General features: G+C 45.1%; 1 protein-coding gene across 2 annotated transcripts; it reads left to right on the forward strand.

The window, feature by feature from the left end:
• The first annotated feature begins 5,718 nt into the window (after positions 1–5,718).
• On the forward strand, positions 5,719–73,074 carry TMEM18 (transmembrane protein 18). 2 transcript variants are annotated; one of them, XM_078647882.1, is made up of 5 exons: positions 5,719–5,874; positions 20,287–20,407; positions 33,147–33,201; positions 70,060–70,153; positions 72,881–73,074. In XM_078647882.1, exons 1-5 carry the CDS (start codon positions 5,836–5,838, stop codon positions 72,977–72,979), a joined length of 408 nt encoding a protein of 135 aa, XP_078504008.1. In that variant the 5' UTR covers positions 5,719–5,835; the 3' UTR covers positions 72,980–73,074. The 2 variants fall into 2 exon arrangements, with proteins under 2 accessions (XP_078504008.1, XP_078504007.1); XM_078647881.1 differs by lacking the exons at positions 70,060–70,153; positions 72,881–73,074 and adding an exon at positions 45,193–49,887 and having other exon boundaries at positions 5,787–5,874.
• The last annotated feature ends 71,105 nt before the right edge of the window (positions 73,075–144,179 follow it).

Below are 144,179 nucleotides of genomic sequence, written 5' to 3' on the forward strand. Positions count from 1 at the left end.
GAGGAACCTCAGGGGGATCGCCACTCAAGACAAAAAGGACCGACTTTGCCCAGTTAATGGCGAAGTCAGAATATCCTCCAAACACCTCCAAGATGTCTAAAAATGCTATGAGCGAAGTTCAAGGGGCGGTCAAATACAAGAAAATATCATCAGCATAAAGTGATATCTTATCCTCCCACTCGGACGTCCACCCAAGCCCCCTAATCGATCTGTCCCAGCGAACCCAAGCCGCTAGCGGCTCGAGTGCCAATGCAAATAACAACGGGGAAAGAGGACATCCCTGTCTGGTGCCCCTCCCCAACTCAAAGTCAGCCGATCTATGGTTTTTTACAACCACTCGGGTCAGTGGACCGGAGTATAAAAGGCGGACCCAAGAAACAAACTCCGGGCCGAAGCCCAACTTGCCCAGGACAGCTAAAAGATAGGGCCATTCCACTCCCATGGTGGCATCCAGGGATAACAAAATCGTCGGCTCATGTATTTGTGATGCCCCTCCCAGAACTCCATGTAACCTGCGTAGATTGAGAGCCGTATTCCGGCGGGGCATAAAACCTGACTGATCCGGGTGAATCAGTGTCCTGATGACCTTTACTAGGCAGGTCGCCAGCAGTTTTGCCAAGACTTTTGGCTCGCCATTCAACAAGGAGATCAGCCAGTATGAAGAACACTCCGTCTTCGGCTTGCACTCCTTGTGCAGGACTATAATGTTCGCAACTCGCTGATCGTATGGAAGTTGACCCCGCTCCCGACTCTCCACAAACATATCTCTAACGAAGGGAGCCAACGTATTCGCGTTTACTTTGTAAAGCTCAACGGGGAGCCCATTCGGTCCAGAGGCCTTACCAGAACGAACCCCTCTAATCGCCTGCGCCACTTTGTCATTTGTAAGTGAAGAGTCCAAGAATTCCTTGTCCTCATCCGATAGAGTGGGCATCGGAATGTCTCGAATCAAGTCCGCATTCTCGGACTCCGAGTATTTACATTCTGTCGCATGCACCTTCTTATAATAGCCAGCAAATGCGTCCACAATCTCCTGTGGATTCGTGATTTTATCCGAACATATGGGCTGCAGCTCCGGTACCAACCGCAACGCCCATTCCCCTTTCTCCAACCAAGCAATCAGCTTCCCGGCCTTATCGCTGTGTTCGTACACCCTACTCTAGGTCTCTGCCAATTGTGACCTCGCATTATCTCGGGCCAGACTCCGAAATTCATCCTTAAGGAGGCGCAAGCGATGCAGCCCCTCCGGATTGGAAACAAGCGACATCTCCCGCTCTAGCGCAAGCAACTCTGATTCCACCCTATCAACCTCGGCGCGCCCCTCCTTCTTCTTTCCGGAGGTATATGATAACAGTTCCCCTCTAAGGACAGTTTTGTACGCTTCCCATAGGGAACATTTGGAGTCCACCGAGTCGACGTTCTCTTGAAAATATCTATCAGCCACACGCACAATCTCCTTCCTGGCCGCCGGGTCTGGGAACCGCCAAGCGCTAATAGGTGCGACCCTGGCCACATCACGCCCTCCAAGGTCTAAACTAATCCAGATAGGTGAGTGATCCGAAACGCCCCTAGCCAAATGCCGTACCTCCCGGAGCCACACAGCCTGAGCCTCAGGCACCAATATATAGTCTATCCTGGGAAGGGATTTGTGCGCAGCCGAAACATGAGTGTATTGAGAATCACCGGGGTTTCTAAGCCTCCAACCATCAACCAGACCAACAGTTTCCACAAAATCAGCCAACCACCTCCAGGACGGCAACAACTCCTGATTTGGGCACCTATCAACCTTCCCATCCATAACTGCATTAAAATCGCCACCAACAATCAGCAACCCAACAGGCAATGTCAAAAAAATCTTGCACAGATCGTGAAATGTATCAGTCTGAAGGGCCGGAGGAACATAGACAGACAAAAAGGTTACAGTTCTCCCCTCCCACAACCCCGAGATGCCAGCATATCTACCCCTATTATCGGTCCATGTGGCCTGTACGGCCAACGGGAAGGTGTTCTTAATCAAAATCCCAAGCCCCTCGACCCTGTTGTAAAACCAGCATGGGCAACCAACTTGTAGCCCCCTCTGTGGAGAGCCATGCACCGCCTTCCCATAAGGTAAGTTTCCTGCAATAACACCACATCTGGGGAGTGTCTCCTAATCAACCGGCCAACCATACCCCTCTTGATCTTATCCCCCAGCCCATTCACATTCCAACTCAAGGCGGAGATCCCGACCACCCCTTTAACGGAGGACATCTACATTACAAAAAAGGACAGGATAGCTTGATGGCACCCAGTGTAAATGTAAAATTAAACGACATTCAATAAAACAAAAACAGACCCCAAACAACCCCCACCATCCCCCCTCCCTGCACCCCTGCATACAGCTCACGCACATCCCCAACTAGCAGTGTGCCTGTCACCCCCAACTAATCTACAAAAATCTAAAAGTAGAAAATAGAGGAGGGCCTATGCACTGGCCCAACACCCCCCCGTTCCCCCAACACTCTTTGCGAACTCCCCGGTTTCAGAAAACATCTTAAGAACAATACAAAACAAGTCCATGGAAAATCCAAACGCCAGCCCCGCTTAGACAGCCCCCATAACAATAATCAAGGCCCCCAGCCGATCTCATGGCATACCAAGTCATTGTTCTTCTGTTTCCTCCCGATCGCGCGACTCCTGGTCCGGCCGCTGAACACTATCCAACCAGTCTGCAGCCACGTCAGGATTGTCAAAAAAACAGGCCTTCCCATCAAGTTCCACCCGGAGGCGAGCTGGAAACATCATGGCGTACCTCATACCTCTGTCTCTCAGTTTTTTTCTTAATCAACAAAAACCTCTGTCTTTGCTTCTGCACCGCCTGAGTGAAGTCTGGGAAGAACAGGAGAGTCGCATTCTCGAATTCCAGAGGATCCGCCGCAGGAGCCGCCTGCAGGATAGCGTCCCTGTCACGGAAGTTAAGGACTTGAGCGATTATCTGTCTAGGGTTAGCCCCAACACGGGGCCTACCACCCGGAACCCTATGTACTCGCTCCACCGTAAAAAACTTACTGAGGCCCTTAGGTTTAAGATGATTAAGGATGAGGTTCTCCACAAACAGGTCAGTTGCCTGCCCCTCCGCCTTCTCCGGTACTCCTAGGATGCGGACGTTGTTACGTCGAGCGCGCCCTTCATATTCATCGAGCCGACGATCCGTAGATTCCCTAGAGGTCCTAAGATCACGCACCTCCTGCTGCAGCTGGTTCACGTCATCGATAAGGCTAGTTGTTTTAACCTCCAACGCTTTAACCTTCTTGTTTGCCTTCGAGAGATCCGCCCTAATCAGACCCATTTCAAGAGAGACAGTATCCAGCTTGGTATCGAGCGTCTCCATCTTCTGACCCAAGGACGTCCGGACCCCAGTGATGGCCGCCATAAGATCTTTCAAGGTCGGTTCCCCCCCACCAGCTTGATCATCAGAGCTTCCACCTGGACCCTTCTTAGAGTCAAGCGGCGACCCATTTGGTAGGGTATATCTGTCTAGCTTGTTGGACTGCACCTGCCTGGCACCCCTGGCGGCCTTAGGCAACTGCTTTTCCGTATCTGTTTTTGTCGCCATCCTGCCCCGATCAAGGCGTCCCACGTCGCAATCCACAATCAATTGTAAAATTGCCCTGTACCACACCGGGCCCAGCCAGAGAATCAGGAGCCCTTCGCCCCCCACGGAGCAGCCACGAATCAGGGACCCAGAGCAGGCGTATCAGTAGCCCCAACCACCAGGGAAAGGATCCTTACAGGTCCAGACGGGGCACAACACGGCCCCACCAGCCAGCAGCCAGAAGGAAGAAGACCTCCAATAGTAAAGGACAATCAGGCTTGAGGTCGCACCCAACCAGGCCTTTCCGCAGACCCCTGGGCCCAGCGTTATCCCCTCAGGCCACCCGGAGCACCGGGGGAGACCACCACCAATTCGCTCCCCACCGTGAATCCACAGCTCACCTGAGGGGGACAGGAGTGCTCCGCCCCCCCCGTAGGAGGTCCGAGCGGGCCGCCGCATTGGCCGTCGTCCGGGGCCCCCGCCAAGACCCTTCAGGTTGAGTCCCCGCCGGGCATCAGAATCCAGCACCGGCTGTAAGATGCGGGCGGGCGAGTCAATAATAAGGCTCCCGGGCCCGGAATCCGGGATCAGGCCGCTCCAGCACAGTTGTCGGGGGGGCCCGGAGTCACCAGCAAGGCACAAGCGTTAAAGCAGCCCGCGACCCCCGCAGCCTCGACCCAGCTGGCCCGGGTCCGTCGCGGCGGCCGCTGTTGACTCACTATGGCCGGGGGTCGCGGGATCTCGAGGCCCTGGCGTCTGGCAGCTACAGGCTGCGAAATGGAGAGCGGTGCAGCACGGTCCCAACAGGCTCCGCTGAAGTTCCCCCACCCGAGAATCGGGTTGGGGGACAGAATGATGCGCAGGATATCGAGTCAGGGAAAGGAGGGCGCCCGGAGCCGGTCTTCATGCGTCCATCTTGGGCGCTGGCTCGGCTCCTCCTAACAAAGAGGATTTAACAGCACTAGATAAGCACAAGGTTGATACTGAAATTTGCATATTTTCAAATATGTGCATTTATTTATCTTCTGCAATGTTCACTGCATTGAAACCTGGCAGGCATTCAAGCATGAGTGTATATTTATTGGTTAAATACATGTGGAAATATACTAATTTCAGCTTCATTTCTCTACAAAACCCAAATAAATATGGATAAATACAGATAAAATTAGCAAAAAATAAATATGGATAAATACAGATGAAAATGTCAACAAAAAAATACCAAAAAACCAGGAGCCCTAATTATGATAAACATACTTTTTATTCACAAAACCGATAAGGAGATTTCAAATTTTAATATGTATCGATTTATTCATTTTCAGCACCATATATTTTATAGCCTTGAAAAAAGGTTATGGGAAGTGTTCACTGTTGTCGAAACTACTGAAATATCAGCCAAAACCTGTGAGTTGTAACAAATACTGAAGGCATGGTGTATGACCGAAAGGTGAAAAGCAACACGTAGGAAAAGAGCAAAATGCATTCAATCACTCACAATTCGAAGGGGAGACAAGTTTATTTAAAATATATTTTTTTAATTTCTTGAATCTAACTTTATCCAATATAAATTATCCTCCGCATCTTTGCAATTAAATTGTATGCCACAGCCATAGGTCTACATACATGGCTGTAATGGTGTCCACACTCTTTATCAGTACAAACGCGTCACGTACCCGTTAGGCAACCCCTTATCTGGTGGTATACTACTGGGGTACTCCGTCCTAAAAGGCCAGGTGTAACTAAGAAATAGACTGGTTAAATAATCGTCGCTCCTGTAATCTCCCGGTGTATCACGAAGCTACATTGTTTATTACGCAATATTTTGTTGCAAATCACAATTAAATGTATTTTTAAAAACTTCCAGGGTACGATATTAGCACTGTTGAAATAGGCGTCTTGGCAAGCCACTCTGAAGTAGATTTCGCTCTTTATTTGTGTTGCTGTTTGATGCAATTTCAGTTAGTCGCTAACGCAAGCGAGTCGGTATCTATGTTTACTGCATCAACGATCTCGGAAGGGTAGCCATGGTAAAGTACCGGCTGCGTCTGTGGGCAGGGCTTTAATCTGGACTGTCGATTGTTTGGAAACGCTCTATTGGTGAATGCTCCCAACGAGGATTCAGGTTTAGTGTCAGCAGCGTAGTTGTATTGGATCATGTAAGTGGACGCTGATTGGCCAGCGCAGAAGAGCTATCATTGTGTCAGAGGCCTTCCAACCCGGAAGCAGGAACGCGGCTCTTCCGCCTGCAGGCTCCGGTATGAGCCATGGTGGACGGTGGGCTTGCATCGGCTTTCTCGCAAGGGGTGAGTGTACTGAGCTGTGGAAATTCCGCGAGGGTGGTGGGGCATTTGCAGTACTTTTACATGTACTTGCTTTGAGACCCAATGTCATACGGATGTCTGACTAGTTGCTGTCCCAAGTCAATGGTACACTAGCCACCGTGGGAATCTGAGTGACATACTTACTGGTATATATTTAACTTTTGAATCAACATGCTGCTTGTAACTTGTGTTTAGGTGCATGTGTTTTGATTTAGTAGAGGTTAGCATAGCAAGCCACTGAAATCTCTAGCCGGACATTTCCGAACCTACAGTTCAGTTTTACATGTTATTATGTGAATGTTTCTATACTTTCAGTGTGCTTATGTGTTACATTCAGCGGTCGAAGTGCATACAAAATAAAGTATGAGAACTGTAACCCTGAGTACAGCGGCTGCGAGCTCAGAGAGGGTTAAAAGAACATATTATTCGGCAACGATTTCGTTTGTTTTCACTTTCAGGGAAATAAATATGAAACACAAGCATTGGCAAAACCAGTAAGTCTGGCTTTAGCTGCCAATCTGTTGTCAATGCTGGTTTTGTTATCGTTTTTACACAACTTTATTGTTGTGATGCTTCTGAGCCTATGACAACGTAACATAATGTCTAAAAAGCAATACTATTTTTGGTCTTAAAAAGCACACATTACAACAGTAGTCCTGCCACTGAAGCAGGGCTTTAAGTGGGCCGGGTCTGAGCAACGGCAGTTATTTTCAGGGGGCTTGGAACCGGGTCTCTATCGGGCTCTGTTTTCAGGCCTCCAAAGGTAGTCCGTTTTCTTTTTCTTTTTCCTCGACTGCAGTGAGAACATGCACATGATGTGCCCATGCTCACAAACCACTTCAGAAGCTCTGACTTTTTAACAGCGCCCCTTACCGCGCTTTCACTTTTACAGTAGCTGTCGCGCTGTCCCCGAACTCACGACAATCCCTCCCCAGTCTCCTCACCCCCACTACTCGGCAGTCGAAGCCAGGAGCAGCAGTGCCACCGGGTCACAACTCCATCTTGCAGGAAGACGAGCAGTCGGCAACTGGTGGTAACTGGCACGGGATCATCTAAAAGCCCTTGGAATTAATTTTGTACATGTGAAGAAGCGTTTCTTAAACTTGCATTCCAACCTCCATAACTGATCACAAAACTACCCCAAAGGCAGTGTGTCTAAATAGAACAGCGTTTTCATTTCATGACTGTGTTTTTTTGTCTCGGATCAGAAAGGCACAACAACATACCCTCAAATATTATTCAAACATACGAGTGTGCTTCCTTCGCCGTATTATTTGATATAAAGTGATGAGCATAATTTAGGCAGACACTCGAAAAACAACGTGCAGGTAGTAAATATTCATACTGCCAGCCGAAAAACCACAGTCACCCCTCCCTCTGCCCCCACCTGCTGCAACTGCTTCGCACTTCGGTACCAGCTGCAATGAAAATGAAAAGTACATTTGGGTGGTTCCTTTCACCAAGTGTATTTCTGCCTAGGTTTGGACAGTTTCACAATTATTTCGGATCTAGTCACTTTGCAGCCTTCCAACTGTACCTGTGATCCTTTCATTAACAGCGCGTGCAGAGATGAGGTAAGCCAATGCTGAACAGCCTCACCCCCATTTTGAAAATGATTGACAGCGAATGAGAAACAGCAAAGATGTGCACCTGCCCGTTGGGACAGGAGTGGGGTGGTGACAGGAGTTTTGTTGTGCTAGGGGACTCCATTTGATTTCATGGAAATAGAAAAGTTCACGTACCTACTACCTACAGAAGGATGTTTGCTGCGAAGTGCTGGTACTCTAGCATACAAAATATTGCAGCACTGCTGAGAAGTGCAGGTACTCTTTCTCTCCCCTTTAAGTTACAAAAGTGTGAGCACTCTTTACATAAGAGCACATGCCCGTTTAAAGCACTGGATAGTAAATTAAACTTTCCCTGCCAAGGACACACAAAAAAGGCCCCCGCATCCTAGCACTCAAACAAAGCTAATGTGTGCTACATTACTTTGACATATGTCATTGGTATTTTAGGCTTAGTTTGGGCCCTAGAGTCAGTTAGTTTTAAAAGTGCATTTGTTTCATGTACTTTGTGCAACACGTTATTGCTGATATAATGTGCTTAATGTAACTGCTCACTCTCAGCTTTGGTTGGCAGAGCACGGTTTGTGCTCTATGTTTAGTACAGGGCTTTAAGTGGGCTGGGTCTGTCCGGGTCTGAGCAATGGCATTTATTTTCAGGGGGCCTCGAAACGGGTCTCTATCAGGCTCTATTTTCAGTCCTCCAAAGGTAGTCCGTTTTCTTTTTTTCTTTCAGTGAGAGCATGCACATCGATGAGCGCATGCTCATTTTGCTCACTACTGAGCAGCCGAGGTAGTGAGCATGCCAGGTGAGCCGCGTTGCAGAAGGAACGCGGCTTTAAAGAGAGCCGTTTTCTCTCAGGATTTCCCTTCCTGCAGCGCAGGTGTAACGTCGTCGTGTTGCCAGCCTTCACATCATGGAATGATTAGGAGAGAGATGACCACAGGTAGCCTGCTCCAGCACAACCCTGCTCTGACTTTTCACACTGAGCGTCAAGGCTGCAGTGTAATCAAGCAACATTTGAAACGCAGAGAGGGGAACTAGTCTGCATGATCCTGCCCTAGTCCTAACGCAATGCTAGTTATCTTGATTCAGACCACGCCCCTACTTGGATTGGCCACGCCCCTTTACATGGTTTTCCCCGCCCATTTTAGAGCACCCCCAGTTTTTTTTTTCCACTTAAAGCCCTGCACTGAAGGGAGCTACTTTGTGCGTGGATGTACTCATTGTGAAAATAGAGAAAGCTATCATTCACAGCCAAGTGAGCCAATGGCTGAAGGAGGCTCATCCATTGCCCCTTGCTGCACACTGTAGTGGGCAAAAGAAACATGTGAATGATACATTAACAGGCTAGTGATTGAAGAGGACTGGCCGAAAAACCATATAAGTATACATGTGATTTTAGTAAAATCAAAAGATCTTGGCTTAACGCTAGATCTAATAAGACACTCACCTTAAATGGAAAATAAGTGCACATTGAAATAATTGGCGGAAATGCACTCTTGTGTTATGAAAGCTCAAGTGGTTAAGGCAATTACTACGTGTGTGTGTGTGTGTGTGTGTGTGTGTGTGTTTGTGTGTGTGTGTATGTATGTAATTGAACAGTTACAGAATTAAATCCCATTGGAGCAGTGGGAGAAGAGTCAAGTTTATTTATAGTGCTACAAGCTCGCAGCCTTTGACTGAAAGCACTGTAAGTATGGAAGTCCTTATTTTAAAACTGTATTACACTCAGTATAAGATAGTACAAGCAATGTCTAAAGACCTAGTGTTTAAGATACAAAAAAAAAGCGCTTTCCAAGTATATATTTTTAGTCATAAGGAGTTAGACTATACCTAGTGCAAAGTTGTTTTAGAAGGATGCATTTCAGAATTCAGCCAGAATCGCCCATGCATTGCTTCTCAAAAAGAAAAGATCGTTGTCACCACACATCTTCAATGACTCCATGTACTGGCTCCCAAGCATCCTTTAGATTTGCTGATTAATAGGTAGCAGGCACACTGGCCAGAAGTCTTGTTTGCTCTTTCGGGGTTTGCTTCACAATACTGGAGGCCCCTACCCCCTTTTATTTTCGGTAGTGGTAAAACCAATTAACAAAAAAGTAGGGGAACTGCTTTAGTGAGATAAAAAAAGATTAGGAACGTCGCTCCCAATAGATCCCGCCCACTAGTGTAACTTGTTCACAAGTATGACAATGGAGGTATTCCCAGTACAATGTTAAAATACAGAAATGTCCCACTTTCTTGGCATGTAACAGTCCAGAAATTACTTTTAAACCGCTATAATACTCGAGGTGTGTACAAGCCATACTTCTCTTCTACCGCACAATCATCTTAGATTTTTGGTGAGATGGTTCATTCCCAAATTGAATGGAGCTAAGAAATGTTATTCTATATGACTTTTACACCAATGAAATTTCAAGTAATCTATGCAACATGATGACATGAATTTCAAAGATATGACACCACATAGCAGAAGTATTATATAGGTTAAAGCAGAGGTCGTCAAACTTTTGGATGCCGAGACTCCCTGTCAAAGTTTTGAGGCGTAAGGACCCCCTCCTGACAAAAATGTCTAAAACTGTACGCAGGGCTACTGGAATTATGAGGCAGGTGAGGACCAAATTACGCAACAGGCTTGACTAAATTGTGGGGAGAAATGTAAATGATGTTATATGATGACACGTATTTTGAGATAGCATTGCTTCATTATTTTGAAATTTTTTACACACAATAACCCTGAGGAAAGATTTCAACCCATCCGTACCCGTTTATAGCCAACATACAGCAACTAACATCAGAAAGATTTCTAGTCAACCTTTGTAAAGGGCCTTCCACTCCACAGGAATATGTGCTGCCACATTAGTAGCTCACCTGGCCAGGAGAAGCAGGGGTCCCTTAAAACCCTGGTGGTTTTGTGCAGAGTTAAGCAGTTTACCCATGCAGCTTTCCTCACACCCCCTCCCTTCCATCCCTCTCTCCTTTCCCAACCCCGGATTCCTCTCTCACTTTGCAGGCCATTTTCTTTCACCCCTTTTTGCAACTTCTGAACTCTCCTCATTCAACCTCTCACGTCACCTTTAATCACCTTTTGTCATACTGTCTTTTCACTGCCCTCATCTCTAACAGTCTCATGGCCTCTCTGGCCCGTCACCTCCCGTGCCCCTCAGCACTTCTCATTCACCTCGTCTCGCCATTCAAATTTTTGTCTATTAGTATCTTACACCTCTCCAGTCCCCCCATTCATCTTTCATATCTCCCCTTTGTTCTAACAGAAGCCCTCACCTTTGGCTCACGCTCTTCTTGCGTGTCCACACTTCTCTTCGGCACTTCACATTTCTCCTCATCCTTGACCTCTTCAATTGAACTCTCTCCCTCCCTTGCTGATCTCTCTCATCTCTCCTCACCAAGCATACGGGTCTGACCCGTATGCTCCTCTCTGCCTGTGCCACTCTGCTTATTGTTCCCTAATTCAAGAACGGTACAAAAGGGGGTGGTGATGGACGGAACATCTGAACCAATCAAACACTCACACCCAGTCAACAGATGTGGGTTAACTCCATCACCGTTCTTTAGCCCACTCTCCCATCCCAGTTCAGACATGGCCATATGCAAATCAGTCTGACCCTGTGCCTCATGGGAACAGTCCAGCCCAAACTGCCAAGCCATGCCTTCCCTGGACCGGAAACAAGCTTCCGAGGACCGGTTTCTGGCATTTCAGCCGTCTTCAGCCGGCTTGCTTGAATCCAGTGGCAAAGTGAGCAAGGGACTCACGTCTGAGCATACTCTGTCAACTTATGGCGAGCAAAGTGGTACAAAAGGGGGTGGTGATGGACGGAGCATCTGATCCAGAACCAATCAAACACTCACACCCAGTCAACAGATCAACAGATCTGGGTTAAATCCATCACCGTTCTTTAGCCCACTCTGCCACCCCAGTTCAGACATGGCCACAACCAAATCAGTCTGACCCTGTGCCTCATGGGAACAGTCCAGCCCGAACTGCCAAGTCTGTTGACTGGGTGTGAGTGTTTGATTGTTTCAGATGCTCCGTCCATCACCACCCCCTTTTGTACCACTTTGTTCGCCGTAAGTTGGCAGGGTATGCTTTTTTTTTGTACCCATAATTCAAGAAGGCATGAGATTTCGGTCTCGCTGTTTCGGTGCAGGCTGTGCAGTTATGGTACAAGCACCCTCCTTTGCTTCACTCCACCAAGAATCTATTATCCTTTAGAAAGATATAAAAACTTTTCTCTATGCTCTGTAGGTTACCCCATTTGGCTGGTTCTCCTTCTCTGTGTTTCTCATTTGCCTTCAGGCAGCCAATGGTTATTAGCCCCAGGAAATCTTGTGGTAACAGTAGCACACTACAAATGTAAATAATAACAATAGGCAGGAGCAGGGGAGTCACTAGACTAGAACTTCGGAGGGGGGAGGCTAACACTCCCAGCCAGGGCTGGCCCTAAAACTGGTTGCACATGGTGCAACAGTCTTTTATGGTGCCCCACCCCCGTTTCCTACTTCTCCATGAATTCCTTCACTACTACTCACCAACAATGCAACTCTCCTCTCTTTAACACCTTTCTGACAGACATTTCATTTTTTATAGCGCTGCTCATAGTTTACTCACACTCATTTCTGTGATCTGCATGGTACATATTCTTTGTAGCAGGCACATTAGCCCTCTGCATTGTGTGGGTGACGAGTGCTCTTGTGAGTGCACGGTGAGCTGTGCAACAGTGTGAGAGTAGGGTAAGAGGAGTGACTGCAGGTTGAGTGAGGTGGCGTATGAATTTGGGAGCGGATGAAGTTCAAAATGGGACTAATGAATGTATGATTACTGATGGGCTTGTTTGAGTGATTTGCATATTGAGCAGTGAGGGGGACAGGTGAGTGAAGTGTCACATGAGTGCATGATGAGTAGTGTGCTCGTGTGACTGCAGGGTGAACAGCGCAAGTGCATTGTGAGTGCAGAGTGATCAATGTGAGTGCATGGTGAGCGGGTGAATGGTGTGAGTGCATGGTGATCAGTGACTGCATTGTGATTGTTGTGAGTGCAGGGTGAGCGTGAAAGTGGAGGGCAAGAATGAGGAGAAAGTCATCTGAATGCAAGGTGCCTTCCCAGACACTTGAAGTAACCCAGCATGTTATTGACGGTGGCGTAGGGTTTCAGATCTAAGTTAAACTATAGTTATTATGGCATTAATCAGGGATTGAAGATGAAGGAAATAAATAATGTGCTGTTCCTGCAACAAACTTACAGTCCTATGGTTAGGGTTGCCGGCAGATTATTTTTGTGGCCCAATCGGTACAAAAATAAGCAGTCCCCTAAAGCTTTATTTTCAGCACTTATCTGTGCATACTTCGAACAGCAAATATAAATAGAAAGCACTTTTAATTGTGTTCTAGGGCTGCTTTAATGATTGATGACTGATAATTAGAGAGAACAAAGACAGAAAAGTAACATAAGGAATACATTCATACTTTTTTATTTATAAGTCTATTTTTTGTCAAGAGGAGGTCTTTGCAGGCACTTTAAACAACACACAGCATGCATTTTTCTTTTGGCACCCTACTTTATATTCCTTGTCATGAAATGAATTCTCAGTCTACAGCAGTAAATGTAAAATACAAATGTAAGGAATAGGCAGAGTGGGGACCCTAGGGGTACTGGAATCCAGGAAAAAAAATCTAAGCCTCTTTAACCAGTTTACAAAGGCATGTAAATATGCAAATGGTCTTTAAAGACCTGTCAAAAACTCAGATGGGCATGCTGGAGATAAAACTCCAGACGCTGCCCAGCTGAGGCCCTAGCAGCTCGTGTTGCACTGCAGCAGCCCGGGCTGAGACACAGAACATGGGAAGAGGGGGGCTGAAGCCCTTGGGCCTGGGTAGAAGTGTGACTGGGAATGCTCAACCCCCTTTGCATCTCTCCACGGCCCCCATGGGGGTCGCGCCCCACAGTTTGAAGACCCCTGGGTTAAAGCAACCCACATGCTCTTGCTTTTGACTGCAGAGCTTTGTTTCAGGTGATACACAACATACAAACTAATGTTTCAAAAGGGTGTGGTGCAGGTCACACAAAAGTTACAGACGCAGACCGCAGACACGCATCACTAAAGTTTCTAATTTGTTTTGGTGTTGGCATTAGCCAGTAAAGCAATGTCTTAGTCTAGGAAACTGGACTCTATTGTAGCATTCCCCTTCTTTTGACCTGATATCTGATGCAGCTTGACTGAAAGTGTACTGGATTCCTGCTAACCAGGTCCCCAGTTACCAGTTTTCTTTCCCTAAACTATACCATTGTTCCACAATTAACACCCCTTTCGCATCTCTGTAAGTCCATAGACAGTGCCTATGGCCTTGGAACTAAAGACGGTCCCTAAGGACAGCAGCACTAACTGTGCCGCCCTAAGGGACCCCTCACCAAGCTCATGCAAACTGCCTTTGTGTCTTGGTGTAGAGAAAAACAGTCAATATGGCACACATCCCTTTGTGCCATGCCCACCAAGCACTGCATGTGGTATAGGTAAGTCACCCCTACGACAGGCCTTGCAGCCCTAAGGTAGGGTGCACTGTACCCATGTGTGGACATATCAGCGGGAGTGGATATCTTCCTGTGATATCTAGGCTCCCCCTTAGATATTACGCGCACACAGGGAAGCGATGACAAGAACGTGGGCTGGGCTGGGCTGGACACACGTTATAACGAGTTCCCCACCTACATGATGGCTTCACTGTGCCCTAAGGTGTTTAGTACCAAACACCTCGTCTTAATAAACCCACACTGATGCCAGTGCTGTATTTAATAATAAATGCACCCACAAAGTACCATAGAGGTGTCCCCGGAAAACCTACCGACTACTAGTGTGTTGACTGACCAGTCTCGATCAGCCAGCCACCATAGACAGGTTTCTGACCTACTGAGGGGGGAGCTTGGCTCTCGGAGGCCAGAAACAAAGCCTGCTCAAGGCAGAGGTGTTCACACCTCCTCCTCGCAGAATGTTCATTCCAGGGCGGGAAGCTTCAAAGCCCTGCTGCCTTTGTTATGCATCCCAGGCCTCTCCAGATGGCGGAGATGCTCACCATCCTGTCCTGACCCCACTGTTTTGGCGGCAAGACAGGCGGGAAAATTAGTAAGATTAGGAGTTGTGCCCACTTTCACCCAACACCACCCCTTGGGCGGGCGAGCTGATGTGGACCCCTGAATTTTCAAATTCCTCCAACTTGTTTTGAATAGATATAGCATTCTAGGGTCAGGGTAATGCCCACTTTCCACAGTAAGTGGTCATATAGAGGGTGTCCACACCCTAAAGGTAGGTAGCCCATTGGCTACCTGTAACTCCACTTAAATGCCCCTAAATTATGTATTTAGGTGACGCCTGTTAGAACTGGCTATTTCTGGTAGGCTAAGGCTGACGCCAAAGCCAGGCAGAAACCACCATTCTAGTAAGGGCAAGGGAGTGACACGCCAAGATAACCCCTGCTCACCCCCTTGGTAGCTTGGCACGAGCAGTAAGGTTAAACTCGGAGGCAATGTGTAAAACATTTGCGCCAGCACACAACAGCAACAACATACTAGGCAAACCACAAAAGGAACTCCACACAAGGTTATATAAAAATAACTTCTGTATTGTCAAAATCACATCAGATAGAAATCACACATGTACATTGTGCCAACTGGCACGGGCAATACTCATAAGGGATTATTTACAAGACGGGGCCACATGGGCTACTGTCACAATCAACACTTTTAGAAATAGAATATAGGATATAAAATCACTGTAGCACAAAATAACAGTTATAAATCACAACCAGTAACTACTGGTAAAGGTAGGTACGCATTACGCAATACTAATAACCATAGGTCTAGATCACGCATGGACACATAACCTCTCTAGTATAAACTATACTAGGCAAAACACAACCACCTAAGAATAAAATACATTTAGGGGTAGAAGCAAGAACACATTACACATGATGCATCAAAAACACATTCAGCGGTGTAGGGAAAAAGGTAAACACATGATGCATAAAACATTCAGAGGTGTAAGGAAAGAAAACACATGATGCATCAACCAACACATTCAGAGGTGTAAAATCAAGGAAGACACATGATGCATTAAAAACATTCAGAGGTGCCAGGAAAGAAAACACAACTCAATAGCGCAAAAACACATGATGCCTAAAACATTCAGAGGTGCAAGGAAAAACCACACAATTGCGCAAAACCTACATAAGCCACTACCTGGGGCAGTCCCTAGGCCAACTAGCCTTGTTGGGGCTAGGACGCCCTGTGTCGCAATTTCAGGGGCCTAAACGTGGCAGCTGCCCACTAATTGTTGGGCAGCTGGGATAACAAGCAAACTAGGGCATGGGCTCTCACTAGCCCTTGAACAGTACTGCGCCCAAAGGCAGGAGCCACACAGGCTCTTGAACAGATATGCCCCCACGAGCCTCTCGGGGCTAGTCTGTGCTTGTATTATCAGGAAGCTCAAAAATGCTCTTAATCTGCTTTGCTACAATAATGCCAGCGAGTAATTTACTTTGGGGGTCAGCCCTTCACCCCACTGCGCCCTAGCAATGCAGACGCACCTCCCCCGGCTTCGGCACTTTGAACACGGCTCTTGGTATCTTCCTAGAGGTCCCGGTCCCGCTAGCCAATCCTGTCGCGGCTCCACAGACGAGCCTCCCGATGACGACGCACAGCTTCCAGGAGTCACCCACTCACAGTGCGGCTCCTGGACCAGGCCCCTGTGACGCGGGGCACTTGCGGGGCGACTCGGCCAATCGGAGCGCAGTTCTCTGGGCAGGGCTACTGCACAGGCCAATCAGAGCGCGGCTCTTCTCGTGGCTCGGCCAATCAGGTCCCTGCCTCTTCGTGTCTTTCTCCGCTGCTCCGGGAACCACTCGATCAATTTCAGGCCCCCGGGCCGCGGCGGTGAATTGCGGGCAGATGAATTTAACGCGCCCCAGGACAGCAGGGCGATCTGAGTATCGCGAATCCTCAACAAGGATTCCTTCATCCTGGGGATGCCTTCGAGCTCACTGCCACCACTTCCCACGTGCCGATGAGCACGTCGATACCACGGCACGGCAGCTGGTGGGCAGGCAATACTCAGCGCGGCGCTCTCAGGCCAAACAGAGGGCAGCCAGCGCTCCACACGGGCAGATGATCAATGGTCTAGGCAAACAGCTCACGATCTCTGCAGCACACAGCAGGGCTTTGTAGTCTTTGGTAACCTTTCTGTCCCTGAGTTACCAAACAGGAGGCCAGCTCTTCCCAGGCCCTTGGAGATTCAATTAGGAGACACAGCACACAGCAAAGTCTCTGGAGATCAAGTAAGCAGGGTCACAGCACACAGCAAAGTCCCTCTTCTCCTCAGCTTCAGTTGCTCAGCAGAACAGGTCAGCCCTTAGAGCACACAGAAAGGCCTTCAGTTCCCCAGCAGTCCTTCTTCCAGCAGAGGTTCCTCTTGATTGTAGAATCTAATTTTCTGTTGTCAGGGGTCCTTCTCTTATACCCCAAAAAGTCTTTGAAGTCTTTGTGCAAGTGGGCCCTGAGCCCGGTTTAAACCAGTTCTGGGTGTTGCTGGAGCACTGGGGCTTTCCTGGCTTCCTTCTTCCTCTCAGTATCAGGGACAGAGGTGACAGACGTCCAGCAGGGAGGTGGAGCCAGCATTGTGGCCGGCAGGCACAGCCTCATTCACTCCCAGGTGCTATCTCCTCCCACTTCCCTGGCAGCAGATGCAGCCTTTCATCCACGGGCTGACTCAGACAACCTCCTGGGGGCTCTGCAGCCCCTGTCACCCTCAAACCAGACAGTCAATCCACAAGCAGTCCCAGGCACTCTGTTCCAGGCTCACCAGCCAATCACACGCCAGGCACAAATTACACAAATATGCCAACTTCTAAAAGTGGCACTTCTAGACTAGACACAATCATGCCGCATATACCATTACGCAGCATTCAATCTCACGAGTTCGCACATATCAAACTCGACCCTGCACTCCCCACACATCAGGAACTACCATGGGCATACATATTCCCCATTAATTCCGATGGGAGGGCAGGTCACTCACCACACATACACAGAGAGCTCACGCACTTTACGCTGTACCACAGTGAAAAAGTGCGCAGAGGCCTAAAATCACCAACTCCAGGTCCCAGAAACAGGCTAGGAAAAAGCAAAAAGTTTCGGGGTGAACCTGCCAAAAAGGGCCAGGTCCAACAACGCCCATTAACCCAAGAACTCGGATTAGATAGAGCAAGAGAAAAAGAGTCTCTTCCTTACGAGAAGCACAGCAGACCTCTGGACTTTCTCATGAAACCCTGCCTGTCCTCAGCCCTCTCTCTACATTTTCTGACCGAGTGACTCGTCCTGCGAGCTGGAGCACTATGAAAGCCTTGGATAGCCTGCTAACACTTAAAAAATCGCCTACAGTCTCCCTTGGATTAAAGGAGCTAATTTCCTGCAGTCCGCAGGCATAGACAAGCAGAGTCTGGTTCACCGCCTTGCAGCTCCCCAACCCATCCGATGCCGCAGATGACCAGGAGAAGGTACTCCTGCTCTGGAAGGTCAGATCTGTCTCCCCACCGAGAGTGAAGACACCAGAATGGAACGGAGCCATGCAGCACCAAACTGTTCGGTATCAGACGTCCGGCACCAAACATCAACAGTGAGAGCACAGTCCAGATTCTCATTACACCAGGACCAAGCAGCTGTCATGGGACGTCAGTATCACTGAGACCCACTTTGTGAGTAGACCAGCTACCTTGATTTCTCCTCTGCCAGATGTTAGTCCCTGACCGCAAGGTACCTTTTTGCTCACCCAGCCCAGCTGACCAAACGACTCTGCACCGGAGCTGCCCAGCCCAGGTCACAAATAACCAGCTGTGTGCCCCCCTTGTGACCCAGTCCCCCGCTTGGAAACTCTCGGACATGTTCCCAAGTCCCCCTTTGCAGCCTGTTTTTGGGTAGCCCCCGTTCCTCGTAGCGCACCAGCTACCAGTCTCACCAGCACCCTGCTCCCGGTAGAACCCGGGTGGTTCCCGAAGAGCTGCTGGTAATACTTTGGGCCTTGGCCCATTACAACTCAGTACCCCGAAGGGTGAACCCCCTAAAACCATCTGTAGTTGCCTTTTATGTATCTGTGACATTTTTTTTTCTCCAATAGCATTGCATTGCGCACAGGTTTGAAAGTTTTTCTTACCTGTGAATATTGCAAAAACAGTACTTACCTTTGAACAAGTTTCTTGGTTTTAAAACATCTATAAAAGTGTTATTTTTCTTATTTGGTCACTGATTTATTCTTTGTGTGTCTTATTTATTGCCTCCGAGTACAATAAATGTTTAGCACTACCCTCCAATAAGCGTAATTGCTCGCCCACACTCTCACAAAAAAGAGTTTAAGTATTATCTTCTTTAGCCTCTGTGAACCAATTGGGAACCCATTGGAGTCTCTGCAGAGTGTACTTCTTTTTAGTACACTATATAGAGAGCCAGCTTCCTACAATTAGGTTATGCACATCTTTCTGTCCTTAGCCTTTAAACAGATGTGCTATATCTAAGAATTGATAAACCTGACAGACTCAAGTCTCTGACAGCAGGCAGGGCAGTCCCCAACATTGCAGACATTTGACAGCCCTCTTCTATTCAAGCAGCTCCCCATCTGGATTGATCTGCATGAAACAGCCCCCTTCGCCTTTTCTTTGTAAAGTTTTGTGCTGACTTTTCAAACATTGCCAACGTTGTAAGGAACAAAAACAAAATGATTGAATGTAAACCATAAGTGCAAAGTCACTGTTGCAAACTCTGCAATGGGTACATGTGTATGTTTATATTTACAGAAAGATTTAAGTTTCTGGGATTGCAAACACTTTTTTATTTGTCTGTGAAAAATCAGAGAGATTAGTTGAAAATCACAATTAAAGTGGCATTATGGAGTCAAAGCAAAACCTAATTATCTCTGAACTTTGAGTTTTATGATCCACTGCTCAAATCATAACTCACATCTGTTCCATGAAAACCATTTAAGAAAAATAGCGTCTGAACCATACCTTTACTTAAACTGTTTCTGAAATTCTATTACATGGAAAATTGATGGTTCAACTCATGGCCACAGCCTGTCCCCCACTATGGACGGCCTTTGGATAAATGTTAACCCTCCAGAGCCCGTCCAATGCACCTTTCAAATAAAAATATCTAAAAAACGAATCACTGGATTTACAACAAACCACAACACACATTCTGATGATATTCTGTCCTCATGTCATTTTTGGTGAAAATCGATTCAGAGGTTTTTTTTCTTTAACTGTGAGCAAAGCTTCATTTGGAAACTAACATGGACCTGCACTTGTCTGGCATGCTTAAACTTAGCAGCATGCTTAAACTGCCAGATTTTGTGGAGAGTTGACGATGAAACCAGAGTTTTAAGCAAACATTCGAGTGGAAAGTGCTTCTCGATTGGAACTACAAAGTAACTATCACTAATCACTTCCCTTTAAAAAGAGAATTACTTGTTTAATATGGTTTAAGAAATCAATTTACTTTCAACTTTCGAAAGTAGGGTTTAAAGTACTCCTAATTCAAATCTTATCTGGATCGCGAACTACTTTGTACAGTGCCATTCTGCCTCGAACAGAAGGCACATTTCCATGGAAATTCTTTAGACATATCTTCAAACATTTTGGACTGGCAAAATGGAAATTCTGAGATTAAGTTTGTTCTTATGTGACTGCAGTGCATTATTACTTTTTTTGTCTACATGCTAATTTGCGTTCATTACTGAATTTCTTCTAATACACTTCTTTTAAAACTTTTTTTTACAGCCTATAGATTGGTCTGAACCATGGCTTATTGGACTTGTGGTTTTCCACTTATTCTGTATTTTAATCACCTGTATTTCATTCAAATTTTACAAACTTCAGATTGGTCATTTTCTTTCCATGGGTAAGTAGAAATCGTCATCAAAATGTTTTTTTTAATTATAAGTGCTTTCATACATTTTGTAGTCTTCATATTTTCATTGATTTGATTGATTTATCTCATTTTCATAACATTCATGCCTCGTGACTGCCTTTTTAGAGAACTTAAGGAAAAGGAATTTGATAAATTACAAATACTTATGGTGATAATTCTCCAATCTAGTGCATTGTTGTTCCAATGGTGAGTTTCAGCAACAGCTTATTGTATGGAATGGCCATATGCAAATAGGTCAAGGCTGGCTTGCAACTATTCCCCCCCAAACCCAGAAAGATTTCTTGTTTAAGATTCAAGAGAATGGAGTTCTTAAATGTTACTGCTATGGAAGTGAAGGATTAATTTTCAAAACCACTTGAATTTGGCAGGTTGTATGTCTTGTAAAGTGTTATAGATGACAGGCTTTCAGCAACACTTATGTCCCAGTGAGGGTTTTCAAGATAGATCATATTGAGCAGAAAAGCGAAACTCAGTTTGCCTAATATGTTACTAGGAAATCTGGGAAAATCCAGTTTACTGATGGGTACCTATGTACAATCTTATGTTGTGCACACCTTTGCCCCCCCCCCCTCCTTCAGTTTTCTTTCTTCATCGGTATTAGCAGTGGAGGGTATTTATGGGGACCATTCTTGACATGACCCTGCCTGCACCAATCTCTCCTATTCTTTATATATTTAAACTAAAGGTTCCTGTTGCCCTGTCATTTCTCCTAAAGCAAACAAATATAAAAGGTAATCCATAGAGCCATACCACCCTCCCTCAAACATTCTGCAATTCTCTCTCCACCCAATCATAAAAAAAAGTCATGCAGCCCTCATCCACTTCCCCACAATATTGTGCCTCTTTGCACAAAGACAAAGATACCTGCTATTCAGCTATACTCCTCACCCTTATATGTTCTTAGTCTTTGAGACCGAGCTGTGCTGTCAGCAAAGACCACCCGTGATCTCCCTCACCTTCTGCTTGACCCAGAGTAGTGCAGTAGATGTGAGACAGCGGATGTCATCTGCCATTCCACTACTTCTTTTATTGGGGAGTGGAGGGGTTGGAAAACAGGTGGATTAGAATACTTCAGAGGACTGCCTTCATGCTTGTTTTGTCACTGCTCTGACCTAAGAGTAGTGAATTACTGTGTTTTTCAAAGAAGTGTTCATGATTAATAGATTTGGATATGCATGACATCCTGACTGGTAATTCTGGAACTCCTTGAACAGTTTATCTAGAGGGTCTTCGGGGCAAGGACTTTGGATGAGTTCTAGGACACCCCCGCGCCGCACGGCCACCAGCTGCTGCGTGTGCTCCTCCCCGCCTGACTGCCTCGCTGCCCCGGCTGCCGTCGCGGGACCACGCCCCCTACCTTCGAGCGGCGTGGCTCGTGCTCGCCTGACCCACAGGCTCCTGGGCGCCGCTTCTCACCCTGTGCCCCTGTTGTCATTGCTGTAATTGATTTGTATTGTTTCTTTCTGTATTGCCTGTTTCTTGTTTCTTGTTTATAAGTTGCCCTTCGTCTTCCCTCCCCGCTTCCCGGCACCGCCGCTAACCCCGCCCCTTTTTCCTTCTGTACCCTCCCAGCTGCTCTGCCCCCCCCGCGCACTTGGCCATATATGGCGACCGTGCGACGCAGGTGAGTGTGACCTAGTTCTAGGACACCCCCGCGCTGCACGGCCACCAGCTGCTGCGTGTGCTCCTCCCCGCCTGACTGCCTCGCTGCCCCGGCTGCCGTCGCATGACCACGCCCCCTGCCTTCGAGCGGCGTGGCTCGTGCTCGCCTGACCCACAGGCTCCTGGGCGCCGCTTCTCACCCTGTGCCCCTGTTGTCATTGCTGTAATTGATTTGTATTGTTTCTTTCTGTATTGCCTGTTTCTTGTTTATAAGTTGCCCTTCGTCTTCCCTACCCGCTTCCCGCCACCGCCGCTAACCCCGCCCCTTTTTCCTTCTGTACCCTCCCCGCTCCCGCCTCCACCGTGCGAACGCGCAGCGGTCACGCGCAGCGGGCGCGCCGATTGTGCGCCGAAGGCGCGCCAAAGGTAAGCCCGTCTACGCCCGTCCGCGCCTGGACCGCGCCCAGTGCCAGGACCCTTGGCCCACAAGGACCCCGGCCAACCCGCCTGACGTACACCGCCGCCACCCTCATCGCACTCAACACCGGCCGAATCCCAGGATGCCACCGAGCCACCCCACGACGCACCCACGGACCCTTCAGCTGCCACGCCTGCAAGTTCACCTGCATCCGGACCTGCCCTGCACCAACGCCCGCCAAGCCGAAGCCGAACACCAGCAGCAACCACCTGAAGTGCATCCTGCTCAACACCCGCTCCGTCCACAGACACGCCATCGAACTCTGGAACCTCCTCGACACCACAGCCCCTGACGTTGCCTTCCTCACGGAGACCTGGATGAACGCCTCTTCAGCGCCCGACATCGCCATCGCCATCCCAGAGGGCTACAAGATCACCCGGAGGGACCGCACCACCAACCAGATGGGAGGAGGCATCACCGTCATCCACAGGAACACCATCCGCATCACGACCAGCACCGACGACACCCTAACGACCGCCGAACACCTGCACTTCCAGATCCACACCGACCCGAAGACAACCCTCAGAGGCTCCCTGATCTACCGACCCCCGGGACCACGCACACAATTCAGCGAGGACATCGCCGACTTCGTCAGCCCACATGCCCTCCCCTCCGCTGACTACATCCTCCTGGGGGACCTCAACTTCCACCTGGAGAACAACAACGACCGCAACACCATCACCCTGCTCGACAACCTCGCCAACCTCGGACTCAAGCAGCTGGTGTCCACCCCCACCCACCTCGCCGGACACACACTCGACGCCGTCTTCTCATCCAGCAAAGACATCGCCTTCAGCCACGCCACAGAACTCCACTGGACGGACCACAGCTGTGTCCACTTCACCTTCAGAAGAACGACGATCCACCACCACCAACAACAGGTGGCCCGTAGAAGCTGGAACAAGATCACTGCCGACCAGCTCGCCGCTTCTCTGAGACAGCACCCTCCTGCCAGCTCAGCGAACGCCAGCCAGGCCGCCGACAACCTCTCGAAGTGGATCAGCAACTGCGCGGACGAACTCGCCCCTCTGAGGACCCCGACCAGCAGACCCGGCAGCAAGAAAGCCCCATGGTTCACCGACGAACTCAAGAGCTCCAAGAAGAACTGCCGAGCCCTCGAGAAAGTCTGGAGAAGGGAACCAACACCGGACAACATGACCACCCTCAAGCTCGCCACCCGGAAGCACCACCAACTGATCCACGCCGCCAAGAAAACTGCATTCAAGGACCGGCTGGACAACAACGCACACAACTGCAAGGAACTCTTCAACATCGTGAAAGAGCTCTCCAACCCCAACGCCGGAAACAACGACATCACCCCATCGCAAGACCTCTGCAACTCCCTCGCCTCCTACTTCCACAACAAGATCACGGACATACACAACAGCTTCAGCATTCAACCGACGCACCCCACGGACGCACCAACGCCCCCCACCACCACCACCCTCCGCGCCTGGACCCCGATCAGCACCGAAGACACCGTCCGCACGATGAACTCCATCCACTCCGGATCTCCGACCGACCCCTGCCCTCACCACGTCTTCAACATGGCCGACGCTGTCATCGCACCCCACCTGCGGGACATCATCAACACCTCCTTCGACACCGCCACCTTCCCCGAGAGCTGGAAGCACGCCGAACTCAGCGCTCTCCTCAAGAAACCCACAGCGGACCCCACCGAACTCAAGAATTACCGCCCCATCTCGCTCCTCCCGTTTCCAGCCAAAGTCATCGAGAAGACCGTCAACAAACAGCTGGCCGCCTTCCTCGAGACGAATGGATCCCTCGACCCCTCACAGTCTGGCTTCCGAGCCAACCACAGCACCGAGACCGCCCTCATCGCTGCCACCGACGACATCCGAGCCCTGATGGACAACGGAGATACAGCGGCCCTCATCCTCCTAGACCTCTCCGCGGCATTCGACACGGTCTGCCACCGCACCCTAGTGCAGCGACTCAGCAACGTCGGAATCCAGGAGAAGGCACTGGAATGGATCATCTCCTTCCTCGACGGAAGAACACAGAGAGTCCGCCTACCACCGTACAAATCAGAAGCCACCGAAGTCATCTGCGGCGTCCCTCAAGGATCCTCGCTGAGCCCCACCCTCTTCAACGTCTACATGAGCCCCCTCGCGGCCATCGCACGCCAACACAACCTCAACATAATCTCCTACGCCGACGACACCCAGCTGATCCTCTCCCTGACCAACGACCCCGCCGCCGCCAGAGCCAATCTGCACGAAGGGATGAAAGATGTAGCCGAGTGGATGACGACCAGCCGCCTGAAACTGAACTCAGACAAGACGGAGGTCCTCATCCTGGGCTCCTCGCCCTCTGCCCGGGACGACTCCTGGTGGCCCCCCACCCTGGGCACCGCACCCAAACCGACGGACCACGCACGCAACCTGGGCTTCATCCTGGACTCCTCCCTCTCCATGACCAGGCAAGTCAACGCCGTTTCCTCGTCGTGCTTCAACATCTTACGCATGCTACGGAAGATCTTCTGGTGGATCCCCACCGAGACCAGGAAGACCGTCACCCAGGCCCTCGTCACCAGCCGACTGGACTACGGCAACGCCCTCTACGCCGGTACCACCGCCAAGCTCCAGAAGAGACTCCAGCGGATCCAGAACGCCTCAGCCAGACTCATCCTCGACATCCCACGAAACAGCCACATCTCCGGACATCTGAGAGACCTGCATTGGCTCCCCGTCAACAAAAGAATCACCTTCCGTCTCCTCACGCACGCACACAAAGCCCTGCACGATCAAGGCCCGAGCTACCTCAACAACCGAATCAACTTCTACGCTCCCAAACGCCACCTCCGATCAGCCAGCCACGCCCTCGCCGCCGTCCCCCGTATCCGAAGAGCGACAACAGGAGGAAGGTCCTTCTCCTACCTGGCCGCCAAGACCTGGAACTCCCTCCCTCCCGACCTGCGCCTGACCCAAGACCACCTCTCCTTCAGGAAGAAGCTGAAGACCTGGCTGTTCGAGCAGTAACGGCATTCCCCCCCCCCCCCCCCCAAGCGCCTTGAGACCCTACGGGTAAGTAGTGCGCTCTATAAATGTCATTGATTGATTGATGAGTGACAGACTTTTGAACTGAGTTTCTTCCCTTATCTGTCAACTCTGTAAGGCCTGCAATGCTTGTGTGATGTGTCCCAAGTTGGGAAGCTTGAGGGTGAATTTTGACCACTTCCGATGGTTTTGACTGGCATGCTTTTTTAAATGGCGTCACATTAGCCTAATTTGGATGCAATTATGTTAACCTCTGTTGTGCTCAGATGGGGAGAATTTAATAAGACAGGAAAAACAGAGACCGATACTCTTGAGTACCCCCATTGAGTCTGGGTAACAAATGACATCTCAGAATCAACACAACCAAGACAGTCGATGTAGTACCTGAGGATAGGTGTCTTTGCCAGTTAAAGAAAAGCCTGAATGAGGCAGTTTCTTATTTAATGTAGACTGTATGAATCCATAGTTCTGAGGCAGAACTTGTGTTAGTACATCCAAGTAATTGTAGTGCATCCAGTTTATATCCTTGCCAGGTAAGCTGTGTCTTTTGTAGGTTGCAGGAGTCTTCCTGCAGACTCGTGCTTTAGAACACATGTCATTTCAGGTGTTCTATGATTCAATGGTTTAGTCCAAAGGTGACTTTGCACTCTGAACTGACTATGGGTACACATTGCGCCATTCGCAAGGGTGAAGGCCTTTCTAGAAAGGAACCTAAACACTACATAATGATGATGCTGTATTTTCATTACAATAACATTCAAACATTGATGTGATTCAATCCACTCCTCAGGCAGAGAAAAATATCTATATCTGATTCACATATCTCTTATCTATGCCAGTATGGCCATGAGGGGCTTTACCTTGAACTGTACTGGGACCCTGAATCAAATTTGATCAGGCACTGGAGAGAAAGTCCTGGGGCATGAGATCCCCTTTTATCTAGGGCTGGCATCTCCGACTGTAAACAAGACAGCGCTTGGAGGACTATGGCCACGCTCTAGGCGCTCTAAATATGTCATGAACACGCAGAGCGTTCAAAAAATCACCTATAGCAACTCAGCCAATTGTCAACTGAAGTGTGTGGAAGTTTGAAGGCTCAGATTTGCACTCGTGAGCTATAAGGTACTGAAGGTTCAATCGGCAAGTGTTCAACTCACTGAGTTATTCATTGTACCACTGCATTCTGAATCGGTTTTTGGCACTTTATAATAAGGATTGATACTTGTCAAAAAAAACACACTTTAACCAACCTTAAAATAATAAAAGTTTCAGTTGCCTTACAGGTTTTGCAGTGGGTGAATACCTCATAAAGCTACTTTACACGTTTGTAACGCGTGATCTGCTGGTTATACATGCATCTCTGAACACATGCAACAACTTAGTGAGCAATCTTACCGATAATTCAAATCAGTGACCTACAACTTACATACAACATTCTGCAGTAGGTACTTTTGACCCTCTAAGTTATTTTATAATTCAAACCTATGATCAGAGTGAACACAGACCTCTCCAGCAAGTACATTAACCACCTGAGCCGTGGACGCTCATGACGAGCTCAGCTCGTCATGGAGTTTCCATTGATTTCAATGGAAATTCAATGAAGAATCTGAAAGTGCCTTAGCATCCAAGTGGTTAACCACCTAAGCTGTATTACTGGCATATCATGCGACTTGCCTGATGCCGAGAGATGCCTGCAGCAGGTGCCTTAACCCTATAAACAATCTTAAATTGTGGTTTTGACAAATTAAAGAAGGCAGAACAGTTTTACTATCACATTTTTCTTATTGTCAATTTATGTGGGGGCAGTGTTTGTAAAATGAATCTAATACGTACTGCCAAACCAAAGGCGGACTGTCACGTGCTCTATTCCTCCTTGCAGTACTCTCTATGATGACTCACTCGCCCCATTTCAGCCGCCACCCCCTCCCTTGCCTCAGTTCCAGCCCTGTTGGCAATTGACTGACTCTGCCCCAGCCCGACTACAGCGAAAAGGGATTGCCTGAGATGTGATCGGACCAATTCGCACGTGCTACTTTATTTTCCAGCTCACTGATTGGTGAAAATCTTAGAAGTAATGACGCGTATGGCTTAATATACCACCTCAGGGAAATCTTCTTTGGCACATTATTACTTGCTGTAAGTATGTTGCGCCGCAGTAAACGCTGTAGCCAGACCCAGGCGCCTTTGTGACCCTGGGACACCAGTCATTAAGGAATGGCAGTAATTATGGGTTAATTCCAAACCTCAACTGAAAGCAGACGTCTCGCGGTGAACTCGCAGGTGCCTGGTTTACCCTCTGTCCATCCACAGTGACACCCTGGTCGCAGTCTCTGATCTTGAGGCCTGCAGTGCTTGACCCTGCTAACATGTGGCCCCCCCACCCCCCACATACACACTCACACACTTTCCCTGGGGACCTTCCCACACTCCAGTACCGCAGCACAAGGGGCTTTAGAAGAGTTACATATTTAAATGACCAAAGTTGTATTTACTCGACTAGCAAAGATAAAAAGATACGTTTGATGCACAAGTGGTGTGCGACCCAGCACCGCAATAAGTAAGACACATTAATACTGTCAGACAAGACCGGAGCGACCAAAAAAGTAACAGGTAAAAGAACAACATACTTTTAGATTCAAAATGCAGGGCATATTGTTTCGATTTGAAAAACATACCAAGAGGGCACCACATCTTCAAACTACAATATTCGGCATCGCAAACTCAATTTGCAAATGACAGCAACTGTGCGCAAATAGTTCTGACTTATCTCCTGGCCGTGTTCTAAATGCTAAGCAAATGAAATGTAAGTATGCTGAGCTGCCCCATTGAAGGAAGGAGATGTTTCACAGAAGTGATCTCCCCCCCCCCCCCCCCCCCAGCCGAAAACTGTGTGATCCAAGTTCGAAGCACCTTTTGTGAAATCTAGAAGGCCAAGTGATTTTTAAATCCACCGTTGCTGGAAAACGTGTTGTAAATGATGGAAAATGTGAAATTGTAGCCAACAACGAGGCTTAGGGCACGGTTACTACTCGCCCGCCTGCCCATTCGGAGACCGAGGTTTGAGCCTTTGCTCAACCCACACTCTCCTAATGGGCATGCGCATCTCTACTGCCTGGAGTTCTGTCGTCCCACTCCCTCTTTATTTATTGTTGTGTTTTCCGCCCTGAAGAAGGTGTAGCCCCAGCTGGGGCCACACACCGAAACGCGCATAGGCGTTTTTAGTTCAGGGAAACTGGATGATATCTACCCCTGTCCCCTGTACTACGATGAGCCGCATCATCCGGCCTCAGGACCATCATGTGGCGTGGATTAATGTCTTGTTGTTTGTGTGAATATGATTTATTTGTGTGTTTGAGATTAGGCTGTGTGTTGAATGGTGGCGATTATGAGGCTATGTATGTGCAGTATGCAAGAGGAGTCTGGGATGATATGTTTTGTTATCTTTTGTTTTGGATGTTTTTATATGTATTATGTGTAACATCCTTCAGAAATATGTCTTTATAAAAAATTAATAAACCATATATTTTTGTACCTATCGTAGTGACTGATCTCTGTATTTTTCTTGCTTGGGTGGCATTGGGCTTAACTTAGGACCCCCTACTGGGGCCTCGTTTAATCTACTGTGGGTGGGTAGTCTCCCTTGTATGCATGATTGTCAGTTCTCCCTCAGCGTCTTTGAACTTAAGTAATCTGGTTCAGTTTACTTAAGTTCAGAGACTTAAGGTCAGAGGGAGCTGCGGGCGGGGGGGGCAACGCCCCAATGGACGCACCGCGCCTGATATGCACTCACTCCCCTGATCTCTTAAACATCGTCAATCCATCCTATATTAATTCTGGCAGGTTCATATATGCCTTAATCCACATTCAGCAGTGTTTGCCCCCATGTCTCTCTTGTACCTTTGGCTTTGGGACCTTCTTTACCGTGGACTCTACACGGCTCCCTGCAATGAGGTCTGAGTTGCCTTGTAAGCTTTGTCCCCTGTATCACCTCTCAGAATTCGGCCAGGGAACCTTCATACATCACATCCGGCCAGGTGCACTCTGCATTTACCCTTTTTGTCAACTGGACCACATAGCTCCCAAACCATCCTTCACAACTGGTTTTGGTCAACTTGTGTATCCTCATCAATGGGCTCATCAGTAATTGCCCCCATCGAATAAACCTAGCTTCTTGGATTATACTAACCAGCTGGCACTTTTTTTTCTTTTTACCTGCGGATGTCTCTTACTAGTGTGTTTCCCTCACATGGCTGGTATATCTCAGTGCTCAAATAAACCGTGAAGCTTGAGGTGTATTGCGGAACTTGGCATAGCAGAATAAGTTCTTTATTCAAGTGGATAGACAGAGGAGAAAGCCAGACTATGATTAAATAGGAGCCTGGCAGGTAGAAATGGGGGTGAATGAAGGTCAGAGAGGGTGGAGCGAAATAGCCTACCCAGAAACCATGACAGAAAAAGCCATAGCCCTAACGCTCTATTTTACTTCCCAACATAAAGGCGTGAAGTTCCATGTCTCCCCTCAATTCGAATTTGGCAACAACTCGAATTCAGAAAGTAGGTGGGTTCTGAAGAACTCTTGTAACAGGCGTTTTTTTATTTTTTTTATTTTAGCGATTTGTATAGCGCCTGGTGACCCAAGGGCATCCCCGCGCTGTAAGGAGATTGTTTATCCTGTACGGAGAGGGAGGGAGGAGGAACAGTTATTTCGGGAATCGGTGCGTTTTCAGTTTTTTGCGAAAGGTCAGGTAGCTGGCTTCCAGTCTGAGGGTGCGTGGGAGGGAATTCCATCTCACGGCCGCTTGCACCGAGAATCGTCGGCCTCCGGTGCGGGTCCTTTTGAATTTGGGGACGTTGGCCAGGTGCTCACTGTCTGAACGGAGGGATATGGATGCTTTGTAGGGGGTGACCAGGCTGCTGAGGATAGTAGGGCCAGTTCCGTTGATAAGTTTGTGTGTTGTACACATGGCTTTGAATTCCACTCTTTGGCGAACAGGGAGCCAGTGCAAGGCCTTGAGGGCTGGTTTTGCTGACACTCTCGAAGGAAGGTTCGTGAGCAGACGGGCCGCAGCGTTCTGTGTCCGCTGTAGTCTAGTCAGAGTGGCCTCTGGAGCGCCCAGGTAGATCATATTGCTGTAGTCAAGACGGGACAATACTAGCCCCTGGATAAGAAGTTTCCTAGAGGCAGGTGGTAGTAATGGGAGGATCTTACGGGTGGTGCGCATGAGCCCAAAACAGGTGCCAGCAGTTTTGGCCGCTTGCGTCTTCATGGTGAGCTCCGGTTCGAGCCATACTCCAAGGGTTTTGATTTCACGCTTCGGGGAGGGGATTTCTCCGAATACGTCGGGCCAGACTGTTGGGGGGATGGTTGCCCATTGTTTTCCCAGGAGCATCACTTCGGTTTTAGACCCATTTAATTTTAGTGATGAATCACTCATCCAGCTGTGTATTTGGGTAAGGCAGTTCGCAAGTTTCTCCGGGTGGTCGACTAGTTGGGATAGAGAGACGACCAGTTGAGTGTCATCAGCGTAGCTTACCATTTTTATGTTAAATGGTGTCACCACGTCTTCCAGGGGAGCCATATATGCGTTAAAAAGCGTCGGGCTCAGGGAAGATCCCTGAGGGACCCCGCTTGTGAGGGGGAGGGTGGCTGAGTGGTAGATGCCGTCCCATACCTGGAACGTGCGTCCGGTGAGGAAGGATTCTGTCCAACTAAGTGCCGTCCCGGTGATCACTGCTGCCGCGAGCCGATGGAGGAGGACACGGTGGTTGACTGTGTCGAAGGCTGCGCTGAGATCCAGGAGGATCACTGCCACTGACCCTCCTGAATCCAGTATGCGCCTTGCCTCCTCGATGACGGCGAGGAGGGCAGTATCTGTGCCATGGCCCGGGCGGAAACCAGTTTGGGATTCTCGTAAGATGTTGTTTGTTTCAAAGAACTGGGACAATTGTCTGTTGACCAGTTTCTCAGCTAGCTTGCTGATTGCCGGTAGGAGAGAAATTGGACGATAGTTTCCCATGTCTGCTGGATCGAGCTGTGGTTTTTTAAGGAGTGCTTTTACCACCGCGCTCTTCCAGCTGGCAGGGACAGATCCCTGGGTAAGTGAGCTATTAATGAGCTCCGTGACCGTGGGAACGATGACAGGGGCCACGGTTTTGAGGAATCTGATGGGAGCCGCATCAAGTGGTGAACCACTTCTCATTTTGGTCATGGTTCGCTCGACTTCCAGACATGTTACTGGCCTGAATGTCTCAAGTTGAGGACGAGGATGACTTTCGGTTTGCCTGGGGGGTGTCGGATTGTCCAAGTGGCTGGTGGGCCCGGGAGGGGGGAGGGAAACTAGTATACGGGCGATTTTATCGTTGAAGTACGTGGCTAGGTCATTACTTCGGTCCACCGATGGGACACTGGAGGACGGGGAATGTTTCTGTACTCGCCTGCTCTGAGGCTTCAATCCTTATTTTGTTTGACTTGCAAATCTATAGACACAATTTTTCTTTGTGTCCTTTTTCTGTGACCATCCATGTACTCTTCTGATTGGGCCAATGATTTTCTTCATGACATCCCACTTTCTAATTAAGGTTTTTTTCTACATTAACATGGGCATTAAAATAACCACAAAACCGTTTACTGTGTGTGGCAGCCCGCAATCCTGGCTAACAGACTCCAAGGCTTGCCTTGCTTTTTGCATCATATGTACTCTGCAGTGCTAAACATTGGTGAACATCAAGGTGGTGGGTGGTAAGGATATACATACAAATAGATTATTCTCTTCCATTCGGGAATCATGTACACTTTTGGATTTCATTCACTTATTCAGTTTGTACCTAGGCAGTGTTGTGGCCTTTGAGCTTTTGGTTTGCGCGTTTAACCAAGTGGAATTTTATTCTGGAGTGCTATTATTTCATAATACATTAGTATCCATATCAATAGTTCAATTATGAAAGGCTGAGGGAATCATACTGGACTTTAACACTGACGTTTGGGGTCTCTCGGGTGTAGTACTGTACAGCATGTAGTCTAACCCCCTCATCTGCTTTACCTTCTGTGCACAAACAAAACCAAGTATTTGCAGAATGCGTTGTGATGGCTTTTCCAGAGCTGATGCTCCATTTTCTATACCATGTCGAAAATGTTGTTGACCAGAGTACGGACTGTCTGAATTATCTGTCCTCCCCATCTGAGTTTCTGGATATGCGAAAATCTTCCCAAGAATGTTGAGGAAAGGATGCCAAGGCATTGGAGTAAGTACGTTACTTGCAGTATTGATGTTTTATTCCTTATTATACAGCTCTTGTATGCAGCTGATCCACCATCTATTCCGTATCTGTGCAGATAAGTAATTGGAATAAGCTAATTTGTTCTCTTCGATGTGGTGGTGTGGGGCACTATAGAAGAAAATTTATGGGTGGAGGACTTAAGATTACGTGCATGTGCGCCACCTTCACAATTTAGCAGTAGTTATCTTTTCAGTTTTAAAGCAGGATTTGCAAATTGTAATAACTTCCCTTGTATAACAACTGTGTTGGCACAGCCAAATGGGGCATAAATGTTGATATGGGATTTTAACAACAGTCTTTGAAGAAAGTGACAGATATTTTTTTTTTCCAGTGGCGTTAGTGTACAGTGCTGAATACATCAATGAATTTGCTGCAATGAACTGGAGGTAAATTATGAGTCCTCATTTTTTTTATTATTTGTGTTGATTGAGGCACAGAGTTGCTCACTTAATGCCATTTGATATCTTCACACAAGAATCCTTCTGAATAAAATTAAGTCCTGCTCAAAAGTTTTAAAATGTTTCTGTAAACATTGAGAACGTAGCATCCTCATGGCGAGACAAATCTAGTTTCCCAATATATTTTTTTACCCTTGGTTTGTTAACAAATGAGAGGCTACTTTCCATTGACACAGCTTGCCTGCTTTGAAAATTCTTTGCAGTGATTAACTCCAGGTAGGTAGTAGTATTTCAGGAGTATTTATTGTTCAAGTTACTCGTCCAGATGTTCAGTCCAACTGTAGTCTCTGTCCCCCATCACTCCATATTACATCATTCTAGGAGGAACTCACTGGCAGAGCATGAACACATTGAAACCAGGATGCAACATATCCTACTTTCTTCCAAAAAGGAAAACGGAAAAGAACAGCATAGCGGATATAGGGAGAAAACTGAAGCTAGATGAGCGGAAGAGAGTAGAGAGAACCAGGGAGATACAAGAAGAGCAGTGGGAAAATGGAAGGAAACAACAATAGAAAGGAGCAAACAGATAAACATAAACCATTACCCATCCTCCTTTCTATAAATAATACAAGAGATTGACTACTCCATGCACCCCTACTGGCCAGAAAGGTATGCAAAAAGCAAGTCCGAGCAGGAGAAAACAAGAAAACGGAGAAGAGGAGAAATACAAGACATTACTACTACTCCATCGCATGATGAAAAATTAATAAAAAATAGTAAAGAGCACTGGGTTAAAGAGTTAAAGGCGAGACAAGAAGCATAAAGTAAAAAAAAAAAAAACACCCTGTTTGGCGTAACAGTAACCCATCCACTGTAGAAATGGGACTAGAACCCAAACTACACACACAAAAAGGTAACAATTCGAATGTGCAAATGCAATCTCAAGTAGAGATAAATATGTTGTGTACTATTAGAAACCGAGTACAACTTACACTACACACCTGAAGAAAGGTAAATTGTGCACTGAGAGAAAAGAGTATAAATGAGTGTAAGTCCGTGAACGAACGCACCTCTAATTGAGGTCACATGTTGTGCACCATGTGTAAGGACGCACCTCGTGGAGAGGTACAGACAATATGCACTGAGCAACGGTAATGGGGCCCATGCAAAACACCTCGTGGAGGTAAAACTTTGTGCACAAGTAATGCACTGTAGCAACGGGATTGGAACCTGCGCAACACACCCCATAAAGAGGTAAAAACGGTGTGTATTGTAACTGTAGCAATGGGACTAAGACCACCCATGCTATTCACCTTGTGTGAAGGCAAAGACAATGTGCACCGTAACAATGGGAAAAACAACCCAAGGAACACACCTTTTTATCGAGGTCAAAGGACTGTGCACTGTGACAAAAGGACTGTGACACACCAGTGTGGGGCAATGTGTGCAAGAAAGAATATGTTGGTGAGAACCCATGACTTGTTCTTGTCGAAAAAAAAAACGGTGTGCATACATGGAAAAACCAACAGTAAATGAGCTCTGTAAACAAGCAAGGCATACCACAATAATAATGCTCCGATCAGGAAACTGATCGGACAATCATGGTCATTCCATGCAACGCAGAAGGCATAATAAGCAACAGTAATGGGAATTTGTGGAGGGACTCACTGGCAGAGCATGAACACATTGAAACCAGGATACAACATATCCTCCTTTCTTCCAAAAAGGAAAACGGAAAAGAACAGCATAGCCTCAGAATTGTAGTGATTCACTCCAGGCAGGTTGTAGTATTTCAGAAGTATTAATTGTACAAGTTACATGTCCAGATGTTCAGTCCAGGACTAGCCCCACCAGGAGCAGCCAGCATGCTGCCCAGCCCTCTCAACTGTAGTCTCTGACCCCCATCACTCCATATTACATCATTCTAGGAGGAACTCACTGGCAGAGGATGAACACATTGAAACCAGGATACAACATTCTTGCAGTATTTATACTAGCTGTAGCTACGTTTAAGACGCTCTGAGCAAATTCAAAGTGTCTTAGTTATTACGCATACATTAACTAAGCAGTTAACCTTCATGGAGGTTGCGTCTTGCACAGCCTATATTCCTTATACCACAATTATAAAGGCCACTAACATTATGAAGCAGTGAAGAACTAAATGTGCCAGGGTTACCAAAGTTATGTGTAAAAAATGCAATACATGTGGAATTATACTCTACGTTCTCCAGTAGTATTGTGTTGCACCTTTTGAGCTTGAAGCAACCTTTTTTTAATGACATTTGCAATTTATGTAGCAAATTATATGGCAAGTGCGGTAAATCCATAATTATATGGTAAACATCGCAGCGACAGAATTGCATAATATGACTGGCCTATATATCAACAATTTACTCATAAAAGGTAAATAAAACCTAAACATTCTCATTTTAATCAGTGCCCGTTGTTAGTTGTACTTGAAAGAGAACATGTTTAACACTCTTCTTTTTACACACTGTACATATTTTATGCAATGCAAAGGGTGTTCTTTCCTAAAATTCTGCTTTCAACTGTATAATTAAGTATTGTTCTCTCCTTTTTCTTGCAGAGAGTCAACAAAGCAGAGTAGTCCAGTATTTCACTTACTGCATACAATCACTTCCTTGTTTGAACCCCCCTCCACGTTTTCCAGGATAAGCTACCCAATTTTGAACATGTAATCTTAAAAATAACCAATTGATAACATGTAAAGTGGCCTCAGAAGACCATCTCGGGGTTCTTATGACATTTACAAACCACCCTGCCATCAGTCTTGTAGGTAATGTCACCAAAATGCCTAGATTTCAGTATTTACCATTTTACACGAAGACTTGTTAAGTATATATATTCTTTCTCTAATGGATGACTGTGTTCTATGGTCCAGTAATACCATTGAGGGGTTCTGGTGACATCGTAAACCAAAGGCTGAGTGATTTTGTAAATGTTACCAGAGCCTTGAGAGGGCAATGTTGGACCACATATTTCAATAGGTACCCCTTGTGTATTTTTCATATTGCACGTTTAGTTTGAGATAGCAAGCTTGGGAAAAACCTTTCTTAAAAATGCAGCTAATATTAGCCACCTTATGAGGATTAGAATGTTTAGGTTGTGTTGAGCTTTCTTGAATAAATTGTTGTTAAAACAATGGCCAGTTTAATGGCTGCTGCTTTTTAAACTCTGCATACGGTCTCTAGTTCATGCGTTCTGACCCCAAAAACATGATGAAATTGGATGATCCCCAACTTGCATCCCCATGGTGCAGAACTTGCTCCCATGGCTTAGACAATAAACGTCAGCTGTAGACTGCTGCTCATATTGTGGGAGAGGTGTGGCGCCGCGGCCAGGGCGACTGACGCTGGAATCTGGGGATCACGGTTCGATCCCCGGCTCCGGCGGCAGGTTAGCCCAGCACCATGTGACTCTGGGCAATAGCTTGCTTAATCTTCCCGACGGCCCCCAGCGCCTAGAGACCCTTACGGGTGATTGTGCGCTTTACAAATGTGGATTATTATATTACAGGACTTGAGGCCAGTCTAATGGATGGCACAAGTGTAGCCGGACTGCTGTAGCTTTTAAGCTTACTGAGATACCTCTCAAAATAACCCTTTTCAACAGGAAGGAATATTACTTTTATACCACGAGTAAGGCTTGCCACTCACAAGAAAGGTTGCGAGTGTTTAAAAGTGGAACATTTAGTGTTTGCATTTTCTTAGTGTCTAACCCTAAAACACTACTTTCACTCTATAGGGTTGTGGTTAAAATGCTATTAAAATACTATTTGTATCTTTGATGTAGAACCAGATATAAAGTTCACTCAATCACTATTTTTTATATTTATTAAAAGCCCAATTAAATCATGAGGTTGGGTTTTGATAAATATGAAGCAACAGCAACTATTAGAAATGTATACTTTTTGTGCATTGGGCTCTAGTAGGATAATTAACATTAGTCTGCCTACAGCTGCTTCTTTGATGAGGTGCGAAATACTTCTCCCAGAGCAGAAACCTTAGGTTGGGCCTGGCAGAATGGCCTGGATAGAGTATGTAATCCAAGAAGGGCAGTTATGGAGAGTCAATGAACAAAATTAACTTGAAAGGGACCGGAGGATCCCTGCTGCTTTATAAGAGAAGTAAGGCATAGAGAAGAGAGATCTTTTAAACACAGGATAAACTTCAGCTCCCCTGGCTCCAGTTTTAGAGGAGGAGGAAGCCGGCACCAGATCCATTTTGGTGTTACATGAGACCGGATTGAGGACTGCTCATTACCCTAGAAACCTTCATGGTTGTGCTACAAGTCTTCTCCAGTGGCAGAACGTTTCTTCTGTATTCTATTTCACTGAGAATGGTGCACGTAGGATAGTTTGCAGTACAACAAACAATATGTAATGTAGTACATACTGTAATATATACTAGAAAGGAGGAAATAGTTTACCTGGGAAACTTTGTTCCGATTGGTTAGGGGTGTGTGTAGAAGTCGCCCTCCCTCCCGATCCTCCGCACCCACTAGCTAGTGAAGTGAACTAAAATAGCACTCCACCTCTCTGCTCTTCAGAAAACCCCTCAAACAGTGGCCTTTGAGGGAGGAAGAAAACCTGCTGATTGTGACCTCTGGGGAGACCAGAAGGGCTGGACCTACTCCCAGTTTTGCCCAGGACTGAAAGGTGAACCCCTGGGGTGTAAGGAATTGGATTGTTAGTTGACTGGGGTGTGAGTCCTGGTCAAGTAGCAAAAACCATCCTTGTCAGGGTATGGTACAAGTAACCCCAAATTAACCTGTGCTCAACCCCCTTGAAGCTTGCCACAGATTACATAGAGGCAATGTATAAGGTATTTGTGCAACACTTCAGACAGTGAAAACCCACTACAAAAGGAGCCCACAACAGAGTTAGAAAATAGAGTAGTTTTTAATAAATAAAACGAGACAAAAATGACAATCCAATTGGTAGAACAGGAGAGAACAAATTTGATAGTTTTTAGTGAAAATAGTGCCGAAAAGCCTAAAGCACCAACTGTGGATATCTGGTCGCAGCAGACTGGGACAAAGTCACAAGTTCAGGCCAAACGCGATGGAATGCGTGCCTGCTATAGGGAACCCAGTTAGGCCCTCTGCAGCACCTGCGTCAAAGATTGATCGCACAGCTGAGGCGATGCACCAGAGGGGAAGAGAGTGCTGCCAAAGCCCACACCGACCAGCACTGGTCTGGGGTTGTGGCTGTGGCGCTAACTTGGGGTTGGGCCTGTGCCTGGCCTGGGCGGTGCTCACTGGTGCTTTGGGCAGCTGGCTCCTCAAGGTACAGCCGGGGGCTGAGGCAACGCGGGCCTCTGGGCGAGCAGTAACTGCCCTGGGAAGCTTCCCTTCGCCCCCTGCCCCACAGGGTGGCCTGGACACCCAGGCACTAAGGACATGGAGATGGTCAGAGCCCCTGTTAGACCTGGCATCTTTGGCGTGGTTTCCCCCTATCTTTTTGCCTCTACCTCCTGTATTTTTGATGCTGTGCTAGATTTCGTTTTTGCTGGTTTAGATGCTTTGGACAATCTGCCACTGCTGATCAGCGCCAGGGTGTAAGTGCTCCCTATGTAAATTGTTATTCTGATTGGATATACATGTTTGGCATATTTGTATCACCATGAAGTCCCTAGTAAAGTGCACTGGGTGTGCCAGGGCTGGTGATGACAAATGCTACGAGTGGGCCTGCAGCACTGATTGTGCTACCCACAGGAGTAGCTCTAAAATGGTGTCTAAGGCCTGCCACTGCAGTGCCTGTGTGCAGTTTAGAAACTGCCATGTCCTCCTGGTCAGTGTCCCCACTGACCAGGCCTAACCCTTCCCTTTTTGTGCGCATCAGTCACCCCTATGGAAGGCCCAAGGTACCCCCCTGGGCAGGGTGCAGTGTATGTAGAAGGTAGAGCATGTACTAGTGCAGGTGACATGCTCTGATAGTGAATGGCAGCCATTTTCGTTTTCACTATTGTAAGGCTATCTTGCTCCATAGATTAACATGGGGGATGCTGGCTACAGTGGTTAACAGCATTTCTTCCCATAGGAACAAGATAGGACCTGACAGCTCAGCCCGCCTCTGCAAGCTGGCGCGTGTTCCCTTTGAATGGGGGGGAGGGGGGGGTGAGTCTCTGGTCTTTTGGAAGTAGTTGTCAGCGATGCCTTGCCTGTAGACTGTCTGTTAGGTAACGACCTGGAGAGTTCTCCATGGAAGGATGTAGAACACAGAACTCATTTGGAGATGTTGGGTTTGCCTGCGTGGATCTGTGTGACCACGCGTGCTATGGCAGCCAGTAGGGGTGATTCAGCAGAACTGGAGCCTGAAACAGTGGCCCAGAAACCTGCCAGGAGAGGAAGAGGCAAGGGGCAAGGGAAACCCGCTCCAGCAGTTCCCACGGTCCAGGAAATAGGAGAACCTGAGGGGGATGCCCTGGAACCTACAGGGGAACAGGTGGCCGAACTGGGAGACCTACCTGAGCTGACCCATTGGCAGCAAGAAGTCCAGGAATTATCTCCAAAATCTGAGGTCTCTCACTAGCGAGTTGATAGAAGTGCAATGTTAAGCGTGTAGCAATGACAAGGACCCGACTCGATAGACCAGACTGTTTGGTGACTCGCTAAAACGGAAGATCTACATGTAAGGAGCTTCAGGCATCTCGCTCCTGACGCATGCATGATTGATTGTGTTTTAACTGCGCACTGTTTTACCTTTTAAAAATATTTCATTTGATTTGTACTCGCTGCTTTTTTACATCCCCGGTCCACCTCTGCCTGCAGTTTGTGTGGAGGGAAGCCAATACCGGCAAGTTCACTGGCTTCTGGTCTCAAAGTACGAAGGTTAGCAGGCTAGTCTGTCGCTCCCTCAGTACTTAAACACCATGTCACCCATCACGCGCAGAGGACGCGCCGGTGGCGCGCCAAAGGCAAGCCCGTCTGCACCCGTCCACACCGGGCCAAGGGCCACCCCCCCTGCCGGTTTCATACAAGACCCTCGCTCCTCCACACTATCATATAAACCGGAACAACTCAAAGCTATGAATAGGCCCCTTCACAAATGTAAGATCATTGATTTAAACCGATTAAGATACTCCTCCTTTACCTGCCCTACCTGCTCTCTCCTTTTAATGAAACATCCTCACTCTCGGACCCTCACCACATATGGAAAAAACACAACACCTAAAATCGTTCGCTCAGCTCTCATCAATGTAAGATCGCTACCAAAACATAAATATGAAATTGCTAACCTCATTGAAAGTTGGAATTTAGATATCCTTTTTCTAACGGAAACTTGGGCGGATCCTTCATGTGGACCAGGCTTTACCACAGCATCTCCCGAGGGCTTCACGAACATTAGGTTTGATAGAACCTCTAAAAAAGGAGGAGGCATTGCCATTATTCATCGCAACAATTTTACACTGCGAACAGAATCCATACCCATCACTTCTTGTGAAGCAATCGATTTTACCTTCCTAATCCCTCACTCAAACTCATTCAGAGGCATTCTTCTCTACCGCCCCCCAGGTCCACAAACCACTTTTCTGTCCTCCTTGGGCTGCCTTCTAGAACCTATAGCAGGGGAAAACAATTTCACCATCTTGGGAGACTTTAATTTCCACCTGGAGGCTCTTGACAATCCCGACACTATGGCCCTTCTGTCTGAAATCCAAGAGGTATGCCTTATACAATTAGTTCAATCCACGACACACTCTGCGGGCCACACCCTAGACGGCCTCTTTTCCAGCCTCAATTCACTCACCCTAGAAGATACCCTCCCATTAACTTGGACGGATCATACTGCGATCCTTTTTGATATTACTCACTAAACCTTCTATCCCCACAAATTTCAAAGCATGGAAAAGTATCGATGTGGCCGAATTCAACTCTAAATTACAGGACTCACGGATAATTGATATCTCTGATCCCGAGATGGCAGCCATTAAATACACTAACTGGCTTCAGGTTATAGTTGATGTAACAGTTCCCACAAAGAAAAGATCCACTAACAGGATCTCAAGCGCTGCCCCCTGGTTTAACCAGACCCTCAGGCATGAAAAACAAAACTGCAGACGGCAAGAACGAAAATGGCGACTACACTATGATCCTGCTGAGAAATTATGCTATAAACAAAAACGAACCAAATACAAACATTTGGTCATCCTCGAAAAAAGCACATTTTACAGCAGTCAAATTGATTTGGCACACGACTCAGTTAAACGCCTCTATCAGGTTGTCACACATCTATCGGGACAAGACAAACCCGTCTCGGTAGATACCACTCAAATCATGTGTGACTCCCTGGCAACTTACTTCAAAGAAAAAGTCTGTGCTATCTACTCAAATTTTAAGACACATACTCCCACTCATACAGACTTCATTTCATCACCGCCAGTCCCTAAACACACTCGTGAATCTGCAAGCTCTACTGCTGATACCAAAACTAATCCCACTTTCCAGAACTTCAGCCAGGTATCCCCAGAATTCGTTTCTCACCTCCTTACTACCATTAACTCAGGCTCCCCGAATGATCCTTGCCCCCCCTCCATACTCAAATTATCTCCCAACCTCACTGAGATTTAGGCTTTAAAATGAGGTGAGCTGTGCGGCGGTCGCTCTAATGTTGAAGCTCACACAGAGGCCCTTATATCAAATTAAATATGGAATAAGATACATGTGTAGTAAGCTAAATTTAAGTGTAAAAGTCAGAGTCATAAAAGGTACTTACTGAAAGTACCAGTTTGGAAGATCCACAACTCATTGGAGGAAAAAGTCCCAAAACGATGTTTTGTTGTTGAGATCACGATGCTGATGCGTGGGTAGAAACCGCTCCTCGTCACCAGTGTAAAATTCAAGTAACAAGAAAGATGAGGAGGCTCCAAATGGTGAAGTATAAGATTTAGTTTATTCCAGTAAAGTGATCCCATCAGTCCAGCAGGAGATGTCGGGTGCAACTGACCATTAACAGCAGAGGCATCACTACACCAGGTTCTATCACCATGGTCCACTTTCAAGCATAAGCAATATGTCTGCAATGTGAGCAACAGTAAACAAACTTTTGAATATAGTAGTACAAAGTAAATATAAGGCTACTACACACACAAATCAACGAAGAGTATACCATTAAAACATTTAGCTTGAAAGCAAATTTAGATCTCCACAAACTTAAAAGGCAATATGCTTCCATCAGATATTGATGCCCTATTTGGTCAATATGCAGACTGTAAAACTGAATTAAGAACGTTTGAGGTGACATTACCACCACATTCTTCATATAATCATTATTTGATTTGAAGCCTTCAAGGGGCAAAGAACCATCCTTCGCTTTATTACAACAAGAAATACTCTTCGGATTAAAATATAAATTCAGCTGTCATGCTCTTCGATCTGTCGGCAGTTTACAAAACTGTGTACTGCAATGTGTTTCTGCATATGAAACTTTATTAAGTTGAATCAAATCTTTGTCATTGTATTGTGGTCAACAAGTCAACAATCTGATATTTTGATTCCTTTTCCTGCACCGTGCCACACAGAGCTTACCAGCACTAACCCCTCCTCTATACCTCCAGCCCCCCAACTCTGCCTCCTATTTATCATTTATATCCACTATCTGGCACAAATCCTAGACCAATGTCTGCTACTAAGAAAAAAGTCATCTTGTGATTGGAAAATGGTTTGTCAGACCAGACTAGCATCGCCACGTATTTGAACCATGTGTTTTCTTTTTGAAACAATGCGTCATGTATTTCAATGATAACTAGACCGTGTTGAGATCATTTGGAAGAGTTGCCTTGGACCATTTGGCCCAACTCCTACCACATTCCAAAGTCAGGGACTTGGGAATAGTTTGACTCAAAATTCCCACATCTCCCCAAATAAATGCAGTGGCCTACAGCATCATTTTACAGTACTTCCTTTTGTCAAATTGGTCTGCTTGTCCTCATGAAAGGATCGTCGAATTGAACTGATAAAACTACTGTTGTGAGCACACCTTGAATATTGGAATTCATAGCAATTCCATAAAGAGATTCATCAATGCACTTCAAAAGCTTTAAACCCAGCTTGTCAGAATGTGCTTGAAATTATGGTGAGAGGTCAGATCGAACTGGATTTTAAAGTTCTTCAGTAGCTCCTAGTGGAGGTGACAGTTAAATTCAATTTTCTCTGAACTGTGCTCCCAGCTTACCAGGGCAAGGGACCAGCCTAGCTAGAGAAACTTTCAACTGCTAGGTCCCTCACATGTGCCATTGATGATCAGCTGCACACCTTTTCTCATAAGGAACCTTCAACCAGCTGAAACTTTGATAGTACATCTTGGAGTACAGGTTCCAAAGCTGTGGACATCATGAGCCCAGTCCTGAGAGCTAAATAAACTGAATGCCCTTCAGGATTAATCTGAACAAATACTTTCCCCGGCCAGCCTCTAACAGAACTAAACGTGAGATGATGTTAGTTTGAGCCCTCCCCCTTCACTGATTAGACCCTAACTTCCCTTCGCACATCACACTTTCGTTTATCTAGACTTCTGAATTAACCCTAAGGCTACATGCATAGGTCTAAAATCACCTTTACTTAACAAATAAAAGAGAGTAGTGCTGGCTTACAAATTTGACCTGGTGAGTGCACATGGAAGCCCTTAAAGTAAGTACTTTTTATGTAATCAACTAAAAATAAAGATATGAATCCTCCTGTTTCTGTGGTGTTCATGAACCTAGATGCCTATGTTACAGTAGGCCTGTGTTGGTGACTAGTTTTAAATTCATACAGTTGCTTGTAAGGTTTCTCAACTTGTCTGGTGGTTGTCAGTTATGTCATGAGGGTCCAGTTAAACTAACCCTGAGACTCACAATCGCATTCTAGATCCATGAAGAGTGACACTGATCGCTTGAAAGGCTAGAGTACATCTTATTTGCATAATCTGCTTGACAAAGAGGCACCCAGACTGCATGTATGAAACCTTTTCCCTGGCTCCGCATTTGTGCTTCAACGCTATTGTATCTGAAGTTGTGGGTTTCTTATATACATTACATGTGTAAAAGTTTTATGATAACAGACCTGCTAGTCCATGTGTGTTGCACAGTCGAGTGGCTCAAGTTAGCGATATGGGCGTGGCTGTGTATATGGGTATTTAAAAATGATAGATGTTAAAAAACTGTTTAGACTCTCTGATGGAGGGGGATTCTAGAATTACACTAGAACAGAGACAGGTGACCAAAGTGTGGAATGGTGCATTCAGGATATTCATGTCTGGCTAGTGCAGAGCAGCTCCTTTCACTTCTGTAAAGCTATTGGGGCACTCCTCCTTTTGCTTCGCGTTGTAATACGGTCTCTCATTGGCAGCAGTGCTAGAAATTGATTTGTCCCAATGTTCTACAAAGTTTGGTTCTTGGTGAGACTGTGCATCAGACGCTATATTAGAGAATTTGTTTTTGAAAGTAACTGGTGGTGGCCACTTTTTGCTTTGGATGCAATTCTGGGGAGAGTTGTCCAATAAATAAATAAATTAATGAAAGAACTTCCAGGTAATTCTTCAGAAGAGTGGCAGACATTGATCAAATACTCCATTAAATACAGCAATGTCCTCGCAGCCCCATACCATTGAATGGGAACATCATTGAATATGAAAGCTATAAGTCTGTTAGTTGTTGACTAACAATTAAGTTAACTAAAACATCTGATGTAGATGCTTGCCTGGTCAAGCAGACTTTAGAATGTCCATCTTCTAAACATTTTTTTTTCTCCTTGGAATACTTCAACATGAAAAAGTGTTAGATATTCAACTCAATCTGTTAGTTCCTTCTGTCAGTTGAGGCTATGTATGAAATATTTCTTAGAGTTCATATTTGTCTCCTATGGATACTTAGTTTAGTTCCTTTTCTCTTCAGTATGTGAAGCATATAATGAGTTCACCCTAATTAATGGTGGCAATCTTGAACTGAACTGTTGAATCCTATTTTGATGATGCAGGTGAAGCCGGTAATTTAAAGCTGAAATTCAGAACAAAGCATCAACTTAAGGCTGATGAGGAAAGTCTTCACAATGACGTCTGTCACGCCGAAAGTTTCCACAGATGAAGTGAAAAGGCTTCCGAATGCTGTTTGTGAACTTAGGAAGGAGCAGGAAATGTCACCGAACCACATGCAAGCGGATTTTGGCGTCATTATTGAACTCCGACAAAAATTACATTTGGTAGAAAAGGAAAAGTTGGAGATGGCCTCCGCTTACAATGAAGAGTTATCTAAAAGGGAAAGTCAATTCACTGTGTTACGGTCACAAGTTGAAAGAGGAGAGGCAGTTCTACAAAGTCTTGAGTATGACTTGGCTGTTGCTAGAAAAGACGCTAGCATTGAAAGATGTACTTTGGAGCAAATACTTGTAAATGCAAACAGAGAACAGGAAATACTCAAAGTACAGAATGAAGATCTGCACCAAAAGTTAAACAATGTTGAGGAGTTGCTAACGTTTTCACAGCACAACTGGGAGGAGAAACAAAACCAATTCAAGTCTGATTTGGTAGAAAGGGATGGTGTTATTAAAAGCTGTAACAAAGAGATTGAAAAGGTGAACTCTGAAAAAAATAACCGTGACAAAAAACTGCAGGAACAGGATAAAAGTATCCAAAATATGCAAAAGAAATTGGAGGATCTCCAAGCAGAACGGAATAATTACCTTGAATCTATACAACGTCAAGAGAATGATATGAATTACTACCACAAAAGAGAGGAAGGTCTAAAACGTGACCTTGAAGCTGCTGCACTGAGAGAACAGACATTGCAAAAAGAAGTTGAAGCAAATATTCGGGATTCAAAGATTAATTCTGATTTGTTGCATTTGCGTATTAACGAACTGGAAAAATGTTTGCAAACCGAAAAAGCCAATAAAGATGAAGCAGTTTTTAATTTAGATAAATTGCGGAAACAATATATAGATTTAGAAATTTATTTTGAGAAAGAAAAAAAAAATGCTGATGAATGGTCTCAAAAACTGTTACAAAGCCAGGAAGCCTACAAATGTAATTTAAATGAGCTAGCAGGAGAAATGAGGGAAAAAGATACAATAATTGAATCTTTCTCCAAAAATTGCCAGAAACTTGAAAAATCTTGTGAGGATTTACAAAAAGACCTTGACCAGGTCAGGGCATGTAATGTTTCTCTTGAAGATACAGCTCGAGATTACTGTAGAGAATTGAAATTGTTAGTGGACTCTTTTTCTAACCAAGATGCTAAAATAAGGTTTCACACTGATGATCCTCTTACCCCTAGTTTTCTCCTTAAGACATTGAGAGAAATCCTTTTGGTATATGAGTGTCAGATAACGCATAAGAGTAATGAGCTAGCCAACACTAGAGAGAGATATGAAGAGAAAAAGAAAGAGTCAGATACTGTTCAGGAATGTAAATTGTATCTAAGTAGACAACTGCAGGAGAGTAATAAACAGCTCACTTTAGTCACTGGAGAGTTGGATGAACTACGCAAAGCATACGTGAAGAGCAGATGTATGATTGACAGTTTGCAAAATGAACTGAAGCACACAAACGAATCCTGGGAGAGGGAGAAAGAAAGTGTAAAAGAATGTCGCCAACAAGCAGAGAGCTCTGTGCAGGCAATGAACGATGATCTAGAGGAGAAAAATAAATACTTCTACAGTATATATCAGCATCTGATTTCAGGCCGTGTGCTGCAAAAAACTGATATCCTGATTGGTACCTTTACAATTGACGAACTTTATGCTGCCATACAGGAACATACTACTTACCTCCTTCAAGAACTTGAGAAGGAAAAGCAGAATGTGATAAAACATGAAAAAATGTGGAGGGAAAAAGCTGATGCTATGTCAAGTCTTCAGAAGACATATGATGAAACCTTAAAAAACTATTCCAATCAGATGAAAGCTTGGGAAATACGTTGGCAGAAACAGAATAAGGATTTGGAAGTACAGTTTGCAGCTCTCTTACAGGAGTCTCAGTCAAAAACTGAGAAATGTGAAGAGATTGCTGAGAAAGCCAAAGAGAAAAATTCTGTATTAGAAAAAGTAACCGATCGGCTGTCGTTAGAAAATTCAAAGTTCAAAGACCAGTTAACAACCATAAAACAAGAAAACTCTTCACTTTTGATTGCTTGTACACTCATGGCAGGGGCATTATACTCTCTGTATAACAGATCATGCGCACTGACTATACAAAAAGACCTTCTTCAAGACCAACTTAAAACATATGAAATAGTCAAAAAGGACATTAGGGCAATGTCACAAGCTTTCGTTAATGCAGAGAAAAAAAAGAAACATGGCTCTAAGTTTAAGAAAAAACATGCCAAAAGCATGATCCACGTTTTCCGCAAAGGTGTTATAGTGGTATTGGCAGCAAATAGACTTCAGTACTTTGGACAGTCCTGCAACTCTCTCTTCACCTGGATTGATTGGATTAATGAAGGTCCAGGGATATTAGTCCATGGCATGGCATCACGGGGGCAGTCAGGACAGAAAAATGAACAACAATTGCATGACCTAGTGAGCTGGTTTCGAAACTCTGACCTTCTTTGTGAAATAATGAGTTCTGTTTCGGATTTAAAAAGCATTCTGAATACAGTAGACATGTCTTCACGTTCAAGTGCCCGTTTAATTATAAATGCTGCCAGAAGTAGCTTTTCAAAGCTTATGGAAACATTGTCTGTTAAGATAGCTAATGTACCTTTGAGTAGGAATCTTCTCCGAGCCTCAGACCGAAGCTCTTTGTCTCAGAGCTTGTCACATGGACTTCATAAAGTTGACTTGAATGCCCTAAAAGCAGGCATTATGGTCAATGGGCCCATACTGAAAAGTGTAGCGTCCTTGCAGAAACACACATATGAATTTACACAAAGACTGCAAAAATGTGAGGAGGAACGTCGGTCTATGCGCTTGGAGAAGGCAGACTTAAAACATACAATTCAGAAACTCAGTGCGGAGACTCAACAGCTGCAGGATCAACTACTTAAGTGTTCGCATATTTATCTGACTGAGCCAAGCACTGGACTAAGTAGAAAAGAAGTGTATCCTAGCCCTGTTGATAGACGGCTTAGTTATAACGAGCAGGACAGGAATGAAAAGAACAGTATGCTCAAGGCAGAAAGTGTTGGTCAGACTGATGAGCAAAATAGCCACCGTGAACAGGAGATGTACCAACTGGAGCAGAGTATCCACAAAGCAGAGAGTTGTCTCCGCTTATCAGTAAAGTAATGTGTAGGCTAATGACTGCACACTTAAAATAGACACAAGATGTGTTTTTAATTTCAGACTCAAGGTGGAAATACAAAATAGTGCTTACCTAAAAGTACAGCCATTAAAATGAATTGCTAAAACCTCTACTGAAGAGTGTATCGAACCACATACACTCCTTTAAACACTAAAAACCTCTTAATCGTGTTGGTTGGAGGTTTGGGTAAAATGTTCTATTTAAGAATATTCTTTAATTCCTATGTATTGGCTCTAGAATATGTATTGTGATTAGTGTGCCATAGTTTATTCACACAAAATATAATTTTTTGGTCGCACAACTTGCATGCGTTTTTATATGGTATTGAGAAAAGATATGCCACCAGCAAACTATTGTTGAACATTATTTATTGCGTTTTAAGCTAATAATGCAAATAGCACCCTTTATGTAATTCTGAGAGTAGCACAGCTGTTTAGAACGAATGCTATCTTTAAGAACAGATGTTGGCCCAAATTTTTTTTAAAGTGTGGAGCATGACACGAGGCAGGCTTGGACACTTGCCATATATGTCTGAACATTAGTGCAGTATGGTGTAAGAGAGCTGTAATAACCTGTCCGCTCACATCTAGCTGTGCTTTAACAGACCAGCAAAATACAGGGTCGATGATCAGCTGCTTTTCTATATGGTAATACGAAAACAAAAATAATTTGGTTCAATCCTAACTTTAAGGACATTGGCAGTCGGAAAGTGTGCATAAGCAATTTTGTCATTTTAACTAGCGTTATTCACAAGCTCTAAGGTCAGTAATTAATAAACTGTCAAATGAATGTGCCTGTGATGTTGCCCTCTAAGTACAACTCTTGCCTTTCAGTTCTATAGCACGTTTTCCCTCTTGTTTTTTGCCTAAGCATTTAATCGCTGTGCTCTGAGAAATTGTATTAGTCTTGTACCAGTAGCTTATCTACATTCTGAGAAAGAATATTGGCCCTCCCGTTCTCAGCCATCCAAAGGATTCTCTAATGTACCATTTGTCAAGTACAACAGCTAGTACCATAAAAGCCAACCCGTTGGTTCGTAATGGTTTTAACCATCCATGGAGTGATTTCTGTTTGTAGACCAGAAATGCATGTGAAGAAAACGGTCACAAAATAACCAAGTGCACCATACAACTCTCATAGTCCACTAAACATTGTTACTTCAATACTGCATTCTCCACAACTTAGCCATACTGTTATTTTCTTTTTAATGGTTCTAAATGCTAGCTTTTTGTATGAGCACACATTTATATTACACTTGCATTGAGAATGAGCGTCCTTTGCTTTGAAATCAAGTCATTGTTGATTTATTTGTCATTGTTAAACATGTCGAGAAATAGTACAGCTTGTGAAGTCATTGTTGACAGTTGTGTTCAATTAGCCATACCCTCTTACAACTCAGGCGTTTGAGTAAAAAAGTATTGCTTGGAAAGTTTCTTTATTGCATTTTCTGATGTCTTTTGGCAGGCACCGTTTTTCAAATGTTATCATGTATTTAGTTTGGATTCTGAAGATTTCTTGATATCTAAACCAACAACTGGAATGTGTGTAAATAGTAAGACCCCATGGTTTTACTTGACTATTGACTCATGGGGGTATATTTAGTATTCCACCCACACAGCACATAAAACCTAGTGAAGGGAACATTTTACAGAAAGGAACCTAACCACTATGCACCAATGACACATGCACAGTTGGTAAGAAAAAAGGTTTTATCTGCATATTCTAAAACATATAAAACTCTAATAATTAAAGGATGTTAAAGACCATTGTCAGACTTCACTATTAGAAACGTCTTCCATTTTGAAAATAGTCGGCATGACAGCCAAATTACTTAGTAATTGTTTTTGCACGTTATACAGCCAACACAGAGGTTGCGATCACCTTGGAAAACAAAAATAACTCTTGATGGTCCTGTGCGCTTTACAGTGCGGTTACTGTAAGGCTAACCCCATTTTCCTTCCCCAACTTGGGTGCCAATTAGTATATGATCTTCTGAATTGAAGTCCACAGAAACAGCAAACATCCACTTTTAAAACAATATGCAGATATTTAAATATGGCATTTTTCTTTTTCCCAAATTCTTCTGAAAATAAATGAGACCGCACCAAATTATGACTGGAATTAAAAGTAAAAATGTATAGATTAATGAGAAATAAATTAATTTCTAAAGCACATAGTCCACCAAAGCCATCATGACTCTGAAACAAAAGAACACTCAACACAACAAGACACAAAGGAGGAGACCGAGAGGAGGAGGCGGCGAACAAACAGAAAATATGCATTTCTATACTTTCTATAAAACCTTTTAGACAGCAATGATGTATAAATACATGGGGAGAGATTCCATATTTGGATGCCCATTGCTCTATTTGAGCTCTCTCACCCCCTAATGCAAAGCTTTCCCTTAATGTGTAACCAGTGTAAGCATCTGTGGACCTCCAAAATATGGTCAAACGCATAAAGAAACAACTGCTTTATTTTGAATGGATTGAAAGTTCTCGGTTTTTCCATAAGGCTAGAGTAAATGGTATTACTGTAGCCTAGGTGAGTAAGAATCGCACTACTGTGGCCTATTTCTCTAAAGGAACAAAGGGGACAATGTTCCATAAACAAAACACAAGTAGGAGATTGAAGCTCATAGCTTTTGGATGTGAATGTCCTCATTTACAACTTTAACCATTTGTCAAGATTTTAGGCAGGCAAGTTTGTAGTAGGCATGTCAAGTAGCAAAGCACACAAAGCTAGATTTAGAGATCTTTTCTTAGCAATACAATTTTGGTGTTTCTTTTCAATTTAAGGAAATTGCTTGACATACAAATATGAGCTGTGGAGAGACAATTCTGCAGTTTAGACTCCATATCGTGAACATCATGGTTAATATTTTACAGGACTAGGACTTATCAGTGTAAAATAGAGACTTGAACTCAAAGCTGTGATTTTAAAGTGCACAACCGCATGTAGATTTTTGGCTAGAGAGGGGTGAATGCTGATTCTTAAGTCACCTGCTAGTGTGATATTTTGTTGAATTGAACATTTGTTAATGATCCAGCTTGTTTGTGACCAGTCAGGAAGAATCTTTAAGAGTTGAGCACTCTTAGGTCCGATTCCACTTCTCTTGGTTGTGCAGCAAGATGAAAAGTTCGAATATATGAAAGGCGGGCAACAAGTTGAGCATTATCAATTTGACAGGGGATCTCTGGTCTTGGATATAACCCCATTCGTCAATCGTAATGATCAATACAGCCTCAGTATTATAGTTTGGGTTAAAATCCTGCCTATCAAGTAAAATGAGAAGATCTCAAGTATGGAGCTAATTAGCAAAGTTCTGTTCCATGATTTAGTTCCAGCTAGAAGTAGCATAATGAATCTGTAGTACTTTGTGTCAAAGAGTACAAAATCAGATGGTTTTACAGGTGAGGTAACAATCCCCTTTATGCAGGCATCTGGCATCCTACCTTCCTTGAATGAGGAATTAATGAAATGACACAACAAAGGCAGAGGAACCGGTTCAAGAGAAAATAGAAACATCCGAGTGAGGAGGGGCGTCTTCTGAGGAACCTGACATAATGCTTCTGTGCATTTCTCTAATTTCCTCCACACCTCCGGCAGTGCGTAGTATACCCCTGTGGCGGGACCATCATAGCAGGATAATGGATTCGCATTTCGATGTAGGAGGATGCAAGTCAACCAGGATATGGCGTTGGGAAGAGATTATATCCTCATAAGTAAGATTGACTTCATCATGGAAGTCGGTAGCTACTCTATTGTTTAGATCCTGTGATGGAGTAGTGTCAGAGAGATGTTAGACGGGGAACATAAATCTTTACATAGCTGCAAATAATTCTCGGGATGAGGAGGATAAAATGTTTTTGTTTTTTCCAGGTTTTTTTTTTTAACTAAGATGAAGCAGGTTTTGGTAGCATACAGTAGCTGTTTCTTATGTGAGTTGAGCCTTGAACTGACTGCATACATCATCATATTTCAATCTCCATTTACTTTCATCTGTCCTATTCAGTAGCTGCATTGTTTGTTTTTAATTCAGTATTGTACACACTATTGGTATGGTTACAAGCTGCTTTACCAGTCAAGTGCTTAGATATAGTACCAAAGTGAGCTATCCGAGTGGTAAATGTTCTATTTGGCAGCGTATGCGTTGCTCGCCTTGGCGAGATCTATTGTTGTGGATGTTGCGTCCAAAGGTGGACAGGAGATGTGCACTTGCCCGGACAGCTGATGTGCACGCTCACGGCATGTCTTCTCTGGCGATCTCAGCTTTCGCCCGGACAACAGATGTGCACGCTTGCGCTATCTCGCGCGCTCCCACCGCACTTTCACTTTCGCCCACTCTAACAATGCCCGCCCTCACTCATGAAACAGAGTGCTGCCTGTGTAACGAAGGCCGTGAGGACTTCAAGATCGCAGAGGGACAACAGGGCTGTAGTGGGTGGATCTGGTAGCCAGCTCTTTTCCAAGCCATCCCTGCAGCGCAAGAGCTGCTCCCATGAAGGCCCCATGAAGCTTAATGCTGCTCACAGGGTAAGAGCCGCTCGCACAATTTTTTTTTTTGTACTGTGTAGGTAGTAACAAGGACCGACTGGATGCTTCATGCCTCCCATTAGAAGCCAGTGAACGGCAGGGTCTTCTGAACCTCCACAGCTGTGGTTCAGGAAATAGGAAAGACCTCTGCATAGTTTGCGTGAAGAGGGCTCTGTGACATTCGCAGCCTTCTGCAAAAATTCCCAGTCACCCTCGGCCCGGCTGCCATCTTCACGCCTCCTCCCCTCCTCAGACCCTGTTTTAACCAACAGCACAATTGTATAGCGCCCACTGTCTTATGTGAGTTTGGTGCTCATACAAAATACATGTTGCGCTGGAAAAAATGGACATCTTGCATCACTGCAGACTCTTATTAACTTTTATTGTTGTTGCGCTCCATGAGAGTGCTTGTTTTTCTTACTGTGATCACTGACTTACATGTCCGTTTGACCCAGCCTTTGAGTGTTTTCTGTGCAAATCCTGGGTGTAGTGCTGGGAACCCTATGATTCAATTTCCCTCCTAGCAGCAGGAGAAGGGAGTACTTTGACGCTCCCTCTCCCCCAAAAGCCTTAGGCTCTCGTGAGTTTAGCCTCTCTTTTAAAAAGCCTGATCAGGACAGTTTGAGCAGGCCACTCTTGCATATGAATGTGCTTTTCCCCAGTATCTCACACCCCTCCCTTGCTTAAGTGTCCAGGTATCGATTGCTACAGCAGGCGATGGTCATTTTTCCATCTGTTTAAACTTTGCAGTGTAACTTCGTTTCTGAAGTAGTAAGATTTCAGAATGCGCGAAAGCTTGAATGGCACCATAAGGCATAACTAAAACAAGCATTTGCAATGCAATAGGTCTCGCATTTACGGCAGTTTGAGCTATTGACATTGCAAATAATGCCTTTTATTTTTGTTAAAAAAAACATAAATAAAAGACATAGTCATTTACAATGCCAATAGCTTAAACTCGTGTAACTGCAAGACCTATTGCATTGAAAATGCTTGTTGTAACAGGAAGGAACTTTCATAATATCACCTGCCTATGCCACAACTTAAAACGTAATTTAGGACTATTGCTAAAATTGTGTCTGGGATGTGTCCTAGCTTCAGTATACAAACACAAAATCAAGGACTAATCTGACAAATCAATGGGGATTGTTGTGTGATTGAAGATGTTAGTGGGCCGGGCAAGGAATAAGTATAACATATAGCCCGCATTATAGGAGAAAGAAGCACCCCATTGAACAAGATTAAGGCATGTCGGGGCCAGCAACAGAGTAATGTAGTTGCTGTCAGTTTCATCATATACATGAATGTTCATCATGTAGTTTGATAACATTTGAAGCAAAAGTGGAGACCTTGCTAGCAAGATCTAAATGTTATGGTATGGCCTACTAAAATGTTCTTTATATAAAAAAAGCAAACCAAACGAGATCATGTCCTCTTGCTCCTCCCCCTTACAAAATTTTGGGGAGTTGCCAGATTTCTAGCCAGGGCTAGAAAAACATTTTATAAATATTACTGTCACTTTGAAACAATTCAAAACCCTCTTGCTTAAATGTCCAGTCTTGTGCAGGAGTTCTTCCCGTTTCCTATGCATCGGCAAGAGATACATGAAGTTCTTGGGTTTTTCTCACACTCTTCGGGCTTAAGCATACACCTCTTTACCCCTTTCAAATGTTCAAATTTATGTGCTGTGGTGTTTTGGTGTCAAAATGTATATATACTTTTTTTTTGCTGTTGCCCAAGCTACTCAAGCTGTCTGGTCGAGAAATTCCTTTTGTAAGCTTACCAAAAACATACTGTGGGCTTACAGCCCACCCATTGCTTACTATTCATTGACTTTGTCGTTATTTTGCTTGCTTATTATTCAATTGATTGCCTTCCTCTTGCTGTGTTTATTATTCAATTGATTGCCTTCCTCTTGCTGTGTTTGCTATCTTTGTCTCTCCTCTGGAGCTTAGTCCCTCTACCATCCCTTGGCTGATTTATAGCTTTCTACTGCTCACTTTTAGGAAAATATGTTTTTTCTTTTCGGTTAAGCATTTCATGAGAGGGCATGTGTGTTTTAGCTGTCTGCCATGTGTGTATGAGTGCCTGCATATATCACAAAGGCTAAAGGGATAGTATAGTTGGGTGAAAATGTCAGTTAAAACTAGAATGTATGCCCTAAAGGAACTATAACTTTTTTTCCCGCCATGCACAATGTGATCAACAGTGTCATTTCAGATGTTGCAGTGATCAATGATGTCATGAGTGATGTCATGTGGGGTAAATGGCAGTGCATGATGAGGTCGCAAGTTAAAATTACTTTAGGGCACAAGTTAACAAGTGAATGTAAATGGTTTTGTTAGTTTAAAACTGTCCTAACTGACTTTTTCACCTAACTATGATGCCCTTTTAACCTGAATTAAGGTGTGTTTTCTTTCATGTAAAGTAACAAATTACAATCCCTAGCTATAACATCCATTTACCTTGTTTTTTAGGTCGAGCATCAGCGCGCATGCACTGTCTGCAAGACCTTTTGTCATCAATATCCCCACGTTTTCCCTCCTCCTACTTACCATTTATTTATTTATTTATTTTTGACACTTGTAAAGCGCTGCTTATACCCTCAGGCGTCAAGGCGCTCAAACCATTATTGAAAAAGTGAAGAGTGAAGAACTAAACCGGTTACAGAGAAGAATGAATTAGTGAGAGAACAGCCAAGTTTTCAAAAGTTTGCGAAACTGGAACAGCGTGGTACTTTGTCTGATGTTGAGAGGCAAAGTATTCCAAAGTTTAGGGGCCGCCACCAGAAAGCGACGGTCCCCCCAAGACACTGTTTTGGTGCGTGGAACAAGCAGCTGGTTAAAGGCAGCTGAGCGTAGAGCTCTAGTGGGCTTGTAAATTTGCAGTTTGTCTCGTAAGAAAAATGGTCCTTGGTCATTGAGTGTTTTAAAAACTATACAAAGAGCCTTAAAATGGACTCTTTTTTGTACAGTCAGCCAGTGGAGATCTTTTATGTTTTTGGCAATGGGTTCGAACTTTGTTTTGCCGGTGATAAGGCGGGCTGCTGCATTTTGTATAGTTTGCAATTTTGTAGTGACTCGGGTTTGCGCGTTGAGAAATAAACCATTACAATAGTCCAAGGATGAGAGGACAAGGGCAGAAACAAGTGTCTTAATCGCAGATTCGGGAAGAAAAGGACGAATTTTGCGAATCATTTTTAGTTTTAGGTGCGCAGTAGATGCAGTCTTGTTGGCATGATCCATAAAGTTCAGTCCATCATCGAAAACAATCCCCAGGTTCCTGACCTTGGAAGTTGGTATAGGAGGTGTGCCAAAGGACTCCGGCCACCAGGTGGTGGACCAGGCTGGTGATAGTGGACCGAAAATGAGTACCTCAGTTTTTTCTGAGTTTAACTTTAAACAGTTTTTCGCCATCCAGTCTCCTATATCTAGGAGCCCTATCTTGAATTTTTCAGCTACTTGCTCTCCGTCACCTTTGATCGCCAACACTAGTTGGGTGTCGTCGGCGTACGAGGTAAGGCTCATCCCGTGTGCTTTGATGGTCTTAGCTAGGTCCGACACATAGATGTTGAAGAGTGTCGGACTAAGGGATGAGCCTTGAGGAACACCACAGGGGGCGGAGAGTTGTGCTGATTGAAAGGGTCCTAGGGTGACCGCCTGCGTTCTATTGGCAAGGAAAGAGGCAATTAGATTTTTGGCCGTATGACAGATGCCTAATCCTTGGACACGGTCGACCAAGATGTTGTGGTCGACCGTGTCGAAGGCCGCTGATAGATCTAGCAGCACCAGTATGGCAGTGCCACCTTGGTCCCTAATGACCCTGATGTCATCAGCGGCTTTGATCAGGGCGGTCTCAGTCCCGTGATGTTTCCGAAATCCAAACTGTGTATTGTCCAGGAGCTGGTGCACTTCAATAAACTCAGAGATCTGGGTATTCATGATCTTTTCAATTGTCTTTGCCAAAAATGGAAGACATGCAATTGGACGATAATTTTTTAGCTCATTTTTGTCGAGCGAGGGTTTTTTTAGCAGCGGCTTTAGCAAAGTGTTTTTGAGCGGGTCGGGGTAATGACCTGACTGCAAAATCAAATTACAGACCTGCGTGAGTGCTGGTGTGATGACGTCTAGGACTGGTGTGAGGACCGATACCATTGGCGCACACCTTTGTCGCTTTTCTTTGGTGCCTCCTCACTTGTTCACTTTGGCCCTACATCATGACCATTCAAGGCCCAGGCGCACCGGTCAATCACAGTTTCCTTACACATTCAGGTTTCAATTGCTGTGCCGGAGAACTCTTTTTACTTTCTGACACCACTCGTCGCAAAACACACACATTTTTATTTTGCATTTTCATTTTAATTAGCACGGTAGCAGTGTTCACGGGACATGCATATGTTATTTTTTGAGCGCTAGAACTCCTTTCTATAGGTGCTGGCTTAGTCTCCGCTCCATTCCTAGGCAGCTGCTCGGCGTGCCGTGCTGGGCAGACTCGGCCTGCTGTACTCTTTGTTGACTTTTTATGTGCTGCTTCCCTCTCTACTTCCAGGCAGCCGCTGCCTCAGAGTCCCGCCAGCTGCTGGGCACGGCGTGCTGTGTAGACTCAGCCTGCCGTACTTTTTGTGTTTATATATTGATGGCAAACATCTCCCCATGGTTACAGAGGATCTTCACAGTATGGGGCTCAATGGTAAAATACTTCTCGTTTTGCGGTTCGCATTCAGGAGGTACATTACTTTGATTCACTCAACCTGCACTTCCCGCTCTACTCCCGGGCAGCCTTTGCCTCCTTATAGCTGCCCCAGTAACACAGCTGCTGGCCATGGTGTGTGGTGCAGACTCAGCCCACTGTACTTTTTGTTGTTTGTTTGCACTGCTCCCCGCTCTATATCTGGGAAGCTGCCGCTGCCTCAGAGCGCCGCAGCAGCATGGACATAGCGTGCCATGCAGACTCAGCCCGTATGGTTTATGTTTGTATAATGGTGCCAAAAATCTCCCCATGTTGACTGAGGATCTTCACAGTATGGGTCTCAGTGGGAAGCGATTACCCCTTCTCATTTTGTGGCTCGCATTAGGGAGGTACGTTACTATGATTTACCCCACAAAAAAACTGGGATGAATGTCACTAGCTAGAACACGATAAGCTCATTGATTGATGGAGCTTGCCCTAAAGTCGGAGGTGCATGTGAAAATGAGTTCTGGGTTCTCCCTCCATGATGAGAGGGATATTAACCTTGTCCCCATGAGGCAAGATTGACGTGCTGAAAGCAAGTAATTTTGTTACTAAAACATTAAATCTCTGCTGCTCGTGTGTGTCGATACGGTTAACCACAAAAGACTCCTTGAACGCCTCAAACTCAGAATGGAATTGGATGGCACAGTTTGCAAATGGTTTAGATCCTTCCTCCAGAATCGTTCACAGAGAATCCTAATCAACAGTAACGTATCCACTTCGATCAAGGTTGGAGTTCCCCAAGGATCAACCCTGTCCCCAACCCTCTTCAATCTTTACCTTGAACTGCTCACAGAGGTACTTCGTACCACCAATATCGCACACCACATGTATGCCAACGACACTCAGATCTACATTAAAATCTCTTCTCCTGAGGACATTCTCTCCCTGACTGTGCATTTGCTCACCTCTAACTAGCTCAAACTTAACGCAAAAAACACGGAATCTCTCCTCATCTCCCCAAACAAAAACAACCCTAACATTCAGGAATGGATCAAGGCTATCACAGCACTAAACTGCCCCCCTATCATTGTAGACTCGGCCAAATCCCTTGGAATAACCCTTGACGTCTGCTTGAATATGTGTGGCCATATTAACTCGATGGCCAAAACTGCCAGATTTCACCTGAGCTACCTAAGAAACCTGAAACCCTTCCTCAACACTACCTACCTAAAAATGGCAATCCAGGCACTGGTCATTTCCAGACTAAAATATGGATGCTCAACCCTCGTAGGTCTAACCAAGAGGTTGTTGGCACCACTGAAAGCCTGCCTCAACGCTGCCGCCAGCCTCCTAACAGGTTCCAAGAAATTCAACCACATCTCTCCCCACTTGAAAGCTCTAAAATGGCTTCATCTAGAGGCCAGTATCCAACTTAAGCTGGCTTGCATCACTCACAAGACTCTATACTCCAATTCCCCGGCATTTCTGGCCCAGAATCTCGAGATATCCGGAGGAGCCAGAAATTCCCTATCCGCCAGATATCTTTTGCTCCAACCGGCATGCTTGCTGAAAAAAAAAAATGTACAATCTGGCCTTCTCTGGGGCCGCTCCAAGAATTTGGAACTCCCTTCCACCCACCATCAGATGACTTCCCTCTGGATCGCTTCAAGAAAGAGTCCAAAACTTTCCTAATGGGCAAATTCCTCCCCTAACTCTGACATTACTTGCACCTCAGTGACCCTGTTCCACCCTCTATTTCGGCATTATCCATGGTCCTTCTGGATGATAACTACCCACACGCAAACTGTTGCTCTAAATGTTTTCACCTGTTTATTCCCACAGGTATCCGGGGATTGAAACCGCCTGCTTCTTTGTATAATGTATCACCCTGTTGTCATCCCAACTGTCTCCTCCCCTCCCAAAACCCTTTTTTTCCCTCCTATCATTCCTGTAAAGCGCTCCGATACCCTCACAGGTCTGGTTCGTGCTCTATAAAACTCTAAATAAATACAATACCCACTCATAGATGCACTCAGATTGACACGCTGTTTGTTATAGAACTATTGCTATATACAGTTAATGTCCTCTTGGAAGATGAGGGTCCTTAGGGGCCAAAAAGCACTCCATTTAACCCTAGTAAGTGCAACACAGTGGGATCGGTGAGAGCTGTTTGGAGGCCCCAATCCCTTTCTCCACCACTCTGAAAACATGACAACTAGTTTAAAAACCATAGAAATTCAGCAGGTCTAGTTAGCTGAGCTAACTATAACTTGCGCCCCCGCAATGAACTGCTTATGACCTCACATATTACATCACCTGTGACATGGTCAGTGACATAACTGATGACACCATTCAAAGAATCTCTGACGCACCCTCTCACACCCCATATAACTTTTCATACACCCACTCCAACTTGTACACTACCATTCCCCAAACCATTGACACACCTATACTAGTACTTAGACACCCACTCACTGATTCATAGATCTACACACACATTCACTCACTCACCCAAACAGACACTCACCCACTTACTTAATCACTAATACAGCCACTGCCATATCCACCCATACAGCCACTCACACACTGAGTCAGTTACCCATAGAGTTACTCATATACCTACTCACTCACCCATACAGTCAATCACACAGCCACTGACTTGTGCCCACTCAGTCACTTATTCATACAGGTACTAACACATACTCACCTATACAGTCACTAAGCACACACTCACCCATACAGCCAGTCTCACATTCACTCCCTCATCCATACAGTCACCTATACTGCCTTTCACATACCCAGTTACTCACCCATATCCCACTGACACAGGCAATCACTCACTGACACAGCCATACACACTCTTTCGCCCCTACAGCACTTCACATACACACTCACTAACACATAGGCCACTGACTCACCCATAGACCACTGACTCACCCACCCACTCACTCATCCATACAGGCAACCACACAATCCCCCACCCACCCACTCAGACACCCATAGAGGTATTCAGACAACCAATCATTCACTCCATCATACACCAACTAACAGACCAATTCAGACATTCACACAACCAGTCCCTCTCCTATACATTCACTGAGACACCCATGCACCCACTGAATCATCAAATCAGGCACTCATAAACCCATTGATTCACCAATTCACCTTTCATATATGTTTTACACTCATAAACGTTTTAATAAACAGTCATTTGATGATGGCATCAGTGATGTTATTTGAGATGTCATGAGTGCTGTCACTGCCCCTGTCATGAGTGATCTAATGTGTGAGATCATACGCAGTGTATTGCGGGGCGCAAGTTATAGTTAGGTCAGTTAACTATAACTGGTGAATTTCTCTGGTTTTGTATGAGCAAATTTTAGCCAAAGTATAACGTCCATGTAACCTATGGTTTTTCCAGTGAACATATAGATGTCCCTTCCATGGGGCAAAGCCTTTTCACACCATCTCCCTTTGTATTCTTCCACAAGTGCTCCGTACAGTAAACAGGCCAGTAGATCTTGTTCTTATCTTGTCACATTTGCTGTGCATTCAAAGACAAAGGTCACATGTCAGTTTCTGCCTTCAAGAGAGCATGGCTGGCAAGAAAGAAGGAAGGAAAAAAAAGAAACTAAGAAAGAAAGGAAGGGAAAAGACAGAATGAAGAAAAAGAAAGGAAAGAAAGAAAAAGAAAGGAAGGAAGAAAAACAAAAAGGAAAGAGGAACTGAAAGAAGACAAGAAAAAGAAAGAAGGGGAGACAGAAGGAAAGAAAGTAGAAAAGAGAAAGAAAGGAACCAAAGGAAAAAAGGCGAGAATGAAGGAGGAAAGAATTAAGGAAAGAAAAAGGGCATAAAGAAAATGAAAGAATGGGTGAGAGAGAAAATGAAAGAGAAGAAAGAATGAAAGGCCAGCAAAAGAAATTTTAAAAAAAGGAGAGAAAAAAGTATAAATAGTATAACTGAATACATAACCGTTCCAAATGGACACATTCTGGTATGCTGTGGAATAGCCGCAGTCAGAAAAGCAAAACATGCCAAAAGGCATTTACAACAGTATTGGCTGAAGATGGGATCTGATAAAGATCGAATGCGTATTAGAAGCGTCCTGATATCACATTAGGCTCTAAACACAAAGGCAACACTAAAGCAATTATAAAGTAAAAATAAAAGCACGTCCCCAAAGAGAACTAACTAATGTGCGAGTGTGTTCATTGTGCGAGAGCAAAATGCAGTCAATCAAAGTGAAGTTGCAGTGGGCAGAAGCAAAATGTGTTTGACCCAGCAAAAGACCAATGGATAAAGAGAGTTGGATGAAAGCCCCTATACATGAGTATGTTATGCACACTTTTCTATAAGGAAAAGGCCTTGGCCAATGTCAGTCCTATAAACAGTGCCTCTCTTAAACCATCAGGCCAGTCAGAAAATCAATTTGGAGCCAGCTTGTGATTTAAAGTTGCACTTTTATCAAACACCTTAGTTACTGCAGTGTAATGTGACACAAACTGCCAAAAGTTACCTTGAAATTTGGGCTTACTGTTTTAGATTGCAGGTCGCACAAACCTCCGTGCACAGGTACAAAACACTTTGAACGAACTGAAAGAGTATATGCTCATAATCGCAGGCAGGGAGAAAATTGTTTTGTAATTCTTAGATTGGCGAAGGCAAGAAGAATAGGGCCCTCGCCTTGCCATAATTCTTGAAGGAAAATGTTCCATTCTCACACAACAGCAGATGATGTGGCTGGTTGAGCTTTTTAGGTCACTGTGTGTTACTGCTAGCTCAAATGTGAGTTACACCTGAATAGCCAGGCCTGATTCATCAAGCATTCTATATGACTAAGTGCATCATACTGCAGACTTAAGTCTGACTTTCTCATTTCTTGGAGTAAGGCATGCTTTCACAAAGTCTATGCATAAGTATGTGCTACTTCTTGAAACTTCCCCCAGTGTTGTTTCAGCACCAACCGACTCTCTAAGCTTTGCAACCCGTGATCCTTTCCTCATCCTCTTTCCTCCCCCAAATAAAAAAATTGCCCTTTTCTTCCTTTTTAGGTTTTGCCTGCACAGTGCTTCTGAAATCTATTCTATTTATTAAATGTTAAAAGGGGCCTACATCCCGCCTTAACTTCTTATTGGTCCATGTGCTTGCCACTTTACTTTTTCTCAGTTTCTATTGGTATCCTATTTAAACATTTTAATCACACGTTTATCTGCGTATATGTGTGTATGTGTATATATATTTATATATATATATATGTATATATATGTGTATATATATATATATATATATATATATATATATATATATATATATATATATATATATATATATATAAAAAACACCTTCCTTGTAGGCATGGATGTCAATTCATCAAATTGCCTGGTGTCGCGGAAGGGACATCACATGCCCATTGACCTTCGCTTTCACTCACACACACATATACACACTCTGCGTATAGAGACATTTACTAATACATGAACTCCCACAAGCATTCACACAACTTAGCCTTATCTGTCAGAAAAAGTTATTTGCTATTTGTACTCTATTTTAATAACCCTAATAGTGAATAATGTAACATTCTCTATTAGTATAAAAAGATTGACAGAAAGCAAAGAGAACTGAGCCCCAACCGATGACCATAAGGACAAGCTGTCCCTGTGTTCCTGGCACTGAATTCACCACCTCTGAAGCTAGCTGTTCCAAAAGCAGTGCCAGGGGTCACAAGAGGCAAGCCAGGGGTCGCAAGAGCGACCCCTAAATGATGTCCATGTTTGTAGGTAGCCCCAGCACTATTGTCTGAGTCTAATGCCTCCACCTAAAAATGTACTTCTGTACAGGCCATGGCATAACTTGTTTCCAATGACTGCTGCTATACAAATTAAACTGTAAGCAAGTGTTGAGAATAACGCCTCCACACAGCTTGAGGAGAAGGACGTTTATTTAGCCTAAATCCTCCTGTACCAGCTGACAAGTGAAGTCACCAACATTCTAAGTTGAGCTTCACACCAACATTCTACTAGAAGGGAATGTACTACCGAAGGAGAGGAGAAGGGGGGGAAAGAAGGAGGGAAAGGTACAGGCAAGGGGGAAAGCAATAGTTACAACACATCTCCCTTTGAATAAGGGAAAACTAAAGATCAACAAGGTGAAAGTGATAATGTTCACTAAGAGAAAAACAATGCAATGAGACCTGAAAATATAAAGGGTTACATTTTGTAATCCGCCGTCCAGACTGGAGGTCGGCGACTTCTGGGTTCTTTAGAGCCTTGTGAGATGGAGGATGGCTCATTTTGACTTTCTTCACTGGAGGACAAGGAGGAGAGTACCTTGGAGCAGCAAGCTACATTGTCCATGCTCCAGGTGCTTCCGTCTTCCAAAACAGCAGAGTTGGTATTGACACGTTTTACTCTCATAGGTTTGGCAAATATGAAACTTTGGCTCGAAGTACATTAGGCCTTTTTATGACCACCCATTGGCCTGCCTCCCATTTTTTTATCCTATCTGGATTTGTAGTCTTGTTGATGTCGTTCAGCTTTTTCCAGCACTGACTTCCTGTGTACCCAAACTGAGCACCCTCCATTGAGCCAATTGGGTAAAACTTTGGGTCCAGGATGTCTCCCTTTATGGGAAACAAAAGGAGAAACATTCGAAACAGCATTTGGTGTGATGTGATTTGACCATATCCCCTGTCTTGTGGCTTCTTCCACAGGTTCATGAGATGCCAAAGCTAATTGAATAGTGTCTTTTATCATTCTGATGGCTCTTTCTACCAATCCATTAGCTTTTGGACAGTAGAGTGGTGATGTGAGATGAGCTATGGATGATGTGGCCATAAATTGTTTCATTTCATCGGAAGTGAATTGAACACCATTGTCTGTGATTAATGTCGCATCAGCCGCGGCAATCTTGGGAGTAGTTGCATTCTGGTTGCTTCAAAGTTCTGGATGCAAAGGCTATCACTCTTTCTTGTCTTTTTACATGGTGAGTGAGTGAGGCTCTCAACCCTTTCATGCTGGCATCCGTTGTCAAAGTGGTTTTGGCAATGGGGTCGAACATACTTAGAATGGGAGCTTCTATTATAGCCTGCTTGATCTGAGTGAAATCATTGGGACATTGAGAGTTCCAATCGAACACACTACCTGTTTTGAGTAGCTCTCTGAGTGAATGGACTTGTTCTGCAAAGTTCTTGATGAACTTGGACATGTATTTGACCAGTCCAAGTAAGGATTTAAGTTCCTCTTTATTAGTAGGAGCGAGTTTGAATCTACCAGGCTAGATTTTGGTTTCATTCCTTCACCTTATATGGTGTGACCTAGATAAACCACAGATTCAACACCTATTTTGCATTTCTCCTTTTGAGTGGTGAATCCAGCCTTGCTAAGTTTCTTTAAGACTTCTTCTATGATTTATTATGTTCTGCTTCTGATGCTCCGTAAATCAGGATGTCATCCTGAAAGCACTGTACTTTATCTGTTCCTTGTAAGATATGCTGCATTGTGCGTTAAAACACTGCAGCAGCTGATGCGATGCCGAACGGCATTCTTGAAAACTGGTATGCCCAGAGGAAGTTATGAAAGAGGTAAGGAACTTGGGATCAGGGTAAAGAGCTACCTGATGGTAAGCGGAGGAGAGGTTGAGAACGCTAAATAATTTTGCTCCTTGTATGACAGTAAGCATCTTGTTGATATTAGGGAGAGGGTGTCTGTACACCCATATGTTTGAATTCAAGTCTCTGAGGTCAACACATAAGCGAATGCTCTTACCCCCTTCTTTAGATGCTACCACAACAGGAGCCAACCATTCAGAACTTTCAATACGCTCTATAATTTCGTTAATTTTGTTGGCTTCAAATCTGTCAAGCTCTTTCTTGAGCTGGTCTCTTATGAGTAACGGAACGGAACAGACTTGGCCTTGTGAACAACTGGTCAGTGCTGTGCCTTTAGTTTGATCTTGTACATAAATCCTTTCAACAGTCCTAATTTATCAGTAAACACTTGAGGAAAGTGTTCACAAATTTCTTTCCTAATATTTGACCTTTCTACATGGTAAACTGGTTTGGGAGCATTTGGATCCAGCTTGATCCACAAGTCTTTTTGGTGTTTCTACCCTAGTAAATTTGAACCATTCTTTTGTGATGTAAACCTTTCCCAAAGTAGATCTGTCTTTGAAAGCAATGTGCATGAGAAGCATTCCTACAAGGGGTATGGGATCATGGTTGTATCCTCTGGGTCTGATGTCAGGAGGTAATAGGGTGTATTCTTTGTTTCCTGATTTCTCTTGGAATGTTGATTCACTGATGAGAGGATATGGAGAGCAAGAGTCAGCAAATACTACATACAGGATATTGTCAAGTAGGATTTCACATTTAGGATATGTTATTTGTAGGATCCGTATTGTTAGCTACTTGGAAAACAATATCTTCATTGGGAGCTGGTTCGTTTCTGACCATATGGGTAACACTCTTCCTAAATTCCTTGCAGACCTTCGAAAAGTGTCCTCTCTTATTGCATTTCCTGCAAGTGACACTTCTCGGAGGGAATCTTACGTTGTTGACCAAATGATTGGGATTACCACATATGTAACACCTAAATTTGCTCCCATCAGTATTTTGTTTATCAACCTCATTCGGTGAAGATTTTGACTTAAGGTCTCTTGTAGCTATTTTATGAATTCCATTGTCCAACACTTGCTTGACTTTTACTGCATCTCTCATCTCATTCATGCAAAAAGCTGTATGTTCTATACTTTTTGTGATATCAAATCCGGAGATTCGGCTAAAAGTTTTTCTTGAATTTTCTTATCACATGTGCATCTAACTAATTGATCCCTGATAAGAGATTCATTTAAAGTGTCAAAATCACAAGTTGAAGCTAATCCCCTCAAAACAGCAAAGTAATTACACACCTTTTCATTTTTTCCTTGTGAACGTGAAAAGAATTTGTGTCGTTCAAGAATAACAATGATCTTTTCCCCAAATTGTGCTTCTAATTTCTTAAGAGCGAATGATACACGCCATGCTGTACATCCCCATGCGCATCTTCATTAACATTTTCATTTTCAACTATAGAATCAGGAAGGTCATCAAATATTTTCTAGCATGCTTCCCTAAGTTGTGCATCTGGATATGTAGTTTACGTACAGATGAAAATCTATCACCCCCATGGCAATTCAATATGACTCAAACCGGTTTACCTATTTTTCCATGGTATAAGAGGTTCCCCTGCTTCATTCAGAAATGAAGGAGGTTGAGACATTGCAAATGCAGCCATAGGGAAGGAGAAAAGAAGAATGAGAGGAGTGGGAAATTAAGTGAGAAAGTATATGTTGCAAGAAATAGAGAATCGACAAGAAGAATTCAGAGAAGGAAGATGGTTAAGAAAAATGAGAGTAGGGGTGCAAGTGAAAGATGGAAGGAAGAGTAGCAGGATATTAAATTCACAGATTAGATTTCTGAAGTATATAAAGGTTAAACAACTCTAATAGTATACTCCTAAATCACCATTTATGTTAGGATTCGGTAATATAACAGTACTAAAAGCAAGGTGGCGCAATAAATGGGAGAACAACCGAGGTAATTTAAAGTAAAGCTTAAGCACTTTTAGTGTACCTATGGTATGCTGTGCCTGTCAGTGAGGTAAATGCTGACAGGCTGTGGGAAAAATGATAAATGGCTTGCTCATGTGACCAGCAGCTGAAAGAGGATTTGGACGTGTAATGCAGGTAGTGTGTATAATTAGCAAGCTGTGCCTGTCGGCAGGAGCTTTGCTGGCAGGCTGTAGAAAATTATGGCAGCCCCTCTGTACAACACAACGTGATGTCAGGGCTCTAAAGGAAAAGCAGGGTGGCAAAATGTACTTAAAACAGGCGGTGCCTGTCAGCGATGAAGAAATTGCTGGCAGGCTGAATGGAATGCCGTAGTCCCTCACTGTGTGAATAATGGCAGTGCTGGAAAGGAATGAGCACTTAAACACCTGAAGCAAATAAAAATGAAGCCGCGCTGTCAATTTCACTCGCTGTGTGGACAAACGCAGCGCTAGCAAAGAATGAGCACTTGACCAGCTGCGGCAATTAAAATGAGGCGGCGCTGTCCGCCCCTCCTTCAGTGAAATTGACTCTGCTTCAACGCTCTGAGGAAATGGAGCGGAGTGGCATGCTGCGTCATTTGAGTCAACTAAGGGGAAGGGGGAAGGGGGCAGGCACCAGGAAGCAGCCAGTGGTGATAGCTTCACAGTGGTAGGCCGCCTGCCTGCAATTAAGATCCTGCCAATAGTCTGATTCCTTCCTTCAACAACACGGTGCACACTGGTAACGGGTGACCACGCCCAACAATGAAATGCCCGGCAGCACTCCGTCCAGACACCACAAGGGGGAAGGCAGGAAAGCAGAGAAAGGCGCAGCAAGTCGCCACATGCGCATAGCACTCCCCACCACCTCTGAGGCAAAACTGCTCAGGGAAGCCGAACACTCCTTCTCTGGAATGAGGTGCGGCAAGCCATCACAAACTCTCTGCCACAGCAGAGGCAGAAGCAGAACTGCTCACGGAGGAGGAACACCCCTCAGTGGGTGCGCAGATACAGCAAACAAAATACAAACAAGTGCTTGTGGAAAAAGGGTGACCATCACGGCAGGCACACCCCAACAGCACTCTCCACCTTGCAGGAGCCCGACTAAAGAAACAAATCGGAGGTGGCAGACGCGCTACCAGCTGGTAGTAGAAACTGGGGAGAGGATCTAGGCTGTCCCCAGCACAGCTGAATCGTCGCCAATTGTTAAGAATAACGCATCCACACAGCTTGAGGAGAAGGAGGACAATTATTCAGTCTAGATCCTCACGTACCAGCTGACAAGTGAAGTCACCAACATTCTAAGGTGAGCTTCACACCAACATTCTACTGGAATGAATTGTACTACTGGGAGGAGAGATGGAGGGGGGAAGAATAAGAGGAAGGAGGGAAGGAAGGAATGAATCGAGAGTAGAGGAGAGGTGCAGGCAAAGGCAAGGGGAAAAGCCAAAGTTACAACAGCAAGCGTCCTAGATGACTCACAACCAGTCTTAGTTTTTCCATCCAACAAAACAGATTAATTTTTTTACTCCCTCCTGATGTCCGTGGTCTTGCCCAAACCTCCCTCTCCCCACCCCCTTGTTAGTAGTAAGTGTGGTACCTTCTGTCTGCAATGTTAGGTTGACACCTTTCACCAGTAATGATTGTAAGAACTTTTCTCGGATTGAGGGAATAATCTGTGGTCATTGGTCACCACAGTACCTGTAGAGACAGTTGTTTAGCACTTCCATCTGCATAGTATATCTGGGCATGCTGTCCAAGGGGACGCAGACTCCCCTACAATGGAGCTTCTACGGAGACTCCCCAATATAGAATAGGCACCTACGCAGCTCTAAAGCACTCGCATACCCCATGCATCGAATTTTGTACGCAGGCAACTCTCCCCAAACGCTGTTTTGAATTTGCAAAGGCATGTTTTTTTAAAAATGTTTACAAAGAAATTGCAGCTGCCGATGAAGAAGAATTCCCAGCCTCATCAGCATTGAGGCATGTGACCTCACCAATGCCTTGCCTGTTTACATTGACACTTTTGTTTCTTAAAAAGCTCCTTGTCCTTATTCTAAGTCCACCTACAAAAGGATGCGTAAGTTGTCTAATAACAAGGCGTGATTAATTAGTTTTCTTTCAATGTTTGGAGAGTTACACTGAATGTGCAACGTAGTCTGCCTGTATATCTGACAAAGGCATCCGGTTTCATACCAGGGAGATATAGATGCGATGGCCTAGTACGACACTAAATAGTGCGTATATGAAGAGATTTCCTTTATAACACAGAACGGAAAGGAACTCCCCGATAACAAATTTATGTATTTTCCATGGTTGACTGTTTGGATTCAAATATTAATCCCCTTGGCTACTTCCTCAACCACACACTACTTTCCAAAGAAATTTATTGAAACTATAATTTGAGCTGCTGGAAAGGATCCGTAGCCCCCTTCAAACTGTTTGCAATCTAAAGCCTTTCTGTTTACTCAAAGCTTCTCACTCCTCTCATCTCAAGTCCGTACGATATCGCCCTGCTGGAATAGGAAACCGATTTCTCTCATAAAAGTAGGCCCTATTAATTTCAAGAGTCACAAGAAATAGAGATGCATTTAAGTTCTCTTCAGTGTAACGACACCACAGGGAGCAGCAAAACATAAAACATGATAACATTAACAAAAAAACGGAACCTTTTGACTAGGGATTAAGGTTTATTTTAGAGACTTATATATTTTTCATTGTTGTATTTCATTTTTAATTTGTATTTCAAGTAGTTGCTTGGTTGGGGGGGTTTAAATGCCTTATTTGTATTGTCTGGCTTGTAATAATAGTTATTTTTTCTTTTTTTAGAGTATTTTCAAAACAGCAATATTTTGATTCTGGAGGGATGTTCATTTCTCTGGTATTTTCGGCGCCATTGTTGTGTAATGCCATCATAATTGTGGTAGGTGGTTACACTTGTTCTCTTATTATTTTGTATAATTAATGTGTAGATAATTCATGCTGTACTCTGCTTAAAACATGTTCGCAACTTTCTCTTCACCTTCACCTTCTCAGTGTCAAAGGTCCACAATCTGGCATCATGCTGCTCTTAACATGTCACTGGCATTGCTCTTCCCATCTTGTCAACCTGCATATACTCATACTCAGGAGGATAATGTTACACGTTCATGGTATTCCCCAACCCAAGAGCTCAGCGGTAGAGCTCCGCATCGGCTGCCATCTTCCTCTGTTACCAAAGCAGTATATAATTGGCTAATGACTACCTTTGTGAAAGTAAAAGTCAGCCATGTTATTTAAACCACACATTCTGGCTTTTAACTAGAAATATTGTGTATTACTGAATTATAAGTTCATAGTAAAGAATAAAGCAGTTTCGGTAATTCTGTAAAGGTAAGGAAATCTAGTTTTATTACTGTATATATCTATTTTTTGTTATACATTTGCGGAGCATAACTTACAGAAATAATACAAAAATGTATTATGCAAAAAATACACTGTAGTATTCTATATTTGTGAAATATAATGTAGTACTGTATAGTTTTTATTTTTTCCAGTCTTTTTAAATTTTTGTAAGTACAGCTGTACTTTCTAGGTAATACTGCTGACTCTATCATTTAAAAAAAAAGAAATTTAATATGTTAAAAAATAAAAATACACCAAGTCCTTATATTTGTGAAATATAGTGTAGTACGGTGTATTTTTGATCTACATTTTTTATTTTGTGAGGACTGCAGTATTTTCTAGGTTGTACAGTGGTACTCTAACTTTAAAAAAAAAAATATTTAAAAAATGAAAAATAAACTGTAGGTAATTATCTTTTTTTTTGCAGAGTTTTATATAGCGCAAACTAGACCCGAATTGGGTATCAGAGCGCTTTACATAGCACCAGTTACTTTACATAAGGACACACATTCATTTTTGTTAGGCACCGGGAGATTAAGTGATTTGCCCAGAATCACAGGATGTTTTAGCGTCATTACCGAGACTCGAACTAAGTTCCCCAGATCCGAGGTCGAGCGTCCTCCCCCCTTTATATTTTATATTCTTTTATATTCACAATTATATTTGTGAAATATAGTGTAGTAGAATTCATTTTCAATTATATAACACATTTTAAAAAAAAAGTCTAAGTACTGAGGTACTTTCTAGATATCACTGAGACACTGTAATTTTTTAAAATATATTAAGTAATAAAACTACTGTTACCTACTTTTACATATTTATCGAAAGTACCTCAAGCCTTCTTATGCTCTTAATATATTACACTACATTTCACAGTAAAACCCACAATGCAGACTAAGTGTGAGCTAAACAATAGGGCTGCCTTTTACTTTTGTAAAGGCAGTTATTAGCAATTCATGTTCTCCTTTGAGATTGGCAAGGGCTACAGTATATATACTGTGACATTACTGCGGCCTAACATATCATTAGGTTTTAGTTCCTTATAAATGTAAAACTACATAACCAAATTACATCTACTACCAAAACGAGTTTACTCTTTTCCTGTCACTTTTCATTTAAATCTGTTCAACCAGTTTACCATAAACAGGTAAGTGCAAACTGTATTGAAAATGCATTGGTGGAAGAGCGCATTTTATGAAAAACGCCTCCTTTTTTCTTTGCAACCCCTTAATGAATCCTCATGAAACTTTGTGCCATTTGCCAATGTAGAAAAATGAATAGGTCTGCAAAGTTTTGTGGTAGTTCACTAAATGGTGGCAAAGTTATTAGCAAGCAAATCTGCATTCCTGGTGACCAAAGTTGTATACTTGGCACACTCATTGTCACTGGAAGGAATGAAACTGGAAAAATATTTGCTTGCAACAATAAGATTGTTGCCTATTCCACATAACAAGGACCAATTACAGTCTTTTCTAGGGCTAATCGAGTATTACTCGTAATCTGATCAAAACTTTGCTAGCAAAATAAAGTGTTTGAAAACACTGATGACTGTGTTTGAAAACACTGACGGAGAATTGATTTCTTGTGGAGTGCGGAGTAACACAAATGTTGTGATAACATAAAGAAAAACATTTGTGATGTAAGCATCCTTGTACCCTTTGATACGGAAAAAAACACAATTGTAATGGTTGATGCCAGTGCTACTGGCATTGGCACAATGTGATCGCAGAAGGTTTGCCTACCTGAAATAACTGTAGCCTTTGCTTCACGCTCCTTGACTGCTGTTGAGCATCACCATTCTCTCATCGAGAAGGAGACCTTAGCAGCAGCATGGGGAATACAATATTTTAGAACATACATATAGGAACATCAGATTACTCTCCATACTGACATAAGCCTTTGTTAGAATCTATTATCCCCAGGGGGAGTAGAGAAGGGTTCACCAGGGCTAGGGAGACTTGCTTGTTGATTCACATCCACGAATGAAGAGGTCTCAGTCCACTTTGGCTGGCTCATCATCGCCAATCTATGTTAATTTTAAAGGTCTATCACGCCACCAGTACCTGTGGAAAGGTTTATTGGTTCACAGCTCTTCATTGCCTGATGCTCCTCTCTCCAGGCAGCAGGAGCTGCCATTCTGACTGTATTTCAAGTGTATTATCTTGACAATAGAATTATCAGTCATAAACATTCCACACACCCATGCTAATGCAATGTTGTATCAGAAATATTGATTGATTTTAACTATTCTATTTTTACTTTCCAGATTAATTGGGTTTGTAAAACATTACGAGTAATGACTGAACTCAAGACGCTACAACGGAAACGGAAAGCTGATAAAGAAAAGAAAAGCAAAGCAGAATGAATGGGTCATATTTCTTGTATTTTAATAATTGTAACTGTCCTTGTAATAAATATGTTCATTAAATGGATCCATAATAAATATACTTTTGTACTGCAGATATACCTTTACATGTTCAAAAACATGAGTTACTTGTTTCTTTTCAATGAGTACTCGAGGCATTGTTTTGTATGCCGTATTTTTGAGTTTATGGTCATTGGGCACTGTGTTGCATAACTTAAATTGGGGAAGATTTTTGGTGTGAGTCTGCTTAGAAAGACGTATTGTTGAAAGCTTCATAGGTTGTGGGGGAGAGTGGCAGTTTTCCTAGTTTACTAGGGTGAAGGTACCAGGTTGTATGCATCCTATCGGGAGACGTACTTAATTTAGAGTGTTTATGACTAGTTTCTCAGCTTATCTTGGCATCTGGTTTCTGTCATGAACGGAGGTTTCTGAATGGCAGGTAACACCAAGATCCCCGGAAATTCGTTAAAGATGAGGGAGAGAAAGTGCAGGAATCACAAATGGGGACTTTGAATAGCTGATTCACAGAGGCTGAAGCACAAAATTATTAGGTGAGCTTCCAAGTCAGACTAACACTAGAACCAATCAGAGCACGTTCTGGAGGAAAGGAAGGCACTTCTATAGGAATTTAAGAGGCTGCAGCAGTACAAGCCTGTTGCCTCCCCTCTGCTTATTAGTTTGGTTCCTTGATGATAGCTCGGCCGCCATTTTTCCCTTCCGAGCACTTTTATCGATTTTAACCTTTCCAATTTTCGTTTGAGAAGTTGGGACTTGAAGACATACAGGTCCTAAGGTCACACTGATTGGACCATAATCAGGATGTATCATAGACATGAAAGAAATTGCGGACACCCCCTTGAAATTGTGTGCAATAATGGGAACGGGGTGTCAGGATAAGCACACTGTGCTGTATTTATATGAATAAATTAGTCTAGCGACCTGCGTATTGCAATTTGCATTGCCCTGATTGATAATAATAAAGTATTCTATTAATCATATTGGATATGCAATGTACATAAATTGACATGAAATAGTAACTGAGTCTGCTGTTGTCTCTAAATAATAGAGTGAATCTGTCCCTATAAGTAACTGTTTCCAAATAGAATTTTGTATACTGAGACATTGTGAAAATGGTAGTTTGTGCATACTGAGACATTGTGAAAATGGTAGTTTGTGCATACTGAGACATTGTGAAAATGTTAGTTTCTGCACCCTGTGTCTTTGTAAATCATGTTGGTTTGATAAGTTAAAAACCTTGCTGCATGACATTTAATCAGCTGAAGATGAGAAGTTAAATTCCCAGGAAGACAAACTCAGACCTTCTTTCTAACAAGGTCAGTAAATTCATCTGAGTAATTACCTGTTATTACAGCCTTTTATAAAAACAATATAATACCACATTTTGTTTTCATGCTTAGAAATGTGAAATATGCCTAGGTCGCCAGGCCCTCTCCTCACTCTTTGCTGTGTCAGGTATCGCTATCATGATGAAATTACTACTCTGTGTAATCTCATTGATGATAATGCCTGACACTAAGAGGATTAGTTTTTTGGTAATATTAAATATACATTTTAAATAAAGCCTAAGTAAAACAAACACAACAGGGGAAGTTACTAGTGTTCCTACGTACTTTGACATAGAATACACTATGCAAAAAACAACAAGTGATGGACTGAATGTGGATCAATGTCACACACTCCCCCAGTCAAAAGATCTGGGCCCAAATCCATCGTTTTTTTGCACTCCACACCACCCTGGGTCAGATAATGGCTTTATGCAAATCAGCTCTGACCCTGTTGCCCCATGGGAACAGTCCAGTCCGAACTACAACAGCCATATCTTTCCCAGACCGGAATCAAGCATCCGAGGACCGGACCGGTTTCGAGGTAACACCTCTCTTCAGCCCGGCTAGCTTGACTCCGAATGGTGTGGAGTGCCTGGGACCCACGTCTGGGCATCCCCAGCGCACTTAGGGCGGCAATTGCAAAAAACAACAAGTGATGGACTGAATGTGGATCAATGTCACACACTCCCCCAGTCAAAAGATCTGGGCCCAAATCCATCGTTTTTTTGCACTCCACACCACCCTGGGTCAGATAATGGCTTTATGCAAATCAGCTCTGACCCTGTTGCCCCATGGGAACAGTCCAGTCCGAACTACAACAGCCATATCTTTCCCAGACCGGAATCAAGCATCCGAGGACCGGACCGGTTTCGAGGTAACACCTCTCTTCAGCCCGGCTAGCTTGACTCCGAATGGTGTGGAGTGCCTGGGACCCACGTCTGGGCATCCCCAGCGCACTTAGGGCGGCAATTGCAAAAAACAACAAGTGATGGACTGAATGTGGATCAATGTCACACACTCCCCCAGTCAAAAGATCTGGGCCCAAATCCATCGTTTTTTTGCACTCCACACCACCCTGGGTCAGATAATGGCTTTATGCAAATCAGCTCTGACCCTGTTGCCCCATGGGAACAGTCCAGTCCGAACTACAACAGCCATATCTTTCCCAGACCGGAATCAAGCATCCGAGGACCGGACCGGTTTCGAGGTAACACCTCTCTTCAGCCCGGCTAGCTTGACTCCAAGTGGTGTGGAGTGCCTGGGACCCACGTCTGGGCATCCCCAGCGCACTTAGGGCGGCAATTGCAAAAAACAACAAGTGATGGACTGAATGTGGATCAATGTCACACACTCCCCCAGTCAAAAGATCTGGGCCCAAATCCATCGTTTTTTTGCACTCCACACCACCCTGGGTCAGATAATGGCTTTATGCAAATCAGCTCTGACCCTGTTGCCCCATGGGAACAGTCCAGTCCGAACTACAACAGCCATATCTTTCCCAGACCGGAATCAAGCATCCGAGGACCGGACCGGTTTCGAGGTAACACCTCTCTTCAGCCCGGCTAGCTTGACTCCAAGTGGTGTGGAGTGCCTGGGACCCACGTCTGGGCATCCCCAGCGCACTTAGGGCGGCAATTGCAAAAAACAACAAGTGATGGACTGAATGTGGATCAATGTCACACACTCCCCCAGTCAAAAGATCTGGGCCCAAATCCATCGTTTTTTTGCACTCCACACCACCCTGGGTCAGATAATGGCTTTATGCAAATCAGCTCTGACCCTGTTGCCCCATGGGAACAGTCCAGTCCGAACTACAACAGCCATATCTTTCCCAGACCGGAATCAAGCATCCGAGGACCGGACCGGTTTCGAGGTAACACCTCTCTTCAGCCCGGCTGGGACTGTTCCCATGGGGCAACAGGGTCAGAGCTGATTTGCATAAAGCCATTATCTGACCCAGGATGGTGTGGAGTGCAAAAAAACGATGGATTTGGGCCCAGATCTTTTGACTGGGGGAGTGTGTGACATTGATCCACATTCAGTCCATCACTTGTTGTTTTTTGCAATTGCCGCCCTAAGTGCGCTGGGGATGCCCAGACGTGGGTCCCAGGCACTCCACACCACTTGGAGTCAAGCTAGCCGGGCTGAAGAGAGGTGTTACCTCGAAACCGGTCCGGTCCTCGGATGCTTGATTCCGGTCTGGGAAAGATATGGCTGTTGTAGTTCGGACTGGACTGTTCCCATGGGGCAACAGGGTCAGAGCTGATTTGCATAAAGCCATTATCTGACCCAGGGTGGTGTGGAGTGCAAAAAAACGATGGATTTGGGCCCAGATCTTTTGACTGGGGGAGTGTGTGACATTGATCCACATTCAGTCCATCACTTGTTGTTTTTTGCAATTGCCGCCCTAAGTGCGCTGGGGATGCCCAGACGTGGGTCCCAGGCACTCCACACCACTTGGAGTCAAGCTAGCCGGGCTGAAGAGAGGTGTTACCTCGAAACCGGTCCGGTCCTCGGATGCTTGATTCCGGTCTGGGAAAGATATGGCTGTTGTAGTTCGGACTGGACTGTTCCCATGGGGCAACAGGGTCAGAGCTGATTTGCATAAAGCCATTATCTGACCCAGGGTGGTGTGGAGTGCAAAAAAACGATGGATTTGGGCCCAGATCTTTTGACTGGGGGAGTGTGTGACATTGATCCACATTCAGTCCATCACTTGTTGTTTTTTGCAATTGCCGCCCTAAGTGCGCTGGGGATGCCCAGACGTGGGTCCCAGGCACTCCACACCACTTGGAGTCAAGCTAGCCGGGCTGAAGAGAGGTGTTACCTCGAAACCGGTCCGGTCCTCGGATGCTTGATTCCGGTCTGGGAAAGATATGGCTGTTGTAGTTCGGACTGGACTGTTCCCATGGGGCAACAGGGTCAGAGCTGATTTGCATAAAGCCATTATCTGACCCAGGGTGGTGTGGAGTGCAAAAAAACGATGGATTTGGGCCCAGATCTTTTGACTGGGGGAGTGTGTGACATTGATCCACATTCAGTCCATCACTTGTTGTTTTTTGCAATTGCCGCCCTAAGTGCGCTGGGGATGCCCAGACGTGGGTCCCAGGCACTCCACACCACTTGGAGTCAAGCTAGCCGGGCTGAAGAGAGGTGTTACCTCGAAACCGGTCCGGTCCTCGGATGCTTGATTCCGGTCTGGGAAAGATATGGCTGTTGTAGTTCGGACTGGACTGTTCCCATGGGGCAACAGGGTCAGAGCTGATTTGCATAAAGCCATTATCTGACCCAGGGTGGTGTGGAGTGCAAAAAAACGATGGATTTGGGCCCAGATCTTTTGACTGGGGGAGTGTGTGACATTGATCCACATTCAGTCCATCACTTGTTGTTTTTTGCAATTGCCGCCCTAAGTGCGCTGGGGATGCCCAGACGTGGGTCCCAGGCACTCCACACCACTTGGAGTCAAGCTAGCCGGGCTGAAGAGAGGTGTTACCTCGAAACCGGTCCGGTCCTCGGATGCTTGATTCCGGTCTGGGAAAGATATGGCTGTTGTAGTTCGGACTGGACTGTTCCCATGGGGCAACAGGGTCAGAGCTGATTTGCATAAAGCCATTATCTGACCCAGGGTGGTGTGGAGTGCAAAAAAACGATGGATTTGGGCCCAGATCTTTTGACTGGGGGAGTGTGTGACATTGATCCACATTCAGTCCATCACTTGTTGTTTTTTGCAATTGCCGCCCTAAGTGCGCTGGGGATGCCCAGACGTGGGTCCCAGGCACTCCACACCACTTGGAGTCAAGCTAGCCGGGCTGAAGAGAGGTGTTACCTCGAAACCGGTCCGGTCCTCGGATGCTTGATTCCGGTCTGGGAAAGATATGGCTGTTGTAGTTCGGACTGGACTGTTCCCATGGGGCAACAGGGTCAGAGCTGATTCGCATAAAGCCATTATCTGACCCAGGGTGGTGTGGAGTGCAAAAAAACGATGGATTTGGGCCCAGATCTTTTGACTGGGGGAGTGTGTGACATTGATCCACATTCAGTCCATCACTTGTTGTTTTTTGCAATAGAATACACTATGCCTGGCGGAAAGCTGCCTCACTGTCTATGGTAACTTAATTGAGCAGTCTTGATGCAGTATAATGGTTATCATAGGTACAGAAAAGCGTAGAATGTTCACCCAGTGATATTTTTAAAGAAAAAGAACAGTCTTTTAATGGCGCATTCTAATAAAAATTGATTTAGAGTGAAAACTGCAACTAAACTAAGAAAATTACACAAATATTTAAAGGAACAAGATAATACTATTAAACTGCGCTTTAGAATCTAGTTTGCCATTTTGCCATAAGAGTTATAGGACAGAGAATCTCGACTTATAGTTGGCACAGAGTGCAATGATTCTTGGGGACAATAAGAATGTGAATCCATTGGCACACAACACTTTCTGTTTAAACTTTCTGTATCCCACCAGAAAGCAATTCTTGGTGCGGGTTCACTGTACAGCAAAGATAAAAACCGGCAGGACATTAAGAATACACCAACAATAACTATGGGAACATAAAGGAATTGTTATTGCCAGACAGAAGTACTGTTTAGCTCACCAGCATTTCCAGAAAGATTGGTAGACAACACCTCCAAAGTTTTTTGTTTTTAGGGCTCGGAGGTGGGGGTGGGGTCAGCGTAGTGTTTAGGGGTCGGGGTAGTGTTAAGGGCTGGGGGGGGGTCGTCTGGGTCGTGTTTAGGGCTTCGGGAGGTCAGGGTAGTTTTGAGGACCTGGGGGGGTTGTTTTTGAGGTCGGGATCAGGGTAGTATTTAGGGTTGCGGTCGTTTATAGAGCTCGGGGGTTGGGGTAGTTTTTGGGGGTAGGGGTAGTTGTCAGGGCCCAGGGGGGTCGGGTGGTGTTTAGGGTTCAGGTGAGGTCTGGGTAGTGTTTAGAGCTCAGGGGGGCGGGGTAGTTTTTAGGGCTCAGGAGGGGCAGGGTCATTTTTGAGGTCTCAAGGGTGGTCAGGGTAGTATTTAGGGTTCGGGTAATGTTTAAGGCTTAGGGGGTCAGGTAGTGTTTAGGGCTTAGAGGGGCAGGGTTATTTTTAGGGCTCAGGGGGTGGGGGTAGTGTTTAGGGCTTGGTGGAGTCGGGGTAGTATTTAGGGCTCAGTGGGGTGTCTGGATAGAGTTTAGGGCTCAGTGGGGTGTCTGGAAAGTGTTTAGGGCTCAGGGGGGCAGGGTAGTTGTGAGGTAGTTTTGTGTGCTCAGGGGGTTGGGGTATTTTTTAGGGCCCAGAGGGGTCGGGTAGTCTTTAGGGGCAGGAGGGCTGGGGTGTGATCTTTACCACACATCCTTTTATCAGTCATGTCTTTACCTTAAAATTGCATAGCAGTCACCATCTGTGAGTGAGGCCACACTACTGTCTTCGACCTCGGAGCTTTTGCAACACATTGACTTTCCTATTCCATGGAACGCTTGTATTCGGTGCATTGACACCATGGTATGTTGCCACATAGCAAAGGGTATGTCTTTGCTTGTTTGAATTTATACTCAACTCTACCAATGTGAATGAAACTGCCAAACAAGAAATGAGAAAGGGGGCTGACCCAAACTCTCAATGTAAATAGAGTATTTTTCTGTGCAGTAAGTCTCGAGACTTATATAAACATTAAATGTGGCTTATTTAGTAATTGACTCTTGGTATTCTCTAAGCCTAAAGATACTTGGACAGCTTGGCGTATGGTAGTTTAACTGCACTTCTGCTACCGCCACAGACCTTTACAACAACCTACCTCACCATACAGCCTGGATTCCACTACATGCCCGCCAGATCTGGGGATCGAAACACCCAAGGCACCAAAGAGTAACTTCGGACGAGATATATCCAGCACATTTTTATGCTTTTTATTTTAACCCAGACTGCCGGAGCTCAGAGGCGTGTAGCCAGGGATCGGCAAAATGGCCACCGTCCTGATCTAATTGCAGGCACTGACATTGGAACATTGGGACACAAATGTCTACAAACGTCAAGTAAGGCTTCTTTATGGCACCAATGTTCGTCCACAGGCTCAACCCTCTCTGCCCAACCTCCACTATGTGGGTGCTCACTGGGGGACTGTATCCGCTCTCCTTCCACCGCTGTGTCTGCCTACCATCCTGCCGGACTTTAAAACGGTGACTGAAATGAGGTGTACTCGATTTGTACGGAGCTCTCTGCAAACTGGACCCATCAGGTAAATAATGATGGGCAGGGCCAGCACAATCCACTTATCTAGTGTATGCTGACCCCATAAGTTTCCTGCTGCTTTCATGCTCTGGCAAATTCTGCACTAAGCTACAAGCATGCATTGTCTCCCTCTATGTAGGTGAAGATACTGAAGTGAACCATACTGCACAGTGAAACCCTTCCCAGTGAATGAGATTGAGACACTCTGCACTTGCTCTGATTTTGGGCTACTGCTAACCCAACTACTTCTAGGTCACCGGGTTGATACAACCAAATGCGCAACCTAAATAGAAAAATTCAATAAACACCTCTGACAAGACCCCTGCTAAACCAAGACTCTCTGGCTTGGTCTGATCTCCTAGCTCTGTCTGTCTTGTGTAACCCCATCCATAAACACGATGTATCCACCTTTCCTGCTTATTCCCATGCAGACACATGTGCACTAGGTCTTTGTTGCTCCATAAACCAGCTTTACCAACACTCCTCTCCTCATCTGTGACCCCCCAGATTAGGGCCACTGCCACACCAAGAGACCAAGCAACCACTACTATTGTCTAAAACTGAGCTGTATCAGAGCTGAGCTCTCTCAACCACAAGACAATTGAAGTCCATGCAACCACTACAAATCTTAGCAGAATATACAGAACTATAACATAACATAACTGAGTTCTAGGCTGGTGAAAATAAAACCAAACTTTACAAATCTGGCGTCCACCTCTCTCTCCCCACCATTCTCGCTGCTGGTAAAACCACGGCAGACAAAGAGGCCAAACCAAATTACAAATGCATCAAATCGGAACCACCACTGCCTGATTCACCCATTAAAGGAAAGTCTGAGATAAATAATACCATGGATATGATTCTTAAAAAACTAGCAGAAGAGCACGACCTGGCAAAATCTACCAAAATTAACACAGACTTGATACAGCAGGAACTATCTGCTATCGGATCTGACATAAGCATGTGGCGGAGACACAAATCGTATACAGACACTACAGATTACCTCTAAGAGCCTTCAGAAATGTGGCAGAATTGGAAGGTAGGAATTGCAGGGGAAACGTGTGTATTTTTGGCCTGCCATAGGGCTCAGAGGATTCATCAGAATCTTTCATCACCTTTCTAGAGAAATGGATTCCACAAATGACAGGGCTGTCCTTTAAAAAGATGTTCTAACTGGAGAGAACACATTGTGTGCCCTCATTTAAGTCTCCTAACAAAAACAACACACGCCAGATTGTCAGCCACCCTATAAGGTACCAATACACAGAATTAATCCTAAACTATATTCGTAAGAACAACCATATAGCGTGGAAAGGTAAAAGAATCTTCAGCTCGCGAGATTATCCCAAACCAACAATTGAGATCAAAAAGGGCTACCTTGCTCTTCATCCTAGGCTAACAAACTCCAACCTGCAATTTTCTTTCATTGCCCGAGCAAAATTCTGAATCCAGGCGAATGGGAGACAGCACATTTTTAGTGACCCCAGAGACCTAAAACTTTTCTAGATGAGAGACGGCTCCTCAATGGACGCTTCTCCATCACCCTCAGTCAAAATCATTTCATGAAGCAAGAAGGTTACTTTAGCCTGCCTGGAACTGTTGCGCTTCCTGTGGGCATGCCGGAGTGTCTCTGCACCATTTGTAGTTCTCTGTTCCTCATAGAGATTTTCTGTCTTATTGCGTAACTGCAGTACTGCTTCACTGTTTTCCCCACACAAATTGCTCATTACTGCTCACTGTTTTGTTCTGTTGTTTTTCATCAAACTCTCCAACACTAGTTCTGGGAGACCTAGACACTTCCTATTGTAAGCTTCACAACACGATGACACCATTAGATACCAAATTTGGCCCATGGCTGGCTACCTGCTCCATATGTCCATAATGCCATACTTTGGGAGGGCATGCTTGTTCTGTCTTACACGCACCACAGAGGAACAGCAGCTCCTCCTTTCATAATTGCCTCATATAGAAGCCTGGTCTTCCACCTAACCACACGTTTTGACTGCCCCATCTACGCTTAACTGATTGAGATGCGAACACCGCCACTGTTTCACATGACCACTTCACATGACCCCCCTCAGCCTTCGTGCCTCCACCAGCCCCTGAACACACAGTACGCATTGTGAAATGGGAGTCACAAACATTATTAGTGCCTTCCCTGTGCTCCATCTCCTTTCCTTTTCTATGACTTCTACTAATGCTATGCCTCATTCACTTACCATCGGATTCTTCGCTTAACCAATTGATTTGTTGGCATTCGCTGTGTTTCTGCGGTGGCAGGATTCACCCTGCTGTCGTCTCCCTCACGTTCAATGTTCAGGGTTGGAAGGGTAGGTGGGAGGGAAGGGAAGTGGGGTTGGAAAGGGTTCTTGGATCTGGGTTACTTTCTGTTACTAATTGTATTCCTTTATACTTTTTAGTAGTCCTCTTTTTCTTTTGTTTACGCTTCAATATTCTGTGCGGCTAGACAATCCAACATTGCTCCTTACTTTTAGATTCTCAGTGGCGACTAACTGTTTTACTCCGCAGTCACAAAGCAGTTTAATGGGTTTATGTTCTTACCTCCTTCCTATATGCCTAATAGCTCAGACTTCACAGGTCTCCCCCAGCCCAATACTAGATACCAGCTTGTTTCCAGAGACCAACAGGCTCTCTCCAATCACATGCCAATTACCCAATCCACGCAACACACTTCCACATACATGTCTTCACAACACGAATAATGACCCCCGATGTAAACCTGAGACTCTCTAAACGTCGGGGTCTTAACCACCCAGTAAAGAATAAGTAAATAAAAAATTACCTTCATAAACTCAAAGCAAATGTGATCCTACTACAGGAAATGAAAGTCACCCATAAGGAAATGGCATAGCTTGTGAAAAACTGGCTTAATGATGTCCTTTGCTCCCCTATCATCAATAAAAAGGGAGGAGTAGTCGCGCTAATCTCTAAAAAAAAAAAAAAATAAAAAAAAAAAAAAATCAGCCATATGTATCGATTTTAACATCACAGGCGAGAAAGGTAGATGGATCCTATCAAAACTCTACAAAAACACCAGGTGTTTCCACTTCTTAAACATATACGGCCCAAGCACTGATGACCCAAATTTTAGGAATACCTATCACCTCCCCTAAACCAAATCCCTCCCGATAGCCTCATTATTTTTGGAGGAGACCTTAACCTCCCCATGGACCTGACCATAGACTGGCAATCCAGATGATCACTCCAGCCCTCCAGAACCTGTAGATCTTTCTCGAACTCTGCTAACTGTTCAACCTTCACGACCCGTGGAGGCTGCAACATCCAGACACCAGGCACTATACCTTTTTTTCCAATCCTCACAATTCTTACTTCAGGATTGTCTACCTGCTGATCTCCCAGGCCTATATACATCTTATGGATCAGACAGCCATCCTATCGAGACTAGTCTCTGATCATTCTGCTGTTACCCTAGCTCTCATGGGCATTAACAGAAGAACACCTAGCAAAATTTGGAGATTCAACAATGAGTCTATCAGAGATGCTGGCTCCTGAGCCACTCTAAAAAATACAACAAAGAACTATCTTGAGCAAAATATGGTCTCAGCCACAGCACTGACTAATCACTGGGACACCTTCAAAGCCACTGTTGGGAGTCTCTTATTCAAAATACAAACTAAACTAAACAAAGCTCATAATAGAGATCTTGACATTTTAGAAGGAGAGATTAAATCCCTAGAAGATACGCACATCTCTTACCCAGATGCCCAAATCCTCTTCGCTCTCACTAATAAATAATATGAATACAATAGAATATTGAGTGAAAGGGCTGGGATTTGAATCAATAAAGATAAATCCCTAAAACTATGTGGAGCAAACAAAGCAGGTAAAATGTGGACCTCATACCTGAAACATAAGCAAGATCTCAGTGGTATTAACTCTCTCAAAGATAAACTAAATGTTCCACATACCAATACTGAAAAAATCCTAGAGATCCTGAGAGACTTTTATTTATCCTTATTCAAAGAGAACTCCATCCCCCTGCTGGAGGACTGTAAGGCTTACCTAAATGAAACAATGCTAATGACTGTCTCTGATCAAGAGAAGCTGGCACTTAGCTCACTAATAATGATCAAGGAGGTTGCTGTGGCTACCAATTCCCTTAGACCTAATAAGGCCCCGGCCACTTATGGCTTGACAGCTTACTTTTATAAAACATTCACTCTTGTCCTTAACCCCATGTAACTGGCCCTATTCCATCACTCCTCAGGCTCCGTCACGGGCACAGCCAGTGAGGCCATTACAGTGGTTATTCCAAAAGAGGGTGAGGACCCATCGCTGGTAAAAAAATTGAAGACCAATTTCATTAATTAACTAAGATGCGAAAATCTATGCCAGAATCCTATGTAAAAGGCTCAAACCATTGCTGCCATCCCTTATCGACCGCTCACAGGCAGGCCTCCTATGCCACATCATTGAGAGAGCCAAATTAAAGTATTCTGAAACTGTCACGGTTACATTAGATGCTGAAAAAGCTTTAGATAGGGTCTCTTGGACTTTCGCTTTAGGAGAGCCTACTGAAGTATAACCTAGACAAGATCTTCACTAAGATGGTCATGGCTCTATACAGCAGTCCCTCTGCCAAGGTAAGATTGGACGGTCTCTTATCCCCAGGCTTTAATTTGGAGGGAAGCACTAGACAAAGTTACCCTTTGTTACCATCCCTTTTTATCTTGACCCTAGGGCCCCTACTTAAGATCCAAACTAAACCCTCCTTAGCTGGGGTTTCCTTTAACAAAACTGCAGTGAAGGCGGCTACCTATGCCGACGACATCCTGATTATGTCCGAAGACTCTTCCTAATCAATTTTCTCTGTTGGAGACAATAGAAGACTATGCCCAGGTTTCTGGCTATAAACTCAATAAGGACAAGTCCTAAATCAAGGGTCTAAACAACCTCTGCGCTAACAACCTTTTCAAATCCACAGGACTGACCTGGCAGCCTCACTTCATTAAATACTTGGGCATATAATTTAACTCTGGCCTGCTAGAGTCACTACACCATAACGAAAACCGAACTCTGAAAAAAAATGTAGACCCTACTCGAATGATGGAATTCCAAGTTTCACCTGGTGGGGTCCTATTGAGACAGTCAAGATGATGGTCACCCCGATATTTAATTATCTCAGCAGTATGTTACCCCTAGTATTATCAGAAGAATTCCATCATATACTAAACAAGCTACTGACAAACTTTATTTGGCAAAATAAATGCTCTAGAATCTAAATAAAAAAACTATGCTTCCCATTCAGCTAGGAGAAGTTAACTTGGCAGGTTTCAAAAACTACTAAACTGCTTTCCTAGCCAGATAAGGCTACCTTTGGCTCTCCCATTCCCTATATTATACCCTCACATGGCTACAAATTGAAAGGGAGATTATGTGGGACCTCCACCCTATCTCTCTGCTAACTAGTAAAATATAATCCACCTCTTCTGGCAAATACATCTTTCCCCTAACAGCCTGGGGAGCTGGGGAATGGTTTTCCCTGCTCCCGTGTCTGTCTCTTTGGTTTCTGTGCAATGACGATCAGCGCACACATTGCGCTGACATCATTGCACAGAAACTAAAACTGAAATGAGCCGATGGGCTCATTTCAGTTTCACTTTCTATGTGCTCATGGGGCTAAGTCAGCCCCCGAGCACGTAGAAAGTCAGCAGAGGTATCATTGAAAAGGGTAGAATCTCCCCTTTCCAATGGTACCCCTACCTAGTGGATTCCTGCTTGGGGATTGCCCAGGAGGGTGAGACCCAAGCAGGGATCTACCTACTAGGCACCAGGGAGCGGGGAGCAGCCCCTTGGGCAAGGGCATTTGCTGCCCAAAATATTTTGGGGAAAAATCAGTCTTTCTGCCCCCCTGGGGACGAGATGGGGGCAGTAACCCCCAATCTACCCCCCAGGGGGGAAGAAAGCCCACTAAAAGCCAGGGATTTTCTTTATATATGATGTAGGGGCGAGGTTGCGGGGTATCCCCCAATCTGCCCCCCCCCTGAGGCAGAAAGCCTACTAAAAGCAATGGCATGCCAATGTCCACAACCCCTACAGTAAAATTCCAGTCTTTCTGCCCCCCAGGGAGCAGATGGTTGCAGGAGCCCCCAATATATCCCAGGAAGGGCAGAAAGCCCACTTGAAGCCAGGGATTGTTTTTAATTGGTTAAGGGTGGGGACTGCCCTAGATGGGCATGCAATGCCCTTGCAAAATTCCACAGTCTTGTATTAATTTCTTCAGACTCCACTTTCTTGACTACATGGTTTAAAATTTAGTTAAAACAAAGGAATAATTTTCAAATAATGTGGCAAAGTTGCCTTAGCAGTGCGATTGGCTTGGGGTGCGCAGTCGCCCCACCCTGCTACGGTGTGTGTAGATTGGCACTTGCCTGTTTGTGTGCATGAAGTGGCGCTTGGTTGGCAGTATGTGGAATGGTTCTTGACTGGCTGTGTGCATGGATGGTGCTTGGCTGCCGGTGCTGACTGGGCGTAGTGGGCACCGGCCGTTTCCCCGGTGTGCTGGAGGGGTGGGGGGCGGTTTTCTGGCCGTGGGGATTGGTTTTGTCACTGGGGGGACGGGTTTGCAGCAGTGCTGCAATATGGAGCCCCAGTAACACAAGCGAGAGCGGTGCTTTTTACTAGCACCCCCCCTACCTCCCAGGGCCAGTTGAGCAGCAATCTGGCAGGGCTGGTTGCTGTTCCCAGTCCGGCCCTGCTTGGCTAGTGGTGTGCGGGGAAGAAACTTGGCTGGCGGTGTGTGTGTGGATATTGCTTTGCTGACTGTGTGCATTGATAGCATTTGGCAAGTGGTGTACATGGATGGCACCTGCCTGGCGGTTTGCATGGATGGCGATGTGTGTGGATGGAGCTTGGCTGGCAGTGTGCGTGGATGTCACTTAGCTGATGGTGTGTGGATGATAGTGTGCGTGCACTGACTCTTGGATGGCATTGTGGCTTGCATGGATCCCCCAGTGTTTTCTTACCCATAATCCCCTGCAAACCTCAAATTTACTTACAAAGTCACATTTTCCTGACATTTCTGTGTGGATAAGTTGTAGGATAACCACGCAGTCACAAATTTCCTAGTACCCATTATTTCCCTTGGTCTCCCGAGTAAAACGATACCTCACGTGTACAGGTACTCAAAATAGCGTCATCCTAAAAAGGTTTAAACAAACTGCCCTTTTGGCACACGCTTAGGACCCACCTCAATCTCTACATTTTTTTGGGACTTCCATGTCATAGGCACTTGGCCCATCCACACAAGTAAGGTATCACTTTTATCAGGAGACGGAGGGGAACGCTGAGTGGTAGGAAATTTGTGCAGTGTGATGAACCCACAACTTTCCACACAGATATTAGAGGAAAATATGACTTTTTAGCTCAATTTGAGGTTTGCAGCGAATTCTTGGAAGGGAAATATTGGGGGATCAATGCAAGCCACACCTCCCTGGACTCCCACAGGTGTCTAGTTTTCAGAAATGTCTGGGGTTTTTAGGTTCCCCTAGATGTCTGCGAACCCGGGACCAAACACAAAGGTGCCCACCTATCTATCACAAAACATCCTGGTTTTTCAAGGGGGTTACCTCTGTATGTGGTCCCGGGCTCAGCGGCCATTAAGGGAACCTAAAAAACCCAGACATTTCTGAAAACTAGACACCTGTGGGAGTACAGGGAGGTGTGGCTTTGTCGATATCCCAAACTTTTCCTACCGAGAATCCCCTGCAAACTTAAATTTAGCTTAAAAGTATCAAATTTTCCTCACTTTTCTGTGTGGGAAAATTGTGGTATCACCGGGCAGCCACAAATTTCCTACCACCCAGCGTTGCCCCAGGTCACCCAATAAAAATGGTACCTCGCTTTTGTCTTTAGGCATAGTGGCTGCAACATAAATGGCCCAAATCGTACTGTGGAGATGGAGACGTCAAAATAACCTATCTCAAAACAAACTGGTTTTGCATGGGGTGTTCACCTGGTTTTTCAGCCCTGGGCTCGGCTGCTCTCTAAGGAAACCTTCAAACCCCACACATTACTGAAACCTAGACACCTGGGGGATTCCAGGGAGGTATGGCTTGCATTGACCTCCCAACGTTTTCCTACCCAGAATCCCCGGCAAAACTCAAATTTAGCAGAAAAAATCAAATTTTCTCAAATTTCTGTGTGGGAAAATTGTGGGATCACCGGACTGACACAAATTTCCTACCACCCAGCGTTCCCCCCACCCCCAGATCTCCTAATACAAATGGTACCACACTTAAGTGGGTGAGCCAAATACCTGCGATAGGCAAGGTCCCAAACCGTATTGTGGAGACATCAAAATCACCTATCACAAAAAGACCTGATTTTGGAAAGGGGGTCACCTGGGTGTTTTGCCCTGAGCCCGGCGACCATGTAGGGAAACCTATCAACCCCACAGATTTCTGAAAACTAGACACCCCGGGGAGTCCAGGTAGGTTTGGCTTGCGTGGACCCCTCAATGTTTTCCTACCCAGAATCCCCTGCAAACCTCAAATTTAGCTGCGAAAATCAAATTTTTCTCACAATTCTGTGTGGTTAAGTTGTAGGATCACCGGGCTGACACAAATTTTCTACCACCCAGCATTTCCCGACGTCTCTTGATAGAAAGAGTACCTCACTCGCATGGGTGGGCCAAGTACCTGCGACAGACAAGGGCCCAAACTGTATTTAGGAGACATCAAAATTACCTATCACAAAACAACCTGGTTTTGCAAGGGGGGTCACCTGGATTACCTATCGCAAAACAGTGAGGTTATCATTTTACTCGGGAGACTGAGGAGAACACTGTGTAGTAGGACATTTGTGCTGGCACTGTGTTCCCAAGCAAACATATGTAGAAAAAGTGATTTTTTTTCAGTTAAAGTTGAGGTTTGCATATGATACTGGGTAGGAAAATGTTGGGAGATCCACGCAAGCCATCCCTCCCTAGACTCCCGCTGGTGTCTAATTTTCAGAAATGTGTGGGTTTGGTAGTTTCCCAAGAGGGCTGATGTGCCCGGGGCCAGATACCCAGGTATCCCGCCCTTACCATTTTTATCGCAAGACTTCTGGGGAATGCAGGGTTGGTGGAATTTTGTGGATCCGCACCTCCAGAACTTTCCATCACAGAAATGTGAGGGAATTGTTTTTTTTTTTTTTTACAAAGTTCGAGGTTTGCATGGGATTCTGGGTAACAGAACCTGGTGAGAGCCACACAAGTTGCCTTCTCCTCGATTCCTCTGGGTGTCTTGTTTTCAAAAATGTATAGGTTTGCTAGGTTTCCCTAGGTGCCGGCAGAGATAGGGTTCAAGATATACAGTTAGGCACTTGGCGAAAAAGGGGTCAGTTTTCACAGTAAAAATGTGGTGCGTCTACTTTACGTTTTGGGCCATTTCCTGTCGTTCCACACAAGTAAGGTACCATTTTTATCGGAAGACTTTGGGCAATGCGGGATGGGTATAATTTTGTGGACTCATGCAGATTCAGAACTTTCCATTACAGAAATGTGAGGAAGATGTTTTTATTTTTACAAAGTTTGAGGTTTGCAAGGAAATCTGGGTAATAGAACCTGGTGACAGCCACTCAAGTCACCCCATCCTGGATTCCTCTAGGTGTCTAGTTTTAAAAAATGTATACTTTTGTTAGGTTTCCCAAGGTGACGGCTGTGCTAGGGTTCAAAATCCACAACTAGGCACTGTGCAAAAAAAAGGGTCTGTTTTAACTGTAAAATGTGGTGTGTCCACGTTGCGTTTTAGGCCATTTCCTGTCACAGACACGAGGCCTACTCACACAAGTGAGGTACCATTTTTATTGGGAGACTTAGGGGAACTCAGAATTGTAGAGTAACTGTTATTACTTATTGACTTTCTATGCATTTCTGTCTTCATAATGTAAGACAATGTATAAAAATTAAGTCACTTTGAAAAATGTCCTATAAATCACAGGCTAGTATTCCTACCCACAATTTCGGAGATGTGCAAATAACTACTGTTTCTAAACTCTATATTTTGTTCCCATTTTGGAAATGCATAGGTGTCTTTGATACCTATTTTTCACTCTTTTTATTTTAATTGCTATATACCTGGTACACAAATAAAAAACACTTCAAGACACTGCTCAGTTATTGGCTCTGGGCTCCTTGGGTTCTTGATGAACCTACAAGTCCTATATATCTCCACAACCAGAAGGGTTCAGCTGATGTAACAGAATATTGCTTTCAAACATCAGTCCTACTTAGAAGAAGATACAGGTGAAAACGTTGGCAAAAATGGCTGGTTTTTTTCAACTCATTTTAAATTTTTTATATTTTCAACTGTTGGTTTATATATAAAAAACCTTGAAGGATCTACACAAATGACTTCTTCAGAATTTTGTCCACTTTTCAGAAATGTATAGCTGTCTGGGATCCATTATTGCTTTCACACCCATTTCTGCCACTAACTAGAAGGAGGTTGAAAGCACAAAAAGTAGCAAAAATAGTCTATATCCCAGTAAAAGGCCAAAACTGTGTAAAGAATTTTGTTTTTCTGACAAAAGTCTGCTTGTCCCTGAAAGCTGGGAAGATGATGATTTCAGCACCACAAACCCTTTGTTGATACCATTAGAAGGTGGAAAATCTGACGCTTTCTTCTGCAGCCCGTTTTCTCAGTGTTTCCCCCAAAAAACAAATTTAGCTGCCTTTTGGCTAATTTCTGGGTCCGCTTCAGAGGAATCCACAAACCCTGGGTACCTTTATATTCTGCATTTTTTTGGAAGAACAAGACAGAAATCTGGCGTAGATACCTTATGTGGACAAAACGTTACAGGGACCTTAGTGCAAACTACCACAAAAAGCCAAAGAAAGGGTTAGCACATGTGCGGAGGGGGGTGCAGATGGGGAAGGCCTAGTAGCGAAATGGTTAACAATACGAAAATAGCCTTACTGAAGATTGATACACTTTTAGAGACTCCACTATCCCTCTATAACTTGATGTCACTCTGGCACAACCCAACAATCTAAATTCATGGATGAACCATATTTTGGGGCTTTTGGGCGTCAAAAGGCATCCATTTCCTAAGGCAATTGGGCCCCTGGAAAGCATCTCTCGCCTTCAAGTGATGTCAACAATAATTTAGCATGCTAGACGGAGCCTTTAATGACTTTTTCAAGCTCAAAGTCAGTCTGTCCAAAATTAAATTCCCCGAAAGAGTTTCCTCTCTCATTAAGACCATACTTTCTTTCAACAAATCTGGCCATTAATCCTCCAAGCTCGATCACCTTTTAAAACCAAAATATACATACCTCACTGTGACACTCAAGAGGAAATGGGATAGTCAAGGGCCTATTTATTCAGCAACCTTGCAACTAATCTGGAAATCAGTTGTAACCCACAAGTTCTCCCTTTCTCTCTCCCAAATGAAGTATGGCTCCTACATAGGAAATTCTGGACCTCGGCTCGACTACATAAACGGTCTCTTAGAGAGAATTCAACATGTTGGAACTGTAATGAAGCTACCGGTGACCTCAGCCACTTACTCTTTTATCGCTGCATGATCTCACCCTTCTGGGACAGTGTATTCGATTTTATCCACACTCTATGTGGGATCCGATTGAGAAAGGACTTTCTCTCCTGTGAGAAAGTGCCCTCTTTCTGCATGGTGGCTACCACTTTTTGCTGACCTGATGATGTGCTTTGACTGAGTGTGGCCTGGGCTCCTGCTAATTAGGGCCTATGTTCTTTCTCCAAAACTGCATTTAAACCGAAACCCAATTGTCAATCTCTAGCCACAGGTCAGGCCCTGGTGAATGGTACCACAGGTACCTAGGGCACGGTGACCAGGGAAGACCACTTATTGTGCCACCCTTAGATGCCCTGTACATTTACACTCACACGCTGCCTTTGAAGGCTGCATGTCTTAGTGCAGAACAAAGTGAAGAGTTGACATGGCACACATCCCTGTGTGCCATGCCTTCAACCCACTGCCCTGCATAGATCAGTCACCCCTCTAGCTGGGTGCACTATACCAGTGGTGAAGGTACAGGTGCATGAACCCTGTATCCCTACAGTGTCTAAGTCCATTCTTAGACACTGTAAGTGCAGTGCTGCCATTAAGAGTATATGGTGCTGGGAGTTTGTCATTACGAACTCCAAAGCACCATAATGGCTACACTGAAAACTGAGAGTTTGGTATCAAACTCCTCAGCACATTAAACCCACACTGATGCCAGTGTGAGATTCAATGAAAAAGGCACACAGAGGGAATCTTAGAGATGCTCCCTATAAAACGACCTACCACTAGTCTCCAGGCTGAGTGGCTGCTTTCAGCCGCCACCAACAGACATGTTTCTGGATCTCTGGTCCGAGAGCCTGCTGCTCTTGGGGGCCTGAAACAATGCACATCTTGGGACGAGGTGCCAAGCCTCCTCCCCCTGGATGGGCAGGGTCCACAAAGGGGAAGCTTTAAAGGCTTGCCGCCTCTGTGAGCTTACCAAGGCCACTTGCTGCTTTCAACAACTGGTCCCCACTGGCTCTGATCCCCTCTTTGGGCGGGAGAACACCAGCGGGAAAAACAAGTGAGGAAGAGAGGTGTGCCCACCTCTGCCAACTCCACCCCTCAGGTGGAGGAGGTGAGGTGAAGCCAAACTCTCAGTCCCCACCATCTTGCAGATGGTGTTACCCAGCCAACCAGGGAAAGTCTTCTGCCCCCCTCCCACTGGAGGGTGGCGTAATAGAGGGTGTGCCCACCCCAGGGAAGGGACCCATTGGTCCCAACCATTTTACCTACCTGTAACACCCCTACATCTAGTATTTAGGGGCACCCCTGAACATTGATTCCTCAGACAGGAAACCGGAAGTAGAAAAGAAGGAGGACCGAACAGCCGTGCCAAACCTAACAAGAGCAGGACACCTACTGACTTGGTCCCAGCCCCACCGGCCTGTCTACACCTCAAACCTGCAGAAGCGAAACCCAGTGTGTCTTGCAGCCAGCAGCCTCAAGAACCCCGAGGACCGGCCCAGCCTTCAAAAGAAAAGACTCTGTCTCCCTTGAATGTCGGATTTGTACACCAAAAGACTCCAGCTCTGGCAGGATCCGCAAGACTACACTACTCTGCACCAGACGCCCACGGCCCGAGTGTCCCAACACCAAGAGGAGGTCTCCCCGGCGATCCTGACCTGAGATACGGTAACCCCTCACGTGCCTCAAGCCTCAAGCCTGCAGCCGACGCCTGCAGCCTCAAACCGGAAAGTCACCCCAACCGCGACCAGGAGCTGGTAAGAAGATCGGACCATAAAAGGCACCCCTGCACCCGACTCCCCATGGCCTTGGGTGACCCAACTGACGGTGCCTAACCAACCCCCAGCCACCCAACTTACTTCTCCAAGTGGTGGTCCCACCTAGAAGACCTTCGTCCTCGAGTCTGCAGTGTGTTTGCAAACCGGAGACTCCCTATTGAAAGCTACAGGGCTCCCGAAGCCAAAACAACACTCTGCACCCGGCCGTCCCAGTGCCGCTGAGGTTGCACCTTTTTTCCTGGCTCAAACCACCATTTGTCCTGAGCTTAAGTCCAGGAGCTTTGCTCCCACAATCCAGTGGCCTGCTCGTCAGCAGCAACCAAACAAGGATAACGTTGGGCCTCAGCACTCTGCACCAGCCCGCCCTAGTGCAGCTGAGGGTGTTACAAGAGTGCCCCTGGGGGACTCCTGAGTGTAACCCCAGAATACCAACTCCCACAACAAAGTACTTACCTGTTAACCGATAACACTATTTCCCTCCATAGGATAAAATGGACTGTTTTTCTGTGAAAAGTAAGTGTGGAGATGGAACATCTATGAAAACTGTTAAAACTGTAACTAAATAACAAAAACGCTTTTACTTACCTGTTTACAGGAAATGTCCCGGTGCAGTATGCAGGTGTTCTGGACTGTGTAAGAAATGTAATCCGTGAAGTAATCTACTTGACATTCTACTAAAAAGCCTTTACAAAGTATATGTACTGTATTCTCAAAAGCATAGCATTATCAATAACTCTACTGTAATCAAATTTAAGTGCATATACAATTGCAATTCAAACTATTTACAAACTGCATTACTACTGTAAAGTATTCATTGCTTCAATCAATCAATCAATCAATCAAAGCATTTATATAGCGCACTACTCACCCGGAGGGTCTCAAGGCGCTGGGGGGGGAGAGGGTCCGCTACTGCTCGAACAGCCAGGTCTTGATCTGCTTCCTGAAGGCGAGGTGGTCCTGGGTCAGGCGGAGGTGGGTCGGAAGGGAGTTCCAAGTCTTGGCGGCTAGGTAGGAGAAGGACCTTCCTCCTGTGGTGGCTCTTAGGATGCGGGGGACGGCGGCGAGGGCGTGGCTGGTCGATCGAAGTTGGCGTTTGGGAGCGTAGAAGTTGAGGCGGCTGTTGAGGTATCCTGGGCCTTGGTTGTGTAGGGCTTTGTGTGCGTGGGTGAGGAGCCGGAAGGTGATTCTTTTGTTGACCGGGAGCCAGTGCAGGTCTCTCAGGTGACTGGAGATGTGGCTGCGGCGGGGGATGTCCAGGATGAGTCGTGCTGAGGTGTTCTGGATCCGCTGGAGTTTCTTCTGGAGTTTGGCGGTGGTTCCGGCGTAGAGGGAGTTGCCGTAGTCCAGACGGCTGGTGACGAGGGCCTGGGTGACCGTCTTTCTGGTCTCGGTGGGGATCCACCGGAAGATCTTACGTAGCATGCGCAGGATGTTGAAGCACGACCAGGAGACGGCGTTGACCTGTCTGGTCATGGACAGGGAGGAGTCCAGGATGAAGCCCAGGTTGCGTGCGTGGTCTGTGGGTTTGGGTGCGCTGCCCAGGGCGGGGGGCCACCAGGAGTCGTCCCAGGCGGAGGGTGATGATCCCAGGATGAGGACTTCCGTCTTGTCCGAGTTCAGTTTCAGGCGGCTGTTCGACATCCATTTGGCTACGTCTGTCATCCCTTCGTGCAGGTTGGCTCTGGCTGTGGCGGGGTCGTTGGTGAGGGAGAGGATCAGCTGGGTGTCGTCGGCGTAGGAGATGATGTTGAGGTTGTGCTGGCGTGCGATGGCTGCGAGGGGGCTCATGTAGACGTTGAAGAGTGTTGGGCTGAGCGAGGAGCCTTGAGGAACGCCGCAGATGACTTCGGTGGCCTCCGATCTGAACGGGGGGAGGCGGACTCTCTGTGTTCTTCCGGCGAGGAAGGAGGTGATCCACTCCAGTGCCTTCTCCTGGATTCCGACGTTGCTGAGGCGCTGTACTAGGGTACGGTGGCAGACAGTGTCGCTTAACTGTGCCAGGCTTGCTTGGTTCTAGAAAATAAAATAACAAAGAATATTTTTATACCAAACCGATTGGTGTGAAGTTCAGTCTTTGAGTGTGTGATATCATTTGCTGATTGAGTGTGTACAAAAATGCTTAACACTGTCCTCTGATAAAGCCTTACTGCTTGACCACACTACCCCAATTAGAGAGTAAGGGGCTATCTTTTACCTCTGTCTACCCTTGGGGATCCACGGGACTCTGTGCACACTATACTTCACTTTGGTATAGCATATACAGAGCCAGCTTCCTACATCTCCTTAATCCAGGGATTCCTAGATCCTTAACTCAACTCGCATTACGATAGCCTTCTGGTAGAAATACTATTAGCTTCAGCCTGTAAGTCTGTTCTAGCTAATTGGAAGGATAACGCTGTTACCTCATTTTGTTCCTGGCTAAACTGGGCTACCTACCTAATGGGGGCTGACAAGACCACCCTTAAGCACTCCCCCTGGAAACTAATGAATGCCAATTTTCAGAAGACATTCAACAACTATTTTGCCATCACCAAACCCTAGTAGGCCGTAAATCGTCCTCTTACTCGGAGCTGCTTTGGAATCTGTACATGTACATTGTCAGAATGTCACCCCCCCAAACATGTGTACCGAAATATGTATGTTAACATGTACTTCAGATTAATGTACTCTGCTGCATATTTACTTACTGCTTGCTCCATGTACTTCACTAGGTATGCCTCACTGCAGGCCTTCCATGCTCGTGGATGTGACGCACTGTGCTAACAAAACGTAACATGTTATATTTCCAGGTACAATGTGTATATACTTGCTCCTGGTATTTGTTAAAGTATACTGCTGTCCCTGTGCTGTGGGGGTAGTAGTATACTATGCCTGTATTGCAGGCTGCCATGCCCGCTGCTGTAACCCTTTTGTGATTTATTTTTTATTTTTTAACTTTTATACTACTTTTATTTTGTTCTATATATTGCTTTACATTTTGTATGAGTTCTCTGTAGTTCCCGTGTCGTCCACAGTCCATCATCTAATCCTGCACATGAAATCTGTTAATTGCACCTACGTACCTTGTTATGTATTTACGTCATTGTTTTCTTTTGTTCCATTTGCAAAACCCATCAAAACACTCTGAAATAAAAAAAAAGATACTTAAACATTCCTGGTGCTTTTTGTAAATGATACTGTCAGGATGGGGTGGACTGAATTTATGGAAGAGTTATAGGGAGCCAGAAGAGAAATAACCGAGTCGTCTCCTTGAAGAGGATAATCTAAAAGTGGGGAAGATTGTTATTTTTGTAATGAGTGGAGGTTGTGGTGTTCTCCCACATAGTGGAATAGCATTCAGGCAAGGCTCTTTGACCACTGATAGCACTTTGTTTTTATCAGATTTGGGCTAAGGGCGGCACAGAGATTAAACTGGCACAATGTAGTGCACCTTTATTGACTACTCCACTGCCTTTAGAAAAGTGAAATATTCAACATTTTCGGGAAACAAAAGTGTGGGCAGGGCTAGGTTGGTGAATACTAAAGACCCATTTGGCTCTGACAAACCTTTAATCTTACACTTCAGGAATTCAAAATATCAAAATGCTGGAAGACCGATTTTGTAAATCAGATGTGTAATGTCCCCATTTGTTTTGAACCTGTATGCAACAAATCCCCCTCTAATATTGGATATGATTTTACTTCATTCGTTTGCACACGCAGAACATCTGTATTGGGCATGGAGTTATTGCCACGAGTGGCATGTGTTAAACCACTCTACCACATGTACCCATTTTTTTTTAAAATATGTTTTTATTGTTGTTTCCAGAACAGATCAATACAATCGTTATCACGATAAACAGTCAAGCGGGTATAACGAGTATCACTTTATATTGCAAGAGAAGCAAATGCAACCAACAGTTAGAAAACAAATATAGTAGCGGCAACGAATTAGCTTTAGGGATGAAGTAAAAAATAAAGAAACTCTCTTGCCGTACCCTAGCTGCTACTAGGCGAACTCCCTCCCCACCCTCAGACTCCTCCCCCCTCCCTGGCGTATCACATATAAACAATAATCATGCCAACTGTAAGGTGCATCACAATTGGGTTCTATGATAGTACTGTGCATCAATCAACAATATATTCCCTCAGAGTCCAAGGCAGCTGTGATCAGGGATGGCAGGGAAACCTACACCCACACAGAGTGTAAAGCAATCAGGTCTGGGCGGCCGGGTCAGCAGCAACAGGTTCATCATCCAAAGCCGTGTCTGGGATTTTGAGCAAGATTACGAAGTTTTCCCGAACCCTGGCTGCCTCTAGCTCTTTTTCACTATTGGCCCGTTTAGCTAGTTCTAATCTAACAGTTCTCTCACACTCCGCCCATTTAAGGAGGTCAGCCTGCCACCTCTGAACGCTTGGGCCTCTCTTGGACCTCCAGTGAGCTGTAATATCTCTTTTTGCCAAAAGGAGGCCCAAGTCCAGAAATGTTCTTGTAATCTTGTACATGGAGGTGTGGGGGAACTGGTGCAGCAGGCAAAGGCCTATAGTGGGCTCTATACCCCTACCTGTGACTTCCTGCAATAGCGCAACAACCTCCTCCCAATAGGTCCCTAGTTGGGAGCAACCCCACATCATGTGGTGAACATCCGCACCCACCGTGTTGCATCGCAGGCACATTGCTGAGTGTGTGTCAAAGTATTTATTAATTTTTGCTGGGGTAAGGTATTTCCTGTGTAGAATGTAGAAACGCACAAGATGGAATCATGCATTTCTAGTACTTTTCCACGCCTGTTCTACCAGCTCAGCCCACGCTTTCTCAGGAATCTCTTTGCCTAAGTCCTCCTCCCACTTTTGCCATAGTGACAGTAATGGAGTCAGTGCCTCATGCGTCATATGCCGATATAGGCAGGTGACTGCTTTAAAGATTCCTGCTGCCAGTACTACGTACTGGCAGACCATAGAGGTTTGCAGTTCACTAAGCCCCTCTTTCCAATGCATTTGAATGGCCGCAGTGAGCGCCATATGGAGCAATCGTACCGTTCTTGTAATGCCCCAAAGGGGAGCAAGGTACCATCATCATATAGGTCTGCTAGTGTAATCAGTCCCTTCTCGGCCCAGTCAGTCAGCGCTGCCCAATTACCCCCATGTGGCAGAGCAGGGCACATGGCCAGGGGGATCTCAGGAGCATAAGGACTTGCGATCTGTGTTGTTTTCTGACTCTTATTCCAACAGAGCCGAAGCGTCTGCAATTCTTGAGTGATTTAGCCCCAACGGCAATTGTAAAATAATTCAGGGGATTGTCTGCCCAGAGGTCTGCTCACCCTCGTGACCACCCTGTCCTCAAAAAACTCCAACGCTACTGCTTGGGTGAGCCTCTACAGCTGTGCCGCCAGGTAGTACCTTTCAAAATCAGGGACCGCCAGCCCACCCTCCGATTTCGGCCTCATCAGTATTTTCAACACCACCCTCACCTGCCCGCGGCCCAGAGAAACCCCGTAATCAGTGATTGAAGTTGCTTAAAAATTAACACTGGTATCCAAACTGGCAAGGTCCGGAAATAATACAGCAGCCTGGGGAGGGCCACCATCTTAAGGAGGGCCACTCGGCAGGCCACTGAAAGAGTGAGTGCTCCCCAAAACTCAAGATTACTCCTAAGGCCTCTGATGGCTCTACCCAAATCACCCTCTAGCAAAGCAGTGTGGGTATGATTTATTCGGGTCCCCAGATACATCATGCATTGACGTTCCCATTGCACCCCGTGCGTAGCTGGTGGGCCATCAGCCAGTGAGGCAGTAGGAAACAGGCACAATTTCACCCAATTCACTTTGAATCCTGCAACAGTGCTAAGGCTGTGCAGTAAACCCTTTGCTCCATTGAGGGCATGCTCGGAATTAGTTAGAAACATGAGCAGGTCATCGGCATAAAACGCAATATAGTGAGACTGACCGTGTACACGAAGCCCAGGATATGGTAGGCCTGTTCTGGCTTGGGCCGCTAGCGGCTCCATGGCCAGGGCAAATAAGAGAGTGGTCAGCCCTGCCTCGTCCCGCGGCTCACGACGAAGGCGTCTGAGATCAATCCACCTGTTTTAACCCTAGCCGTTGACTGATTGTACAAGTGAGACATCCAAGCCACGAATACAACCCCCAAGTCAAAGCTTCCCATGACCTGAAACAAATACGGCCGTTCCAAACTGTCAAATGCCTTCTCTATATCCCCTGCCAGTAAAGCAGCAGATTCTTTGGGGTAAGTGTAAGCATCTAAGATACGAAGCAGGCATTTCACTTTTATGGCTGTATGAATCCCGCTTGATCCTTATGTATTAAGTGTGCCATGTGCGGAAAGCAATCGAGTTGCCAAGATCCTACATAAAATCTTGAAATCAGGGGTGAGCATAGACAGCGGACAATAAGCCGTCCTATCTGAGGGCGACTTCCCCGGTTTCAGAAGTGGAATAATGATCGCTTCGCGAGTGGTGGCAGGCAGTTGTCCCGCTCATTTCACTTTGTTATAAAGTGTCACAAACTTAGGAGCCAGGAGATCTGTGTATGTAAGATAAAACTCAATTGGCATGGTGTCCGCTCCAGGAGTCTTTTTCCACGCCATATGCTTAATAGCCCTTCGTACCTCCTCAATGGTTATATCCTGACCCTGCAGCTATCTGCTGTAGCTATAAACTCCTTAAGGGCCCCATCATTCTGTGTTACATACTCCAATAAAGAACCGTATAGTAGGAAAAGAACTGATCATTAATCCCCTGCTGGGTATAACAAACTGTCCCAGTTGGACTACATAACTCCAGTATGACCGTCCCCTTTCGAGCTTGGTTAGCTAGCCAAGCCAATAGTGCTCTGGATTTGTCTCATTCTGCATGAGCGCAGGCTAGATATTTTTTATGGTCAAAACAGTGCAGCCTCTCGACCTGTGCAGCGACTGTCTCTCTCGCCTCCACCAGATCTTGCTGTGGATCAGGCCGCCCAAACCGTTCCCGCTCTCTCGCGAGCAGGCTCTGGTCTGCTGTCTCTATATCTTGTAAAAGCACCCTATGCGCTCCTATTTTATTAGTAATCAGTGACCTCATATTATAATGTTAAAGGAATCCCAATCTACAGCAGTCGACGATGCAGTACCGGTGTTTTCCTGAAAGTAGTGGATAATGCCAGTGACCACCACTTCACGAAAGGCCTGATCTTCTAGCAATTCTAGGTTGAGGTGCCACGTCGGGATTTTCGAGCACACTGGAGCCCAGTGTATATGCAGTAATAGCGGGTTATGATCTGAAAGAGTGCTAATGAGGTATTCACTATGTTTGACCCCTGCTTAAATATCTGGAGAGAATAGTACCGCATCTAGACAGACATGCAGGTCATGCAACGCCGAGAAAAAGGAATACTCATGAATGCCCGGGTGATGCCCTCTCCAGGTGTCAACAAGTCCCCATCTATGTTGACAATCCCTTCTAGCTGCAGAGATCTTTTGAATTGGTGCATCAGGGAGAAGTGGATGGGACCGATCCAGTGATATATCAGTGATAGAGTTAGAATCCCCGCCCATAATCACTAGTCCTGTCAAGTATGAAGTCAGCTTCTCTGACAGTTGTGCGAAAAAGGCCTGCTGCACTGTGTTGTGTGCATAAATGTTACTTAACACTGCATCCCTGCCATTTAAGTGGCCTGCTACCACCACATATCTCCCCTCTGGGTCTATAAGCTGTTGTGTGAGCTGAAAAGGACCCCGCCCTGATCCAAATTAACACACCTCTCGCAAAGGCTGAATGAGTCGTACAGAAGATCTGACCTCGCTGTCTGCGTTGCAGGGCTAGGCCCTCTCGGTTTGCGATGTGCGTTTCCTGAAGGAAAGCGATTTGAACCTCCCTACACACTAAGTATGCATTTAGTTTGTGTCGGCGCACCATTGAGTGCATGCATCTGACATTCCAAGAGATGCATTTTAGCTCATGTAACGAACCCATGGTACAATCCTGCACAGCATTCCAGCAAGTCAGTTGAGGTGATAGGCCAAGACAGCATAAACAGCCCATTACAAAACAGAAAACACCCTCAACTCCCCCACCCTAGAACAGGTACTAAAACGCTAGTCCCCATCCAAACTACTCTTAAACTCAATGTCCTCTAGTGGCTACAGAGGAACAAGGGGAGAGGCAGCTGCAAACCGGTGTTGCCTTGCAATGTAAACAATAATCACTTTCATGCCTATGCCTCACTTAGTACACATTGCCCCTTGACCTGGGGCATCCTACAGTAAGTTAGCAATTTAGAAACCCCCACCCTTATCCACTCAGCCCCAGCACCTGAAAAGGAAACAGTACAGAGCCGGGAAGCCTGGGAATAAGGGATAGCCCACAAAGCGTCGGGAAGAGATGGAGTGAGGTTTGGCTAAGAAAAGAGAACAGACTAATCAAACTATTTCGTCTGCGGTGCCCGGTGTAACATGCGTTAGTTTAACACTGCCATCCTGAGTCGTATCTGAGTGTGAACCATCGGATGACTTTTCGGACCCCGTTTCTGCCCTCGGCTGCAGTTTATGGCCTTGTAACAGTTCCGACACCACCCGTAGCTCATCGATTCTCTCCTTTTTCGTTTGGGAGGCACTAGGTGTCTGCAGGGTGGTGCGACGATGGCATGATCTTCGATTCCTCTGTGGGAGCTGTTTCTCAGGGGAATGCACGTGGCTCCGCACTGCCGTCCTTCGCCCAGTTTTGTAGCTTTCAATCCAGTTCCACGCCTCCTTGGGGTCCTCACAAAAGTGTGTCTTGCCATCCATGATAATTCAGAGCCGGGCTGGGAACATTAAGAAGTACTGGAGCCCTACATCCCGCAAAGCCTTCTTAACAGTTAGAAAGGACCTCTAGTGTATAGTCCAAGAAGATTGACACCCTGCTGTTATCCACTGTATATGGCCCAGCTGTGCGTGCTGTCTGGAGCAGGAGATCCCTGTCTTTGTAATGTAAGAGTCTGGCTACAACTGGGTGGGAAGGCCTTCCAAGAGCCGGAGGGTGGGCAGGGATACCTATGGGCTCTCTCCAGGGTAAAGAACGGAGTCAACCCCACTGGGGCCACTACATCATGGAGCCAGCCCTCTAGGTACATGATCATGTTAGAGCCTTCTATTCCCTCCAGAAGACCCAGTACTCTTATGTTATTTCTTCGATTACGCCCTTCTGCATCTTCAGCTCTCTTCTCCAGGGCCCGCACTCTGTGGGAGATATGCCCCAGTTGGTCAGAGAGGGTCTTCTGCACCGGCGCCAAGTTCACCAGGGATGTTTCTGTCTGTTTCACCCGTTCAGCCAGTTTGGTGTGTTCTGCCTGTAGGAGGCTTAGACCCGTCGCCATATTGGCAAGGTCCTGATGCAGGGTATCTCTAGTGTCTGTTATGGCCTGCAGGATCTGAGCCGCTGCTGTTGGACTCCAGCATCAACAGACGACTCAGGTGAGTCCGTTCGCCTGTCTTCCTGAGCCAGGTCATCGTGATCTGGGGGAACCAGCACCTGCTTACCCCTGGACTTCCCCATGTTCTTGTGAGGGTATTACCAGCTTCCAGGCGCAGCTTGGCAACCCTGTACACCAGCGCTGTCTCTGGGCCAAGTGGAGACGTCGGGTCCGCCCAAGAGTGCAGCAGTGCTATTCCCAACCAGACTCCACTGGCTTCTAACAATGGCCCGAAATCTCCAGCCACCAGCCTCCGCAGCAGAGTCAGGGGTACGGTGCACCCTGCTTCTATGGCTCCCGTTACTCCTCAGGAAGGGGTTGCAATGTGTGGCTGCACCTTTATGGTCATGTCTCATCCGCCCCTCCAGTAAGATTAAGGCCCCAAGAGCGGCTGGGCCCACACAGCAACGGTCGGGCAATAACCACCCTCTTCACAAGTTCATGGCGGTGCAGTGACAGGCACCATGGGGGGATCGCCCGGGCCCCACGCCTTACAGCCCCAGGTAGTGAGCGAGGGTTTTCAGCATGCAGGGGGGGCACCCTCAACACATGTATTGCAGTGTCTCGTCACCGTCCGCAGAAGGGCCCTCCAGACCCAGCGACTGTTGCAGGGTTCGGTTTTTGCCAAGGCGCAGCAGCGTGGAATCCGTGATCGTCACTCACCTGTGAAAATGGCGCCGGCCCCTCCGCGTTCTAGGACTGGGGATGATGAGTCGCCCCTGGCCCCGCCTCAGTGAGGGGGCCCCTTCCAGGGCTCACGCCAGGAAGGCGCCACCACCCCTGCAGTCTCCGGTCCAGCCACAGCGCCGCCACCGGCATCTTAAAGCAGGTATGCAAGGGCTACATGAGAGCACGCGAGGCACCCCTCCAGCTGAGCACCGCGTCCCCTGGTTCTCAGCGCGGCAGCCTCCACCGATCTAGGGTAAGTCACCAGTGCCCCCACACAGCACCCGGAGCAGGTCAAAGAGCTGCAAGAGTGATGAAGGCCAACTCCCCGCCACCTGGAACTCAGACACATCTCGCTCTGCCATCTTGCCGATTCGGGGCCAAAGCCCTGGCCTCCACTGCATCGGGCTCCCACATCGTCACGGGCAGCCAAGACCCCCGTCCTACAGCCCCAGGCTCTGGTCAGCAACAGCGGGGTCCAGTTTGCGCCCCTGAGACCGGGGCAACAGCAAATAGGCAGGATAATTCAGTGGGCTGGCGCGGAGCTCTGAGCTCACACATCCGTCGCCATCGGCTTGCAAGCCACCCCCTACCACATGTACCCATGACACTTGTTTTTTTGTTCTGTATGCCAAGGTAGCTATGGCAATTGTTTTTCAGTTTTTAGAAAATTTGGGAGTCTTTACTTGGTTGCTGCCTTGAGCTCAAGATAAGCGTTTAACCTCATCAGATCTTTGAACTTATGTCGCTAATATTACAGAATTGAGTGTGTGACAGTTGCCCTATTTGTATGCTTTTAGAAACCTTTTGGAAAACCTTTTCCCTAGTTCTTGCCAACAGGGTGAGTGGTGACATGCTTATTTACGTTCATGTTACGTAAGGGTACTTTGTACTTAGGCCCCTGTAAAGTTTTGTCCACAAAAGCTATCCATGCCAAATTTGTGTCCATTTCGTCCAACATCTTAGGGATTATAAATGTACCAAGGCTTTGTGAATTGCCCAGGTGGGGACCCAGAAATTAAAATACAGCTAAGTGGTAGGAGATGTGTGCTGGTGTGGTGATTCCAGACAGAAATGTGAGGAAATTTGATTTTTTTTGCTAAATTTGAGATTTGTAGGGGATTCTGGATAAGAAAATGTTGGGGGATCCATGCTAGCCACTCCTCCTTGGACTCCCCTGGGTGTCTAGTTTTCAGAAATGTCTGGGATTGGTAGATTTCCTGGAATGGCTGCCAAACCTGATACCTAAAACACAGGTGCCCCCCTGCAACCTCAGGACTTTTTTCGATCGATTGTGGGCATCTGTGTTTTTGGTCCCGGGCTTGGCGGCCATCTAGGGAAATTTACCAAACCTACACATTTCTGAAAACTAGACACCCGAGGTATCCCAGTGAGGTGTTTTGGTACCACTCAGCATTCTTCTTAGTCTCCTGAGTAAAATGATACCTCACTTGTGTGGGTGGGCCAAGGGCCTGTGACTGGGAAGGGCCAAAAACATAGGGATTGAGGCTATAGCACAGCAAACTCTAATTGCTATATATATTTTTTTAATACGTTTTAGGCGATTCTGCATTGGACACCCACACAAGTGAGGTATCATTTTTATTGGGAAACCAAGGGGAAGATGAAGTCGGCAAAAGATGGCGGCCAGTACGTTGGTCGAGTGAGCTGGCCCTAGCAGTCTCTCCTCAGAATGAGCTGCCAACTGCTTGCATAGCGTGAGGTAAAGGTCCAAAGTGACAGGAGATGCTTCGTTTTCTCAACACTTACCGCTGCAACTCGTCGACCCTCTGGAATCTAACGCGGCAGTTTTCTGGCCGCGGCTCGCTCTTCACGCATCAGTGCAGTCGGCTCTCGCAGCGCTGCTTTTCCGACGTTGTAATGCCGCCTAAGCCTCAATCGAAAGCGCAGTCCCGGGCAGTGGTTAAACCACCAACGGCAGTGACAGCATCTCCTTCAGTGCAGGGTAAACTCTTGACTCCAGAGGCTGTGAAAAAGCCTCAGATAGACGCTGCTGCAGCCGCGATGCGGAAAACTACAGAGAACACCAAGGTTCCTCCTCCTCTGGTACCTGCATTTTTCAAAGTACATGGAGGCACTACATCCAGGAATCAACTCAGCCCTGCCACGTCAATTACCCCCAACGTACCGGCTGTTACCAACGGGGCTCCCTCACTGCCTGCCACCGGTAAGACTAAACCAGTATCTGTGACATCCTCCTCTGTTGTTGCCATATCGAAAGACGCTGCTGGGGGGTCACCACAAGTTCAGAGGGGCAGAGGGGTGAAGAGGGATTACCCGCAGACTCTGGGGAAATAGCTGTGCAGAGCGACCTTACCCTGGTTCCAGAGGCACATTCCAGTGGGATTATGGGAGTTGTAGTCCCTGTACTGCCAATTGCTGAGGGCGAAGTTGAAGGGGATAATTTCTACTCCCTCTCAGAACACACGGGCTCCTCGGTTGATGACAATGGTTTGGATAAAGATTGGTCCGATGACGAAGGTAGCGAGCTGGGGATTGGCGCACTAATGATGCCCTGAATTCTGTTCCAAATGGGCTCTTTACAGTTCGTAAAGTACCTCAGGACTCTGGCTCAGGCGCAAACACGGGTTCTCTTGCCTGGGATTATTCATTTTCTGGCCCATCTGGTGCACAAGAGAATCCTCACCCCCCTGCTTCTACTGTTCCAGATTTCAATGCCGGTCTCCCCCCTGGTGAGATGACTCTTGCAATTTTGTATCAGACGATAATGGCCCATCGGGAGGAGACCCGGCAGGAGAGTGCTCGAGCACAGGGGGCTGGTCGCAGAGTACAAAATTCTCTGCGCAGAGTAATTAAGACCTGCTCTGACATCGCATCCAGGATCACGGAAGCAGAGACCCGGATGTCCACTCTCGAAGATGACGTATTGGCCCAAAAATCCACTATTAACTCAATACAAGCTCAGCGGCTGGATATCCAAGGAAAACTCGTGGACTTGGAGAATCGCGCTCGCAGAAACAACCTAAGGATCCTGGGAGTTCCCGAGGGTTTGGAAGGATCAGACACCCGGCAATTTGTTATTGACTTATTTACAGAGGCGTTTCCCGAGATCAAGGAATGGGACTGGCAGCTGGAAGTTCAGCGAGCCCATCGGTTCCCTTTCAAACAACGCCCAGGCCAAACACCTACCAGACCCCGCGCTATTTTGATTTGCCTGCAAAACTTTTTGGCTAGAGAAAGGCTCTATGATCTGGCACGACCTGATAAGCAAAGATCCGGAAAGGGCTGTAAATTCTTTGTTAGGCCTGATTTTTGTCCTGCAACGGTTGAGCGGAGGTGGCAGCTCCGCCAGCTTATTGCTCCCTTTCAGTCAAAGGGAGCCCAAGTTTACTTGCTTTTTCAGTCTAAGCTCAAGATAATTCATCAAGGCCAGGCTAGATTTTTTGATTCAGAAATTCAAGCAAAAGAGTTTCTGGACTCATTGTAATTGTCAACATGCATTAGTACGTGGCTACACCTTTCTCCTTTCTTTTTCCCCGTACTTATTAGTAGGGGTTATGCCTCTACAGGGGATGATGTGGTTTTTTTTTTGTGAAAAGTATTATTTAATCTGCTTCCATTTTACATCCTTCTGGGGGGGAATATCGATTATTTACAGGCCTTTTTTTTTTTCTTTTGTGGTGTCTTTTATATACTGGTGGCAATTCTGAGCAGGGGCTCTGCTTACACCAGCTTCTCCATCATTGGACCATGGTCCATTTGCCTAGTTTGGGGGGTGGGAGTTCTAGGGGGTGGTGGGTAGGTGGCAGGGTGGGAGGGGGGATGGGTTGGGGGGGTAGGGCGCATCCAAAAAAACAGCTTGAGAATTTTTCTTTATATCACTACAATGTTGAATTAAAACAGACAGCTATCTTAATTCTGATGTTTTCTTACACATTTTTTTACAAATTCTTTAATGGCATCAGGTAAAATACGTATAGCCTCATGAAATGTTTGTGGTTTAAACAATGGGAAGCAGCGGGCTTTACTTTCTCGTATTATCCAGGGCCTTCGACTTCAGATCTTATGTTTGCAGGAAACTCATGTGCCCTGGAATAATCGGGATTGTTTGAAAATACTTGGCTATGATTTAATAGTATGTTCCCAACAAACCTCAATGATAAGAGGGGTGGCCATCTTAATGAAACGGGGGCTGGGTGCTTGTGTAAGAGCTAAGCAAGATAGTTGTGGTAGATGGGCACTTGTTGAACTTGCAATTAATGGGACATCTCTTACGATTTGCACAGTTTATAGTTCAAATGTTGACGATCCTGCAGTTATAGACTATCTTAATGTCGAATTAACATTATGGCTGTATCTTGTTATTCTCTGCGGCGACTTTAACATTAACTTAGCTTCAGATTTTAATTTATTAGGCGGGCAAAACTATGTGGGCCATAAACCTAGGGTCTATAGGGCTCTGCAAGCACTGGTCCAAGAACATTCAATGGTGGATTTATGGTTTCATCACTGTAAAAATCTGGATGGCACCACATACTTCTCAGCTCCTCACAAAAAAATGGTCCGTTTAGACTATTTTGTTGTATCAGATCAAGTTGCAGCCACTACTTCAATTTCTATTTCACCTAGAATCATATCTGATCACAATTTGTTGATAATTGGTTGCACTCTGAAAGATATGGCAAGATCCCCAAGTCTGTGGACATTCGAGAGAAAATTATTATCAGATCAAACTTATGTAGACCATATGAGGCCTTGGATAAGGGAATTTTTAGATATTAACAGAGGCTCAGCCCCTAGTAACATAGTTTGGGATTCATTTAAAGCTGCGATTCGTGGAGAGACGAAAAGCTTTTCATTTTCGCGTCAGCGACTAATTCAGGAAAAAACCAAGGAGCGTGTCGACGAGTTACGTCGGTCAGAGGTCCAACTCACGTCAGCGATCAGGGAAGGCGGCGATATAGCCCCCATTCAGCTACAGGTTGCACCCATTAAAGCCTCCCTGCTTGAATTATTTGGCCAGGATCTAGCAGCCAAATACTTATAATATCGGTCAACAATGTTTGAATTCGGGGAAAAGTCTGGTAGGGTTCTTGCCAAGCGACTTCAGCAGCGTGGTATAGCTAATCGAATTACTAGGATTCAGGACCCCCACGGTCATATTCAAGATAATCCCTCAGGCGTACTAGCAGTTTTCTCTGAGTTCTACCAGTTATTATATAGCGAGGAAGTAAGTGATGTTACTATCAGTCGCGAATTTGAAGCTTTCACCTCTGGCCTCAACACGTCTAAAATCTCTGGGCATCAGAACTCAGTCCTCATCGCCCCTATAGAGTGGGATGAGGTGGTGCTAGCTTTAAATTCTTTGGCCAGTGGCAAGGCAGCTGGCCCGGATTTTATTCCTTTAGAATTCTATGGTATATTCCGGTCAGAGATTCAGGAAGATCTTTTGCTGACTCTTAGAGATGCCCAGCGGGGAACCATCCCAGATTCCTGGCGTCTAACAACAATTATTTTGATTAAAAAAAAAAAAGATAAGCCAGAGTTGGACCCTGCCTCATTTCTTCCGATTTCATTAATCAACTCGGACAGCAAAATCTTTTCTAAAATCTTGGCTGCTAGCCTCGCAACTGTGATAACACCTTTAGTCTCTATTCGTCAACACGGATTTATTCCTGAAAGGGACACGGCGGATCATGTCCGCCGTGTTATAGCTTTATTGGATTGGGCTCAGGTAACAAATTCTCCCCTAGGTATAATCCTGTTGGACGCCGAAAAGGCGTTCAACAGGGTTGCCTGGGGGTTTCTGTGGAAGGTCCTTCAGTGGAAAGGGTTCTCCCCTATTTTTATACACGCTTTAAAGTCTTTGTATATCGCCCCTCAAGCAAAGGTTTCAATATCGGGTCTTCTTTCTAGACCATTGAATATTAGTAGAGGCACCAGGCAGGGGTGCCCCTGCTCGCCCTTGCTATTTGCTCTATATAACGAACCGTTTATTAACACAATGGAGCTTGCTGAAAATATAGAACCTGTTAAGATTAATCCTCATGTTTTTTAAATTCTTTTTTTTTTTTATGTTCAAAATGATTTTATTGAAATTTTGACAGAGGAAAAACACATAAAAACATACAGAAAATGGATAATATAATTCTTTAAAGTACAAATAGCGGAAAAAGCATAGTCATAAATAAGCATAGATAAATAAATCACATCGCCGAAAAAACCAATTTCAATGAAAGGATAACAAAAATTGAAGGGAAGAAGGAAGGGAAGGGAGGAAGGAAAGAGGGAAGATACAATTCATGTCATAAGAAATAAACCAAATAGAGTTACCAACTAATAGTTACAAAAACAAGATGATAATCAAGAAATAACATATGAACATTGAAAGATCAGAGGTTACAACTTTATATATGAATCTATAGGTGACCAAAAAGATTGAAAATACAAGGAATTATGATAAACACCTTGTAAAGATAATTGAGCTCCTCTTCTTGTAAAGACAATCCAAGACCACCAAGCATGAACTGAGAGAGAAGTAGCATCCTTCCAACAAAAAGTAATTGATTTGAACGCAGCTGAAACCAGAAAATTAAATAACTTTGCTTCAGTATCTTCAAGAGGAGTAATTAAGGCAATCGATTTACATATTAACAATTTATAGGATAACAAATCCGAAATAGGCAGAATTTTCAATATAACATTCCATACTTCAGACCAAAATTTCATAATAATAGGACAATCAAATAACATGTGATGTAAAGAACCAGGATGTAAATTACAATGCCAACATAGGTTTGATGGTAATAATTTAGCTTTAAATAAACGTAACGGAGTCCATAAAGAATTAAACAGAATATAAGCATTGGTTTGATAAAGTGAAACTGGTAACCAACCAGAAATACTATTAGCCCAAATCAATGACCATGAATCAGTTGACAGGGAAATGGAAAGTTCAGTATTCCAAAAAGTGGAAATTATATCAACGTTGGAACCTAATGAAATAGCAAATTTTTTATAAAATACAGAAACTGCCTTAGAAGAATAATAAATCTGACATCGGTAGATTGAATTTTAATTGGAGTTGAGCAAAAGGAATAAATGCACCATCTAAGAAAACATCTTTAAGAACGAAAATACCTTTAGCAATCCAGGAAGACCAAAAAGAAACATTTCTATTTAATTTTATTAAAGCACTATGCCATAAAGACAAATGCACCGTGGAGAGTAGAGGTACCGCAAAATTAGAGTCCAAATACTTAAAAATTAATCTGGATGATTTGAGTATGGACGAGGAATGTATAATCTTAGAGGTAGGAGACATAGTTAATAGGGATGACAAAGGAAAAGGTTTTACAAGGGAAGTTTCAATATAAAACCAAATAGGAGGACTAGTAATAGGTGAACTATTAAACCACAATGAGCTCTGTTTTGAAATGAAAGCTTTATGATATTTTAACTGTAAAATGTGGTGTGTCCACGTTGCGTTTTAGGCCATTTCCTGTCACAGACACGAGGCCTACTCACACAAGTGAGGTACCATTTTTATCGGGAGACTTAGGGGAACTCAGAATTGTAGAGTAACTGTTATTACTTATTGACTTTCTATGCATTTCTGTCTTCATAATGTAAGACAATGTATAAAAATTAAGTCACTTTGAAAAATGTCCTATAAATCACAGGCTAGTATTCCTACCCACAATTTCGGAGATGTGCAAATAACTACTGTTTCTAAACTCTATATTTTGTTCCCATTTTGGAAATGCATAGGTGTCTTTGATACCTATTTTTCACTCTTTTTATTTTAATTGCTATATACCTGGTACACAATTAAAAAACACTTCAAGACACTGCTCAGTTATTGGCTCTGGGCTCCTTGGGTTCTTGATGAACCTACAAGTCCTATATATCTCCACAACCAGAAGGGTTCAGCTGATGTAACAGAATATTGCTTTCAAACATCAGTCCTACTTAGAAGAAGATACAGGTGAAAACGTTGGCAAAAATGGCTGTTTTTTTTCAACTCATTTTCAATTTTTTATATTTTCAACTGTTGGTTTATATATAAAAAACCTTGAAGGATCTACACAAATGACTTCTTCAGAATTTTGTCCACTTTTCAGAAATGTATAGCTGTCTGGGATCCATTATTGCTTTCACGCCCATTTCTGCCACTAACTAGAAGGAGGTTGAAAGCACAAAAAGTAGCAAAAATAGTCTATATCCCAGTAAAAGGCCAAAACTGTGTAAAGAATTTTGTTTTTCTGACAAAAGTCTGCTTGTCCCTGAAAGCTGGGAAGATGATGATTTCAGCACCACAAACCCTTTGTTGATACCATTAGAAGGTGGAAAATCTGACGCTTTCTTCTGCAGCCCGTTTTCTCAGTGTTTCCCCCAAAAAACAAATTTAGCTGCCTTTTGGCTAATTTCTGGGTCCGCTTCAGAGGAATCCACAAACCCTGGGTACCTTTATATTCTGCATTTTTTTGGAAGAACAAGACAGAAATCTGGCGTAGATACCTTATGTGGACAAAACGTTACAGGGACCTTAGTGCAAACTACCACAAAAAGCCAAAGAAAGGGTTAGCACATGTGCGGAGGGGGGTGCAGATGGGGAAGGCCTAGTAGCGAAATGGTTAACAATACGAAAATAGCCTTACTGAAGATTGATACACTTTTAGAGACTCCACTATCCCTCTATAACTTGATGTCACTCTGGCACAACCCAACAATCTAAATTCATGGATGAACCATATTTTGGGGCTTTTGGGCGTCAAAAGGCATCCATTTCCTAAGGCAATTGGGCCCCTGGAAAGCATCTCTCGCCTTCAAGTGATGTCAACAATAATTTAGCCTGCTAGACAGAGCCTTTAATGACTTTCTCAAGCTCAAAGTCAGTCTGTCCAAAATTAAATTCCCCGAAAGAGTTTCCTCTCTCATTAAGACCATACTTTCTTTCAACAAATCTGGCCATTAATCCTCCAAGCTCTATCACCTTTTAAAACCAAAATATACATACCTCACTGTGACACTCAAGAGGAAATGGGATAGTCAAGGGCCTATTTATTCAGCAACCTTGCAACTAATCTGGAAATCAGTTGTAACCCACAAGTTCTCCCTTTCTCTCTCCCAAATGAAGTATGGCTCCTACATAGGAAATTCTGGACCTCGGCTCGACTACATAAACGGTCTCTTAGAGAGAATTCAACATGTTGGAACTGTAATGAAGCTACCGGTGACCTCAGCCACTTACTCTTTTATCGCTGCATGATCTCACCCTTCTGGGACAGTGTATTCGATTTTATCCACACTCTATGTGGGATCCGATTGAGAAAGGACTTTCTCTCCTGTGAGAAAGTGCCCTCTTTCTGCATGGTGGCTACCACTTTTTGCTGACCTGATGATGTGCTTTGACTGAGTGTGGCCTGGGCTCCTGCTAATTAGGGCCTATGTTCTTTCTCCAAAACTGCATTTAAACCGAAACCCAATTGTCAATCTCTAGCCACAGGTCAGGCCCTGGTGAATGGTACCACAGGTACCTAGGGCATGGTGACCAGGGAAGACCACTTATTGTGCCACCCTTAGATGCCCTGTACATTTACACTCACACGCTGCCTTTGAAGGCTGCATGTCTTAGTGCAGAACAAAGTGAAGAGTTGACATGGCACACATCCCTGTGTGCCATGCCTACAACCCACTGCCCTGCATAGATCAGTCACCCCTCTAGCTGGGTGCACTATACCAGTGGTGAAGGTACAGGTGCATGAACCCTGTATCCCTACAGTGTCTAAGTCCATTCTTAGACATTGTAAGTGCAGTGCTGCCATTAAGAGTATATGGTGCTGGGAGTTTGTCATTACGAACTCCAAAGCACCATAATGGCTACACTGAAAACTGAGAGTTTGGTATCAAACTCCTCAGCACATTAAACCCACACTGATGCCAGTGTGAGATTCAATGAAAAAGGCACACAGAGGGAATCTTAGAGATGCTCCCTATAAAACGACCTACCACTAGTCTCCAGGCTGAGTTGCTGCTTTCAGCCGCCACCAACAGACATGTTTCTGGATCTCTGGTCCGAGAGCCTGCTGCTCTTGGGGGCCTGAAACAATGCACATCTTGGGACGAGGTGCCAAGCCTCCTCCCCCTGGATGGGCAGGGTCCACAAAGGGGAAGCTTTAAAGGCTTGCCGCCTCTGTGAGCTTACCAAGGCCACTTGCTGCTTTCAACAACTGGTCCCCACTGGCTCTGATCCCCTCTTTGGGCGTGAGAACACCAGCGGGAAAAACAAGTGAGGAAGAGAGGTGTGCCCACCTCTGCCAACTCCACCCCTCAGGTGGAGGAGGTGAGGTGAAGCCAAACTCTCAGTCCCCACCATCTTGCAGATGGTGTTACCCAGCCAACCAGGGAAAGTCTTATGCCCCCCTCCCACTGGAGGGTGGCGTAATAGAGGGTGTGCCCACCCCAGGGAAGGGACCCATTGGTCCCAACCATTTTACCTACCTGTAACACCCCTACATCTAGTATTTAGGGGCACCCCTGAACATTGATTCCTCAGACAGGAAACCGGAAGTAGAAAAGAAGGAGGACCGAACAGCCGTGCCAAACCTAACAAGAGCAGGACACCTACTGACTTGGTCCCAGCCCCACCGGCATGTCTACACCTCAAACCTGAAGAAGCGAAACCCAGTGTGTCTTGCAGCCAGCAGCCTCAAGAACCCCGAGGACCTGCCCAGCCTTCAAAAGAAAAGACTCTGTCTCCCTTGAATGTCGGATTTGTACACCAAAAGACTCCAGCTCCGGCAGGATCCGCAAGACTACACTACTCTGCACCAGACGCCCACGGCCCGAGTGTCCCAACACCAAGAGGAGGTCTCCCCGGCGATCCTGACCTGAGATACGGTAACCCCTCACCTGCCTCAAGCCTCAAGCCTGCAGCCGACGCCTGCAGCGTCAAACCGGAAAGTCACCCCAACCGCGACCAGGAGCTGGTAAGAAGATCGGACCATAAAAGGCACCCCTGCACCCGACTCCCCATGGCCTTGGGTGACCCAACTGACGGTGCCTAACCAACCCCCAGCCACCCAATTTACTTCTCCAAGTGGTGGTCCCACCTAGAAGACCTTCGTCCTCGAGTCTGCAGTGTGTTTGCAAACCGGAGACTCCCTATTGAAAGCTACAGGGCTCCCGAAGCCAAAACAACACTCTGCACCCGGCCGTCCCAGTGCCGCTGAGGTTGCACCTTTTTTCCTGGCTCAAACCATCATTTGTCCTGAGCTTAAGTCCAGGAGCTTTGCTCCCACAATCCAGTGGCCTGCTCGTCAGCAGCAACCAAACAAGGCCGCCTATCCCCCTTTGGATAACGTTGGGCCTCAGCACTCTGCACCAGCCCGCCCTAGTGCAGCTGAGGGTGTTACAAGAGTGCCCCTGGGGGACTCCTGAGTGTAACCCCAGAATACCAACTCCCACAACAAAGTACTTACCTGTTAACCGATAACACTATTTCCCTCCATAGGATAAAATTGACTGTTTTTCTGTGAAAAGTAAGTGTGGAGATGGAACATCTATGAAAACTGTTAAAACTGTAACTAAATAACAAAAACGCTTTTACTTACCTGTTTACAGGAAATGTCCCGGTGCAGTATGCAGGTGTTCTGGACTGTGTAAGAAATGTAATCCGTGAAGTAATCTACTTGACATTCTACTAAAAAGCCTTTACAAAGTATATGTACTGTATTCTCAAAAGCATAGCATTATCAATAACTCTACTGTAATCAAATTTAAGTGCATATACAATTGCAATTCAAACTATTTACAAACTGCATTACTACTGTAAAGTATTCATTGCTTCAATCAATCAATCAATCAATCAAAGCATTTATATAGCGCACTACTCACCCGGAGGGTCTCAAGGCGCTGGGGGGGGAGAGGGTCCGCTACTGCTCGAACAGCCAGGTCTTGATCTGCTTCCTGAAGGCGAGGTGGTCCTGGGTCAGGCGGAGGTGGGTCAGAAGGGAGTTCCAAGTCTTGGCGGCTAGGTAGGAGAAGGACCTTCCTCCTGTGGTGGCTCTTCGGATGCGGGGGACGGCGGCGAGGGCGTGGCTGGTCGATCGAAGTTGGCGTTTGGGAGGGTAGAAGTTGAGGCGGCTGTTGAGGTATCCTGGGCCTTGGTTGTGTAGGGCTTTGTGTGCGTGGGTGAGGAGCCGGAAGGTGATTCTTTTGTTGACCGGGAGCCAGTACAGGTCTCTCAGGTGTCCGGAGATGTGGCTGCGGCGGGGGATGTCCAGGATGAGTCGTGCTGAGGTGTTCTGGATCCGCTGGAGTTTCTTCTGGAGTTTGGCGGTGGTTCCGGCATAGAGGGAGTTGCCGTAGTCCAGACGGCTGGTGACGAGGGCCTGGGTGACCGTCTTTCTGGTCTCGGTGGGGATCCACCGGAAGATCTTACGTAGCATGCGCAGGATGTTGAAGCACGACCAGGAGACGGCGTTGACCTGTCTGGTCATGGACAGGGAGGAGTCCAGGATGAAGCCCAGGTTGCGTGCGTGGTCTGTGGGTTTTGGTGCGCTGCCCAGGGCGGGGGGCCACCAGGAGTCGTCCCAGGCGGAGGGTGATGATCCCAGGATGAGGACTTCCGTCTTGTCCGAGTTCAGTTTCAGGCGGCTGTTCGACATCCATTTGGCTACGTCTGTCATCCCTTCGTGCAGGTTGGCTCTGGCTGTGGCGGGGTGGTTGGTGAGGGAGAGGATCAGCTGGGTGTCGTCGGCGTAGGAGATGATGTTGAGGTTGTGCTGGCGTGCGATGGCTGCGAGGGGGCTCATGTAGACGTTGAAGAGTGTTGGGCTGAGCGAGGAGCCTTGAGGAACGCCGCAGATGACTTCGGTGGCCTCCGATCTGAACGGGGGGAGGCGGACTCTCTGTGTTCTTCCGTCGAGGAAGGAGGTGATCCACTCCAGTGCCTTCTCCTGGATTCCGACGTTGCTGAGGCGCTGTACTAGGGCACGGTGGCAGACAGTGTCGCTTAACTGTGCCAGGCTTGCTTGGTTCTAGAAAATAAAATAACAAAGAATATTTTTATACCAAACCGATTGGTGTGAAGTTCAGTCTTTGAGTGTGTGATATCATTTGCTGATTGAGTGTGTACAAAAATGCTTAACACTGTCCTCTGATAAAGCCTTACTGCTTGACCACACTACCCCAATTAGAGAGTAAGGGGCTATCTTTTACCTCTGTCTACCCTTGGGGATCCACGGGACTCTGTGCACACTATACTTCACTTTGGTATAGCATATACAGAGCCAGCTTCCTACATCTCCTTAATCCAGGGATTCCTAGATCCTTAACTCAACTCGCATTACGATAGCCTTCTGGTAGAAATACTATTAGCTTCAGCCTGTAAGTCTGTTCTAGCTAATTGGAAGGATAACGCTGTTACCTCATTTTGTTCCTGGCTAAACTGGGCTACCTACCTAATGGGGGCTGACAAGACCACCCTTAAGCACTCCCCCTGGAAACTAATGAATGCCAATTTTCAGAAGACATTCAACAACTATGTTGCCACTACCAAACCCTAGTAGGCCGTAAATCGTCCTCTTACTCGGAGCTGCTTTGGAATCTGTACATGTACATTGTCAGAATGTCACCCCCCCAAACATGTGTACCGAAATATGTATGTTAACATGTACTTCAGATTAATGTACTCTGCTGCATATTTACTTACTGCTTGCTCCATGTACTTCACTAGGTATGCCTCACTGCAGGCCTTCCATGCTCGTGGATGTGACGCACTGTGCTAACAAAACGTAACATGTTATATTTCCAGGTACAATGTGTATATACTTGCTCCTGGTATTTGTTAAAGTATACTGCTGTCCCTGTGCTGTGGGGGTAGTAGTATACTATGCCTGTATTGCAGGCTGCCATGCCCGCTGCTGTAACCCTTTTGTGATTTATTTTTTATTTTTTAACTTTTATACTACTTTTATTTTGTTCTATATATTGCTTTACATTTTGTATGAGTTCTCTGTAGTTCCCGTGTCGTCCACAGTCCATCATCTAATCCTGCACATGAAATCTGTTAATTGCACCTACGTACCTTGTTATGTATTTACGTCATTGTTTTCTTTTGTTCCATTTGCGAAACCCATCAAAACACTCTGAAATAAAAAAAAAGATACTTAAACATTCCTGGTGCTTTTTGTAAATGATACTGTCAGGATGGGGTGGACTGAATTTATGGAAGAGTTATAGGGAGCCAGAAGAGAAATAACCGAGTCGTCTCCTTGAAGAGGATAATCTAAAAGTGGGGAAGATTGTTATTTTTGTAATGAGTGGAGGTTGTGGTGTTCTCCCACATAGTGGAATAGCATTCAGGCAAGGCTCTTTGACCACTGATAGCACTTTGTTTTTATCAGATTTGGGCTAAGGGCGGCACAGAGATTAAACTGGCACAATGTAGTGCACCTTTATTGACTACTCCACTGCCTTTAGAAAAGTGAAATATTCAACATTTTCGGGAAACAAAAGTGTGGGCAGGGCTAGGTTGGTGAATACTAAAGACCCATTTGGCTCTGACAAACCTTTAATCTTACACTTCAGGAATTCAAAATATCAAAATACTGGAAGGCCGATTTTGTAAATCAGATGTGTAATGTCCCCATTTGTTTTGAACCTGTATGCAACAAATCCCCCTCTAATATTGGATATGATTTTACTTCATTCGTTTGCACACGCAGAACATCTGTATTGGGCATGGAGTTATTGCCACGAGTGGCATGTGTTAAACCACTCTACCACATGTACCCATTTTTTTTAAAAATATGTTTTTATTGTTGTTTCCAGAACAGATCAATACAATCGTTATCACGATAAACAGTCAAGCGGGTATAACGAGTATCACTCTATATTGCAAGAGAAGCAAATGCAACCAACAGTTAGAAAACAAATATAGTAGCGGCAACGAATTAGCTTTAGGGATGAAGTAAAAAATAAAGAAACTCTCTTGCCGTACCCTAGCTGCTACTAGGCGAACTCCCTCCCCACCCTCAGACTCCTCCCCCCTCCCTGGCGTATCACATATAAACAATAATCATGCCAACTGTAAGGTGCATCACAATTGGGTTCTATGATAGTACTGTGCATCAATCAACAATATATTCCCTCAGAGTCCAAGGCAGCTGTGATCAGGGATGGCAGGGAAACCTACACCCACACAGAGTGTAAAGCAATCAGGTCTGGGCGGCCGGGTCAGCAGCAACAGGTTCATCATCCAAAGCCGTGTCTGGGATTTTGAGCAAGATTACGAAGTTTTCCCGAACCCTGGCTGCCTCTAGCTCTTTTTCACTATTGGCCCGTTTAGCTAGTTCTAATCTAACAGTTCTCTCACACTCCGCCCATTTAAGGAGGTCAGCCTGCCACCTCTGAACGCTTGGGCCTCTCTTGGACCTCCAGTGAGCTGTAATATCTCTTTTTGCCAAAAGGAGGCCCAAGTCCAGAAATGTTCTTGTAATCTTGTACATGGAGGTGTGGGGGAACTGGTGCAGCAGGCAAAGGCCTATAGTGGGCTCTATACCCCTACCTGTGACTTCCTGCAATAGCGCAACAACCTCCTCCCAATAGGTCCCTAGTTGGGAGCAACCCCACATCATGTGGTGAACATCCGCACCCACCGTGTTGCATCACAGGCACATTGCTGAGTGTGTGTCAAAGTATTTATTAATTTTTGCTGGGGTAAGGTATTTCCTGTGTAGAATGTAGAAACGCACAAGATGGAATCATGCATTTCTAGTACTTTTCCACGCCTGTTCTACCAGCTCAGCCCACGCTTTCTCAGGAATCTCTTTGCCTAAGTCCTCCTCCCACTTTTGCCATAGTGACAGTAATGGAGTCAGTGCCTCATGCGTCTTATGCCGATATAGGCAGGTGACTGCTTTAAAGATTCCTGCTGCCAGTTCTACATACTGGCAGACCATAGAGGTTTGCAGTTCACTAAGCCCCTCTTTCCAATGCATTTGAATGGCCGTAGTGAGCGCCATATGGAGCAATCGTACCGTTCTTGTAATGCCCCAAAGGGGAGCAAGGTACCATCATCATATAGGTCTGCTAGTGCCAGTCAGTCAGCGCTGCCCAATTACCCCCATGTGGCAGAGCAGGGCACATGGCCAGGGGGATCTCAGGAGCATAAGGACTTGCGATCTGTGTTGTTTTCTGACTCTTATTCCAACAGAGCCGAAGCGTCTGCAATTCTTGAGTGATTTAGCCCCAACGGCAATTGTAAAATAATTCAGGGGATTGTCTGCCCAGAGGTCTGCTCACCCTCGTGACCACCCTGTCCTCAAAAAACTCCAACGCTACTGCTTGGGTGAGCCTCTACAGCTGTGCCGCCAGGTAGTACCTTTCAAAATCAGGGACCGCCAGCCCACCCTCCGATTTCGGCCTCATCAGTATTTTCAACACCACCCTCACCTGCCCGCGGCCCAGAGAAACCCCGTGATCAGTGATTGAAGTTGCTTAAAAATTGACACTGGTATCCAAACTGGCAAGGTCCGGAAATAATACAGCAGCCTGGGGAGGGCCACCATCTTAAGGAGGGCCACTCGGCAGGCCACTGAAAGAGGGAGTGCTCCCCAAAACTCAAGATTACTCCTAAGGCCTCTGATGGCTCTACCCAAATCACCCTCTAGCAAAGCAGTGTGGGTATGATTTATTCGGGTCCCCAGATACATCATGCATTGACGTTCCCATTGCACCCCGTGCGTAGCTGGTGGGCCATCAGCCAGTGAGGCAGTAGGAAACAGGCACGATTTCACCCAATTCACTTTGAATCCTGCAACAGTGCTAAGGTTGTGCAGTAAACCCTTTGCTCCATTGAGGGCATGCTCGGAATTAGTTAGAAACATGAGCAGGTCATCGGCATAAAACGCAATATAGTGAGACTGACCGTGTACACGAAGCCCAGGATATGGTAGGCCTGTTCTGGCTTGGGCCGCTAGCGGCTCCATGGCCAGGGCAAATAAGAGAGTGGTCAGCCCTGCCTCGTCCCGCGGCTCACGACGAAGGCGTCTGAGATCAATCCACCTGTTTTAACCCTAGCCGTTGACTGATTGTACAAGTGAGACATCCAAGCCACGAATACAACCCCCAAGTCAAAGCTTCCCATGACCTGAAACAAATACGGCCGTTCCAAACTGTCGAATGCCTTCTCTATATCCCCTGCCAGTAAAGCAGCAGATTCTTTGGGGTAAGTGTAAGCATCTAAGATACGAAGCAGGCATTTCACTTTTATGGCTGTATGAATCCCGCTTGATCCTTATGTATTAAGTGTGCCATGTGCGGAAAGCAATCGAGTTGCCAAGATCCTACATAAAATCTTGAAATCAGGGGTGAGCATAGACAGCGGACAATAAGCCGTTCTATCTGAGGGCGACTTCCCCGGTTTCAGAAGTGGAATAATGATCGCTTCGCGAGTGGTGGCAGGCAGTTGTCCCGCTCATTTCACTTTGTTATAAAGTGTCACAAACTTAGGAGCCAGGAGATCTGTGTATGTAAGATAAAACTCAATTGGCAAGGTGTCCGCTCCAGGAGTCTTTTTCCACGCCATATGCTTAATAGCCCTTCGTACCTCCTCAATGGTTATATCCTGACCCTGCAGCTATCTGCTGTAGCTATAAACTCCTTAAGGGCCCCATCATTCTGTGTTACATACTCCAATAAAGAACCGTATAGTAGGAAAAGAACTGATCATTAATCCCCTGCTGGGTATAACAAACTGTCCCAGTTGGACTACATAACTCCAGTATGACCGTCCCCTTTCGAGCTTGGTTAGCTAGCCAAGCCAATAGTGCTCTGGATTTGTCTCATTCTGCATGAGCGCAGGCTAGATATTTTTTATGGTCAAAACAGTGCAGCCTCTCGACCTGTGCAGCGACTGTCTCTCTCGCCTCCACCAGATCTTGCTGTGGATCAGGCCGCCCAAACCGTTCCCGCTCTCTCGCGAGCAGGCTCTGGTCTGCTGTCTCTATATCTTGTAAAAGCACCCTATGCGCTCCTATTTTATTAGTAATCAGTGACCTCATATTATAATGTTAAAGGCATCCCAATCTACAGCAGTCGACGATGCAGTACCGGTGTTTTCCTGAAAGTAGTGGATAATGCCAGTGACCACCACTTCACGAAAGGCCTGATCTTCCAGCAATTCTAGGTTGAGGTGCCACGTCGGGATTTTCGAGCACACTGGAGCCCAGTGTATATGCAGTAATAGCGGGTTATGATCTGAAAGAGTGCTAATGAGGTATTCACTATGTTTGACCCCTGCTTAAATATCTGGAGAGAATAGTACCGCATCTAGACAGACATGCAGGTCATGCAACGCCGAGAAAAAGGAATACTCATGAATGCCCGGGTGATGCCCTCTCCAGGTGTCAACAAGTCCCCATCTATGTTGACAATCCCTTCTAGCTGCAGAGATCTTTTGAATTGGTGCATCAGGGAGAAGTGGATGGGTCCGATCCAGTGATATATCAGTGATAGAGTTAGAATCCCCGCCCATAATCACTAGTCCTGTCAAGTATGAAGTCAGCTTCTCTGACAGTTGTGCGAAAAAGGCCTGCTGCACTGTGTTGTGTGCATAAATGTTACTTAACACTGCATCCCTGCCATTTAAGTGGCCTGCTACCACCACATATCTCCCCTCTGGGTCTATAAGCTGTTGTGTGAGCTGAAAAGGACCCCGCCCTGATCCAAATTAACACACCTCTCGCAAAGGCTGAATGAGTCGTACAGAAGATCTGACCTCGCTGTCTGCGTTGCAGGGCTAGGCCCTCTCGGTTTGCGATGTGCGTTTCCTGAAGGAAAGCGATTTGAACCTCCCTACACACTAAGTATGCATTTAGTTTGTGTCGGCGCACCATTGAGTGCATGCATCTGACATTCCAAGAGATGCATTTTAGCTCATGTAACGAACCCATGGTACAATCCTGCACAGCATTCCAGCAAGTCAGTTGAGGTGATAGGCCAAGACAGCATAAACAGCCCATTACAAAACAGAAAACACCCTCAACTCCCCCACCCTAGAACAGGTACTAAAACGCTAGTCCCCATCCAAACTACTCTTAAACTCAATGTCCTCTAGTGGCTACAGAGGAACAAGGGGAGAGGCAGCTGCAAACCGGTGTTGCCTTGCAATGTAAACAATAATCACTTTCATGCCTATGCCTCACTTAGCACACATTGCCCCTTGACCTGGGGCATCCTACAGTAAGTTAGCAATTTAGAAACCCCCACCCTTATCCACTCAGCCCCAGCACCTGAAAAGGAAACAGTACAGAGCCGGGAAGCCTGGGAATAAGGGATAGCCCACAAAGCGTCGGGAAGAGATGGAGTGAGGTTTGGCTAAGAAAAGAGAACAGACTAATCAAACTATTTCGTCTGCGGTGCCCGGTGTAACATGCGTTAGTTTAACACTGCCATCCTGAGTCGTATCTGAGTGTGAACCATCGGATTACTTTTCGGACCCCGTTTCTGCCCTCGGCTGCAGTTTATGGCCTTGTAACAGTTCCGACACCACCCGTAGCTCATCGATTCTCTACTTTTCTGTTTGGGAGGCACTAGGTGTCTGCAGGGTGGTGCGACGATGGCATGATCTTCGATTCCTCTGTGGGAGCTGTTTCTCAGGGGAATGCATGTGGCTCCGCACTGCCGTCCTTCGCCCAGTTTTGTAGCTTTCAATCCAGTTCCACGCCTCCTTGGGGTCCTCACAAAAGTGTGTCTTGCCATCCATGATAATCCAGAGCCGGGCTGGGAACATTAAGAAGTACTGGAGCCCTACATCCCGCAAAGCCTTCTTAACAGTTAGAAAGGACCTCTAGTGTATAGTCCAAGAAGATTGACACCCTGCTGTTATCCACTGTATATGGCCCAGCTGTGCGTGCTGTCTGGAGCAGGAGATCCCTGTATTTGTAATGTAAGAGTCTGGCTACAACTGGGTGGGAAGGCCTTCCAAGAGCCGGAGGGTGGGCAGGGATACCTATGGGCTCTCTCCAGGGTAAAGAACGGAGTCAACCCCACTGGGGCCACTACATCATGGAGCCAGCCCTCTAGGTACATGATCATGTTAGAGCCTTCTATTCCCTCCAGAAGACCCAGTACTCTTATGTTATTTCTTCGATTACGCCCTTCTGCATCTTCAGCTCTCTTCTCCAGGGCCCGCACTCTGTGGGAGATATGCCCCAGTTGGTCAGAGAGGGTCTTCTGCACCGGCGCCAAGTTCACCAGGGATGTTTCTGTCTGTTTCACCCGTTCAGCCAGTTTGGTGTGTTCTGCCTGTAGGAGGCTTAGACCCGTCGCCATATTGGCAAGGTCCTGATGCAGGGTATCTCTAGTGTCTGTTATGGCCTGCAGGATCTGAGCCGCTGCTGTTGGACTCCAGCATCAACAGACGACTCAGGTGAGTCCGTTCGCCTGTCTTCCTGAGCCAGGTCATCGTGATCTGGGGGAACCAGCACCTGCTTACCCCTGGACTTCCCCATGTTCTTGTGAGGGTATTACCAGCTTCCAGGCGCAGCTTGGCAACCCTGTACACCAGCGCTGTCTCTGGGCCAAGTGGAGACGTCGGGTCCGCCCAAGAGTGCAGCAGTGCTATTCCCAACCAAACCCCACTGGCTTCTAACAATGGCCCGAAATCTCCAGCCACCAGCCTCCGCAGCAGAGTCAGGGGTACGGTGCACCCTGCTTCTATGGCTCCCGTTACTCCTCAGGAAGGGGTTGCAATGTGTGGCTGCACCTTTATGGTCATGTCTCATCCGCCCCTCCAGTAAGATCAAGGCCCCAAGAGCGCTGGGCCCACACAGCAACGGTCGGGCAATAACCACCCTCTTCACAAGTTCATGGCGGTGCAGTGACAGGCACCATGGGGGGATCGCCCGGGCCCCACGCCTTACAGCCCCAGGTAGTGAGCGAGGGTTTTCAGCATGCAGGGGGGGCACCCTCAACACATGTATTGCAGTGTCTCGTCACCGTCCGCAGAAGGGCCCTCCAGACCCAGCGACTGTTGCAGGGTTCGGTTTTTGCCAAGGCGCAGCAGCGTGGAATCCGTGATCGTCACTCACCTGTGAAAATGGCGCCGGCCCCTCCGCGTTCTAGGACTGGGGATGATGAGTCGCCCCTGGCCCCGCCTCAGTGAGGGGGCCACTTCCAGGGCTCACGCCAGGAAGGCGCCACCACCCCTGCAATCTCCGGTCCAGCCACAGCGCCGCCACCGGCGTCTTAAAGCAGGTATGCAAGGGCTACATGAGAGCACGCGAGGCACCCCTCCAGCTGAGCACCGCGTCCCCTGGTTCTCAGCGCGGCAGCCTCCACCGATCTAGGGTAAGTCACCAGTGCCCCCACACAGCACCCGGAGCAGGTCAAAGAGCTGCAAGAGTGATGAAGGCCAACTCCCCGCCACCTGGAACTCAGACACATCTCGCTCTGCCATCTTGCCGATTCGGGGCCAAAGCCCTGGCCTCCACTGCATCGGGCTCCCGCATCGTCACGGGCAGCCAAGACCCCCGTCCTACAGCCCCAGGCTCTGGTCAGCAACAGCGGGGTCCAGTTTGCGCCCCTGAGACCGGGGCAACAGCAAATAGGCAGGATAATTCAGTGGGCTGGCGCGGAGCTCTGAGCTCACACATCCGTCGCCATCGGCTTGCAAGCCACCCCCTACCACATGTACCCATGACACTTGTTTTTTTGTTCTGTATGCCAAGGTAGCTATGGCAATTGTTTTTCAGTTTTTAGAAAATTTGGGAGTCTTTACTTGGTTGCTGCCTTGAGCTCAAGATAAGCGTTTAACCTCATCAGATCTTTGAACTTATGTCGCTAATATTACAGAATTGAGTGTGTGACAGTTGCCCTATTTGTATGCTTTTAGAAACCTTTTGGAAAACCTTTTCCCTAGTTCTTGCCAACAGGGTGAGTGGTGACATGCTTATTTACGTTCATGTTACGTAAGGGTACTTTGTACTTAGGCCCCTGTAAAGTTTTGTCCACAAAAGCTATCCATGCCAAATTTGTGTCCATTTCGTCCAACATCTTAGGGATTATAAATGTACCAAGGCTTTGTGAATTGCCCAGGTGGGGACCCAGAAATTAAAATACAGCTAAGTGGTAGGAGATGTGTGCTGGTGTGGTGATTCCAGACAGAAATGTGAGGAAATTTGATTTTTTTTGCTAAATTTGAGATTTGTAGGGGATTCTGGATAAGAAAATGTTGGGGGATCCATGCTAGCCACTCCTCCTTGGACTCCCCTGGGTGTCTAGTTTTCAGAAATGTCTGGGATTGGTAGATTTCCTGGAATGGCTGCCAAACCTGATACCTAAAACACAGGTGCCCCCCTGCAACCTCAGGACTTTTTTCGATCGATTGTGGGCATCTGTGTTTTTGGTCCCGGGCTTGGCGGCCATCTAGGGAAATTTACCAAACCTACACATTTCTGAAAACTAGACACCCGAGGTATCCCAGTGAGGTGTTTTGGTACCACTCAGCATTCTTCTTAGTCTCCTGAGTAAAATGATACCTCACTTGTGTGGGTGGGCCAAGGGCCTGTGACTGGGAAGGGCCAAAAACATAGGGATTGAGGCTATAGCACAGCAAACTCTAATTGCTATATATATTTTTTTAATACGTTTTAGGCGATTCTGCATTGGACACCCACACAAGTGAAGTATCATTTTTATTGGGAAACCAAGGGGAAGATGAAGTCGGCAAAAGATGGCGGCCAGTACGTTGGTCGAGTGAGCTGGCCCTAGCAGTCTCTCCTCAGAATGAGCTGCCAACTGCTTGGATAGCGTGGGGTAAAGGTCCAAAGTGACAGGAGATGCTTTGTTTTCTCAACACTTACCGCTGCAACTCGTCGACCCTCTGGAATCTAACGCGGCAGTTTTCTGGCCGCGGCACGCTCTTCACGCATCAGTGCAGTCGGCTCTCGCAGCGCTGCTTTTCCGACGTTGTAATGCCGCCTAAGCCTCAATCGAAAGCGCAGTCCCGGGCAGTGGTTAAACCACCAACGGCAGTGACAGCATCTCCTTCAGTGCAGGGTAAACTCTTGACTCCAGAGGCTGTGAAAAAGCCTCAGATAGACGCTGCTGCAGCCGCGATGCGGAAAACTACAAAGAACACCAAGGTTCCTCCTCCTCTGGTACCTGCATTTTTCAAAGTACATGGAGGCACTACATCCAGGAATCAACTCAGCCCTGCCACGTCAATTACCCCCAACGTACCGGCTGTTACCAACGGGGCTCCCTCACTGCCTGCCACCGGTAAGACTAAACCAGTATCTGTGACATCCTCCTCTGTTGTTGCCATATCGAAAGACGCTGCTGGGGGGTCACCACAAGTTCAGAGGGGCAGAGGGGTGAAGAGGGATTACCCGCAGACTCTGGGGAAATAGCTGTGCAGAGCGACCTTACCCTGGTTCCAGAGGCACATTCCAGTGGGATTATGGGAGTTGTAGTCCCTGTACTGCCAATTGCTGAGGGCGAAGTTGAAGGGGATAATTTCTACTCCCTCTCAGAACACACGGGCTCCTCAGTTGATGACAATGGTTTGGATAAAGATTGGTCCGATGACGAAGGTAGCGAGCTGGGGATTGGCGCACTAATGATGCCCTGAATTCTGTTCCAAATGGGCTCTTTACAGTTCGTAAAGTACCTCAGGACTCTGGCTCAGGCGCAAACACGGGTTCTCTTGCCTGGGATTATTCATTTTCTGGCCCATCTGGTGCACAAGAGAATCCTCACCCCCCTGCTTCTACTGTTCCGGATTTCAATGCCGGTCTCCCCCCTGGTGAGATGACTCTTGCAATTTTGTATCAGACGATAATGGCCCATCGGGAGGAGACCCGGCAGGAGAGTGCTCGAGCACAGGGGGCTGGTCACAGAGTACAAAATTCTCTGCGCAGAGTAATTAAGACCTGCTCTGACATCGCATCCAGGATCACGGAAGCAGAGACCCGGATTTCCACTCTCGAAGATGACGTATTGGCCCAAAAATCCACTATTAACTCAATACAAGCTCAGCGGCTGGATATCCAAGGAAAACTCGTGGAATTGGAGAATCGCGCTCGCAGAAACAACCTAAGGATCCTGGGAGTTCCCGAGGGTTTGGAAGGATCAGACACCCGGCAATTTGTTATTGACTTATTTACAGAGGCGTTTCCCGAGATCAAGGAATGGGACTGGCAGCTGGAAGTTCAGCGAGCCCATCGGTTCCCTTTCAAACAACGCCCAGGCCAAACACCTACCCCGCGCTATTTTGATTTGCCTGCAAAACTTTTTGGCTAGAGAAAGGCTCTATGATCTGGCACGACCTGATAAGCAAAGATCCGGAAAGGGCTGTAAATTCTTTGTTAGGCCTGATTTTTGTCCTGCAACGGTTGAGCGGAGGTGGCAGCTCCGCCAGCTTATTGCTCCCTTTCAGTCAAAGGGAGCCCAAGTTTACTTGCTTTTTCAGTCTAAGCTCAAGATAATTCATCAAGGCCAGGCTAGATTTTTTGATTCAGAAATTCAAGCAAAAGAGTTTCTGGACTCATTGTAATTGTCAACATGCATTAGTACGTGGCTACACCTTTCTCCTTTCTTTTTTCCCGTACTTATTAGTAGGGGTTATGCCTCTACAGGGGATGATGTGTTTTTTTTTTTTGTGAAAAGTATTATTTAATCTGCTTCCATTTTACATCCTTCTGGGGGGGAATATCGATTATTTACAGGCCTTTTTTTTTTTTCTTTTGTGGTGTCTTTTATATACTGGTGGCAATTCTGAGCAGGGGCTCTGCTTACACCAGCTTCTCCATCATTGGACCATGGTCCATTTGCCTAGTTTGGGGGGTGGGAGTTCTAGGGGGTGGTGGGTAGGTGGCAGGGTGGGAGGGGGGATGGGTTGGGGGGGTAGGGCGCATCCAAAAAAACTGCTTGAGAATTTTTCTTTATATCACTACAATGTTGAATTAAAACAGACAGCTATCTTAATTCTGATGTTTTCTTACAAATTTTTTTACAAATTCTTTAATGGCATCAGGTAAAATACGTATAGCCTCATGGAATGTTTGTGGTTTAAACAATGGGAAGAAGCGGGCTTTACTTTCTCGTATTATCCAGGGCCTTCGACTTCAGATCTTATGTTTGCAGGAAACTCATGTGCCCTGGAATAATCGGGATTGTTTGAAAATACCTGGCTATGATTTAATAGTATGTTCCCAACAAACCTCAATGATAAGAGGGGTGGCCATCTTAATGAAACGGGGGCTGGGTGCTTGTGTAAGAGCTAAGCAAGATAGTTGTGGTAGATGGGCACTTGTTGAACTTGCAATTAATGGGACATCTCTTACGATTTGCACAGTTTATAGTTCAAATGTTGACGATCCTGCAGTTATAGACTATCTTAATGTCGAATTAGCATTATGGCTGTATCTTGTTATTCTCTGCGGCGACTTTAACATTAACTTAGCTTCAGATTTTAATTTATTAGGCGGGCAAAACTATGTGGGCCATAAACCTAGGGTCTATAGGGCTCTGCAAGCACTGGTCCAAGAACATTCAATGGTGGATTTATGGTTTCATCACTGTAAAAATCTGGATGGCACCACATACTTCTCAGCTCCTCACAAAAAAATGGTCCGTTTAGACTATTTTGTTGTATCAGATCAAGTTGCAGCCACTACTTCAATTTCTATTTCACCTAGAATCATATCTGATCACAATTTGTTGATAATTGGTTGCACTCTGAAAGATATGGCAAGATCCCCAAGTCTGTGGACATTCGAGAGAAAATTATTATCAGATCAAACTTATGTAGACCATATGAGGCCTTGGATAAGGGAATTTTTAGATATTAACAGAGGCTCAGCCCCTAGTAACATAGTTTGGGATTCATTTAAAGCTGCGATTCGTGGAGAGACGAAAAGCTTTTCATTTTCGCGTCAGCGACTAATTCAGGAAAAAACCAAGGAGCGTGTCGACGAGTTACGTCGGTCAGAGGTCCAACTCACGTCAGCGATCAGGGAAGGCGGCGATATAGCCCCCATTCAGCTACAGGTTGCACCCATTAAAGCCTCCCTGCTTGAATTTTTTGGCCAGGATCTAGCAGCCAAATACTTATAATATCGGTCAACAATGTTTGAATTCGGGAAAAAGTCTGGTAGGGTTCTTGCCAAGCGACTTCAGCAGCGTGGTATAGCTAATCGAATTACTAGGATTCAGGACCCCCACGGTCATATTCAAGATAATCCCTCAGGCGTACTAGCAGTTTTCTCTGAGTTCTACCAGTTATTATATAGCGAGGAAGTAAGTGATGTTACTATCAGTCGCGAATTTGAAGCTTTCACCTCTGGCCTCAACACGTCTAAAATCTCTGGGCATCAGAACTCAGTCCTCATCGCCCCTATAGAGTGGGATGAGGTGGTGCTAGCTTTAAATTCTTTGGCCAGTGGCAAGGCAGCTGGCCCGGATTTTATTCCTTTAGAATTCTATGGTATATTCCGGTCAGAGATTCAGGAAGATCTTTTGCTGACTCTTAGAGATGCCCAGCGGGGAACCATCCCAGATTCCTGGCGTCTAACAACAATTATTTTGATTAAAAAAAAAAGATAAGCCAGAGTTGGACCCTGCCTCATTTCTTCCGATTTCATTAATCAACTCGGACAGCAAAATCTTTTCTAAAATCTTGGCTGCTACGCTCGCAACTGTGATAACACCTTTAGTCTCTATTCGTCAACACGGATTTATTCCTGAAAGGGACACGGCGGATCATGTCCGCCGTGTTATAGCTTTATTGGATTGGGCTCAGGTAACAAATTCTCCCCTAGGTATAATCCTGTTGGACGCCGAAAAGGCGTTCAACAGGGTTGCCTGGGGGTTTCTGTGGAAGGTCCTTCAGTGGAAAGGGTTCTCCCCTATTTTTATACACGCTTTAAAGTCTTTGTATATCGCCCCTCAAGCAAAGGTTTCAATATCGGGTCTTCTTTCTAGACCATTGAATATTAGTAGAGGCACCAGGCAGGGGTGCCCCTGCTCGCCCTTGCTATTTGCTCTATATAACGAACCGTTTATTAACACAATTGAGCTTGCTGCAAATATAGAACCTGTTAAGATTAATCCTCATGTTTTTAAAATTCTTTTTTTTTTTATGTTCAAAATGATTTTATTGAAATTTTGACAGAGGAAAAACACATCAATACATACAGAAAATGGATAATATAATTCTTTAAAGTACAAATAGCGAAAAAGCATAGTCATAAATAAGCATAGATAAATAAATCACATCGCCGAAAAAAACAATTTCAATGAAAGGATAACAAAAATTGAAGGGAAGAAGGAAGGGAAGGGAGGAAGGAAAGAGGGAAGATACAATTCATGTCATAAGAAATAAACCAAATAGAGTTACCAACTAATAGTTACAAAAACAAGATGATAATCAAGAAATAACATATGAACATTGAAAGATCAGAGGTTACAACTTTATATATGAATCTATAGGTGACCAAAAAGATTGAAAATACAAGGAATTATGATGAACACCTTGTAAAGATAATTGAGCTCCCCTTCTTGTAAAGACAATCCAAGACCACCAAGCATGAACTGAGAGAGAAGTAGCATCCTTACAACAAAAAGTAATTGATTTGAACGCAGCTGAAACCAGAAAATTAAATAACTTTGCTTCAGTATCTTCAAGAGGAGTAATTAAGGCAATCGATTTACATATTAACAATTTATAGGATAACAAATCCGAAATAGGCAGAATTTTCAATATAACATTCCATACTTCAGACCAAAATTTCATAATAATAGGACAATCAAATAACATGTGATGTAAAGAACCAGGATGTAAATTACAATGCCAACATAGGTTTGATGGTAATAATTTAGCTTTAAATAAACGTAACGGAGTCCATAAAGAATTAAACAGAATATAAGCATTGGTTTGATAAAGTGAAACTGGTAACCAACCAGAAATACTATTAGCCCAAATCAATGACCATGAATCAGTTGACAGGGAAATGGAAAGTTCAGTATTCCAAAAAGTGGAAATTATATCAACGTTGGAACCTAATGAAATAGCAAATTTTTTATAAAATACAGAAACTGCCTTAGAAGAAACAGAAACCGTATTTATGTAAATTAAAAAATCAGCTGAGGATACAGACGAAATGCCGTCTGGGAAAGAATCTAAAATGGAATTACATAAAAATTGATATTTTAATAAATCTGACATCGGTAGATTGAATTTTAATTGGAGTTGAGCAAAAGGAATAAATGCACCATCTAAGAAAACATCTTTAAGAACGAAAATACCTTTAGCAATCCAGGAAGACCAAAAAGAAACATTTCTATTTAATTTTATTAAAGCACTATGCCATAAAGACAAATGCACCGTGGAGAGTAGAGGTACCGCAAAATTAGAGTCCAAATAGTTAAAAATTAATCTGGATGATTTGAGTATGGACGAGGAATGTATAATCTTAGAGGTAGGAGACATAGTTAATAGGGATGACAAAGGAAAAGGTTTTACAAGGGAAGTTTCAATATAAAACCAAATAGGAGGACTAGTAATAGGTGAACTATTAAACCACAATGAGCTCTGTTTTGAAATGAAAGCTTTATGATATGAATAGAAATCAGGTAGGGCAAAACCAACTTGGCATTTAGGAATTTTCAATTTTTTATAAGCAATACGAGAAGGCTTATTATTCCAGAGAAATTTAGACAACAATTTATCAATATTTTTATAAACTATGAGTGGGAATTGAGTAGGTATCATCGCAAGACAGTAAAATATTTTTTGGGCAATATTCTTTTTAATAGATTCCATTCTTCCCCACCAGGAGAGATGAAGGGGAGACCATTTGGATGTTTTTTGTTTAACATAATCAAGAATGAAATCAAAATTCAATTTCAAGGTAGCCGGTAAGGAGGACGAAAATAATATACCAAGGTATTTCAGCTTCTTCTTTTGCCAAATAATATCTTTTGATGGTAACAATACAGGAGTACAAAGCATATTTAAAGGGAAAAATTCAGTTTTAGTAACATTCAATTTATAGCCAGATACAGTTGAATATTTAGAAATAATGTCAAGCAAAAATGGAACAGACGATGCTGGATTACTAATAAATAATAACACATCATCAGCATATGCCAAGGTTTTTACAGTAACATTTTTAATAGTAATACCCTGAATATTTTCAGAATGACAAATGAAATTAAGAAAAGGTTCAATTCCCAATAAAAATAAAAGAGGGGATAAGGGACAACCCTGACGTGTACCTCTAAAAAGGGAAAATTGGCTAGAAATCTGACCATTGATAAACAATCGAGCAGTGGGAGCATAGTATAGAGCAGAAATCATACGAATAAAAGATGGACCAAAATTAAAAGATAATAAAGTTTTAAATAAAAACTGCCAATGGATTTTATCAAAAGCTTTTTCTGCATCTAATGCCATAACACCAGCAGGGACAAGGAGAGCGGGACTTTGCTCAATAACATGCAATACAGTTCTAGTATTGTTAGCAGAATATCTATTTTTCATAAAACCAGATTGGTCAGGGTGTATAATAGAATGAAGGACAGGGGCTAATCTAGAGGCAAGGATTTTAGCATATAATTTACAGTCTTGATTAATCAAAGAAATGGGACGGTAATTAGAAACAAGGGTAGGGTCTTTATCAGGTTTAGGTAGTACAATAATTAAAGCTTCTGAAAAAGAGCCCGAAATGGTACCTGAAGAAGAAAAGTGAGAAAAATCTGGTGTAAATAAGGTAATAAATGATTTTGAAATCCTTTATAAAATTCAGCAGGAATGCCATCAGGACCAGGAGATTTATTTTTTGGAAGTGATTTAATAGCAGCCAGTATTTCATCAGTAGTAATAGGGGAATCCAACTCAAGTTTATCGGAGGCAGAAATATGAGGTAACTTAGAATAATTAAAAAAGGCATCAATTAGAGAATCATCACAAAAATCTGGTTTATTATACAAGGTGGAATAAAAATGTAAGAATTCTTGCACAATATCATTGTGGGAAAGTGCAATTTTACCTTGAGGACCTTGAATGGAGGTAATCTGTGTTTTATCCCTTTTAATACGTAAATAATTAGCAAGGAGCTTACCAGACCTATTAGAATTGAAACGGAATCTAGCATTAGAATTAGAAAGCTGGACCCCCGCCCTAGTACTAAGAATAGCATTAAATTCATATCTTAGTTGTTGTAATTTAAGTTTATATTGGAGATCACTAGAAGTAATAAATAAACGTTCAAAATGAGCGATTTGTTTCTCTAATGATTTAATATTAGAATTAAATTTCTTATTCTCGTGTGCCATAATAGAAATTGTAGAACCTCTGATATAAGCCTTAAATGCATCCCACCGATTAATAACAGAGGTAGAATTCTCCGGATTAAATGTAAAATAATCTTGAATCGCTTGTAATAATTTGGGTTTATGAATGTCATTCAGGACAATGTCAGTATTCATACGCCATCTAGATTGTTTAACAAAAGGAGACGAAACGTTTAAAACAAAAGAAATCATGGCATGGTCAGATATATCAATAGTACCAATGGTAGGATTATTTACCAATTGAATGAGAGGGGGTGAAAGCAAAAAATAATCAATTCTGGAGTGGGAGTTGTGAGGATTGGAGAAAAAAGAAAATTCCTTAGCAGTGGGATAGTGTAGTCTCCAAATGTCAGCTAACTTGGTGGTATGAAGAAAAGTCTTAAAGGCATGAAAAATCTTAGAAGGTCGAAATCTAGAGGCAGACAATCTATCTAGAAGGGGGTCAGCAAAAACATTAAAATCTCCCCCAAAAATCATGGGGACTTTGCCTAACTTTAAAATTTCTGTTGTAACAGTAGCCCAAAATACAGGGTCTTCTGCTGTAGGGCCATAAACATTAAACAAAAAGAAAACAGAATCATGTATTTTGATTTTAACTATAATATATCTGCCTTCAGTATCTGAAATCTTATGAAGAATTTGACAATGCAATCTTTTAGCAATGAAAATAGCGACCCCATTTTTTTTACCGTTAGCAGGTGAAGAGATAATATAATCTACCCATTTTTTTATTCATGTATTGTAATACTTTATCGTCAACATGCGTTTCTTGAATAAAACAAATATCAGCTTTAGAACGACCTAAATAATCAAGAATTTTTGTACGCTTTACTGGATGCCTTAAACCTTTTACATTTAAAGAAACAAACTTAACATCGTGATTATTAGCCATTAAGATTTAAGAGAAAAGAAAGAAGGGAATCAGAACAAGAAGAAGGAAGAGAAAGACAGAGGAAAAGAGTAACTCTATGCATAAAATAGGAAGGGAAGAAACAAAAAAGAGAGAGAAAGGAACAAACGAGAAACATGAATAGAGAGAAAGAAACGCACACACGTTCCTCAAGCATGGCCAGTAACCGTTGGAGCCCACGAAGAAAATTATGCAGAAATGTGACACATGAAGTCAGACGCCACCAATTCAAGAATTAGGGTCCTGTGTATCCATGGATGAAGGAGTTTGCTGATCAATAAATAACCGAAGATCTTCTGGACGATGAAAGGATTTGGAGATATCATCTTTCCACACACGCATTGTCAAAAAGACCATACTTGAAACCAAGGCTTCTCAGCTGTGGACGAAGGGAAGAAAATTCTTTACGAATGGCCACAGTTTCTCTAGCAAAGTCCTGGTGAATAAAGATTTTGGTACCATTCCCCAGCAATGATGGAATTTCTCTGGTAGCTTTTCGAATTAGAACCAAATGATGATGGCGCAGCACCTTAAATATCATTTGCCGCGGCCTAGTATGTCGAGGGTTCCAATGAGATGGGACTCTATGGGCTTTGTCAATCTCAAATTTTTCGGAGAACTTAATATTCAAAAGACCCGGTAGAAGAGATTCTAGATAGAGTCTACAATTAGTCCCCTCAACATCTTCAGGCAAATTAAAAATGCGTAGATTATATTGTCTATTGCGATTTTCCAAGTCCAGTAGCTGATTGTGCATTGGAGTAATTTTGGCCATCAAAGGAGTAAAAGCGTCCAGCTTATTTTTATTGTCTTGAATTTTAATAACATTGTCAGAGACCTTCATGGAAATGGAAGCCATGTCTTTCCGAACATTTTTGACTTCTGAGGCAATAGTGTCAGTATTTAGACGTAATGCCTTAATTTCTTCCAAAATTAGCGCAAGAGAAGGTTCTGAGGATTCTACCACCTTGGATTTAGTTGGAGGAGGAGAAACCTGCTGCTTTCTTTTATTAGTAGTGGACTGTTTGGAATCCATTCTGAGGTGAAAAAATATTCACTAGCACACAGGAATATTAAAATAGAGAATAACCACCTCAAAAAGCGATAGAAATGACGTAAATAGGAGCAAAAACGTCGAAAATCTCTTCTAAACAACAGGTGCAGCAGCTAAACTAAGCTGGAGGCGTGGCTAGGCCAAAGCCAGGGACTGTCATAGATGTTACTCCACCCCCTAGGCACTCAAAACCGGCAGTACCTGGAAGTGAAGCTGGGAGCAGGAACCATGGAGCCAACAAAAGTACTTCCTCAGAAGAAAATTGTCAGGAAAAGACTTCACAGGTGAGGAGCAGCATAGGGAGGCAAGCGCCGGTATTTTCGCCGACTTCTTGTGTCAAAATCGTCGTAAAAAAGAGGCTGTGGTGCTCACGGAGCTCCGGGGGCGGCGGCCATCTTGGTTGACGCGCTCGCGCGTCTCCATGTTTTTAAAATTCTGGCGTATGCCGATGACATTGCTGTCTTAACTTCTAATGTGTCATCTTCATTTACGGCTATACAGAATTTGGCTAAAAGGTATGGTCAGCTTTCAGGCTATAAGCTGAATGTTCACAAAACACAGGTCATTCAATCCATTACTATGGGTCCCTCGGACGCTCCAGTCGTTCAAAGTACTAAATATCTAGGGGTCCAAATCACTGCAGCAGTGGAGCTTTTACCAGAAATGAACATTCTTCCAATTATTGACTCAGTCGAACACATCTTGCGCAGGTTGGATAATCTACACATATCGTTTTTTGGTAGGAGGAATGTCCTAACGATGCTTATATTGCCTAAATTTATGTATATTTTTAGGACTATCCCGCTGGTATTTGCTCAGTCCAGTCTTGCCCGAGCAGAAAGGTGCTGCAACAGGTTCCTGTGGAGCTACCATTCTCCCCGCAGGGCTGCTAAATGGATGCATCTACCACTGGACAGGGGCGGGTGGTCAGTCCCTGATTTGCTTTTATATAACTGGGCAGCTCTTTTGCAACATTTAGCTCTACCACTTTTTGGGGCCAGGGCAATACTCTCACCAGCTTGTACCCCCTCGATCTTTGAGATAGGTTTGGGGGATGAAGTCAAGGGGGTTCTCTTATCGGTGCTGGAACCCAGCTACTATAAGAAAACAAAGTTCAAAGTTATCATAGCTATTTATTCAGTATGGAGGAAAGTACGCCGGAAATGGCAAATTCCTAATCTTAATTATTTTACACCTCTGGCTGCTGCTAGACTTTTGCCCTCCATCTTCCAAGATTTTGTTACAATTAGATGGAGATCGCATGGGATTTTTATTTTGGGGGATTTAACCTCTGAGGGTGTGATGGCCTCTTTTCTATTTTTAACAGATAAGTTTGGATTGGGTACACATGAATTCTTTAAGTACTTACAGCTACGCAGCTATATTGACAAACTCTTGCGCGACACCCCAACCGCATTGGTTAAAAATACCCTTATGGAACTTATTTTGAGAAAAGCTCGAATCGGGGATCTTTATCAGAACCTGTTATCTGGTTTCCCAGAGAATATCTCTTCCCAGAATGCCAAATTAGACAATAAGTTGGGTAAGACTGGTATAGTTGTTTCATTAATACTTGATTTGTCGAACTCTGTATTAACTTCAGGGAGTTTACGTTCCCAAAGCTACATGGCCCTCTTTGATCTTTATTTTACCCCCGCTAAGATTTCTAAATGGGGAGGGGTTAGTGGCCACGGTTGTCCACGATGCGGTCAAGCAGCAGCCAACGATGTTCACATGTTTTTCTCGTGTCCCAAATTGGGTCCTTTTCTGCAGGATGTTCAGCAATTCATTAATGTGGCTCTTAAGATATCGACAGACTTATCTTCTGAGTTGATAATAACGGGGTGCGAGTGTGATTCTCCGTTCATCAGATCTGATCATGAGTCAGCTCTTCTTTGTATTGCCATGTCAATAATCCGACTTAGCATAACTTCTGAATGGATTAGTCCTATCCCCCCTACTTTTATCAACTGGAGATCAAGGATGTTAGCACTTCATAATTTGGAATCTGCTGTGTTTCAAAGAGGGGGTAGGAGGAGGCGTGAGAGGGGATCTAAAATTTGGGCACCATTTGTATGTTGGTTGAATAATTAAATATTTGATAGGGGAACTTCTCCCTTTTTTTATGTCAACTTGGGTACAGTACTTACATGAGCTGGCTTACTCTTTATACTTCTTTCCCCCTTTTTTTCTTAGTATTTGACCTGCTTAAAAAAAAAAAAAAAACTTCTTGGACTAAAATGGACTTGCAGGCTTGGTGAACATGTACTTTAATTTGTGTTTAGATGTAATTGATTGAGCTAAAATTACTGCGAAGATTCTTTTGATGTTTTACTTTTATTTGGTTTATAAATTTTGTTATCAAGCTGACTAATAAAAAAAAAAAAAAAAAAAAAAAAAGGGAAACCAAGGGGAATGCTAGGTGGCAGGACATTTTTGCTGGTGTGTTGATCCCACACAGAAATGTAAGGCAGATGTGATTTTCTTTTAGCTAAATTTGAGGTTTGCACAGGATTGTGGGTAGGAAACTTTGGGGTACCCATGCAAGCCGCATATCCCTGGACTCCCTCTGGTGTCTCGTTTTCAGAAATGTGTGAGTTTGGTAGATTTCGTTAGGTGGCTGCCGAGCCGGGACCAATTGCTCAGGTGCCCCCCTTGCAAAACCAGCTCATTTTGTGATAGATAATTTTGATGTTGCGGGTACTTGGCCCACCCACACAAGTAAGGTTCCATTTTTATTGGGAGACCTGGGGGAACGCTGGGTGGTAGGAAATTTGTGCCAGCCTGGTCATCCCATAACTTTCCCACACAGAAATATGATGAAAATATGATTTTTTTCAGCTACATTTGAGGTTTGCAGGGGATTCTGGGTAGGAAAACTTTGGGGGATACATAAGTCACACCTTCCTGGACCTTCCATGTCTAATTTTCATAAATATGTTGCTTTGGTAAGTTTCCCTAGACGGGCGCCGATCCCGGGACCCGCAAATGTTTTTTTGAGGTTTCAGTTGGAGCGATAGATGTAAGGGATATCTAGTGTCCATACCAAATCTTCCAGCTGTAGACGGAGATAATTTTGCACATGCTGTTTTTCTGCCATGGCCTCTTAAGTGGCAATGTCTATAACCTTGATTTTATAGAATATAATGGAATCTTTAGCGATTCTAATCTAAACGTTGGTAGACGAAAAGTCAATTAAACCTTCTTATAGTCATATATATCTACTCTTGATGGTTTTCGACGTTTTGTATAATTCTGAGAATGACTTGCATTTGAAACCGTTTCATAATAGTATGATTGTAATAACGATAGTATATTTGTAACAAAAGCTGTAGTAAGAATACAGTCTAGAGCATTTCTTGTTTGAGAAATTTCGGTGAAACATGCATTTTGCTGATTGGCCACTGGATGGCACATTCGCCCATGCAGTTTATTTTAGCACATATTCATATGTTCTAACAATCACCTCCTAGACGCGGTATTATCATGTAATTTTCGCCGGAAGCATGCCTGAAACCTTGTTTTGTTCCAAAACATCTGGAAGGACTAGTTTGTAAAACGTATATAAAGTAGCGTTTAAGCAACATTTTCTCCTGTACCTATTTCGTTTCTAAGACAGTTGCTCATTAAATGGTACGGGGAGGGGTTAAGGGGGGAGGGGTGAGGGGGGGCGTAGGTTAATGTTCGATGTGGATGTATTTAGAAAATAATGAGAAAGGACTGTGGAGTGTGCCTGGTCTGTGGGGCAGTCTATGGTTGGTTGTGGCTCACAGCAGGATTCAATATTTTTGCTAACAAACATGTAAGGCTTTTTCCAGAGAGAACTGTATGCACTTGACACCTAAAGACGTTACAAACTAGAAGTGAATGAAAGTAATCTGATTTTCAGCTTCTTTTTAATTTTAGAAAGCAATTTGATAACCCTACGGCGTATTCACTTTAAAACCTCAGGTATTTTCTAAGCTGTATATATTGGCCGCGCCACTACGAACCAGAAGTCAAAGTCATGGCCTGTTAAAATGCAGTGGTGCAAAGATTGTTGTCTCTCCTTAGTACTCTGTGTGAGAGGGGCAAACTTCACGTACACTCTTTTAAAATACCATTTATAGTAGCCCTTGTGTTTTTCAGGGGCTTCTGCGGTGGCGGTGCATTTCATGTTATGTAGCTAACTAAACATACCGTAGAAATTGAAGTTGTGTTTTTGAGTTTTTAATTATGACTATAATATAGTTGTCAACGGATAGTTTCAAAGTTAATTTTTTACATATTCTTTGTTTATATACTATTGCTTTGTGTTAATATTAGTGAATATTCATAATGTTAGCGAAATATTTATCTAAAAAATGTCTGATTTTCTAGTGCTATACTTTGACAATTGTCTTTTTATAGCAAATATTTAGCAAAGCTTGCAGCCATTCCATCCTAGCAAAAGCATAGGCTATTGGCTCTTCCCTTTGTCCGTACTCTTAGAGAGTATTTACTGAGTGTTCCTTGGTCCATTTGTCCACTTAAGAGGCCGCAGAGCTTAGCCTTTGGCCAAGCTCACCAGGCTATCCGATGAGGGTGTTGAATATGGCCACTGGGTGCACATGGCAAGCTGCCTCTGCACATAGCATTAACTTCATTGCTCTCAAAAACTACTGTGCCTGGCTGGATGCTGAACTCAGTGGGCTTCAACACCAGACCTTGGCCTTGACTGTTTTCTGTTCCCAATCCTCTTTTAACCACACTGCAAAATAGTCTGCCTGCCCCATCAACCTCCAATGTACCTACTCTAGTTGTGGATCTCACACCCTGCGCTCATGTTATGTCTTTAGCTCTGGAGGTGTGATAGGTGACTAAACTCGTTCTCCCTGCTACACTGTAGTCTGGCTATCTGGGAGGATCCTGGAAATGAATAAAATATACCCTCCCTGGCGTCTCCAAGTTGAATGAGGTAGTACTAAATCTGCCCTTTTTTCTGCCATTTGCTCCTGTGCACTCCCAGATTGCTAATTAGTCAATGGCTAACATTCATTGGTTTTTCCTGGGCTCAAAGACAGGTTATTATTCTATGAGCCATGGTCTTTAACTCTCACAGCCAAGAATGTGTATTCCAGTTCCGCAGATGTGGCGAGTGGCCAAACTTGTTTTAAACCAGTTCTGGCAGAAGCAGTGTAAAGTGCCTTTCTACAGAGTTACTTTTCTGCTTACATTATCAAAAATCTGATTTCACCATGAAGTCATCTTTTACAAACTAAGCAGCTAATAATTTTGAAGCATTGTCTAGCTCTTTCCTAAGCAAAGTTGAAAAATAAGTTTTAATCTCACCTAGGGCTATTAGGGAAAAGCCTACTCAGGCATACATACTGAGATAATGTTCTGATTTTATTTCACTGTCGGGGCGCACTAACCCAAATATGTAGTGTTCCTTATTTTTATTTATTATTACCCTGCCTTGTGGGCTTGCAAGACACATTTTAAGGGTGACATAGTAATATATAAAAATAGGCTTTTCCTACATGGCAACATACATTTTTACCTGTTATATGCCACTGCAGTGCATTTAAACTGCAGCCCAGCCGGGGCACATAGGTGCTTCTGACAGGAATATATTTGTTTCGCATATGTCAGGAGTGTAAATATATACTGCTGCCCACATATGAAGTTTAACTTCTCATGCTATAGATGCATGTTAGGCACTGTTTACAATTAATTTATAGGGAGGTTAAACAAGATAAAAACAGACTTCGAAATTACAGTACATTGCAGAGAAAGCACAGGCACTTTATTGCTGTTATGCAGAGGTTAAGAGTAAGAGTTTAAAGCCAGCAGAAATAGGGTCCAGGAAAATGTGAGGTGACTGTTAGACCTGGCACCTTGGCGTGAGTTTCCCTTCCACTTTTTGCTGTTGTGCCTCAAATGTTTTGCTGGTGTCTGCTACTCAGGGCACTGTGCCACGGCCAATCCGTGCCGCAGTGCAAGTGCTCCCTACTGTAAAGTGTACCTGTGATTGATGTCCCTGATTGGTTCATTGGATTTACTGTTAGTCCCTAGTAAAGTGCACCAGGAGTGCCAGGGCTTGTGAATGCCAATACTGCTAGTGGGCCTGCAGCGCTGGTTGCGCCACCCACAGAAGCAGCCTTAAAATGTGTCTAGGGTCTGCCATTGCAGAACCTGCGTGCAGTCTGGTACTGTCATGCTGGCTGGGCAAGTGCACACACTTGCCAGCCCCTAAACCTTCCCTTAACTTCATATTAGTCACCCCTATGGTAGGCCTGAGGGCAGGGTGCATTGTAAGTGTAAGGTAGAACATGCCCTGATGTGTGTGGCATGTTCTAATAGTGAATTACTGCCAAACACCAGCGTAGCTAGGGGGGGGCGAGGGGGGCGGACCGCCCCAGGCGGCACTATTTAGGGGGCGTCGGCCGCGTGGCACTGGTGGCCCATTGCGACGGCCTTTATAATTTATTTAGGGACACAGTGTCCCCAAATAAATTATAAAGCCCGCTGAAACGGGCCACCAGTGCCGTGCGGCACCAGTTTGTGAAGTGCAAGCGCACGCTGAAATCGCGCTGCAGCGTCATGCCCGGATCCCCTTTCACATAGTGACATCACTTGCGCAGGAGGCGTGTGGATGACGCATTTGAATTGTAAAAGCTATACTTTATTCTGGAAGAAGTGAGGCATTTTAAAAGATTAATTGTGCTGCCCTAGCCCGCACATGCGCGGAGTCCATACTTCGGGTGTAAAAATTAACACTGAAAGTCGTCCCGGTAGCATCACCCGTTCCGGCGGAGCTCGTCTGCTGGTGATCCCGGGCCCGGGGAGGGCCCTGCCAGGGCTAGGAGTACATTCCATGGGCGCGCAGCCGCAAGAATCCATCCGTGTGTTTGTGTTACAGTCTGTACAAAGCAGAAATCTTTCGATTAGGGGCTGTATGGTATTAGCAAGCACTAAAAAAAAAAAAAATGAAGGACGTCCAGAAACGTACAGCTCTTGTAGCGGTGGTCTCGAAGCACTGGCCTGGTCTTCACAAGACATCAATTAACAAGAGAATGAAAATCAATAACGTAGGGTAACAGAACCCTATGATGGTGACCTCTCCTACTATGTGTGAGTGCGCTGGCGTTCACAACGTTGCTGCAGGCACCACTGGAATCTATCGACGTCTACAAAAAGGCAAGTAATTAATCCACATTTAATAAAATATTTTGGTATTTTAGAGCTATGGGTGAATTCTCTTCTTTAATTACCGCAATTGTCACCTCTTGTTGCTCATACACATTGTGCAGCCTAGTTCTGCCCAGTTTTTAAGAACGTATGCTTTTCATGCGGTAAAAAGTATTGCCAAATCAAATGATATTAATGAGGTGAAATATGTGAACAGGCAATACTGTCCTGACCCCTTGACTGCCGTGGTGTCTGCACATTCCTGTGCCAGATCATTTCTCCAACACTGGCAGACATGGTGCATTAATATAGGCGGGGCAATTCTCTTCACATTTGTGCTTTGAGCCCATGATGTGTATATACATCATACGAGTGTCCTGTGTACACACTTTTATGATGTAAATGTAAGTAAATAGGAGTGTCGAGGGGTTAATGCCACCAATCCATCGACGAGGATAAGAGCTTGTTTGTGCATAATTACAAAAATGTTTAACATATTTATATGCATTTCAAACAGGTTGCAATTAATAATTATTTTTATGTCATACAGGTTTGCTTTATTACTTTTGCAATTTCACCCACAGACACTGTTCACGAAATATTCATTGTTTGCAGAGAGCACACCGAGTACAGAAAAAAAATCTTTTGCTTCTCTTAGGAAGGTCTGATGTCTTGAATCTTACAGTGCTTCCTAGCAAAATGCTTAAATTGTACAAATGAAATTGACAATATTAATCTGAAGGGCTTTTCTTAATCGAAAGAGATGCTTCTGGAGGCCCACAGCGGGAACAC

The sequence above is a fragment of the Lissotriton helveticus genome, chromosome 6, assembly GCF_964261635.1.
Source record: "Lissotriton helveticus chromosome 6, aLisHel1.1, whole genome shotgun sequence".
NCBI classification, from domain to species: Eukaryota; Metazoa; Chordata; class Amphibia; order Caudata; family Salamandridae; genus Lissotriton; species Lissotriton helveticus.

What these genes read in the sequence shown, in the direction of transcription:
- TMEM18 (XM_078647881.1), top strand. Translation starts at nt 45,247, where the DNA reads ATGAGGAAAGTCTTCACAATGACGTCTGTCACGCCGAAAGTTTCCACA.